This window comes from Delphinapterus leucas, chromosome 11 (genome assembly GCF_059928025.1).
Source record: "Delphinapterus leucas isolate spDelLeu-1000000601 "Yukka" chromosome 11, BTC_Dleu_Yukka2, whole genome shotgun sequence".
NCBI lineage: Eukaryota > Metazoa > Chordata > Mammalia > Artiodactyla > Monodontidae > Delphinapterus > Delphinapterus leucas.
Genome location: NC_143139.1, coordinates 92,216,248 through 92,350,720, shown reverse-complemented (window position 1 = coordinate 92,350,720; position 134,473 = coordinate 92,216,248). Strand labels below are relative to the sequence as shown.

The 134,473-nt window shown below is 54.5% G+C and overlaps 6 protein-coding genes across 11 annotated transcripts; 1 reads left to right on the top strand and 5 right to left on the bottom strand.

Annotated features, from left to right (window-relative positions):
* Positions 1 to 4,087: 4,087 nt before the first annotated feature.
* ANKRD54 (ankyrin repeat domain 54) lies at positions 4,088 to 16,073 on the top strand. 2 transcript variants are annotated; one of them, XM_022596898.3, is made up of 8 exons: positions 4,088 to 5,164; positions 6,601 to 6,648; positions 11,024 to 11,122; positions 13,483 to 13,549; positions 14,033 to 14,080; positions 14,156 to 14,280; positions 14,488 to 14,595; positions 14,937 to 16,073. In XM_022596898.3, exons 1-7 carry the CDS (start codon positions 4,840 to 4,842, stop codon positions 14,553 to 14,555), a joined length of 780 nt encoding a protein of 259 aa, XP_022452606.1. In that variant the 5' UTR covers positions 4,088 to 4,839; the 3' UTR covers positions 14,556 to 14,595; positions 14,937 to 16,073. The 2 variants fall into 2 exon arrangements, with proteins under 2 accessions (XP_022452606.1, XP_022452605.1); XM_022596897.3 differs by having other exon boundaries at positions 4,703 to 5,164; positions 13,478 to 13,549.
* GALR3 (galanin receptor 3) lies at positions 15,621 to 31,695 on the bottom strand. 2 transcript variants are annotated; one of them, XM_089921297.1, is made up of 3 exons: positions 31,613 to 31,695; positions 25,879 to 26,256; positions 15,621 to 25,254 (listed from the first exon to the last, which is right to left on the bottom strand). In XM_089921297.1, the coding sequence occupies exons 2-3, from the start codon at positions 26,235 to 26,237 to the stop codon at positions 24,504 to 24,506; spliced, it is 1,110 nt and encodes a 369-aa protein (XP_089777423.1). In that variant the 5' UTR covers positions 26,238 to 26,256; positions 31,613 to 31,695; the 3' UTR covers positions 15,621 to 24,503. The 2 variants fall into 2 exon arrangements, with proteins under 2 accessions (XP_089777423.1, XP_022452627.2); XM_022596919.3 differs by lacking the exon at positions 31,613 to 31,695 and adding an exon at positions 27,303 to 28,059.
* GCAT (glycine C-acetyltransferase) lies at positions 28,217 to 37,286 on the bottom strand. Of its 2 annotated transcripts, none has more exons than XM_089921296.1 (9): positions 37,023 to 37,285; positions 35,404 to 35,534; positions 34,058 to 34,159; positions 33,439 to 33,585; positions 32,702 to 32,856; positions 32,484 to 32,566; positions 32,117 to 32,288; positions 31,613 to 31,734; positions 28,217 to 28,473 (listed from the first exon to the last, which is right to left on the bottom strand). In XM_089921296.1, exons 1-9 carry the CDS (start codon positions 37,219 to 37,221, stop codon positions 28,397 to 28,399), a joined length of 1,188 nt encoding a protein of 395 aa, XP_089777422.1. In that variant the 5' UTR covers positions 37,222 to 37,285; the 3' UTR covers positions 28,217 to 28,396. The 2 variants fall into 2 exon arrangements, with proteins under 2 accessions (XP_089777422.1, XP_022452626.1); XM_022596918.3 differs by lacking the exon at positions 28,217 to 28,473 and adding an exon at positions 31,010 to 31,332 and having other exon boundaries at positions 37,023 to 37,286.
* Positions 37,287 to 37,769: 483 nt separating this feature from the next.
* H1-0 (H1.0 linker histone) lies at positions 37,770 to 40,033 on the bottom strand. The gene has a single exon (XM_022596965.3). The coding sequence runs from the start codon at positions 40,016 to 40,018 to the stop codon at positions 39,143 to 39,145; it is 876 nt and encodes a 291-aa protein (XP_022452673.2). The 5' UTR covers positions 40,019 to 40,033; the 3' UTR covers positions 37,770 to 39,142.
* A 23,660-nt stretch (positions 40,034 to 63,693) lies between these two features.
* TRIOBP (TRIO and F-actin binding protein) lies at positions 63,694 to 120,906 on the bottom strand. 2 transcript variants are annotated; one of them, XM_089921295.1, is made up of 23 exons: positions 120,794 to 120,906; positions 119,700 to 119,860; positions 114,520 to 114,659; positions 112,826 to 113,015; positions 111,203 to 111,371; positions 103,343 to 105,692; positions 99,125 to 99,239; positions 97,297 to 98,427; positions 93,833 to 93,910; positions 91,576 to 91,713; positions 82,195 to 82,259; positions 79,519 to 79,618; positions 79,307 to 79,396; positions 78,806 to 78,915; positions 76,812 to 77,337; positions 76,033 to 76,164; positions 70,720 to 70,867; positions 68,702 to 68,804; positions 67,974 to 68,133; positions 67,782 to 67,895; positions 66,699 to 66,785; positions 65,775 to 65,938; positions 63,694 to 64,410 (listed from the first exon to the last, which is right to left on the bottom strand). In XM_089921295.1, exons 2-22 carry the CDS (start codon positions 119,811 to 119,813, stop codon positions 65,777 to 65,779), a joined length of 6,222 nt encoding a protein of 2,073 aa, XP_089777421.1. In that variant the 5' UTR covers positions 119,814 to 119,860; positions 120,794 to 120,906; the 3' UTR covers positions 63,694 to 64,410; positions 65,775 to 65,776. The 2 variants fall into 2 exon arrangements, with proteins under 2 accessions (XP_089777421.1, XP_030616804.2); XM_030760944.2 differs by lacking the exons at positions 91,576 to 91,713; positions 93,833 to 93,910; positions 97,297 to 98,427; ... (5 more) ...; positions 119,700 to 119,860; positions 120,794 to 120,906 and adding an exon at positions 87,194 to 87,397 and having other exon boundaries at positions 79,519 to 79,587; positions 82,203 to 82,259.
* An 8,629-nt stretch (positions 120,907 to 129,535) lies between these two features.
* Positions 129,536 to 133,987, bottom strand: NOL12 (nucleolar protein 12). Of its 2 annotated transcripts, none has more exons than XM_022597119.2 (6): positions 133,829 to 133,987; positions 132,174 to 132,279; positions 131,839 to 131,887; positions 131,160 to 131,302; positions 130,101 to 130,198; positions 129,536 to 129,701 (listed from the first exon to the last, which is right to left on the bottom strand). In XM_022597119.2, exons 1-6 carry the CDS (start codon positions 133,909 to 133,911, stop codon positions 129,536 to 129,538), a joined length of 645 nt encoding a protein of 214 aa, XP_022452827.1. In that variant the 5' UTR covers positions 133,912 to 133,987. The 2 variants fall into 2 exon arrangements, with proteins under 2 accessions (XP_022452827.1, XP_030616807.1); XM_030760947.2 differs by lacking the exon at positions 133,829 to 133,987 and adding an exon at positions 132,381 to 133,812.
* Positions 133,988 to 134,473: the final 486 nt, after the last annotated feature.

Sequence of the window (134,473 nt, the reverse complement as noted above, 5' to 3'; positions counted from 1 at the left end):
CTAAGATGCCACAAGCTGTGTGGCGCAAAGAAAAAAAAGAAAAACAACATCAAAAGTATGAAAAGTATGAGGATAGATGGCAATTGTATTTAGGCCTCAATGTGGAGGTAACAGAGAGTAGGAGAGTGGTGGGGACTGCAGCACGCTCCATCTCAAGAGGAGAGTTGCTGTGCAGCTCCAGCCAACTAGTCCTGTATTGCCATATCTTCTGTCTATTTTTTTTGGCCGCGCTGCGCGGCTTGGGGCATCTTAGTTCCCCACCAGGGACTGAACCCCGGCCCTCGGCAGTGAAAGTGCAGAGTCCTAACCACTGGACCGCCAGGGAATTCCCTCTTCTCATTTTTAAGAGAATCTGGAAATCAAAAGTTTTATGTTAAAGCTCTCAGTTTTTATATGTTGGCAACTAGTTCAAATTGCTCTTAAATATTGTGTAGCATACATGGAATCTAAAAAAATGTTTCTGATGAACCTCGTGGCAGGGCAGGAATAAAGACGCAGACGTAGAGAACGGACTTTAGGGCACGGGGCTGGGGGCGGGGAGGCGGGGGGGGGGCGGGCGGGGGGGGGGTGGCGGGAGGAGGGGAAGCTGGGACAAAGTGAGAGAGTAGCAGACATACATAAACTACCAAAGGTAAAATGGACGGCTACCGGGAAGCTGCTGCATAGCACAGGGAGGTTAGCTTTGTGACCACCTAGAGGGGTGGGATAGGGAGGGTGGGAGGGAGACGCAAGAGGGAGGGGATATGGGGATTTATGTGTACATACAGCTGATTCCCTTGTTGTACAGCAGAAACTAACACAACATTGTAAAGCAATTATACTCCAATAAAGATATTAAAAAGAAAACATAATAAACTGTGATTTGGGCATAAAAAAAAAGAAAATTCACTGATTATTTTGATTAATTAATTAACTTGCTTTAGGTGAATGGGAAGAAATAAAGTACATTTGTGGTATTTTGGAAAAAAAAATAACTGTGGATAAAACTACAGAAAGCCACAGCTTTCTTTATCACATCTGAAGCCACGGGAAGGAAGCGGCTGGTGGCATTGAGACAGCAGGGACAACCTGCTTTTCGATCTTTTCTCTTGTGCCCCTGTTGATACAAAGAAATAAAATATAAAACAAAAGCAAAAAAATAAAATACTGGGTAGGCCAACAGGATGAGGGAAAGAATAAAAGGAAAGCCAAGCCAGCCTGAGCCAGTGTCAGTAGCTGACCTAGAACAATACCTTCTGATGGGAAGATTGAAGCCCAAAGAAAGGAAACAGTTGCCCCCAAATCATGAGGTGAGTCACGGCAGAGTAGGACTGAGAACACAAGCTCTTGGATTCCCAGGCAGAAGCTTCTCCCCCAAAGCAACATTACAGGTACTTTCTTTGTCTCCTGTTAAGTGCTTCATGTTCTATTTGCTGATTGACCAAACATAAGTGACTTGTGTATGCATGCTTGCAGCACCCTTAGGTCAAGTTCATGCCAGTGTTATGTGCCCACAGTTGCATAGGATTTGCACGGGCCCTAGCCTGCATCTAAACTTTTTATAATAAGAACAATAGCTACCATATTTTGATCCCTAATTCTGTACCCAGCTCTGTACTAGGTGCTTTACTCACATTATTTATTTAGTCCTTGTGATAGCCACATGATATAGGTACTACTCTTTTATTTATTTATGTATTTATTTTTTTTGGCTGCATTGGGTCTTTGTTGCTGCGTGCTGGCTTTCTCTAGTTGCGGCAAGCGGGGGCTACTGTTAGTTGCAGTGTGTGAACTTCTCCTTGCGGTGGCTTCTCTTGTTGCGGAGCACGGGCTCTAGGCGCGCAGGCTTCAGTAGTTGTGGCGCACGGGCTTAGTCGCTCCACGGCACATGGGATCTTCCCAGACCAGGGCTCAAACCCATGTCCCCTGCCTTGGCAGGCGGATTCTTAACCACTGCGCCACCCGGGATGTCCGATATAGGTAGTACTCTTACCTTCATTTTATGGATAAGGAAACTGAAGATAAGCAAAGGAAAGTCACTTGCTCAAAGCTATAAACCCACTCAATTGTGGCTTCAAAACTGGTGGTCTGAGGCTTCCCCGGTGGCACAGTGGTTGAGCCCTGGTCCGGGAAGATCCCACATGCCGCGGAGCAACTAAGCCCGCGAGCCACAACTATTGAAGCCCGCGCACCGCAATGAAGAGTAGCCCCCACTTGCCACAACCAGAGAAAAGCCCACGCGCAGGAACGAGGACCCAACTCAGCCAAAAATAAATAAATAAATATATTAAAACAAACCAACAAAACTCATGGTCTTAACCACTGGGCCACTGTTTTTACTCATTCATTCATTTAATCAGTCAGTCAGTCAGTCAAATAGCTACAACATGCTGGTGCCAGTTGCTGAGCCAGGCATTATGAGGGAATACAACTTCATAGACCCAAGTTCCAGTCTAAAATCCTGCTGGTGAGGCTAACTGGGTCCACATTCAGCCCACATCCCGTTCTTCCAGTCCAAAATAACAAGTGGTTCTTGCAACACACAGAGGGTTGGGCTATGTACTTCAACAAAGTTGATTTAAAAATTAGAAGTAACAGCCACCCCTAGATGTTTAGGGATCCTGTTTAAATTAAAAGATTTCTGACAATGCAAACATCTTTGTAGACCAGATGGTTTGAAGACCCACTGGTAGGAGAAAGACACTGATTGCAAAGACAACTGGGTCAGAATCATCAAGGGTCTTGACTGCTAGGATAAAAGGTTTGGACTTTAGCCTGAGCTCAATGGGCGAGCAGATGCTAGAGATGTGAAGAGAATTGTACTTTACACAGCAAGTACACCTTTGGTTCTTCACAGAGGGACTGGAGGGATGACGACTATTTTGGAGGTTATTACATGGAAAAAGAGGAGAAATGAATAATAAAGTTATTTCAGGGTACATTCAGCAGGAGTGAGGTATACATATCCAGATGTCACTTAAATTTTCTGGAGGCAGATTTCCAGTAGGCTCTTCATTAAAGAGATCAGCGTGATGGAAAGAGAAGACTTTTCTGGGTTCAAATCCCAGTCCTTCAAATTTCTAGTCCCGTACCCCTGGACAATTCATATGACATCTAGGGACTACAATTCCCTAATCTGCAAAGTGGTTATAATAATATCTACCTGCTAAGACTCTTGTGAAGGAGAACTAAATGGTAAAATACATATCAAGCACTTGGTAAATGGTACGCGTTCAATGTTTATTTCTTTCCTCGGTTTCCTTCTAGCTACAAGTGGAGTTGCCATATGTCCTTCTCCCGCATCGGGCAGAGGAGGAGAGTTCAAATAAACATTTTTCTCCATACATTACAATGATAAACCTCATAGTGGTGTTCTGAGAACACTGCAAAATCTGGAAGTGTTTTTCAACTGTCAGAGAAAGGTTACATTTTCTTTTTGTTTTTCTAATTTTCTTTATTTATTTTTGGCTGAGTTGGGTCTTCGCTGCTGCGCGGGGTTTTCTCTAGTTGTGGCGAGCGGGGGGCTACTACTATTCGTTGAGGTGCGCGGGCTTTTCATTGCGGTGGCTTCTCTTGCTGCGGAGCACCGGCTCCAGGCGCAAGAGCTTCAGTAGTTGCTGCTCGCGGGCTCCAGAGCGCCGGCTCAGTAGTTGTGGCGCACGGGCTTAGTTGCTCTGCGGCATGTGGGATCTTCCCGGACCAGGGCTCCAACCTGTGTCTCCTGGATTGGCAGGCGAATTCTTAACCACTGCGCCACCAGGGAAGCCCAAGATTATATTTTCACTGCATTGAATGACAAGGAACAACTTTTGCCTGGACACAGCCTTCCTCTCAAGACAGCTGGGCCTCCATGAACAAGTCCGTGATCTCTCTGGTTTCAGCTCCTCGTCTATAAAATAGGGATGGTCCTCCTTGCTCACTTTATAGCAGTGTTTGTGGGATTCAGGGTTGTGAAAATTCTACAAAACAGTGCACCTGGGAGGGGTTGCTAAGCTCATCATAAGCTGTTTGCGGTACACTTCCGCTTCCGGCTCTGACTTCTCCCATCCCACTTGAGCGTCTCAGAAGGCACCGAGTCTGATTCTGCGTCCAGGACCTAGCACAGAGAATTACCTGGGTCAGTGACTGGCTCTCGGACTCAAGCGTCGGTCGCTCTGGTGTTGAATTATAGAATTCTTTGTAAATCAGTGATCAACCCCAGAGTTACCGAGAGAACGAACGGGATCTATCGCATTTAGAAACTATCACTCCACAGTTCGTGTTGCTAGCGCCACATTTTAACATATTCTCACTTTCCTACTTACATTCTGTATTTGTGGGAAGTTCTGTGTTGTTTTTTTTTTTTAACGGTCATTGATTTACACATTTTCTTATCTCTCAATTCCTTTCCTTTGCCTTCTTCACTTTCCTTTGTGATTGGCTGCAAATCATCTTAACATGACTGGCTAGGGCATCTGCCAGTTATCTTTCCCTTGATCCGATGGGAGAAATGGGGAGAAAAAAAAAGTGTCTTAAACTCCGCTGTTTTATTGGCTCCGCTTAGGGACGTACGGCGAGGACTTGGGCATCTCAAATTTATGATTGGTTCTTATATCCGTCAGTCACGCTGCAGCGAACCAAGTTCTTCGGCCCGTACTACTCCCGTTTGGCTGTAGGGGGTGGGGTTTAGGCTGGAAGGTTCTTCATTGGTCCGGAACTGCCCCGCTTGAGGCCCGAGCCCGCCCCCCGTTCGGTTGCCGTGGTTGCAGACCAGGCCCGCCCGCTTGTCCTCTGACAGCGAGCCTTAGGGCGGAGGGGAGCGGGTCGGTCGGTTCCTCAAGGACGAGGCTCCGGCGGCCAGGCCAGCACGGAGCCGTTGCCATGGCAGCCGCCGCCGGGGGCGCGGACGAAGAGTCGCGCTCTGGCCGCTCGAGCTCGGATGGCGAGTGCGCGGTGGCGCCGGAGCCGTTGACGGGTCCCGAGGGCCTCTTCTCCTTCGCCGACTTCGGGTCTGTGCTGGGCGGCGGCGCGGGGCTCCCGGGCCGGGCGGCCGGCGGGGCCCAGTCCCCGCTACGCTACCTTCACGTCCTGTGGCAGCAGGAGGCGGAGCCCCGCGATGAGCTGCTCTGTAAGATCCCCTCCGGACGGCTGAGGCGCGCCGCCAGGCCCCACCGCCGGCTCGGGCCCACGGGCAAGGAGGTGCACGGTGAGGAGCGCGGCGGGAGGCGGGGCTGGCCCTCGGCTGAGAATCGGGCCCTGATCTCCCCAGCCCGTTCAGGATGGTGTCCTCCGACGTCTGAGTTACGGACCTGGAGTGACCCCTGAGTCCACTTTCAGTACCAATAGTAGAATTATAGCTGCTAAGGACCATGAGTGTAAAAAAAGTAGTCTTCCTGCTCAGAACCAGTCCCGGTGGCTTTTCACATTTGGTAGTTACTGAATAGAAACTTTTCCTGACTCCAGGTGTTTATTTGTAGATAATAAATGGGATACTGGAGAATATTATGATATCAGAGCCAAGTCCTACCAACTTATTTCTTTAAATGCACAGACCTGGATTGGACTTTTCTATCTCATTTAGGTCTTACGCAAACTACAGAACCTTTCACCTTTAGTTTTCTCATCTGTAGAATGGGTATGGTATGCTTTACAGGGACGTTGCCAGAGTTATTAAGTAAGGTAAGGAATATATAGTTATTATTCTGCCTTTGTTGTGTGCCAAACACTGTTGGGTGGTTTCTGATCATTTCTGATCCTTGTCATAACTCACTGAGATCCAGATACTGTTCCCATTTTACTGAAGGTGAAACTGAGGTTCAGAGAAATTGTCTTGCTCCAAGTCACATAGCTGGAAATTGGCTATGCTGGTATTAGAACTCCTGCTCTGGTACTTCTACCATATTGTCTTTTACATTTTATGGATGCCATGGAAACCAACACCCTGAAAGTTTTAAGAATGGGGACTTTTAGGGGCCCTTTAATACCTACTCATATCTTAGTGGTGTTATGAAGATTAAATGAAATTTTGAAAGTGCTGTATGAATGTAAGGAATCGTTATATATATGAATTGCAATTTTTGTCCATTTCTCTGATGATAAAGGCATTGCTTTCTATTAGCCTCTAATATACAGGTAGTGTCATTGTGGAGAAAAAAGTTTCTCCATAGGAATCATCAAATTTAAGTAAGTCATTTGGGAGTGCTCTGTTTTGAAAGAGGATATAAAATTATCTGTGTAACCAGCTCACAGAGCGCTTCCGTGTAAATCACGTCATTTGGTCTTTGCAACAACTCAGGCCTGTCAGGAAAGAGCTCAATTTTGTTTTGCAGGTGATAGACCTGAGGCCCAGGGGGTTAACTAACTTGTTCACGGTCACCCAGCTCCGACGAGTGGCAGAGCCAAGATCTGGCTCCAAAGGCCTTGGAAGATTTGCTACAAAATGTGGCTTTTGCACCAGCTGTGTCACCTTTCAGGTTTCTCCTGGTTCCCGGGGTAGTGTCACTTGTATCCTGGCCCCTTTCTTTCTCTTTAGATGCCATTGTGGCTGAGTGGTGGGTAGCTAGGAAGCCATCACTTTTTGCTTCATCATGGCCGTTGCTGGTTTGTTTTTTTTTTTAACTGGCACTCTTATTGTCTTCACAGCTCTGAAGAGGCTGAGGGACTCAGCCAATGCCAACGATGTGGAAACAGGTGAGTGTGCGGAGTGAGTCCAGCTCCCTGGTCTGGTCGGGGAAGGAAAAATCCAGGTAACCGATACCTGGGAAGACAGTGCTTGAATTCTGCTGGCTCACCCCTAGGACCAGGCTCGCTGTACTTATTGTATAACTGCAGTCATCTTGCAGATGACAAGTCTGGCTCAGATGCTCACTCTTCCCATGCTTCCCTGTCACCCTGTACTTCCTGATGTCATAGCGTTTATCACCCTGTGGGCTCCATGGTGGTGGGGACCATGTCTGCTTTTGTATCCCTGGCACCCAGCCGCAGAGTAGGAGCTTTTTGGAACTTGTGGTTAATGGGAATGAATAGTCAATTTGAAGTGCCAGGAGAGCCACCACCTTCAACTGCTCCCTGAGGCCTTGTGGTAGTTGGGTCAGTGGTTCTCAAACTTCAGTTGACAGAACATCTGAAAGGCATGGGAGACGCTCCTAGCAGGACACCACTTTGTTTTTTGTTGTTGCTCTTCACCATTTGCTAGCTGACAGGGCAGTAGCAGCATCAAAGCTACAAGACAAGCTATAGGAAAAAAATTTTAATTGTGTCCACTGACTTAATTCTTTCTGTGAATCAGGGAAAAGTGGTATATGGGTTTTCTTTGGCTGCTGTAACAAATTACCACAAAGATAATGTAAAACAACACAAGTCTATCATCAGACAGTTCTATAGGTCGGAAGTCTAACACAGGTCCCACCAGGCTGAAATCAAAGTGTCTGCAGGGCTGTATTTCTTTCTGGAGGCTCAAGGGAGATCTGTTTCCCCGCCTTTTCCACCTTCTGAGGCCGCCCGCATTCCTTGGCTCGTAGTCTTCTACCTTCATCTTCAAAGTCAGCCGAGGGATGAGAGCCTGTTTACAGCAGGCGTGGAGAGAAGGTCGTTCCCCTCAGGGAGCTGGGCGTTAAAACACAGGCCTAGAGTGGGTCCCTTATCCCTGGCAGAGCATAGTGAGCAGGCCTGGGAACTGGAGGGCTTTTCAGCGCTCTCCACTTTTATCTCTTTTCCATGAACTTTAATATTGTGGAATATTTGGGTAGCAACCTATATAGCTTTTCAAGGAAAGATGATGTGTTCTCTTTTTAATATCTTGAGTGTGTGGCCAGAGAATATTTCAATTATACCTCCATTTCACAGAAAGTCTAGTTTATCTTTTTTTTTTAAATGGGTTTATTTTCTTTTATTTTCTTTCTCACATTTGTTTACTTATAGGTTTATTAATTAATTTTTTTTTTTTTTTGGCCGCGTTGGGTCTTAGTTGAGGCATGCGGGATCTTTTGTTGAGACGCGTGGGCTTCTCTCTAGTTGTGACGTGTGGGTTTTCTCTTCTCTAGTCGTGGCATGCAAGCTCCAGGGCAGGGCACGTGGGCTCTGTAGTTGTGGCGCACGGGTTCCAGAGCACATGGACTCTGTAGGTTGCGGCACGTGGGCTCTGTAAGTTGCGGCCTGCAGGCTCTCTAGTTGAGGCGCGTGAGCTCAGTAGTTGTGGCGCTCGGGTTAGTTGCCCTGTGGCATGTGGGATCTTAGTTCCCTGACCAGGGATCGAACCCACGTACCCTGCATCGGAAGGCAGATTCTTAACTACTGGACCACCAGGGAAGTCCCTCTCTCTTTTTTAAATTGAAGTATAGTTGATGTACAATATTATATAAGTTACAAGTGTACAGTATAGAGATTCACAATTTTTACAGGTTATACTCCATTTATAGTTATTATAAAATACTGGCTATATTCTAGTTTATCTTTTTTTTTTAATTTATTTTTGGCTGCGTTGGGTCTTTGTTGCTGTGCACGGGCTTTCTCTAGCTGTGGTGAGCAGGGGCTACTCTTTGTTGTGGTGCGAGGGCTTCTCATTGTGGTGGCTTCTCCTTGTTGTGGAGCACGGGCCCTAGGCATGTGGGCTTCAGTAGTTGTGGCACGTGGGCTCAGTAGTTGTGGCTCGTGCGCTCTGGAGCGTAGTCTCACTAGTTGTGGCACACGGGCTTAGTTGCTCCGCAGCATGTGGGATCTTCCTGGTCCAGGGCTTGAACCCGTGTCCCCTGCATTGGCAGGCAGATTCTTAGCCTTTACGCCACCAGGGAAGTTCCACATCTAGTTTATCTTGAATCAGGTGTCCACATGGTGGTTTTATTATTTTGGTGGAAATGCTGCAATCTTCCATTCAGAGTCTGTGACACACCCATCTTCAAATCTAAGTGGCTCTTAGATTTACCAGGCTCTTGCAGGACTCTGACAGCAAAAGTGGCTATAGATTAGCCTCTTCATTCCTTTTCCTGTATGGTTAGCATTTTGTTTAATCTTTCTCTGCATGTTTGTTGGTTTTTTTGGTATAGGTTAGCAATTACAGTGGATGTAAAATTTATACCCTGCTATCGTTAAATCGTAAGTGCCTTTCTGTGAATTCATAATCCTTTAAAAGATTTTAAATGTGAAAATAATATGTGCATTTAAAGTGTTTTGAAAATTAGAAAAATCTTCATGAAAAACATCCTTAATGTCAGCAAAGGAATCTCTGTTAATATTTTGGCGAATATCCTTCCTGTCCTTTTTCCTATGCAGAGGAATTTTCTTGAAGGGCTTGCAAACTGTGCTGTATACACAATTTTGTAGCCCGCATAATGTTTTGTATATCATAAACATTTTTCATAGGCTTCATAACCATTTATTTTTTCAAAACAGAAGCGTTATTTTTTCCTATTTATAGAATGAATATGTAGCTGTACAATTTTTTTGAAGCTTATAAAGTAAAAAGTAGAAATCACCTTGCAATTCCAGGCCTCAGTTACGACCACAGTTTATAGTGGATGCACATGATGCCTTCAGAGGGACAAAGCAAGAGTTATTTAGTCAGTCACATGTTTGCACTCATTTCCCAGGAATGGGGCTGTTACATCAAAGGATACGCCCATCTTGATGGCTTCTGACAGATGTTGCTAAAGTGCTTTCCATAAAGACTATAGCTGCACAAATCACAAAACTGGAACTATTTTAGCTTTGCTTTATCTCTTGGATACTGGCTCTCGTTTGGTGACGAACACGGAGGTGACTGGAAGCTTCTCCTTCTCCTCCACTCTCATAACCCTTTCCCACCACCTTCATTCGTTCATTTATTCAGTCAGTCAGCAACATTTGTGGAGCAGGGCAAGTCATATCTGGGTCCAAGATATTAAGAAACAAAACAAAAAAAACCTACAGAATAGTTGGAGAAGAAGAGCATAAAGCAACACCACTTCTAAGAAAAAAAAAACAAAAACCCGAGGAAACTGAAGTCCTGTATTTAGTTGGAGAGGTGTAAGTTCTCGAGCCAGAGAAACCTGGGTTCCTATCCCAGCTTGGCCTCCTGTTGGCTTGGGCTGGAGTCTGTCTCCTGATCTGTGCCATGGACGTGATACTGTGCTGAGTGGTTTGGCAGTCAGGTACCTGACGCCTGGCTGGTGCTCCGTCTACAGTCGTAGTTACTCTAAAAGAGCACAGCATATTAATGTGAGAGTAGCAGGATGAACAGGGCACTATGGGGACGCAGGAGAGGGGGCAGCTCACTCAGCTTGAGGAGATGAGAGAGATTCACAAAGCAGGAGACACCTGGATTCCATTTGGAAGGGCTCAAGTCCTTGAGGAGTTTGCTGGGGGGTTACTAGAGCATTTTGTTTCTTGCTCTGAATGATGTTTGGTAGCAATTTCTGCCTTTCAGTGGACGTGGGCGTGTAATACATAATGCCTCACATTTTATAATGGCTCTGTACTTTTCAAGGACGGAATTTCTCATCCATTATTCTCATTACAGCAACTCTGGAGGTTAGCAGGGCAGAGATTCCTCCCATTCGCTGGTGAATGGGGGCCTAAATCTAGGCCTTCGCACTGCCCCATGCTGTTGGCAATGAACTCCTTTCCTTTTTGCTTAGTTTAGCCTGGGACTTGGTCTGTGTGGCAGAGCCTGTGCTCCGTCCACTCTAAAGGGCTGCCTCCTGGGAGCAAAGTAAGAATCAGCCCACAGCTCGCTCGGCTGTGTCCAGCTGGAATGGATGTGCAGCCAGATGCAGGGAGAGGGGCGGGGCCAGAGTCTACGCTGGGGATTTCCATGGCTCCCAGATTTCTGACCCTGAGGGCCGAGATTCTTCTATGATGTTTTATCCCTAGACACGTAGTTTGAGCACCCAGAATACGGGCCCTCAGTTGTGCCCTCAGGAGAACAAGTCCCTTGTCATGGCAGTCCCCATGGGGCCAGCATCTAGGAGGGACTAGCTCTCCCAAGCATTGTCAATGCCTTGCCTGGAAGGGCCCCTGAGCATCCCCATCTATGCCCCGGGGCTAACACTGCCGCTCTCTCCACTTGCTCCCTCTGTCTTCGTGGTGCCAGCGCGGCAGCTGCTGGAAGATGGCGCGGATCCCTGTGCAGCTGACGACAAGGGCCGCACAGCCCTGCACTTTGCCTCCTGCAACGGCAATGACCAGATTGGTGAGTCCTGGGGAGGGGGACGGGGAGGGAGGGAGGCTGGGCGAGTAGCATCACTTCAGAGGGGCTGGGGGAGGATCTGCTGTCTGCTCAGCCGGGTGCGGGATATAAGGAAGACCCAGCCCCTCTCACTCCTTTAGCCTGTGGAACTGGCACTGCCAGACCGGGCCAGGGGTCCACCTGGGGAAAGAATATGATTGCCTCTGAGGTCGGACCAGTCCTTCAAGACGTTCACGCAACATTTACTCAGTGCTAAGGGCAGCAGCGGGACAGCCCCCCCTTTTTTATAAGTTTTTTTTGGATGTGGTATAACTTATAAACAGTGAGCTTTCTGTGTGTATACACTGCTGTAACCGCCTCCTGGATCAACATATAGAATATTTTCAGCGCCCAGCAGCCTGCCTCATGCCCCTTCCAGTCCTTACCCCTGCGTGGACCTTGATCACCATAGATTAGTTTTGCCTGTTCTTCAATTTCACATAAATGGAAGCACAGAATATGCACTCTTTTGTATCTTGAATTCTTTCACTCAAAATTATATCCTTGAGGGACTTACCTGGTGGTCCAGTGGTTAAGACTCTGCACTTCCAATGCATGGGGGAGGGTTCTATCCCTAGTCGGGGAACTAGGATCCCACATGCTGCGTGGCCAAAAAAACAAGAAAAGGAATTACATTCTTGAGACTCATCCCTGAAGGTTGTGAGTAATGGTAGTTCTTTGCTCTCATTGCTGGCTGGTGTTTCATCGCGTGACGGACCACAGTTCACCCGTTCTATTATTGATGGGCATTTGTGTTTTTTCCAGGTCTGGACTATTAGGAGGAGCAAAGCTGCTAGGAACATTTTTGTACATGTGACTTGATGGATATAAGCACTTATCTGTGTTAGAATTGTTGGGTCACTGGGGTACACACATGTTTAGCTAGTGTGTACTACCGAACTTTTCCCAAAGATGGTTCTACCCATATACACTCCCACCAGCATTGTGAGAGAGTTCCACGTTTTCCCACATCCTTGGCAATGCTTGGTATTATCTCTTTTAAATTTTAGCCCTTCTAGTATAGTGGTATCTCCTTGTGGTTTAACTTGCGTTTCTCTGATGGTCAGTAATGTTGAGCACATCTTCAGGTATTTATTGGCCATTTTTGTATCCTCTCTTGTGGAGTATCTGTTCAAGTCTCTTGTCCATTTTTTTTAACAAGTTGCCTATCTTTTTCTTATTGATTTGTAGAAATTCTTTATATATTCTGGATATAAATCATTTATTAAATATAAATGACTTTTTCTCAGCTTGCCTGTTTGTTCTCTGAATGTTCTCATTTGATGAACACAAGTTCTTAATTTTAATTTTATTTATTTTTATTTATTTATTTATTTATATTTGGCTGCGTTGGGTCTTCGTTGCTGCACATGGGCTTTCTCTAGTTGTGGCGAGCGGGGGCTACCCTTTGTTGCAGTGCACAGGCTTCTCATTGCGGTGGTTTCTCTTGCTGCAGAGCACAGGCTCTAGGAGCACGGGCTTCAGTAGTAGTGGCTCGCAGCCTCAGTAGTTGTGGCGCACGCGCTTAGTTGCTCCACGGCATGTGGAATCTTCTGAACCAGGGATCGAACCTGTGTGCCCTGCATTGGCAGGCGGATTCTTATCCACTGCGCCACCAGGAAAGTCCCACAAGTTCTTAATTTTAATGATTCCAATTTATCAATCTTTTCTTTTTTATGGTTAGTATTTTTGTGACCTGTTTAGGAAATCTTTGCCTGTCCCAAGGTTATGAAGATATTCTCCTGTTCTCTTCTACAGGCCTGACTGTTATAGCTTTCACATTTAGGTCATGGTCCCTCCTGAATTAGTTTCTGTATATGTTGTGAGGCTCAGATTGACCTCCTTATATGAGTTAGTCTGCCTGCACATCCATCTGGGTAATTGGTGAGCCCTGGTGATACCACAGCCCACCCCTGATGTGACCTAGAGACTCGTAAGGAGGGGGTGCTCAGCATCTTCTATTGGCCTAATTCCCACTATGGTGCTTGGCTGTGGAAGGAGCAGAAAATGCCCTTGAGAGCCTTCACTAACAGCCACTGCTATTGGGAGAACTTTCTTTAACCCCTAGAGTCTCAGTCCCGTAATACGTGCATAGGCCAGGGGGCCCTCCCACAATCCTCAGTTCCTGGCCCTAGAGTCCTGCACATGAGCCTTAGGGGCGAATGAGCCAGTGAGTGAGTGAATGAAACAGCGTGGGGGACTGTGTGAGCTTTCAGTGTCCCCCACTTTGAGCGAGCCTCTTTAGCTAGGTTACAGGTGGGGTTAGGGTGCTGCTCATAGAAGCCCCCAACAGCTCCTCTTGGGTTTTCCTGTTTCCAGTGCAGCTGCTTCTGGACCATGGAGCCGACCCCAATCAGCGAGATGGGCTGGGGAACACACCACTGCACCTGGGTAAGTGCCTGGCAAGCTGCCAAGACACCCTTCTCTGCAGCACAGACAGGCTCCTCTGATGGAGAGCGTGGGGTCCTGCAGGCTCCCAGCAGGCTCTGCTATCATCTGGGAGGAGCCTGAGCCCCCAGGGCCACGCTCCCCTTGGGCTGTGTCCCATGGCTGTCCCCATCCATCACTAGTTGGCTGTGCCCTGAGCAGAGCTGACGCAGCAGCAGCTCTGTTAGGGGAGGTTCCCGCCTTGCGGCTCACTCACACTGTGGCTCACGGTGAGGCAGGTCCCGTCTCCAAGCCTCAGTTTCCCCAGGTGTACAGGGAGGGAGTCGGATTTGATCACCGAGTCCCTCCCAGTTGCTGCCTTGGTGATGCCTTCTCAGGGGGCGTGATCTGGCATCGGGACCCTCAGAGACAGTCCTGCTCCTCTGGTGGGCACCCAGGCCAAGCCCCAGTGGTCCTAGACTCTCAGTCCCTGTTTTTCTCCCTCAGCGGCCTGCACCAACCACGTCCCTGTCATCACCACACTGCTGCGAGGAGGTGAGTGGTCTCCTCCCCTTCTCCCTCCTCTCTCCCCCTCACCCCCAGCATGCTCACCTCTGCCTGCTCCCACAGGGGCCCGGGTAGATGCCCTGGACCGAGCGGGCCGCACGCCCCTGCACCTGGCCAAGTCGAAGCTCAACATCCTGCAGGAAGGCCACTCCCAGTGCCTGGAGGCCGTGCGGCTGGAGGTGAAGCAGGTGAGCGCCCCCCTCAGCTGAGCTGTGGCCCCAAGCAAACCCTGGGCAGGTGCTGCCCGAACCACAGACATGCCCGCCTTCGGCACCAGGGCTCCTGGGTGGCTTCACGCGGACCCCAGCTGGCACCTGTTCCACTGTGCCCCTCGGCAGCAGCATCAGGCCGCTCTGTGCCTCCCAGCACACCCTCAGCCCACCCTCTGGTTTCAGATCATCCAGATGCTGAGGGAGTACCTGGAGCGCCTGGGGCGGCACGAGCAGCGGGAGCGGCTGGATGACCTCTGCACCCGCCTCCAGATGACAAGCACCAAAGAGCAGGTGAGCCGCAGCTGCAGGTCCAGACCCAGGCCCTGGCCGGAGCCTCAGGGCCAGCCCACCCCTGCTCTGACGCAGGAGAAAGGCATGGCTGCAGGCAGGCCTGTCGCCCACTGTGGACCTCAGAGCCTCTGTCCACTTCCTTTGAAGCTGCCCTGGCCCTTCTCTCTGGGGCGGTCTGAGACCACCTGGCAGCAAGGATTCAGCCTCAGACAGCAGCTCCCTAGTCATGGTGAAGCCACCACATGCCCTGCGGGGAGAGACAGTGTCTGCCCTCCATGCCTGTGGTGCTGCTGGGGGGACCCGGGGGCACCCCATAACAGAGCCTCGGTTTCATCCCGCAGGTGGATGAAGTGACCGACCTGCTGGCCAGCTTCACCTCCCTCAGTTTGCAGATGCAGAACATGGAGAAGAGGTAGCAAGAGAGGCTCCCTGCCCTGCCGCTCCGCCACTCTCCCCCGCCCCACTGCTCTCTCATTACAAAGGAAAAGCCCGGTGCCTGGGACTTTGTCTGCCGAGGCCCTCGCCCCCAGCTGCTGCGAGGCAGAGATGCTCTCTCACTGACCTCAGCGCCACTCCCAGCTGCGGTCTCCATCGTCCCTGGAGGCCGGGACAACAGCCCACAGCGTCTTCCTTTGGCTCCCACGGCGCCGCAGCCACGCCTCACTCAGCTCTGGCCGACGCGCTATCCTAGCAGGCCTCACTCGTCCCATGGCCTCCCTGGCATCCTCGGCAGGCCCCAGACCCTTCTCTGTGTCTCCAACCGTGGGCTCGTTGTGGCCAGCAGGATTTGGCTTAGGGCAGGCACCCTCTGGCCTAGGGGGCTTCTGGGCTGGCCCCGCACCTCTCACCAGCACTTAGATTTAGGCTTGTCACCGGACTTTCAAGGAGACATGGCAGTGAGTTTCTCTGGTTGGAAGGAGGGGGTTGGTGAAGCCTAGACCTTAGAAATACAAGGTTAGGAAGGGCCCGGCTGAACCCAAAGCAGGTAATCCCCAGCCCTTTTTCTCCAAATCATTGAAACACCAGCAGGGGGTCGCCATTCTGCAGCCTAGTTGTAGTAGGTGGAGGAGCGGCCCCTAGGATGGCCATGTACTAATCCCAGGAACCTGTGAACATTACCTTATATGACAAAAGGGACTTTGCAGATGTTATTAAGTTAAGGGTCTTTAGACAAGGCGACTGTCCTGGATTATCCAGGCGGGCCTGATATAATCACACGGATCCTTATTAGAGGGAAGCAGGAGCTCAGAGAGGAAGCAGGAGATGTGGTGACGGAAGCAAGAAATCAGAGTAACTCGAGGAAGGGGTCACAAGCCAAGGAATGCAGGCGGCCTCCAGAAGCTGGAAAAGGTGAGGAAGTGGATTCTCCCTTCAGAGCTTCCAGAAGGGACCGGCCTGCCGACACCTTGACTTTAGCCCAGAGAGATCTCAGATTCTGACCGCCAGAACCATAAGAGAATAAATTTGTGTTGTTTGAAGGCCCAAAAACTCATTGCAAAGAAGCCCCACCCCGCCACCCCCTGCCACTTCTGCCCCGACAGGAGCAGACACTATTGCCTCTGGGGCTCGAACACGCCGAAGGCGGCGCCCCCTCCTGGAAGGGATCTGCCACAGTAGGAAGCCTGAAGGGAGGGCCTGCTGTGCCCAGCCCTCTCCCAGGAACCATTCGACTGCAGAGTAAAGACAGACTTTTTCCAGATCGGCAGTCCCTGTCTGCTCTGGCTCTGCCCCACCTTCCCTCTCACCCAGTTGGCATCCTGGCTGCTTTTCAGAGGAGGGGAGCTTGTCTCCCAAATCCCAGCTCGATCAGACCCGAACTGAACTCATGGGACCCAGCTGTTCCCCAGACCCTAAGGATAAAAAGGGTCTCTCTGTGGGGCTGAGGTACAGGCCCGGGGCTGCCTCCAGGACCCTGGGAGAGGGGAGGCTGCAAGCCCCACCAGGTCGCCAGGGTTGGGGAAGGTACCCTCCCCAAGACTGGGGAGAGAGGAGGGCAGAGGAAGCAGTAAAGTGTGTCCATGCAACACAAGCCGCTGCTGTGAGCAAGGTGGCTGCGGGCCGGCCGTGTGCCAGAGGAAGGTGAGGAGCCACCTGTGAGTGGGACAGGCGGGTGTGCGGGGCGGCCTTTCTCCCTTCCTTCCTGCCCACGCGATTAACCCCCGCAGGTGAGCCTGCCCACTCAGGCCCAGGGGGCACATTAGAGCTTGCCCTCCTCTGGGGGCTCTGCTGGGGCCTGTGCCTGGACACAGCCCCGCTTTGCCCCTGGCCCCAGGGGTGGGGCTGAGCAGGGAAGAGCCCGGGGCAGAGGAGAAGCAGGATGGGAGGGAAGGGACCTCAAACTCCGTGAGCTTGCTTCTCTGGGCCTCCCTCCAGCACACCTCCGGGGCTGATCACCCTAGAGAGCCTTGAGGCAAGGTTTCTCAACCTCAGGTCTAAGGGGTTCAATTAGTGGGCCATTAGAGAGGTATGAACCCCCTGAAACAATGCAAGATTTTGTGTGAAGAGTATGCATGTACTGATAAAAGGGTCTATAGCTTTTATTCTGAGCAGGGTCCACATTCAGAAGAGGTTAGGATCTCTTGCTGCAGAACTTTGGGAGCAGATAGGTGAGAGGCCTGCCCAGGGCATCCTGGGGACTGCCTGGGCACTTCTGGGACCCGTTATCCCCTAGGGCAGCCTGCTTTCTATTGGCAGAGCTGAGGAGGTGGGGCGTGCTGAGACTTTGTGAAATTGCCCTGAGATGACTGCGCATTTCTAAGATAACTAACCTGCCTCGGAGACTCACGGGCTAACCCCTAACAAGTCCTTGGCCTGGACCAAGCCATCCCCACCTGGCAAGTGGGGCGCCTCCCTGCAGCATCCTCCATCCCTGTGGTGCCCCGCCCACCCATCCCTGGCCCTGTAGCCATGTAACTAGGAGAATGACCACTGGGGCAAGCGAGGGGGCCATTATGAGCCCCACCCTGGCCGTACAGACAGTGAACAAAAGGCTTGACAGATGAAGGTGGCTTTGGGGCCAGCCATCAGACACTTGCCAGACGGCCAGGCAGCTAGCCAATCTGCCTCGATCCTTTTGCGGCCAAGATTTTTCCTGCAATCCCAAACCTCTCTGAAGATCCAGCCAGTTAAAGTCAGCCTGACATTAGGGTGAGTCAGAAAACACACAAGTTGGCCCTGAGCAGACTGGGCTGAGCAGGGCAGGATGGAGAACTGGACACAGCAGGATGGAGAGCTGCCCACACGGGAGTTAGCTCTGTTACTAGCTGCTCTGGGAGCTACCGAGTTGGTGGGGGGAGCAGGGAGGGGGCCGGGGGGGTTGGGGGGGCAGTAAGAAGAAGTCCTGTTCGCTGATTTCCCCGGCTGGGTAGGGTCCTTTGCTTTATACCTCCCATTTCATTCACGTTGGAAATACCTATCAAGCACTTGCCATGTGCTGGGCAATGTTCCAGGTAGGAATACAACAGGGAACAAGAAAAGCAAACTAAAATCCCTGCCTTTGCCCATGGCAGACGGCGGTAATGCCTGGGGGATGTTCACAACTTCTCCCAACCATGCTGTGAGATAACTGGCCTTGCTGGTGCTTTGGACGGGTGAGAAAATGCAGGTTTGCCAGGGTGACCCAACCAGGCAGCTGGGCTGGACCCTGGACCCACCCCCAAAGCTCGTGCTGTTTCCACCACACCTGAAATTAGAGCTTTCTCAGAAGCAGAGTTTCCTAAAACTGAGGGCGACAACGTTTGTTGAGCTCCTACTGTGTGCCAGCAGGCCCTTTACACAAGCCCTTTTGATTTAGTGTTTGCAGCCAAAAGGGTAGCCAGTGCCCTTGCCTCCACTATTTTATAGATGCAGAAGATCGAGGCTCAGGCGGAGAGCAACTCGCTTGAGGTCAGACAGCAGCGCAGGACCCAGCCCAGCCCAGGAATCTCTGCCCAGGTTCCCAAAGTGCCAATGTCCCCAGTGCTCCTGAGACACAGTAGAAACCGATGGACCTTACTGAGTGAATGTCTCTGTCCCCGTGCAGGGAGGGGTGGGTCCTTTCCTCGCTGAGCACATTGTACAGTGTGCTCAGTGGACAAGGCCTGCACCTGGTCACCTGGAGGAGAGAGAGGACAGTATGAGGTGACGGGACTGAGCTGGGTCTGGAATGGTCTTTGCTGATCTTTGGTGGCTGCCCAAACTATTGCAGGCCTTCCGAGGTGGTGGGAGAGCTGGGAGCGGCATGAGCCAGGCCTGGCGGATGGACAGGCACAAGCTGGCTTTGGGGCCGGGAGATGGCCTGGAAAAATGCAGGGCCCGGGAGCGTGAGGGGCTGGCCAGAGAGAGGGGTGAGACCAGGCTGTGGAGATCCTGAGGTCTGAAGATTTGCCCTGGCGACAGAAAGCAGGTGAGGCAAGCTGTCACCTCCACCCTGGAGATCAGATGCATCCTTACCCAGAGCAGGCACCATGGGCTCCGGGTAAAAGCCCCACCAGCTCCCCAGATCGCTTCAGATGCTGAGCCCAGGGCAGGGTTAGGAGGTCAGGAAGTTGGACTGATTGATGCCTGGATAATCCCAACGAAGTCCCTGGCTCCCCCCAGCAATAGGGCCCAAAGTGAATTAGCCCAAACCCCCTGATGCTGGCTCTCAAGCTAACTCCGAGACCTTGGTGCCTGCAAGGAGATATGATCAGTTCACTTTACAGTTGAGGAAACAGGCTCAGGGAAGCAAAGGAGTCTTACCTGAAGCCCCAGACCAGGGGCCAGAGTGGTCCCTTGTCTCTGTGACTGGTCCACGCCAGCCTGGTGACTCTCTCGCTTTGAAGGTTGGGGAGGATGGCACGTGTTATAGAAGCACTTGGCCGTCAGCATGCCCAGTGGGGCGGAGACAGGTGAGTCGCGCCTCCCCAGTTGGATTGCAAGGGTTTGGTTTTTTTTTTTTTTTGGCCACACCACGTGGCTTGCAGGATCTTAGTTCCCCGACCAGGGATCGAACCCGGGCCCCTGGCAGTGGATACTTGGAGTCCTAACCACTGGGCGGCCAGGGAATTCCCAGATTGTGAGGGTTTTTGATGGAGGCAAGGGTCCGCCCGGGAGAGCCCTTGAAACCTCGCATATAGCTGGCAGCACCAGGGAGCAGCCCGAGGCAGTGTGCCTAGAACGCAGCCTGGCTCAGATGGCTCAGTTCTACGGGTCCTGAGGAACAGAGAGGTCAGCTACGAAGTGCAGGAGCCAGGATTCAAACCCAACGATGTGGCTCACAGCCCGTGCCTTGACCGCTGCACCATGTCACCTCTCTGAGTTGACCTGGCAGGTCCACCAGATGCCCAGTCCAGCACCCTCCCCCAGCACCACAGCCGTCCGAAGCACCCCCAGGAACTCCAGGCTGGCACCCCTTGCCCCCAACCCCTCCTCACCCCCCTTCCTCCTTCAGTCTCACCCCTACACAGAGCCCAGGCCTCTAAAGCAAGGCGGCACCAAGCAGACGCCTCAATAAATCAATCTTGTCCTCTTAAGCCAACTCCACCCCTGCACAGCGTGTCCCTCTGGCCTCATGCCGTCTTGGATCCAGCTGGCGACTCGCAAATGAGCCCTGCATCAGCGCTGAGGACTGATGTTCATTAATAGGAAACCTCGGGGTGGTTAATTGGTATTTATGTCCCCAGGTTCACAGCTCGAAGTTGATAGCTGGTGCTGTTCCCGTCGGCCCGAGGCAGGGAGAGGTGCTGGATAACGTGGCTGTACCGGGGGCCGCAGCTCGCCCACCCTCCCCGGGGCTGAGTTTCACCCTTGGCCACGCTTGCTACACAGGGCGGATGGCTGTGGGTGGAGGTCACCTTTGCATGTTCAGTTTCCTCCCTCCCCTTCAAAAGACTCCTACCTGCCCCTTCTCCTCCCTAAAGACCGTGGAACTGAAATCAGACCAACCTGATTTAGACCCCAGCTGTTTGGGGCTAGCTGTGTGATCTTGGGCAGGTTACTTAATCTCTCTGAGCCTCAGCTTCTCCATCTTCAAAACTCTAAGGCAGATGAGACACAACTTCCAGAGGCAAGTGCAAGGCCTGAGATACAGCAGGTGCCCAGTGCACCGTCGCCCCCTGGACACCCCCGCCGTGCCCCCCAGGCCCCTGGTCGCAACGCGTTCCAACTGAGCTCACCATCTCCTGTCCCAGACCTCTGCCCGCATCACCCCCACTGCCACCCCCAGGAGCCCAAGCCAGAGGCTGGGTGTCATCTGGGACACCGCTTAGCCCACGACAGTTAATCACCACTTAGTCCCGACAGCTGCACCTCGTATGGGTTTGTCCCGTCTGTCCACGTCTCCCCACCCGCTGCCGGAGCCTTGGATGTCTTCATCTCTCTGGATTCTCACACCAGCCTCCTAACTGGTCTCCCTGCCCCCAGTCTCATTCTGCTTTCCCTCCCCGGGAAAAGCCTGCCTTGCAGCCAGAAAGAGTTCCCTAAAGAGTACATCTGATCAGGTCACTCTTTTGCTTAAAACCTTTTCGTGGCTCCCCATTGCCCTCAGGACAAGGTACAGTCTCGGTTTCAGACAGGATTTACAGAATCCTTTGCGGCTGCCCCTCCCGCCCACCTCTCCCACCTCACTTCCTGCTGGGGCTCCCGCGTACCCTGTCCCAGGCCCTCGGCTCCTCGTGCTGTGCCAGACTGCAGGTAGAGGACCCCAGGTGGCCTGTGTGTGTATTCTCCCATCTCTCCTTTCCCCATCTGTCCTAACTCCCACTTCAGGACTTGGCTTGGGCATCAGCTCCTCCAGGAAGTCTTCTCTGCCTCCCCAAGCTCGTTAGGGCCCTCCTCTGGGCTCCCACAATCCCCTGTGCTTCTGTCTTTCTTTCCTGCAGGAGAACTCTGTACTCAGCAGGTGTTCAGACATAAATGTTGCAGGCCCATCCCTAAGAGGTCTGCACAAACAGGAGGGTGAGAGGGCTGCAGAATTCAAATCTCCCCCAACTAAGAGGAGCTCCTCCCTGGGACCTCCAGGCTGCCCTGAGCCTGGCCTGAGACCCTGCAGGAGGCTCAGGTCAGGTGGATTCTCCATGAGGCAGCAGCCAGGGCTCGCTCAGCCTCTACCCCAGCCCCCATTGCCTGCCTCCAGCCCTGCAGGACTTGGCTCTCTCCACCAAAGGATTACAGCCATCTGCTCTTCCAAGCATTTCATGAGCCCCCTGAAGCAGACCCAGGAACCTCAGGGGCTGAGCCGAAGCCCAGCAGCAGGCCATCAATCTTCCTGCCAAAGCCATGGCAAAAATAATCTCCTAGTCCTAGGCCCGGCCCTTGGTGGAAGCTTTCCTGGCCCAGGGTTCACAGAGCAGCCTCTGGATTGGGCTCCTTGCTGCCAACCTGGCACCTCCAACCCAGCCTGTACACAGCAACCCTAGGGCACCTACCCTCCTGAAAACCCTCAATGGCATCACTGCCTGCCTGAAGGATGAAGTTCCTGCCCCCCAGCTAGCCTAGGAGACACACGTGATCTCACTGCACCCACCCTCCCGGGCTCCCCAGGCCCCACCCCGCCCTGCTTCAGCTACACAAGCCCGCTTACTGCTCCCACCTGTACCTGCCTTGGCACAAGCTGTTGCTCCACCTGGCAGGCCCTTCCCACCTCTTCCCAGGAAAATGCACATTAAATGCCATCTCCTCTGGGACTCCTGCTTCGATTGCCCAGGAAGGCAGGAGTTTCCTCCTCTGGGCCCTTTCAAACTCTGTGTACTTTTCCCTTATGGCCCCGTAACACAGTGCTATCCTTTCTTCTTTTGGTATTTGGCTCTCCTGCTAGACTGAGAGCTCCCAGAAGGCAGAGACCAGGCCAAATTACGCTGTCTCTGGCTTCCTCTCAGGGGCTAGCTTAGGGCAGGCACTCAAACGTTTGAGGGATAAAGGAAAGAAGAAAGGAGAGGGTCACGTCTTTCCTTCCCTGGCACCTCTGTCCTCATGTATCAAATACTGGCCGTGTGTCTACCCTGGGCAGGCTATACTGCCCTCCATTAGTCGGGGTGTCTGGGCTTCTTTATCTGGTTCCAATGGGCCAGAGAGACCCCTTCAGAAGCAGGAGGCCTTGGGGTCCAGCCAAGGGCCTGAGCTGTATGAGTGTCCCTCTGCCAGGCCACTGTGTGTGGAGGGCTTCCACTGACCGACCCCTCCCCTGGGCCTGGGGTTTCACGCAGGTTCAGGCGCTGGATCTGCCACTCCCTGGCTGGGCGATTGTCTCCTGCCCATCCTAGAGGTAGGCTGTTCCCAGTCGGTCACCTGTCCATGCGCACAGAGGTGACCCCAGCTGGGTGACTGGACCAACCACAGCATAAGCCAACCCCAGGAGATTTTGTTCCCCACTTGTATTTTGCAGGCACTCACCACTGTTGTGTAGCAAACCTTGTCAGATGCTCTTAGATGTTCTTCCGATGCTGCCTGGGCTGCCCTGAGAGCCATCCCTCTCGCCCAGTTAGAATCCTGGCTCTGTCTCGAATTTGCCACTTGGCTTTGGTCAAGTACCTCATCTCCTTGAGCCTCGGTTTTCACTTCTGAAAATAGAGGTAATATCCCTTGCCTGCCGGGGTTGGTACTGGTACGAGGCACTGATGAGCCAGGCGAGGTGTGAGTGATGGCCTCAAGGAGACAGAGGCCACAATGGGGGCTGCAGAAGCGGCAGCATCACACCCCCTGCCCTCCAGGAAACACTCCCACTGCTGCAGCCTGAGTCAGCCGGGGACATCTTGGCAGAGACGTGGGAGAAAGAGCACAGGACCAGGTGTCAGCCCCTGTGCTGCGCCCTTGCAGCAGTCGCTCCCCAGCTGCGTCTCAACCTCCCCCTGAGAAGGCTGACTGCCGTCCTGACCCCTGGGTCTGTGGCAGGTGGCAGGCTGTGATGAGGTCTCAGCAGCTACCCACTGTCAGGGAGGGCCTTCCCAGGGTGCCCAGCAGCCGGGAGGTGTGCTGGAGAGACACGGAAGCCGAAGGTCTCAGGACTCAGCCAGAAGCTAATAAACGTTATTGGCTTACGGTGAGGGAGGAAGTGAGTGGCTCCGCAACCATCGAGACTGATCTATTGGTTAATTAGGAGGTTTCCACACCACAGACTACCCCAGCTGTGTGCAGGGACAGGTAGGGAGGGGGCCACAGGGTAATCAGGGCTGCTGGAAGGCCAGCTGGGGCCCGAGTGTGGCTCAGCGCCTCCCCGTAGCCAGGAGCACCAAATGGCTGAAAGAATAATGCGAGGGGTTTGGGTCAGGCAGTGGACCTAGGACTTGACGGCCGGGGGGAAGCCCTCAGCACTCGCTGTACCTGAACAGAACTCTCCTAAGGAAGGGGGCTGGGAGCCCCCTGAGGTTTCTAGGGCTTCCAGTTGAGCGTGGGGAGCTGCAGGTTTGGGGAGGAGGGCTGATGGAGGATCAGGAAAAACCAAGAAAAACCTTGGAAACCATGGGATCTGAGGAGAAAAAAAAAAAGGGAAAAACTGTATTCGGTTCTACTGAGTAGAAAAAGTTAAACAGCAGTGGGTTTGAACCCAACCTCTGCCAAACACTGGCTATGTGACAAACCACTCAACCTCTCTGATCCTTGCTGTCTACATCTATAAAGTGGAATTGATTGTATCTGCCTTGCAAAGCTGTTTTGATAATTAGATTGAGAAATGTAGCACCCCATACAGATGGGCGGGCGGATTGCCCTCCTTCCTGTCAGACTGGTCATGGACAGCGTCTTGGGGCTGCCTAGCTAAGGGCCTGCACTTGGCTGCGTTGAACCATTTTCATCGCCCAGGGGTGTCCACTCAGTGGACTGAGTGTCTGTCCCCAGCTCAGCCACTCCTCCTCAGAGGGCTCCTGGCTTTGGCCCCATCCCCTAGGGGCGTCCTGTCCAGGGGGAAGGGGAATGACAGACAGACGTACACCCGGCAGAGTGGAGGCAGACAAGGTTTATTCCGGTCCTCGGGCAGGAAGGGCCCGGCCAGCCTCTGTGCCGCGGGCCGGTTCCCGACCCGGCTCCCCGCCAGTCGGCAGCTGCCCGCGAGGCCTAGCGTCCCCGAGGCAGCCGGCAGGGCCTGGGGACGCCGGGCGGACGCGACGGAGGGCGCGGCGGGCGCCCGGGGGGCAGCGGGGGCGGCGGCGGCCGCAGGGCCACAGGCGGCGGAGGCGCGCGCGGAAGTGGCGCGAGGCGAGCGCGTAGACCAGTGGGTTGAGGCAGGAGTTGGCGTAGGCGAGGCAGTGCGAAGCCAGGCGACAGGCGTAGGTGGCCGGGCTGAAGGCGAAGCGGCCGTACCAGAAGCAGAGGATGAGCGCGTGGTGCGGGCCCCAGCAGAGGGCGTAGAGCGCGGCCACCGCCAGCATGGCGCGTCCCGCGGCTCTGCGCCGGGCCTCGGCCGCCGCCGCGCTCGCGGGACCCACGGCCGCCCACAGGAAGCGCAGCGTGCGTCCGTAGGCCAGGCTCACCACGGCCACGGGCAGCAGGTAGCCGGCGGCGAAGGTGGCCACGTCGAGGGCGCGGCGGCGCGCGTCCTCCCAGGTGGGCACGCAGAGCTCGAGCGCGCCGTAGCGCACGATGCCGTAGTAGCTGAGGTAGGGCGCCGAGAAGAGCGCCGCCAGCAGCCAGACCAGACCCACGGCGGCGCGGGCGTTGCGCGGCGTGCGCAGCGCCCGGGAGCGCAGCGGGTGCCGTACGGCCAGGTACCTGCGGGCGGGCGCGGTGTCAGCGAGGCGGGCGGGCGGCCGCCTAGACGACCGTGTCTGAACCTCGGGGATGGGCGGGCATCGCGCGCCCGGCCTCGCATGGAGGTTGTGGGGATGAACGGAGTCAGCGCGCAAAGCGCTTAGAGCAGCGCCTGGCACCTAGCGGGGCTGGGTCAGAGGCTCAGAGAGAAGTGACCGGCCCGAGATTGTCAGCTAGAGAGTGAGCCTGGGTTTGACCCCAAGTTTCAGGCCATGAAAGCCAGTCTGACCACAACCTGAGCCAGGTGTGGGCGGTAATAAAATATCTGATGAATTCATTGGTGTGTTCCTTTTGCCATTCATTTCGCTCTTACAGAACATCATGTGCCAGGCCCTGAGCTAACACTTGGGACACAGAGATGTTCTCCGGAAGCTCCCAATGGAGTTGGGGGGAGGGCAGGATGATCCCCTCAAGCATGCCCTGCAGGTGCCCAGGGAGTGGTTGGCGGGGGCCAGGGAGCTGTTCCTTTTCCCCCCTCCTATGTCCCTTTTTGGTCCCCCATTCTCTCCTTTCTAAGGCCAATGAGAATCTGTTCAGGTCTTCCCTCCCCAGCCCAGACCCGGCCAGGTCCCTGACACAGCTCACCTGTCCACCGAGACAGCCGCCAGCGTGAAGCTGCTGGCGTACATGGTGAGGTAGATGAGCAGGTGCACAGCCTTACAAACGAGGGCCCCGAAAAGCCAGGCATCGAGCGTGTAGATGGCGGCCTGGAAAGGCACACAGCACAGGATGAAGCAGAGATCGGCCACTGCCAGGTTGAGGATGAACAGATCCGTAGTGCTGCCCGGCTCCCGCCAGGCGCCCAGGCCGGGCTGCAGCAGCACTGCCAGCACCAGCCCATTGCCCACTGTGCCCAGCAGGAAGATGAGGGCAAAGACCACGGGCACTGCCACAGCCCCCATACTCCCTGGGCTGTCCAGCGAAACGTTCTGGGCATCAGTCATCTCCTCATCAAACAGGCACCTGAGGAAGAGAAGCTGGAGTCCTCAGGCAGGAGCCCCCAACTCTGGTTACTCAACTCAGGGGTCTAGTCCCCCACCCTGGGCCTGGCCACGTCCCATGGGCTGGAAGCTGGTGGGGGATGGGGGTGGGGGTGGGGACAGAGACAAAAGTTACCACTGGGACCCACTGTGCAAGCTCCTGACAGAGTCTCATTGGTGTCTAAGGTGGGTTTCTCAGTTTCCTGGGGAACACCGCCATAGCCCAGGGCACGAAGGGCTGACTAGGTAGTTGATAGACACCTTCAGCCGATGATACAGGGAAAGACACAGGCAAAGTGGGGTGGGGGCAGGGGCAGCTCCAACCCCAGGAGCTGATTTTTCAATGGGGATCTGAAATACAGGGAAGGCTTTTTTTTTTTTTTTTGCCACACAACGCGGTATGTGGGGGCGGTATGTGGGATTTTAGTTCCCCGACTAGGGATCGAACCCACGCCCCCCTGCACTGGAAGGGTGGAGTCTTAACCACTGGACCACCAGGGAAGTCCTAAGGAAGACTTTGGGACATAGGTCAAATTCAGCCAAACATGGGTGACGTCCATTTGATAGTCCAGTTTAGTGAGAGCATGACAGTGGCACAGCTGGGAGAACCATATAAGTCACTGCCCCCTTTTTACACATGAGGAAATTGAGGCTCAGAGAGGGGACACGGGAGGCTAATACCACACTTTGAGTGGCAGATCTGAGGCTGTTGCCACCCTGGTACCCTGACTCCAAGGCTGGAGCACTCATCTGAGAGCCTGTAACAGGTAGCGCTTCTGACAATCTGTGCACGCGCGTGTGTGTGCGCACACGAGCATCTATGCAAGCTGCGCTCACTCTTACCCCTGCCCCACCCATGGCCCATATCGACTGCTACCTGGGGGCTCCCTGCATGCTTGGACCTCTGGGGTGGCTGGACGTATTAAGGGCAAGGGAGCCAGGCAGGGAGGAGGAAGGAAAGGTGATATCTGTGTCTCCCACCCCAGCATGCAGCAGGTCCCCGCAAAGCCCAGGATGGGCGACACCTACCTCAACCCTGGGCACTGGGCTCCTGCTTGATCCTGGGCGAACCGGCCAGGCTGAAGCTGCCTCCTGGCTCAGTGGCCACCCCTTGGTGCCTACCTGCAGGTACAGGTCTGCCTCCCAAGGCTCCCTCCTCTCCTTGGCCTTCCTCTGCTGAGCTGGACTTGGGCACTTCCTCCTCATTCCCTGATTTCCCCCGGATGGCATGCTCTTCTGTCCGGCTCTCCTCTGCCTCTCTGCGTTGCTTCTGCCTCTTTCTGCAGCGAGTAACCCATTGATCTCGCTCTCTGAGATTCTCGCTTTGTAGTTAACCCCTCTGTGCCCAGGGCCCAGTCCATTCCTGGCCCTCTCACCTCCTGTGGTCCTGCTTCCCCATCGTCTCTGCTCCCTGCTCCAAGAAGGGCTCCAACCGAAGCTCAGAAAGGACCCCTAGTCTTTTTTTTTTTTGGCCGCGCTGTGTGGCATGTGGGATCTTAGTTCCCCGACCACCCCCTGCACTGGAAGCGCGGGGTCTTAATCACTGGACAATCAGGGAAGTCCCGGGACTCCTAGTCTTGAGTGGCGTGTCCTATGCTAGGAATCCAGGAGCCCCTTTGCTGCAGACTTCAGATAGAACTACTGTTCCTGGCGCCTGAGAATCCTGAGACCCACCAGTTTCCCTAAGATTGTTCTAGGGGTTCAGTCTGCCCGAAGCCTGCAGGGTTTATGTGTCTGTCCAAAGAGTCTGGCTTTAGCCTGAGGGGAATGGGGAACTAGAGGAGGTTCTAGAGCAGGGACAGGACCTGCGCATTTATTGTGTAATTAGTTTATTACGGCCTGGGGTTAAAAGGATGAATAGAAGGGGAGCGATTTAATGAGTGAGCCATTAGGAGCCTCTTGTCCAGGCAACAGCCGAAGAGGTTACTAGGTCTCGGTGAATGGCTGTATCATTCAGTCATGGGGTTCTGGTCTGGACCTCTTGGAGGAGTGGGCCACATGGCCACATGCTTCCAGAGGGTAGGAGGCCAGCACCCGGGGTGTGAGGTGCATTAGATTCAGCAACAAGGTGGTTGTTGAAAACTAGACAAGTGTAGTGGGGCCAGGATGCTGTCTGTAATGAATTAAGGGAGAGGAGAGCTGGTAGGCACTGTGTGGTGTCTTTCTAGAAGCTGGGAGGGTGGGGCGAATGTCAAGAAGTCTGTGAAAGGGGAGAGAAAACAGTCTGAGGGGACGCTGATGAAGGCAGGACTTGTAACCAAGGCCTGAGGAGCCGGGAAGAGACTCTTCAGAGCTGGCTTCCCACGGGCCCTGGGATTTTCACCAGTGCTCAGGCACCTCTAAAGCCTCATGTCACCCATCCCAGATGCAGCGCATCCCCCAGTTTCTGGAAGCAGAGACTCACTGAATTGAAGATATTAGGGATCATACCTAGATTCTCCAAACCTGAATTCAGAGCTATCAAAATTGAATTAAGGAATTAGAATCGTAGAATCGTGTGATCTCTGAAGAGCAGAATTGTAGGATCCAGACTTGGTGTGGTGGGATTTAAGAATTTAGGGGTCCACAACCACCCTGTATGAAAGTAATGCACTGTTAGATTCCCAGAAGCCTGGACTCACGAATGTGGCAGGCCTGGACCCTGAAAGCCCCGAGGTCCCTGACACACCGTCCTCCCTCCGCTTGGGAGCCCCCAGCCCACCATGTCCCTCCTTGTTGGAGGCTAAGCTCTGGATGGGCAGGGGCGGTACTAGGGCAGAGCTCCCAGCAGCAGCAAGGCTGAGCTGCTGATATGATAGCAGAGGAGGAGGGAGGATGGTGGCAACCAGAGAGACCACCTGTGGGGAAGGCAGGAAGGGCGCCTCGCTGTGGCCCGAGTCCCAGCGGGCCCCAGGCACCCGTCTTCCCTTGCTCCAACCGCTGCTCCTGGTGACTGTGGCCTTGAACCCCGCACCCAACGTAGAGGACAGGTGATGGGCCTTGGGAGTGGTCCCCAGAGACCCAGGCTCTGCAGGGTGTGTAAGTGCAGCTTGTCCGCGACTGGTCCTCGGCCCTATAGCCTGTCTTGGCCTCTGGCGATGACCAGTACGTGCCCAAGCCCAAGCATGTGTGCCCAGAGCTGCCACTGCACCTGCTGGCACCTCCTATGAGCCCTCTGGATGGTGGCGGAGGAGCTGTGCCGCGGTGGACCTGGGCCCGCACAGCTCCACACGCTGCGCCGAAAGCTGTCTGATGACGCGGTGCTCTACCGCGACCAGCTGGCCCACGGTGTCGAGGCACTGCCACCGCCCCACAATGTCAGCGGCGGCGCCTGGGAACTACAGGCCGCAACGGTGCTCGCTGTGCGCCACTGGCTGATGGACCTCACCTAGGTCCACCTTATCTCAGCCTCACCTACTGCGATTTGTCACCCCGTGGCTGCTCATGGCCACCCACTATGACCTGCCACCTTGAGCAGACCATGCACGTCAAGCTGCTGGCTTGGCCAGGGGCTGGCACCAGGCTGTGTGTACTTGCTGCTGTAGGAGTGCACCTAGTGCCAGATGCCCTACCCGTGTCTGTGCCCCTGATGTGGCCACAGCAGCCCCCTCCCCTGGGGCTGCAGCCCCTAGCACCCCGAACTCCTGGACCCCAGCCTCAAGCTCCTCGGGATCACAGGTTAGGATTCTCAGAATCCCAGCATTAAGATCCTAATGGATTGGGCCAGAGCTCACCCAGACTGTCCATCCCTAGACACCCAGGCTGAAGGGGGGGCTGGGGATGCGGGGCGCCAGAAACATGGTCCCATCGTTAATGAAGAAGGGCCTTTTCATCCTCCCTGCCCTATCGCCAGCAAACTACGAGCTTCCCAAGCCCACAACATGCTGAGGCTGGAGGCGCGGTGACTCAGAACCCATCCTTTACCCCCACCAGGTGCCCGTAAGGCTGAGGTGGGGAGGGCAATGGAGAGAGAAGCACCACGGGTTGCGACTGCGGGAAGGGGACAGTCATCTTCAGCAGGGAAGCAGTGAGCCATTGTCGGGGGCAAGGCAGGGTGGGGCCTTGCCTGCGGGGCTGTAGCAACAGCTGAGTCCGAGGCCAGAAGTCTGGAGGGGCGGGGCGATAGCAGAGCCTGAGCTCGCTACGCCCCCTGGCGGCTGATCTTCAGACCAGCAGGCCTCGGGAATACGGAAATGGAAAGGCCCCGATACCAATATAACAGCCACTCTTGGTACAGCGGGGGAAACTGAGGCACACACGGGGGAGGAGCCTGCCTAAGGCCACAGAGGCAGGAACAAAGTGGGCTAGAACACAGAGTTCCAGACCATCGGGGGCCTCACCAATAGTGACAGACAATCTTTCCTCTGGGGCTGAATCTTCTGCTTCTCCCAAACATGGGTTTGGGTGCCCAGCCCCTTCTTATCTGGGCAGCTGTAGGCCATCCTTTGGATGTGCAGCAGAGGACGAGGTGTCCACCAAGGCTGCAGAGTAGGCGGGTGGGTGGCGCGGGAAGGGGCCTGCAGGGCTGGGGCTCAGCTGCCCTCTACAGCGAGAAAGAATCCAACGGAGCCAAACAGTGGCTCCAGCCTCTATTACCCGAGCTGCCTGGGTCCCATCTTAATCTGGGGGAGGCGGTGAGCTCTCAGATCTATTACAGTCCTCAGGAGCTGGCCCTCAGAGCCCCAGCTCCTGCCGATTCTTCGACCAGCGCAGGACTGGGGCTGCTCCGAGAGAATAAAGCAGACCAACACGTCACAGCCAATTTCCACACTGTTACTTCACACTCACAGCCACAAGCACAGGCCTCACCCCAGCCTGGCCCCAGGACTGACAGAGTTCAGAGCCTCTGGCCTGGGCTGGTCAAAGGCCCCCCTCTCTGTCACTGTGGACGGAGGGGGACCTTGGCTCTGCTTGTCACTACCCAGGACTCAAGGCAGTGCCCCGTGCAGCCGCCCCACCTCCACGAAGGCCTCCACGCAGCGGTCAATGTCCTCCTCGCTGTGCACCGCTGAGATCTGGACCCGGATCCGGGCCTTGCCCTTGGGGACCACGGGGTAGCTAAACCCGATGACAAAGATGCCTGGGAGGGTAGAGAGAGTCAACCTGGGGCTCACCAGAGCCAGACAGGCTTTTGGGGCATGATATACAGCTCCTCCTTTTCTGAGGACCACAGAGGAGAAGGGAGCTGCCCAAGATCTCAGACATGGGACTGCCTCATGGCCTAGGGTTTTCAAGCTTGGACAGACAGCTGGTCTAAGAGGGGTAGTAGAGCAGGGGGAAGGGGGGTATTCACAGTCTAGGGGGTTCCCTCCTTTTCTTTTAGGACCCACAGCCACTCCTCATGCCCCGGCCCCCTTTACCTCTCTTCAGCATGTCATCCGCCATGCAAGAGGCCAGCCGAGCATCACCCAGCATCACAGGGCAGATGGGGTGATTGGCTCCCGAGATGGTGAAGCCAGCAGCCTCCATCTTACTGCGGAATCTGTGGGCACAAATTGGGTGTCACAGGGAGCTGGGGGGCTGTGGAGCAATCACACCCTCTCCTGATGGGCATGTGACCCAAGGTTTGTGGCCAAGTCTGCAGGAGGGACCAACAAAGACAGAGATGCAGACCCAGAGAGGCAGATGGGGAGCATTTGCAGAGAAATGTGCCAGGAAATGGAAGGAAGAGCCAGGGAGAAGAGGGAGGTGGGCAAGCAGGCAGCCCTTGGCCTAGAGAGCCGAGTCCCAGTGCAACCCGCTGGGGAAGTGGGATGGGCAGAGGCAGAACTCGTAGGCAGGGAGCTAGGGCCTGCGCAGGCATGCAGGGCAGGCCCTCACCAGCTTCCTCGCCCCCGATGGCCCCACCCTGCCCGAGACCGCACCGCTGGGTCTTGGCCGCCATAGACTGGATGACAGCGTTGCTCTCCATGAGCAGGTCCAGGGCCTTGGAGGCACAGCCGACGACAGCAGGTGGCAGACTGTTGGAGAAGAGGTAGGGCCGGGCACGCTGCCGTAGCAGGGACACCAGGGACCCAGGCCCTGTAGTGTAGCCCCCTGAGAACAAGGACAGAGGTGGGGATGGAGGGGGGCAGTCAGAGGCCAGGAACCAGAGCTTACCCCATGCCCCTCCTGAGAGGACAGTCCCCGCTGTTTCCTTCCCTGCAGCCCCAGGTCTCCCCCCCCCACCTCCCCTCTTCCAGGGCCCTGCATGTAGATGAGGGGAGCCCAGTGGCACAAGCCTGCAGGTACCTGATGCTCCGCCCAGCGCCTTCCCCAGTGTGGAGTTGATGATGGTGACCTGGTCCATCACGCCCAGCAGCTCATCTGTGCCCCTGCAAGGGAAGCTGCCACTGCCACCACTGGCCACCTGAGTGCCCAGGATCACGGATTGGGCTTGGGGGCTGGCCTCCCGGCTTCCCACCCGCCCTGGAGTCCAACCCAAGGCCTCAGGTGCCGTGTGCTCTCACCGTCCTGTGGCCCCCAGGAAGCCAGTGGCGTGGCATTCGTCCACAAAGACCAAGGCACCATATCGAGAGGCAAGGCAACAGATCTCCTGCAGGGGTGCGATGTCGCCATCCATGGAAAAGGCCCCATCGGTGGCCACCAGGCGCAGCCGATGCTTCTGCAGGGAAGATACAGAAGGTGGCCGGTATCATGAGTTGGGCCAAACCACTCACTCTCTGTGCTGCTCGGGGCTCTAAAGGCTCAGCTCGCCCAGTGCCCAGCACAGAGGTGAGCACGTAAGCACCACCATGTTGAAGCTGGTACATCCTCTGCTTCACTGGGGCCTCTCTGAGCTTTACCCACCTCTTCCAGGGCAGTCTGGAGCCACACTCAGCACTGGGCAGGAAGAATGTTCGCAGCCTCCTCTCCCAGAGGGCAGGATGGGGTGTGGCCAGTTCTGCCCATAAGCTCATCCCACCCTTATGCCTAGCAGGGGACTGCCATGCATAGGGTGCTTACTAAAACTCAAGGCAGTATTGTGCAACGGAATAAAGCTTTGGGTCTGAGAATTTGGGTTCAAATCTTGGTTGTTTCGAACTTTCAGGCTGTTTGTCTGTGAGTGAGGGGTTGGCCTCTGTAAGCCTCGCTTCCTTCACCGGGGGGCGGGGGTGGGGGTGGGGGTGGGGGTAGTGCTGGGTGCAGCAGTAAGACTGAGGAGAAGCCCAGTCCTGGCCCCTAGAACCGCTAGGCCTTGCCCCACCTGGGCCTCCTGCAGCTTGGCCTCCAGATCGGCCATATCCAGGTGGCGGTAGCGGTACTTGTGGGCCTTGCACAGACGGATACCATCGATGATGGAGGCATGGTTCAGCTCATCCGACAGGACTGCATCCTCCGGGGTCAGCAGAGCCTGGCAGAAGGCAGTTAGGAGTAGAGCCATCACCCAACCACCCTGGGTCTCTCCCTCCCTTATGACTCCCCCTTAATCAATATTTCACTGCCAACCAGGGCATTCTCCTGGGCAGGGAGGCCAGGAGCCCTCTGCTTCTATCTTGGTCCCCAGAGCGCCAGGACTGGGCTGAATCAGGGCCTTTGCTCTAGCCAAAGGAGATGAGAACATGTTTGGTGAATGTGTGGCCCCTAACACCCTCAGCCTTCCAGCTGAAGTAGGTTATCCTCCAAATGCCCTGGAAGCTGGCCTCCTTGTAAGCCCCAGGATTCCTCCTGGAGACCTACTGGCCCAACCTTGGCCTCCATAAGAAATAGACACTGGAGCCTCTCGGCGTGGTACCGGGCATCCAGCCAAGTTCTCTGGACTGCACACTCCCAAGCCTTCCACAGCCTCGCAGGTCTCACCAACTCCCACCCGTGGCCTCACACACCTCAAAGAGGCCGGCGTTGGCATCAAAACAGCTGGGATAGAGGATGGCGTCCTCCCGCTGGTGGAAGCGGGCTATCTTTGCTTCTAGATCCTTGTGGATGCTCTGAAGTAAGTGAGTGAAACAGGTGTTAACGCCTTCTGGGCCACTTGGGACAAGTCCTGGGGACAGAGGCTCACAGGGCCACAATCGGATCCTCCTACTTTTTGCACCACAAGGTTCACCCAGAGCCAACAGGAGTCTGGCACATGGTTCCCACTGAGGAATTAGGGGCCCACTAGGCGCCCTTCTTCCTGGTTGGGTCTTCATTTTATAATGGGGGTTTGATGGTAGAATTACGGGTGCTAATGGCAAAGGAAGATGTGTCTCCCCGATATCAAACTGAGTGCCTTTGTTGCTTAATGGCAAAAAAGAGGATTACATAAGTAACTCTAGGTTCATTTGGGCCTCCATTTCTTAGATTTGAAAGCTGTCCAGTCTAAAGTGCCCTGGATGGGAGTCAAGAGTTCCATTCATTTCACCTTCACCTTTCTGAAAGGACAAGTAATAATAATCACAAGAACTCAGAAGCACTGACTCTTGAGCTAGGCCATGTGGGTTCAAATCCCGCCACAACAGGCTGTGTGGCCCTGGGCAAGTCACTTAATTTCTCTGGGACTCAGTGTCCTCACCTCTGTAACAGGAGCAAAAACAGCACTTATCACGTAGGATTATTATACGCATTAATGAGTTAATATTTGTAATGTCCTTAAAATAGCACCTGACTCATAGCAAGCACTGGAAGTTTCATGTTTATAAAAGTTCATTTTGTAACATTTACAAAATAAAATGAATAACCAACATTTACTGAGCACTACTATGTGCCAGGCGTTGTTCTAAGCATTTTTACATGTATTAACTCTTTAATTTGGGATAATTTTGTTAAGTAAAATTATCCCCACTTTACCAATGAAGGCATTGAGGCACAGAGAAGTTAAGACACTTGCCCACAGTACCAGAACCAATAAATGGTGCTGGGAACTGAGATCAGGCAGAATAGCTCCGGAAACCTTAATCTCAATCCCTGCCTTCTCTTCTTCCTTTCCCAAGGAGGAACAGGTGTAAGGAGCTCTGTTTTGCAGGTGGGGAAATGGATGTTCAGAGAGGGAAAGTTTCTTGCCCAAGGCTTCACAGCAAAACAGAAGCCTGAACCCAGCCTTTCTAGTGGACAGCTCTAGTGGGATGAGCTGAGCTGCCTAAACTAGCCCTGCTAACGGCAGAAGCAGACATCTGGAGTCAGCGCCCAACGCTGGGGGCCACCCCCCTTCCTCCCCCGCCCATCCCCGGCCTGGGCAACACCTACTGTGTACCTGGGTGCCACAGATGAAGCGGACAGAGCTAAGGCCAGCTCCAAACTCCTCCAGGGCCTGCAGACCTGCCTGGATGACCTCGGGGTGGCTGCTCAGGCCCAAGTAGTTGTTGGCACAGAAGTTAAGGATTCCTGAGGTGGAGGACGGGGGAATGGACACAGCAGCTCAGGGCCAAGAAGGGCCTGCAAAGGTGTCAGTACTAGGCCCTGGGGACTCAGAGAGGACATGAACCTGGATTCACCCTTGAGGAGGCAACAACTACACAGTATAGTCTGTTCTGGGGCAGAGGCCAGGATGGGGAGCTGGGAGCCCCTCGGAAGCACCAAATCCAACAGCTACAGGAGAGGGAGGGTTAGAAAATGACTCTCAGGGCTACACCTTGAAAGATGAGAAGTTTAAACTCTGGCTTTGGATCACATTCACCCAGAGGAACCAGCCCTTCCTCACTGGCTTCTTCTGTCCCTGAAGACCACCAACAACCCCTCATCTGGGCCTTGGTTTCCTCGTGGGTAAAAGACGAGGGCTGCGTCAGATGCCTGCCTCGGTCCCCAAACTCTACACAGTTGACTTTGCTGCCTGGTACAGAACTGCATGCCCAGCAGGGTTGCCTCTGAGACCTTGACCCTTGAATTATAAAGCCCAAAGTGAACACAGGTGACCCGGGGAGGAAACTAAGGCTTCAAGAGGGCAAGGTTTACTCAGCTTGGGAGAGGCAAAAACACGATGAGAACCTAGGTCTGCTAATTTTCCATTTTTTGCCCTGCTCCAAGCTTCCCTGGGGAAAGGTAGAGAATTCCTAGGGCCTCTGTTTTTCAAATGAGCACAACAGCCCCAAGGATTCCATGCCTACTTCCTTGGCAGAAGGCAGTTTGGGGGGGCACTGTCTGTAACCAGCACCCACCTGGGGTCTGGCACAGACAAGATGGGCAGTGACCACTGATGAGACAGAAACCAGGGAGGCCTGGTGGGCCAATTCATGGTGTGACTTCTGCAACAGCCCTTGAGCCCCTTGCTCCCTGTGATTTTGGCCAGGAGGTTGGTCTCTATGGCCATTTAGCTGACCTTCCAGCTCCAATATACCAGAAGATCTAGGCCAAAGCCCAGCTCTGCCTGCAGCTAGCTGGGGGCTTTTAGGCAAGCCACTTCACATCTCTGAGCGTCAGCCTCTTCGTCTGTAAACGGGATTAGTCATTCCCACGTTCTGACGTTTGCAGGAGTCCACGTGAAGCAATTAGTAGAAGCCTGAACAAAGCAGCAGCTCCAGAAATGCGTGATTTCTTGTTGCCACCTTCCTACCACCCTTCTTTGAGCGGTACGGTGGGAGCCAGCTGTCTCTCTTTGTTTCTCACGTTTTCATAGGGTTGGATCGATCCAGCCCTGCCCTCTAAGCCAGAAAGGTGTTCAAAGGGCAAATTACCTGCCTCCGTGGAAACTGGTCTAACCAGGTTAGAGTTAACTGTGGGAAGCGGCAAGTCGGTCTGACAGACGGGAAAGGGTCCAGCGGCTACGTGTGCGCTCCCGCCCGCCCACTGCCTCCAGGACCTCGCATTTCAGCGAAAGCCTCAGAACGGCCCTCGAACACCCGGCCAGGTCTGAGGATTCCCAGGAGGGGGAGTTACCTCCGGAGATGCCGTCCACGTGGATGCGCGGCCCCTGACGGGACGTGATGACCCGCTCGCTCTTCCAGGTGCCAGCTCCGCGGATGCCTTCCAGTTCCTCCTCCAGGATGCCACGCAGCTGAGCCAGCGCTGACTGCGCGCGGCGGCCGCAGGGTGCCCCGGAGAGCGCAGCGCGGAAGACGCGGCCAGCCCACATCATGCCCACCTCGCCTGCCCGCTCCCGGCCTTGCCCGCTCCCGGCCTTGCGCACTGCGGCCGCGGCCTGATCACGTGGCGGGGGCCGGGCTCCGGCAGCCAATAGGAGTGAGAGGGGCTCAGCTACGGGGCAGAGGAGGCGGAGCCCGGGATAGGCGGGCGGGGCCTGGCGGGATCTGCAGTGGACTAAAGTGAATTGATTTGTAAGTTGAGACTGGAGCTGTCCGTGTGGGGGGAGGGGAGGCGACGGGGGTTGGAAGGCAAGTCAGGGCCGGGCCCACCAGACCCCCACCCCATTCCCATGCCCAGCCTCCACACCCACCTCTCGGAAGGTTAGGGGATGCCCTCTGGACGCCGGAAGCACACACCTAGAAGCAGGCTGAGGCATATTCCGTGCGCTCCGGCCCTAGCGTTTCCCGGGTTTTGTTGAGCTCTTGGAACCCTCCCCGGTTCTCAGGTGCAAACGCCCCCCGATTTCCCCCACTGCTCGCCAATCCAATTGCTCCGCATTTTCCTCCAGTCTTAGAAGTATGGAAAAACACATCGCTCAGGTTTTTCTTTTTCAATTTTATTTTAAAGTTTGAAAATTACAAAGACAGCAAATTCTTCCAGGCACAAATAACACTTGTTTACAAACAAAAAGGAGGCGGGTGGGGGGGGGACGCGCAATTGCACGTTTTTCTGTTTTATTAAAAACAAGGGAAAGACGACTGTACAGGTTTTTTCTCCCAGCTCCCGGGTGTGAAACGTAAGTACTAGCCCTAGATATGTATATATACATATACACACACATCACACAGACCTAGCTCTCTACAACTACTTAGCAATTCAAACTCGACTGCAGTATGTCTTACTGTCCACTCCCCTCCCTCCCCTCCTCCCCCATCTACAACTACTTATAAAAGACTCAGAAGTAAAGAGGTCGGGAGGTTTTTAAGTGGTGGGCGGCAGGGCTGGAGCCCCACCAGACTGCTAAGCAAAGCCACCTCTTGTACAGGAGGAACCAAAAATCAGGGGAAAAGCAAAAAGGTCCTCCTAGGATACAATCCAATTGTGTGGAAAAACCCAAGTTTCAACAGGGCACACTGAGGCACTTGGCTGAATGCCTCTCCACCCTTCCCCCAAAGTTTCCACTCCTGTTTAACAGGAGACTTTCGGAAGCCAAAGACCACCCCCCACCCCCACCCCCCACTTCCAGTGGCTAGTTTCCAGCTGACTGAGAGAAGCCACAGTTTCTCGGACCAGCTGTCACTTCAACCCCCTCCGCGTCTCTAGGACAATACGGAGGCCACTGGGGCAGACTTAACAGAAGTGACAAGGAAACTGGATTTGGACGCCCCACTGCTCACCACTGGGAGGTGGAAGCCAGCCTAGAGAGGGTATTTTTTCCACCTCCCTCCTCTGCCGTCCAGCGTCCAGCTGCTGCCACCCCTCTCCTCCGCGCCTAGGTTCTGAAACTCTCACAAGCAGTGCTCAACTTAAAGAACACTCGATGGCCTCATAGGTGTTCCTACAAACCTTACAATTCCTGGGCTCGCTGTCATCTAGCCTCAAGAAGCTGCCTTGCCCATTCTCCCCCTCCCCACGACTTCGACCTTCAGAGTGAACCAGCCATCTAACTAAACAAAACACAGAAACCCACCCAAATCCCCAAACCCATAAGCATATTAGTAACAAATCAACAAAACAAAATATAAGTACATTCTCATCATTACAGAGATGAGATTTGTTGTTGCTGTCCTGGCATGATTGGTTAAGGAAAAATGAATTATTCCCTAATTTCTGAGGAATACAAACTGTCTCTTTATAAAGTCAGAAGGAAAGGGGGCAAAGGGTTGCCAATGAGGATCAAGAGAGAAGAAAGGAGAAAAGTATTTACAGAAAATAGGAGACAGGCAGGAGTGTCCACAAGGAGAGCCTCGTTGTCACTTCTTCTTGCCGGTCCTCTTGGCACTGGACTTGGCTTTAGGCTTCACTGGTTTGGCCTTCTTAGGCTTGGATGCCTTGACTGGCTTGGCTTTGACAGTCTTGGGTTTTTTGGTTTTCTTGGGCGTGGCAGCCGGCTTCTTCTTGGCCTTCTTGACTGGGGTGGCTTTGAGCTTCTTACTTGGGGCTTTAGAGGCAGCCTTCTTGGGCTTGGCGGCCTTCTTTGGCGTGGCCACCTTCTTGACTTCCTTCTTCGTCTTCTTGAAGGCCACTGACCTCTTGGGCTCGTCGCTCTTGGCCAGCCGGAAAGACCCCGAGGCACCCACGCCTTTGGTCTGTTTGAGGACCCCAGTGGTGACCAAGCGCTTGATGGACAGCTTGATCTGGGAGTCGGCGTTCTCACCCACCTTGTAGTGGCTCTTGATGTACTTCTGGATGGACTGGCGCGAAGAGCCAGCACGGTTCTTCTCCGCCTGGATGGCAGCCACGATCATGTCTGAATACTTGGGGTGGTCTGTGGACTTCTTGGAGGCCTTGGCCCTCTTGGGCTTGGCCGCAGGGGTGGATGTGGAGTTCTCGGTCATGGTGGCCTGCCTGATCCTGCTGTTGAAGAAGGCACCTTCCAAAGGGCCAGCCCTCGTCGGAAGCCCAGGAAAGCCTGATTCGGGATCTGCTCTGGTGCCTCTGGCTCCCAAGCCAGTCCGAGGCCGTCTCTCGGGGACCTTGCTCGGGTCGCGGGGGGCACTCGCTGGGCCGGGTCTGCGTGGCCCAGCCTCGCCGGTCTGTCGGTCGGTCTCGGCGCCCGGGTCTGCCTCCGCCTCCGCCTCCTCTGCCTCCCTTTTCCCAGCTCCGCGTCTGGCGCTCGGGCGGCGCATCCGGGTATTTAGCGGCGGCGGGCGGACCGCGGTGAGGACAGGGCTGCTGGCTGCCTGCTCCCGGCCCGGAATGGCGCCGCGCCGCCGCCATCTGTGTTTCTTCCGCTGAGCAAATCCGACCTTTCCCCCCGGCCCGGGCCTTCCCGCTCCCCGCCGCCGCCCGGGGACGCTGCCTGGCTCTCTGGGCTCCCCCACCGGGCGTCCCGCCGGCCCGGCCGCCGCCCCCCGCGCCCGCCACGCGCCCCAAACGGCGCCAAGGACCGCTGGCGCGCCGGCACATTTCCCCTTTGCCGGGGGCTGGCTCTGCGGGGCGTGGGAGCCCCGGTGCGGGAAACCCCCCGTAGCAAAGCTCCCCCATGGGGCTACCGGGGACCCCGCTCCCGGCCCGCGGCGGGACCCCCCAGCCCGGCGGAGCGGCCCGAAAGCGGCCCCAACTAACACACGCGGCCCCGAGCCGGGCGACTCCCAGCCGGGCCGAGCCGGGACAGGGGGGAGGGGTCCCTCCCCCGGGGTCCGGTCACCTCTCGGGGGTCATCCCGCCACCGGGCCCCCCGCACCTCTACCCTCTCTCTGTCCATGGGGCCCCTAAGCAAACTTTCCTTGGAAGAGTTGGAAGGGCACTTTCAAACTTTGTCCCTTCCCCCTCCTCTGTCTTCGCTCCCCCAGCGCGCCCCCTGACCTCTACGTCGAGGTTCTCTCCTGAGACCGAACCCCGAATGCTGCCCGGGTCCCCTGAGGGAATGAGGAGGGGTCTCCGAGCCGCCTCTTCTCCTCAAAGACCCCCACATCCTCCACATGTCCTAACTGAGAATTCATTTATAGTCCTCCCTCAGCCTAGGAGTTTTGGGGTGTCGGAGACAGAGCTCGCTGCCCCTACCCCTAGGGCCCAGCCTGGGGATCCAGTCCCCCTCCCAAGGCTCCCTGAAGGCAGTGAGGGGGGCGGTCCACAATGAAGGAGCTGCCCGCAGGCTCTAACCAAAGACTGTCTTGGGGGCCCCTGGGATGAGGAGAGGCCCTGAGAGCTTTGGGAGCTTGGGAAAATGGGGCTCTAGCGGGGAGGTCGAGGAGGGGGTCGCGCTGCTTGAGTCCTGACTAATCCTCGGAACGTGTGAGTTGTTCAGGGAGCCGTGGCCCGGACCACCGCCATTTTGCTGGGAAGATGCGATGTCTTTGTTAAAATGTATACATCTTTTCCCGTGCTGCTTGGCAGGTATAGATGAGGAAAGCAAGGGGCGCCACCATCTGTAGGGAACCTTGGGGGCTCAGAGGGGCTTTAGCGGTCTAGAGGCCAGCAGATGGGACCCCAGAGTTCCTGGGACCCCTTGTCTGCAACAGACGTCCTACTCACGTGCAAGGTCCCGCAGGGTCCCGCTTGGCAGGGGCCCTGGGTTGAGGTTCTAGGATGCTCGCTCTCTGAGCCTCCTCCCACAACAACCCGCTTTTATTCCCTAAGCAAAGAGGCGGCCACTCTTCACTTAAACAATACGCTGGTAGTGGGGGTTTATAGCTGGTCAAAATTATGAAGGCGGCTCTCCTGTACGGTCCCGGAGCTGTTTGCAGACACCAGCTATTGAGGAAGAGGGAGGGGAAGGGTTGGAAGGTTTAGATGGGGGGGCTGGTCGTAACTGGGAGATGTTGGGGGAAGGGCTCCTACTGGACTTGGGAGTCTCTGAGGCCAGGGAAATTAATGGGTCCCCCCCCCACACACACACAGCAAGGGATGGATTAATCCAAATAATTGGGAAAGGGGAGGGGGAGTCCTGAGACTCGGTATCGGTATGGGATGCCTTCTCCCGGGCTTATCTTGGTGTCGCAGGCGGGGAAGAGAAGCCAGGAAGGGCCAGGTTAGTTTAAAAGGTCAACCTTCTTATTTGGATGTTGTCAATTACCCCGAAGTTTCCTGATTTGAAAACACAACATTCTGGTGGGTTTGTTTTGGTTATTTTCAAAGACAATTCTTCTGGTTCCCACTAAGATCTAGATGGGAAAATAGGCATCCACATAGTCAGCCCCAGGTCCGAGATGTCGTTCCACCCTGTGCTCCCAGAGACATGTCATCCCCGCATCCCAGGTCCCTGGGTGTCTAAAAATAAGGACTGAACGAGTCCAGTGGCACCATGATGAAATAATTTTATTTCATCCGTTTCCTGATCCTTTGCGCTTCCTGCCTGGGGAGGCAGGTAACGCGATCACTCCCCCCATCACCCTCATCTACTGTGGAGGCCACGGGACTAGGAAGGACGGATGGGGGGGCGCACTGCGAGGCTCAGCTCCTGGCGCCCGCAGGCCTTCACTTCGTTTTGTAGCTCTCACATCCCGAGTCCCCGCCCATCCCAGCAACCTGTAAATTCTCTCCCAGAACTGAAGCCAGAAATGGAGGGAGGGGTCGCCTCGGGGTCTCGGGGGCTTTTACCGCCGGTGGACAGCTCTTCTCCCTGCTGGCGATGAGATTCACCGCCCCTCCCCCCGTTCGGGAGAACTGGAGGGGAAGGGGGTGTTGGGAGGGGTTCCCCGGGAGTTGGGCATAGAGTCCGAGGCCGAGGTGGGCACGAAGAGGACCGGCTGCTTCCAGATTGGCTTGGCCTCACCTCGCCTCGCTGACACTGCAGAGCTCGAGGGGCTTCTTGACTTCGGCCCGGCCCGCCTACCCTCGCAGGACGGTCTCGGGTCCCCACCCAGCTTAGAGCCGTTTACCGGCCGGCAGACGGCAGAACTCCCTCCGCCCCATTTAACGCGAGCCCTTTAAAAATTCGGGAGCCGCAGAGCTGCGGGCAATTCCTCCTGGGAAATGTAGTCTCCCGATGGCGAGCCCCGCACTGAGACCCTCCTGGGACCCTCTCGAGCCTCAGAACGCCGGGCCGCCCCAGGCGTAGGGAGGGGGTCAGACATCGCCTGTTCATTCACTTAGGGAGGGGCCCAGGCCTCTCTGCTGTTTTTTCACTTGTCAAAAGAGCCCTCAGTGTTTTCACCTATCAGAAAGGGGCTCTACCTACATCTGGGGTTGGTGTGAGGGTGAAATGAAATCCTGTATGGAAAAGCGTAAATCGTACTAGAATGCCAGGGGTCCTGTTTTTACTAATATGCATGTGTGAATGTGCCAGCATTTACTGAGCACATTCAAGGGATATATAACATCTCCATTTTTCAGAGAGGATGTCTACGATGGCTAAATGACTTGTCCAAGGTGGGTCAACCTGGAGGAAGGAGGGTGACAGGAGACAGACTCCCCAGCCAATGACTTTCCCACTGCAGACATGCATTCATTCTGGTCTTTGGAACTCCAAGGTGTTCACTTGATATGTGCCAGGCACTGGGATAGGCACTGGGATAGGGCTGTGAACAAGAGACAAGAGATCTCTGCCCTTGTAGAGCTGACATTCTAGTGGAGAAGATAGATAAGCAATAGACTAAATAAAGAAGTCCAGGGACTTCCCTGGTGGCTCAGTGGTTAGGAATCCACCTGCCAATGCAGGGGACACGGGTTCGAGCCCTGGTCCGGGATGACCCCACATGCCGCGGAGCAACTAAGCCTATGTGCCACAACTACTGAGCCTGCGCTATAGAGCCCGCAAGCCACAACTACTGAAGCCCACGCACCTAGAGCCCATGCTTCGCAACAAGAGAAGCCACCACAATGGGAAGCCCGCGCACCACAATGAAAAGTAGCCCCCACTTGCTGCAACTAGAGAAAGCCCGTGTGCAGCAATGAAGACCCAACGCAGCCAAAAATAAATCAATAAACTTATAAAATAAAGAAGTCCATTATAGGGACTTCCCTGGTGGTGCAGTGTTTAAGACTCTACACCCCCAATGCAAGGGGCCCGGGTTCGATACCTGGTCCGGGAACTAGATCCCACATGCATGCCGCAACTAAGGAGCCAGCCTGCCGCAACTAGACCCGATGCAACCAAATAAATAAATATTTTTTAAAAAGATAAGTCCGTTATATAGTATGTTGGAAAGCCATAATTGCAAAGACAAAATTAGAGCCGGGTGAGGGTGAGTGCTGAGAGGGTGTTTGCAATTTTAAATAGGGTGGTCAGAGAAGAAGAAGCTGACATGTGAACAGATTCAAAGGAGGTGAGAAAGGGAGCCATTCTTATTCTTGGAGGAAGAATCTTCCAAGCAGAGGGAACAGCCAGTGCAAAGGCCCTATGGCAGCAGTGTACAGGGTGGCTGAATTAAGGAGGACAGTAGGAAGAGATGAGTTTTTTAAAAGGTAAGGTCTGGGAAGTAAAGGAGGCACAGGTCATGTAGGGTTTGGGGGACCATTGTAGGGACTTTGACTTTTACTCTGAGTGAAGTGGGAGCCATTGGAGAGTTTTGAGCAGAGGTGGGACATGGTGGGACCCAGGCAATAGTTAATCATAGGACTTCCCTGGTGGCGCAGTGGTTAAGAATCCGCCTGCCAATGCAGGGGACGCCGTTTCTAGCCCTGGTCCAGGAAGATCCCACATGCTGCAGAGCAACTAAGCCTGTGCACCACAACTACTGAGCCTGCACTCTAGAGCCCGCAAGCCACAACTACTGAGCCCACGTGCTGCAACTACTGAAGCCCGCACACCTAGAGCCCGTGTTCTGCAACAAGAGAAGCCACCGCCATGAGAAGCCTGCGCACCGCAACGAAGAGCAGCCCCCGCTCACCGCAACTAGAGAAAGCCCGCGCACAGCAACGAAGACCCAGAGCAGCCAAAAGTAAATAAATTTATTTAAAAAAATAGTTAATCATAGTCAACTCTGGCTACTGTGTGGAAAAGAAGCTGCAGAGGGCAAAGACAGAAGAGGGTTGGGAGGCTGTTGCAGTAATCCAGGTGAGCGATCATGGTGGTTTGGCCCAGATGGCAGCAGTGGAGGGGATGGGAAGTGGTCAGGTCCCAGGAGGACCCCACAGATTTGGGCCTGAACAAGCAAAGATGGAGCTCTCATTAACTGAGACAGGGAAGACTGAGGGTTTGAGAGTTCTGGCCGGGTTAGCTTTGAGATGCCTCCCAGGTGTGTGAGTGGAGATGCTGAGAAGTCAGGTACATGGAAGAATCCTGAGTCTGGAGTTCAAGGAGAGAGATCGTCTACCTCCCTCTTCCTCCACTTAAGGACCCTCTACTTTGGCTGAGTGCCAGATGTGAACAGAACAGACCCAGCTTGGTCTCACGGGGCTCAGAGTCCACTGGGGAGACAGCATTGATATCATTACAAATTGTGATTGTGCCAAGCGTAGATAAGGATGAGAATTGGGGCCTGGGAAGGGGGTCACAGGCGGGCTTATGTACATCAAGTGCCAGGGGAGGCTGTGTGGCTGGATGGAGACAGGATGAGGAGTGTGGAGGGAGCTGCCATTAGACCGAAGAGCCGGCTGCATCACATGTGGGTTTAAGCCGCGGCAAGGGGTGTAAGTCTTGTTCTGAGTGCACTCAGAAGCCACTACAGAATTTTAAGCTTAAAATTTTGTCTCTTAAAATAATTAACCCAGTTATTTTAAAATAAAAATTTAAATTATGACATACATCATCCATGCAAGAGATTATGCAATGTAATACAATTCTAAAACCAATATGGAGACAACTGTTTCCCTTGCTCAAGTTAGCACGAGAATCACCATCAGTCCCTCGGAAGCCCCCTGTGTCCCCCTCCCTAACCATACCTCCGTGACCTCTATCCTGGAATTCTGTAAAACAATTCTCTCCTTTTCTTATAGTTTTCCTATGTGAACTTAACCCCATACACTACTGTATAGCTTACTTTTGCCTGGTTTTGGACTGTATACAAATAGAAGCATATCATGGGTATTCTTTTCTGTGACTTGCTTCTTTCACTCTGTATTTTTGAGAGTCGTCATGTTGGTGCAAGCGGCTGTTGCTCAGTGATCAGAGCACATACTGGTTTTGTAGGACCTAACATTTATACAGTTTTTGAAGTCCTTTTTTTTTTTTTTTCGGTACGCGGGCCTCTCACTGTTGTGGCCTCTCCCGTTGCGGAGCACAGGCTCCGGACGCACAGGCTCAGGGGCCATGGCTCATGGGTCCAGCCGCTCCGCGGCATGTGGGATCTTCCCGGACCGGGGCACGAACCCGTGTCCCCTGCATCGGCAGGCGGACTCTCAACCACTGCACCACCAGGGAAGCCCTGAAGTCCTTTTTTTAAAAAATGCAATAATAGGGAATTTCTCGGCAGCCCAATGGTTAGGACTCCCTACCTTCACTGCTGAGGGCCCGGGTCAGGGAACTAAGACCCCACAAACCACATGGGTGTGGCCAATAAATAAAAATACAGTAATAGACTATTAGGTAAAAAGTGAGTTTATATTTAGAATGAGAAAAGAACTTACAACAACTCATATTTTTTTTAAAAAATAAAAGCTAATAAACACCACAAAGATCATGAAATCCAGAAATATACTTTTACTAATGAACTGTCTGACCCATATTGCTAGGATCCCTCTCAGGGCCTTGGGCAAGGCAGAGACCCTAAGGCTCCAGTGAGGCCAGCTTCACAGTGAATCTCTCTCAGAATGTGGCATGTTCCACTGTAGGAAGTGGCTGCAGTTTCTCTCCATGCTACTTGTGATAGATGGCTCCCAGACCTGTCCATGCCCTCATCCCTGGAACCCGTGTGTATGCTCTGTCACATGGCAAGGAGGGATTATGGTTGCAGATGGAGTTAAGGTTGCTGACCTTGAGATGAGAGACCACCCTGGATCATCCAGGGAGGCCCAATGTAATCACAAAGGTCCTTAAGTGGGGGAAGAGGGAGGCAAAAGAGTAGGAACCAGAGAGCTGGTGTCGTGAACGAGTGGACCACTGTGGGCTTCTGAGATGGAAAGAGCCCACAAGCCAAGGAATGCAGGCTGCCTCTGGAAGGTGGAAAAGGCAAAATCCAGATCCTCCCCAGAGCCTCCGGAAGGAACACACACCTGACGGCACCTGATTTTAGCTCAGTGAGACCCTTTTTGGACTTCTGACCTCCAGAACTGTAAGGCAATAAATCTGTGCTGTTTTAAGCCACCAAATTTGGGACAATTTGTTTCAGCAGCCTTAGGAAACTAATACACTACTGTTTGGGTCGGATATTTAGGTTGTCTCCAGCCTCTTGCTTTCCAGACAGTGTTGCTGTGACTCTCCTTCTCCAAGTGTCCTGATATAACATGTACAGCCTTAGCTTGACCTGGTTGAGACAACTGCTTCTCACAGGATGCAGTTGGGATGATGGATTTGGGAAGGGCAGAATGAGCGTGACGAGACCATCACGGGCCATCTCAGCAAGCCAGGTACTGAGCTAAAGAGGTGGCAGTGGAGTCCGGAAGATGGGGCAGATGTGAGAAATATTTAGGATGACAAGTCCACAGGACTGCCTAAAGGGTTCCTTGTTGGAGGTGAGGGAGCAACCGGAAAGATTCCCGAGTTCCTGGAGCAGAAGCAAGGATGGTGGTGGAACCAGAGATGGTGATGGCATGAAGTCTGACACCAGGACCCTTCCTCGTGGGCCTTCCCCTTTCCTGCCCTAGCTGGCAGCTCTCCCGGTCCCTCCTCATCCTTTACAACCTCATGCATTGGAAGCTGATCTCTCACCCACTTCTCCCAAGTTAGGAAAATAATCGAAATCCCATGTGGGTTGAAAGCCAAATGATGGACAGAAAGACAAACACACACTCCATGACAAAGGAATGAAACTGCAGGTGATAGCTTCACGGTTAAACTTTAACTGATCTGGCTGAACTAAACTTTAACTAATTTCCTAAGATTTAAAGCAACAGAGACATCACCAAGGCAAAGGCTGAGGGTTTTGATTCTTAGAGATACTCTCCTGCGTGGGCACCATCCTTTGGGGGGCCACGTGGCTCTTACACAGGAGAGGAGGCTGCAAGTGCAGTCGGAATGTGTCTGCAGTGCACCAATTCAGAAAAGCAAGCTGACAAAAATATGCGTGGGGATCACGTTTTTATGAAATAGGGAAGTTAGGGAGCTCCATCCAGGTATAGATTGATAACAGTAGTTCACATTTATGGAGCAGTTACTGTGTGCCCGGCACCGTGGTCAGTGCTCTACTGATAGGTACTAATGCATTTGGATCTTTTGCTATTATTGTCACTTCCTTTGACAGAGGGGGAAGAAACTTGTCTAAAGGGGTCTGACTCCATGCTCTTAATCAACTCTCAAAGCTTCCCCTCCCTTAATCTGGGGACTAGATGGGCAAATTTGTGGCTGTCCTGGGGAGCCCTGGGAGGAATGAGCTCTGGGCTCCAAGCCCTCCCCTATACGGGTCAGTAAGATTAGCTGCCATCTGACCCACTGGGATACTCCTGACCAAGGTCATCTGGCAAAGAGGACACCTATGCCCCCAAAGAGGGAACTCACTCTGTGGGAAACGGGATATGGACATTGTGAGGCAGACAGACACCATGTGTGGCTTGGGCTGGAAGCCATGCTGGGCCCTCCCCTCCCCCCATTCTGGCATCATTCCCACTTCAGGGAGCAAGGACTGAGCTCCTGGTATGAACGAGAGGGCTGTAACCTCGGAGCTCACCAGCAGGCAGGCTGGGCCTTATAGGAGTGGGACCGGCCTCCTTTGGATGGAGTGAGCCCCTGGGAATCTCAGACTATTCTGGAAGAGACCTCGAGAGGGAGATGCTGGGCTTCTTACCAATAAATGCATGAGGGTGCATGAGAGATGGTTTAAAAAAACAACCACGCTGCACTGTGATGAGGGGATTGTTTTCCAGGCTGGACAAGTGGACTGTGAATGTGTGTGCATATGTCCACGTTATTATTGCCAGTTTTCTCTGAGAAGTGGAATTGGGTCATGGCAGGCTTTCACTTTTACACTTCCATATTGTTTTAATTTTTTAAACAATAAGCATGTATCACTTTTTTTTTTAATTAATTAATTTATTTTTAATTTTTGGCTGCATTGGGTCTTTGTTGCTGCACGTGGGCTTTTCTCTAGTTGCATCGAGCAGGGGCTACTCTTCGTTGCAGTGCGCGGGCTTCTCACTGCGGTGGCTTCTCTCGTTGTGGAGTATGGGCTCTAGGCGCATGGGCTTCAGTAATTGTGGCACATGGGCTCAATAGTCATGGCTCGCGGGCTCTAGAGCGCAGGCTCAGTAGTTGTCGTGCATGGGCTTAGTTGCTCCGCGGCATGTGGAGTCTTCCTGGACCAGGGCTCGAACCCATGTCGCCTGCATTGGTGGGCAGATTCTTAACAACTGCGCCACCAGGGAAGTCCCATAGCATGTATTACTTTTATAATAAAGAACCTTCATAATGTCAAAAACATACATATGAGGAAAAGGCAAAAAAATATTTTAAAAAACCCTTCAGAGTAAATATGATGAACGGTAGGTATTCATAGCATATAGAATAGTGTTACAAATCCTTAGGAGAAAAATGGTAACACCACAGTGAGAGCTAGTACGTAAACAGATAAATTATAGACAAGTAAATACCAGCTAATTTGATCTCATACGTGAGCCAAGATGCGCAGCTTTAAACAAGAGCAATGTCATATTTTTCACCTTTCAGTTTAACTAAGGTTTTGTTTTTTTTTTTGGCCGTGCCACATGGCTTGTGGGATCGGGATCTTAGTTCCCAGACCAGGGATCAAACCCAGGGCCCTGGCAGTGAAAGCACGGAGTCTTAACCACTGGGCTGCCAGGGACTTCCCTAAGTAAGACTTTTAGAAATGGTAACAGTCATCCACTCCTTTCCCCTGCTCGCGGGAGTGGACCTTAGATCAACGTGTTTGGATAAGAGTTTGCTACTAGGACTCAAAGGCCTTGAATTATTCAAACTCAACCTGGATCTAATCATGAGAAAAGAACTGGACAAACTCAAACCGAGGGACATGTTATAAGACGACTGGCCTGGACCCTCCAAAAATATTAAAGTCATGAAAGACTATAAAGGCGGAGACATGTCCCAGATTACAGGAGACAAGAGAGACCCAGCTAAATGTTGTACGTGCTCCTGGATGGACCTTGGGTCTAAAAAAGAACAAGTTCTAAAAGACGTTATTGAAAGAGTTGAGGAAGTTTGAATGTGGGCTGTATATTAGATAACGTTGCACCTGCGTTCCATTTCTGGAATGCGCTCATTAGATTGTGATCTTGTGGATGAATGCCCTTTAACTTAAGAGATGGATGCTGAAGGGCTGAGAGAGTGTCATGATGTCTGCAACTCAGATCACTGAGCAAAATATATGTACTTAGGCAGAAGTATTGGTTTACAGATTTGTATATATGTAGACAGAGGTGTCAACAGAGAGCACCAGAGAGAAAGCAAGGGTGGCAAAATCATGACCGTTGGTGAGCCTGGATACATGGAAATTTATTGGACTATTTTTTTGGGTAAAGTTTTATTTATTTATTTTTGCTGTGCTGCACGGCTGCGCAGCACGCGGGATCTTAGTTCCCCAACCAGGGATCGAACCCGTGCCCCCTGCAGTGGAAGAGCGGAGTCTTAACCACTGGACCGTCAGGGAACTCCCTATTGGATTATTCTTGCAGCTCCTCTGTAGGTTTAAAAATGTACAGAATAAGTTGGAGGAAAAGTGTTCAAGGCCAAGCGAGTGCAGAGGCATAGCCCATTCTCAGCCCAGCGTCTGAGTGAGAGGCAGGACGCACGGCCTGGTGAGACTGACCTTGGCTCTGGTCCTGCGTGCCCCCCAGCCTGCCTCAGCACCTCTGGGCTAGAGACACTTTGCAGGCCTGTCTGGGGGGCACACACAGTTCACACCGTGTGCTGCCTGCCCTGCCCTGGCCCCGGCCCCACTCCAGACCCCTGAGCCAGTCCTTTCTACTCAACCCCTCATCCCACATCAGGGCCAGGATGAGGCCAAACCAGGACCCTAGCCACAGAGCTTAGCTCTCACATCTGGGTGGTGGCAAGGAGACGGAGTTTCCCTCTGCCTGTGATCTTACCCGAGTCTCCCTGTTAGCACTGGTCCGGGACCACTTCCTTGCCGGACTTGCCTGTCCACCCTCCCTAACACTCAGGGCTTGTGTCTTTTCCAGCAAGTGTTGGATGGGCAGCCACAGCCTGGAGGGTCATGGAAGCCCCCAGAGGTGGGAGTCTGGGAGAAGCTGGGATCACCCCACCCCCAAATCCAAGGCCCTGCTTCTGCCACTCAGTGCAGGCCCCGCTGTTGAAGCCCAGGGCACGTGGAGGGTCTGTTTGTGTTTAGTTTTTCAAAAGCGGTAACACCCAAGGTCAGCAGCAGTTGTTTTCCTAACCTCGGGGCACGAGCTCTGCTATGGAAATGGTCAGCTAAGCTTGACCTTGGGGCCCTTCACGTGAGGAAGAGCCGCCTGGAAGAGGAGATAAAAGGGGTCCCTGGGTGGGGGCAGGGGGACTAGGGCGTCTTGGGAGCGACACGCAACACAAACAAAGCCAGAGTTTCCAGGAAAAGATGGCAAAGTACGTAGATCGCGGCCCCTTCCCTCTGAGAGACCGAAAAACCAGCTGCCTCCCAGCACTTTGATGTTTTCTAGGCAGCCACTCCCTGATTGCCCAGAGGAAGAAGCGCTGGCCTTCCTTGGCCACAGCTTTTGGGAATGAAGGGCAAAGACTTCTAGAATCAAAGAATTCAGAGAAATTATGGAAGCTAAGAATTCAGTCCTCATATTAGAATTCTCACTTATGTTGAATTCTAAAATACTGGAATCACGATCTCTTATATCGGGGAAGTGGCTAGATAGACGGGCAAATATCATTTTTCTACTCCGTGCACCGCATTCTCAGATACCCTAACTGGTACCCTGCCCAGCACCAGCGGCTAAAGGAACCTGGAGCCGAGGCTGGTATGCCCAGGATGGTGAGGGGGGCCTGCATACTCGGCCTGGCTGCTCTCTGGCGAGGGCCATGCCCAACTGGGGCCCAAACACAGCTGGCATCACTCCCTACAAGCGCTCAAAACATGCTTTGGTGCTGGCTGGGGTGGAGAGCAAAGTTCTGCTCCCAGGAACGAGGGGGTATAAGCTCCTGGTCACTGCAGCTTCTCTGGAAAGGTTCAGGAAACGTTTCCCATGGGCACTGAAGGTGTTTAAACACACCTTAGGAGACAGTGTGGGTGGGAGAAGCCCCTGAAACTGCTGTGTGACCTAAAATAGTTTGGTAACCCTCTCTGGGTTCATGTGCTCTCTCCTATAAACTCAGGGTTGGGAGGACTTCATTGACCCACTAGAAGTCCACAAAGTCTAGCATGGTGGTGAGGTCCAAGCACCATAGATTCATGTTGTCTGGGTTCAAATCCCAGCTTTACCACTTACAGGTACGAGGTTCTGGGCAAGCTGACCCTTCTGTGTCTCAGTTTCCTCCCCCTGTAAACTGGGGATAACAGTGGCACCTACCTCATAGAGTTTTCATGAAGACTGAATGTATATCTGTGTGTATATGTAATATGTTTATAACAAATTATATGTCATATTATATATGACATCTGTAGTATTATATATATTATAATGTGATATGATTATATATACAGCACTTAGAAGAATGCCAGACACATACTCAGCACAGTTTGAGCATTAGTTGTTATCATCATTGTTGGTATCTCATCACCTGGACGGAAATGATGTGTTTACCCACAATAAGGCGGCAGAGACTCACAAATGTGTTGTGTCTTTACTTTTGGCTAAGATTTACGTCAGTTCAGTGTGGGGACAGCGGATTTGCTCCTGCTGAGGCAAAGTTTTGGCCGGCAGCTCCACATGGCTTTCCTTAATTTTTTTAAACGGAGGAATCTCTTATTTCTGAATGTAGGTTGTTTGAGCGACCAGAACTTTTAAAACACGGAAGAGGTCCACTTAGAGGAATTTAGCCTAAGGAAATGACCAGGAATTCACACAAATGTTTCTGTACGAGGATGTTCACTGCAGCATTATTTTTTTTAATTTATTAATTTATTTATTTGGCTGCGCTGGGTCTGATGACCTCACTGATGACCTCACTGATGACCAGTCTTTACCAGAATCTGAACTGGGTGTTGGGAACAAAGACAAATCAGAAACCCACAGTTCAGAGGGGAGACGAAGATGAAATATACAACCCCAGGACTACTCTATTCTCAGTTTCATACAATAGGTAACCATTTGTTCACATAGTCAAATCTTGCCAAGAGATGGGGCTTCTGCTCAACACCAGGCACCGCACTGAATGCAGGGACGCTGATGCTGCTGGCCTTCAAGGGGCCCCCAAGCTGAGGACACACGCCGTGACCCTGGAGCCTTCTTTCCATCCAGAGCAGTGGCCTCTGACTCAGTGGCTCTGGAATGTGGTTCCTGGCCTCTCATCAGTCTGGGTCTACTCTTAGTGGGTCTGACTGGGCAGCTGGGGCCTGGGAGACTGGCCTTGTTCAGGCTGGGGCGACCTTTCAGACCACCTGCCTCACTGCCCTGTGCGCGTATTTAACTTGGGAGGAGAGGGCAGAGGTGAAGTGGGCACGTAGAGAGGGTGCAAGTGTGCAGACAGGTGTGTGTGTTTGAGTGTGCTGTATCCATACATACACACAAGCATGCAGGCGTACATGAGACGTGTGGTGGGTGCCTACAGGCTTGTGTGTATGCATACATAAAATACATATAAATGCATGCCACTAGGCATGCATTTAGTAAAACATTAACATAGCCTATGAAATATGAACACAGTGTAATGATATTAATGCGTCATTGAGTGTGTTTTAGAAATCGTAACAGTGAATATGTATTGAATAGTGCTCTCAGTACCCTACAGGAACTGCCTCATTTAATCCTTACCCCATCCTGACGAGGTCAGTACTGTTATTATCCCCAGGTTAGAAGTGAGGAAACTGAGGCCCAGAGAGGTTAAGTGACCTGCCTGGGGTCACACAGGTAGTCAGCAGCCTGTCGCCAGCCCGCACCCCTGAGCCTCAAGCCGCCTCCATGCTCGGCCCACCTGCAAGCCCCTGGAGCATGTGTGGACACCTGCGCAGGCTGGACGTGTGAGCAGGGGGGCGTGTGTGGGAGTGAACAGTACGGGACGGGAGTGCGCACAGGTGCTCATGACAGCACGCATCTACAACTCTGTTTACGGGGCGTGGCTCCAGGTGTGCCTGCCCTGCTCCCCCAGCCTGGAGCGCCCTTCTCCGCCTTTGTCTCCTGGTGACGCCTATGTATCCCCGGAGACTCACTGTGGGTGTCACCTTTTCCCCCAGGCGGCCCTGGCTCCTCTGGCTGGGTCAGTTGCAACATCGGCCCTCCCTGGCGCTGTCTTCCGTTGGGGTGAGGGTGTGTCCTTCATATCTGTGTCACTCAGGTGTCTGGAACAGGTCTGACCGGGACATTAACAGCAATGATAACAGCTGCCACTCGGTGGGCACGGCCGCTGTGACTGGTGTGCGCGGAAGCGGCGCCCTCGTGACCTCACTGAATCCCATTTATCAATCGAGGTCTCAGAGGGTGATTGGAGCACGTACGCAGCAGAACCAGAAATTGAACCCCGGGCTTGGCTTCAGCTCTGTCGTTCCCATACCATGTTCCTTTGGGGCAATTGTATTATTTTTTAAGCTTTTATTTATTTGCGATTAGCTATCACACACCCCTGGGAAACAATTCAGAAAAGCATCTAACATTGAAATAAGCATCCCTCCACCCCTGTCACTCACCCTCCCGCCCACTCCCAAGGCAACCGCTGGTCCAGGTTCTTGCATGTCCAGGGCCCCCTTCCCACTGCGTTTTCTCACGCTGTGTGTGTGCATGTGCATGCATGTGTGTGGGCGCACACACGTGTGCATGAGCACGTGCACGCATGTGACTCCTTCCCGAGAGGTTTTGAGCATCTCTAAGCACGTATGCCAACCATACCTGCTGTTATTTCTCTCTCTCTCTCTCTCTTTATTTTTGTATCTTTGCCTTTATTTATCTATTTTATTTATTTTTGGGTGCATTGGGTCTTCGTTGCTGAGCGCAGGGTTTCTCTAGTTGCGGTGAGCGGGGGCTACTCGTCGTTGCAGTGTGAGGGCTTCTCATTGCAGTGGCTTCTCTTGTTGTGGAGCACAGGCTCTAGGTGCGCGGGCTTCGGTAGTTGCAGCACGTAGGCTCAGTAGTTGTGGTGCACGGGCTTAGTTGCTCCACGGCATGTGGGATCTTCCCGGACCAGGGCTCCAACCCGTGTCCCCTGCATTGGCAGGCGGGTTCTTAACCACTGCACCACCAGGGAAGCCCTATTTCTCTTTTTTTACATAAAGAGTGGCACGCCCCACACCCAGATCTGCACCTTGCTTTGTTTACTTCACAGCACATCTTGGAGATCTCTCCACATCAGCATTTAAGAACGTCCTCACTGCTTTTTATAACTGCTTGACCCTGGAGCAGTTATAAAAAGTTATAACTGTTATAAAAAGTTATAAAAACGTGGTGGGGAATTTATTAAACACTTCCTACTCCCAATGCGGCCGTGAATGTTCTCGTACAGGCGCAGACTTTGACTGAATGAATGGATCAATGAAGGAACGAGTGAAGGGGAGAGAGGATGCCCGAGGTTGGGGCCTGGGTTATGGGGGGATCCTGGGCGTGGGGCCAGAGATGCCTCCAAACCTGTCTTTCTAAGGAAATGGGAGAACGTGAGAATCTGCTGGAGTCCTGAGGGTCACTGCCAGCTGGGTCCCAGGTGAGGGTCTCTCGGCAGGACCGCCTTGGCTCCTTGTCAAAAATGCAACAACGTCACACTGCTGGTGAAGTGTGCCCGCCATGAATCACCTTTCACACCTGCTTGGCCAGTGCAGCCAACCGCCCCCCTCTTGAAGCTAGAGATGCCTCCGCTGAGGTCACCGGGCCAGTGGGTGGCCAAACCAAATGAGCGTCTTTGGGATGCAGGCTACGTGCCCTGCCCTGATGGGGGAGCTGGAGACACAGAGATGGCCACTGACCTCGTTGAACCATGGACCACAAGGGAGCTTGGAGACAGTGGCCGACCGGGTCCAGGGTGCCAAGAGCTGGGGCGGGTCTGGTTTGGGAGTTCAGGGAGTGGAGTTGGAGGTCCAGGCAGGGATCCACACTGCAAGAGCTCAGGGACTTTGAGAAGAAGGTGTGATTGGCACCCCTCGTGACACAGGGGGGAGACTGGAGCTGCCGGATGGTGAAGGGGCAACAATTCACGCAACTTCTTGCCCTTTCTAGGGGCCTCCAACCTTCCTAGCCCCCTTGGGAGGAACCTCTTGATCTGCTTAACTAGAGAAACTGAGGCAGGAGTGTGGAGGTGACTTATCCAAGTCAGCCCAACAGAGGTGCACCCAGACCTCCCCCCAAACCTATGCCCCAAGGAAGGGACCCAGGGCACCTGGTCTCTGGGCAGTTTCCAATGAGAAGACCTTGGTCAGCTTGGGAAGCCCCTGGTGCTATGAGAGCCACGGACCTGGACTCCAGCTCTGTGACCTCAGCGCTACTGAGTCCCAGCCCCCTCACCTATAAAATGGAGGTAACTGCGCACCTCCCTCACTGGGCTGTTCAGGGGACTAAAGGAGATAGTGAATGCAAATGCCTATTCCAGGACCTGGCACACAGTAAGTGCTCCACAAAAGGTAGATATCTTTCTGTTTGGGCAGGTGGCCTGAGTAAGAAGATTTGGGCGCTGGAGCCAGACATGCCATGATGTGACTCAGTAAATTACTGACCTTGGTGAGTCATGTCCCCTCTCTGATCCTCAGTTTCCTCCTCTGTAAATGGGCTCAGCCCTTCAAAGAGTTGTTGTCTAAAAGTCTGCTCAAGGCAGGAGCTCCCTCAATGTGAGCTCCTCCTTTCCCGGGCCTCAGAGTCCGCTTGTAAAGTCAGATGGGACGCTGGGATGACAGGGATGACTCACAGTTACAGCCTAGGCTCTTTCATGTTCCAGAAACTGCCATTAGCTCCTAGCACCTCAAGCTGGTTGCTGGGCTTCCAGGCTGATTTACGGGGAGACCCAGACCTTTGCCCTTTGGAGTGGGAGTGAGGGTGAGGCTGAGGCTGTGGCTGTGCCCTGTCTTGAGGGTGCCTGGCTGGGTAGTCATTCACTTCCAGTCAGTCAATCAGTCAGTCAGTAAGTCAATCAACAAACATACATCATACCGAGACTCCATGTGTTCTGTGCTGGGTCCTGGGGAAACAGAAGTGAATCAGAGCTGGTCCCTGGCTTGGGGGGCTCACAGTCTAGGGGAGCCATGTGGAGAGAACATGTCAAGTAGAAGGGCTGTGGAAGCCAGAGTGGGCATCTAGCCCCATCTGGGGGATCTTGGAGGTGGCAGGTGATGACTGATCTGAGTCCTGACTCTACTGGGTCTCCCAGAGGAGGGGCGGGGAGTGGGCAGGTGCATGTGGAGGAGAGGGGTGAGGACAGATGAGTGCCTGGCTGGGCACACTTAGGAGCTGCAGGTGCCTCCGTGGAGTGGAAACCCAGAGCCCAGGGATCCTGAAGGGGCAGGGGCTCATGTACCAATACTTGATCCTAGGGCAGCAGGGGCTCAGAGCAGGGTTTCACAAAGGGAAAACCCTGTTTTAGAAAACCCACACTGGTGGTGTGCAGATTGGATGGGAGGGGAAAAATCAGAGGCTGGGGACTGGGATAGATGCAGAATGAGGCATGGGCTTGGGGACAAAGATAGGCAGTAGCATCCAAGGGTGGTAAAGGGGTGGCCAGGAGGAGAGGGCAGTACCCTACGGCCACACTGGGCTCCTCCCAGACTGCCAGCTGCCCCCACCTGCTGGTGTCGAGATGGCGCAGGGGCAAGTTGGTGAGAGCTTGCTAATAAGACACTCTTTTCCAGAGGATTTATCATAGAGCCCCTGAAGGGGTCTGGCTTTGTACCTGGCAACACATCCCACCCCGAGAGACGGGAAGTCTCAGGATGCCCTGAAAAGTGACAAGTGGGAATCTGCCAAAATGGGAGGAAGAGGCCTGGATTCTCACAGAACATGGGGTCGGGTTTTGGACCAAGTTTAACCAGATCTCCTGGGAATGGCAGGGGGCAGGGACAGCCAGCTGACTTCTGACTAATAATAATAAAATAATAGCTCCTGTTTTTGAAATACTTACTGTATTCTGGGCCCCATGCCATGCATTTTACTTCCATCATTTCACTTAATCCTCATCACCACCCCATAACAATAACAACCACCACAATGAGAACTAACATTTTAATTGCATTTTACTCTGTCCCAGGCACTCTTCTCAGCATTTTATATGTATTGGCTCATTTTTGAGCTTCACAACACTCCTGCGGGGTATGAACTACTATCCCCATTTTACAGATGAGGAAACTGAGGCACAGAAAATTTGTATAACTTGCCCAAGTTTGCAGAGCTAGGAGCTAGGATACGGATGGAGGGCTGTCTTGGTCCCCTTACCCCCCGCCACTGACCTCAGCCCTTACTCCTTCCTCATCCTGCCTCTCTCAGGCATCATGGGACGGGGAGGGGAGGGTCTGCATCATTAGTGCCTTCTGAGGTGACATTGCCCCCCCCTTCCCAGAGGAGCTGCAGGTCCCTGGAGCTGAGGGTGAGATGGTCCCAGAGCCCCTGGATGGGGTGGGCCTGGGGTGACTGAAGCTCTAGGCCTTAGAAAAAGGAGCCGGAGTAAAGTCTGACAAGGTGTAAAGAGTAAAGGTGACAAGGAAGTGACAACACTTCTCTGTCCTCCCCTCACAGCCTCTGTCCCCCTCATGGCTCCCCACCCTCTGTGGCCTGACGAAATTCAGTGGGCCCTTGGTGGGCCTTTTCTCCCAGCCCCAGTCGGCCACTCCCTTCTCAAAGCATCCGCTCCCTCCGGTTGCTGGGAACCCACTTACTGCTCTTCCTTAGGGTCCTGTCCCCCTCTCCAACCCCCCGCCCCCACCCTGCTACTTGCCACCCTGAGACCGACTCAGAGCCTTCACCAACCCCCCGTGCTGATGTTGCCCACAGCCCCGTCTTTGCCCAGACCTCCGTCCTGAGCCAGGGCACCGCCCACCTAAAACTCCCCAATGGCTCCCCACTGGGTTAAGAATGAAGCTAGAGGGACTTCCCTGGTGGTGCAGTGGTTAAGACTCTGAGCTCCCAATGCAGGGGGCCTAGGTTTGATCCCTGGTCAGGGAACTAGATCCCACACGCATGCCACAACTAAGAATTCCCACGCCACAACTAAGGAGCTGGTGAGCCACAACTGAGGAGCCCACAAGCTGCAACTAAGACCCAGTGCAACCAAATAAATAAATAAATATTTTTTATAAAAGAAGAATGAAGCTAGAGCTTGGATGCAGGGTCCCCACCCTCCTTGCAGATTGAATTCTATTCTAGCTCTGGCCTGTTCCTCTGGCCTCATTTTGGATCCCTGTACGCACTCCAAACTCCAGCCAAACCCAGCTGCTCTGTCCCCGAATGGGCTTTCCTTTCCCATCTAGTGCCTTTGAATGTGATGTTCATTTGACCTGGAATACTCTCTCCACCCTCTTAGTCTAGCTAGTTCCTCCTCAGCTCCAGGGCCCCCTCCTCCAAGAAGCCTCCCCTGACCTCCCAGGCTGGGTTTGCTGCATCCTCTGTGCTGATTGTGGCCTCTTGTAAGTAACTGAAGCGGAGCAAATTGGAGGGAAGACAGGGCCTTGATAGCAGCCTTGAGACTGAGGCTGCCCAGGTCTGGAGTTCCCAAGAAAGGCTTGGGTTGCAGACAGACAAAAGCCAAGGACAAGAGATCAAAGACAGAGATCAAGCTTGTCACAGGAAAACATGTAGAAGGAGAAGACAGGAGAGCTGAGGACAGACCCTGGGGAACCCCAACATTAGAGGGCGGGACAGAAGAAGAGAATTCTCAGGAGACTGAGAAGGAGGAGGTGGAGAGTTAGGTGGAGAAGCCAGAGCGCAGAGAAGAAAGCTAGCTCCCAGTGAATCACCCCCCAGCATCCATGATCAGGGGCTGTCCCCTCCCCTTGACTATGGGCCGGCCCTGTGACTTGCTTTTTTTATTATTATTATTTACTTATTTATTTTGGGCTGCATTTGGTCTTCGTTGCCGCACGTAGCTTTTCTCTGGTTGCATCCAGCGGGGGCTACTCTTTGTTGCAGCGTGTGGGCTTCTCATTGCGGTGGCTTCTCGTTGTGGAGCATAGGCTCTAGGCACGCAGGCTTCAGTAGTTGCAGCACGTGGGCTCAGTAGTTGTGGCTCGTGAGCTCTAGAGCGCAGGCTCAGTCGTTGTGGTGCATGGGCTTAGTTGCTCCACGGCATGTGGGATGTTCCCGGACCGGGGCTCGAATCCGTGTCCCCTGCATTGGCAGGCGGATTCTTAACCACTGCGCCACCAGGGAAGTCCAGTGACGTGTTTTTTATTAATTTGATCGGAAGAAGTGCCACAGCACTTCCAAGCCTGAGTCATAAGAGGCTTGTAGATTCCACCAGCATCACTTGAAACTCTCTAAGGGAAGTGAACTGCCATGTAAGAAGTCGGACTACAGACTGCCCTGAGACTGCCATGCTGTGAGGAAGCCCAAGCTAGCCACGTGAAGTGGCCACGTGGAGAAAGGTAGAGATCTGTCCTGTGGCCCCCCAGCTGCCACCTTCACCCCAGCTGAGGCACCAGATATACGAATGAAGAAGCTGTCTTGGACGTCCAGCCCAGCCACCATTGACTGCAACTGCAAAACAGACACCAAGAGAATGGTCCAGTTGAGCCCAGTCCATCCACGGGGCCAGGAGTGATAATAAAGAACTGTTTTTCTAAGCCATTAAGTTTACGGTAGTTGATTATACAGTAATAGATCATTGAACCAGTTGGTAATTTAATACCTGAATAACCCTCTGTGGTAGACATTATCATTCCCATTTAAGAGATGGGAAAATAAAGCCCAGAGAGGGATGTGACTCTGTGAGATTCATGTAGCCAGCTGGAGGCAGCAGTTGGGGTTTGAACCCCTATGGGGTTGTCTGATACCCCACCCTGTGCTCTTTCCGTAGCACATACTTGGCTGTCTGAGGAGGCCAGACCTAGCAGCCAAACCTTGTAGTTTCGGCCAGATTCCCTGTGTGACAGGTTATTGGGGGTTTCCCCAGGAGCCTCACCTGGGCACCTGCTGGAACCCTGGATTTTTTTTTTTAATTAGATGTGATTCACACAGTCAAATGCACAAATCATTAAGTGTGCAAAGTGGCAAATTTTTACGTGTGACCACTACCCAGGTCAAGATATGCTACATTTCTGGCACCCCAGAAAGTCCCCACTAGTCAATGTGCCCCACCCTACCTGGAGCCCAGATGACTATCACCATAGCGACAGTTTTGCTTGTTCTTGAACTTCCTGTAAATGGACTTTTCGTGGCTGGCTTCTTTCACTTAACATTATGTCTAGAAGACTCATCATGCTGTTGCATGTAGCAGTAATGTTTTTTTTCAATTTTGCCCACGCCACGCAGCATGCAGGATCTTAGTTCCCCAACCAGGGTTCGAACTCGTGTCCCCTGCAGTGGGAGCTCGGAGTCTTAACCACTGAACCGCCAGGGAAGTCCTAATAATTCTTTTTTTTATTGCAGTATAGTATTCTAATGAATGAATATGCCACCATTTGTTTATTCATTCTACTCTTGATAGACGTGTATTGTTTTCAGATATGGGTTACTATGAGTAAGGCTCATATGAATATCTTTGTACTAGTCATTTTATAAACCTAAGCACTCATTTCTCTTGGGTGTATACGCAGGAGTGGAAATCCTAGGTCCCAGGGTAGGTGCGTATTTAACTTTATAAGAAACTGCTGGGACTTCTAAGATCTCACATAGTGTGCAGTGTGGCCAAAAAAAAAGCCAACAGTTCCTCACTGTGCTGGTACCAAGAACACTCCCACCAGCAGTTCGTGAGAACTCCAGTTTTTCATATCCTCAGACACTTGGTATCATTAGTCCTGTTAATTTGAGCTATTTTTTAGTGGGGTGGGGTGGAAGTGATCTCTCATTGTCTTTAAGTGGTTCAGGTGGGGCACCTGTTCATAGGTTGGCCAGAGTTTTTGGTTTGTCCAGGCAGCCCTGCCTGAGGAGAGGGTGGCGTGGGAGGGAGCCGGTGAGGAGGACGTTCCCATAGCCCAGGTGCTACACAGGCAGCCCGAGTTGGGCTGAGGGAGTCATGAAGACAGAGGATGGACTCGAGGGAGGTCTGGGGGTGCTGGTGGGAGACAACAGAGCGTGGTGAGGATGGGCAGGGCGCTGGACTCAACCGGCTGGATACGGGGGCTGCCCATGGGATGCTCCTTATGAGACAAGAAGTCCTGAGGCAGGGCAGTGCCAAGCCTGGGTGATTTGATGGCTCGGGGTCCTGGTTCTTCTTTCTTTCTGCTCGGCCATTTTTAGCACATTAATGAGGCAAGATGGTGGCAATGTGGGGACTTCATCCAACAGTGTCCAAAGGCTGGGAGAAAGAGGCCTCCCTTCCTTGTGCCCCACCCCGCTTTTGGCCGCACCATGCGGCTTGTGGGAACTTATTTCCCCCACCGGGGATTGCGCCCAGGCCCTCGGCAGTAAGAACGTGGAGTCCTCACCACTGGACCGCCAAGGGGTTCCCTCCTTGTGCTCCTTTTTAAGATCAAGGCAGACCTTTCCAGATGACCCCCTCCAGCCCTCCACCCCAACCAAGACTTTCCCTGGCATCTCATTGGCTGGAACTTCAACGCATCCCATGCTCATTCCTAAAACCATCACTGGCAAGGGAATGGGGCACATTTCCCCCACAGCCCACAAGCTTACTCCCCTGCGGGTCATTCCCTGAACGTACCAGGAAGTTCACAGGGCATCTGATCATGCTGTTCCCTTGGAACTGGAATGCCCTTCCCGATTTTTCCATCTAGAAAAGTCACATTCCAAAGCCACCTCCAAAAACCCTCTCTGCCCTGCGGGCTGGGTTGGGGGTCTCCTCTGGGTTCCCACAGACTTCCGGGACCCAACCCAATGTGACCTGTTTTTGTGGCCTCGGTGCAGGGTAGGGCCAGTTCTTGTTCAACTCTATACACCCAGTGCCCAGCCCAGAGGAGGTGCCCGAGGGTTGATGGGAGGCGCATGGGGCCGGCTCAAGTTGTCCCCTCATCTTCATCACCTTCGCCACAGCCCTGCAAATCGGAGAGCCCAGGCTGGACTGGCAGTACCTCGGAACTGGGGCCTCTTCTCAGCCCCACGTGGAGCCACAATCAGCAGCACAGCCAGCCAGCAGGGATGAGGCCTCCCGGCCTGATGGGCCTGGGGTGGCCTCGTCCACTGCTCCCGCCCCCAACCCTGCCAGGGCTGGACAAGCCCTCTGGGCACAGCCTCAGTATAGGACTGGGGCTGAAAGGTACCCATCTGATGGAGAAGCAGATTAAGGCTCTTAGAGAGGGGCGTGGCTCGCCCAAGGTCAATCACCGGCAAAGCCTCAGCTCCAGTCCTCCCTCCAAGGCTGGGCCCAGTGCCCACTCCCGGGCTCCTCAGACGGAGGGGCCTTGTTAAAGTGCAGATCCTGACTCAGTAGGTCAGGGCGGGGCCTGGACTTGGTGTTTCTAAAAAGCTCCCTGGTGTCACTGCTGTTCCTGCTGGTCTGCAAACCCCACGTGGAGCTGCAAAGCCTGGTGGAGGAACCAGATTCTCAACCCCGCCCTCAGAAGCCCACATGCTGCCCCTTCAGGAAGGGTGGAGCGCTGGCGGGGGCGGGTGGTGAAGCCACTTTAAGAAACCCCAACCTCCATTACCCTCCCTGCCCAGCCACCCAGGACACCAGAGCTGCCGGAACATTTTATTAAGTTAAGGCTCACAGAGCAGGAGAGAAACGCCTGCCTGCACGGGGTGGTCCCCGCAGATCCATGCCCAGCACCCCTCAGAGGAGGGGGTGGGGCCATGGGGACAGCTGCTGGCTCCCCTTGTCCATCTGTCCCTCTGTCCAGAGTCCCAGGGAGTGGGTCCCCCCAGGGCAGGAAGTAGTTAGTGGGAGGTAGGGTAGAAAGAGGGTGGCTGGCTCCCGGCCTCTCCCAGCAAAGTCAACCCTGCCATAGCTGCTGCTGGGCCTCCGCTAGACCCCGGGCCGGGCTGTGGGCCCAGAAGCCCAAGCAGGCGTCTGGAGACACAGGGGGAGCCAGTGTTAGAGGCACACGCCACCAGGAATTGCTTTTTAAAAAGTATAAAGTGTTTGGGGAAAAAAAAAAAAGGAAAAAAAATCTATATAAAAATCTCTTCACATATAAAATCCTGAAGAAGGTGCAAGGTAAGACCCAGTGCTAGGGGCGCGCTCAGATACGCAGAGAGTGTGCGTGTGTATGTGTATGTGTGTGGACGTGTGGACGTGTGTACGTGTGTGTGTGTGTGTGTGTATAGTGGGTGTGAGTGCATGTGCGGCCCACAGAGGGTGGGGAGAAAGCTTGGCTTCTGACGTCCATCCAGCAGGGAAGGAGGGAGATTGGTCCCCTTGAGCTGGGGGTCTGCAGCAGGGCTGGACCACGAGGACCTAGAAGACAAGAGTGGAGGAGTCTACTAATTAGAAAAGATACATACACCCCAGTGTTCATAGCAGCACTATTTACAATTGCCAAGACACGGAAACAACCTAAGTATCCACTGACAGACGAATGGATAAAGTATACATATACAGTGGAATATTACTCAGCCACAAAAAAGAATGAAATAATGCCATTTGCAGCAACATGGATGGACCTAGGGATTATCATACTAAGTGGAGTGAGTCAGACAGAGAGAGACGAATATCTTATGATGTCATTTATACGTGGAATCTTAAAAAAAATGATACAAATGAACCTATTTACAACACAGAAACAGAGACACAGAAAGCAAACTTATGGTTACCAAAGTGGAAAGCAGGGGTGGGGGGAGGGATAAATTAGGAGTTTGGGGTCAGCAGATACACACTGCTATATATAAAATAGACAAATAACAAGGTCCTACTGTATAGCACAGGAAACTATATTCAATATCTTGTAATAAAATATAATGAAAAAGAATGTATGTATTTCTGTATATGACTGCGGCACTGTGCTGTACACCAGAAACTGACACAACATTGTAAGTCAACTACATTTCAATTAAAAAAAACAGTGTGGGAGTCTGGCTTAGGCCAGGCAAGGGTGGCTGGCAGGTCCTTCCAATGCCTCTTGGCCCCAAAGGCTGGCCAGATCCTCTCCTCCGGGCTTCTCCCCAAGCCTGGCCCACAGGGTGGCCTCTCCGGAGTGCCTTAGGAAGTCCCCAAGGATGTGTTAGAAAGAGGAAGCTCCAGGTAGACAGGGCAGTAGGAAAAGGCATCATAAAAATGTTTCACACCCTGCCAAGTCAGGGATGACCGTGAGCAGAAGCAGGACAGAGCACGGCCGCCAGTGATGTCCGGGGTGTGAAGCACGGAGGAAGGAACGCTGTGGGTGATTAGTGATGTGCGCTGTGCTGCTGGGTCTCATGAGGGGGCGGCCACACCGGATTTGCCGCCCAAGCCCAGGCAGATCAGTTAGGGCACTGCCCGCCCTGAGGAGGGGTGTGGACTGCTCGGGCTGTGGCTGGGGCTCTGTGTTAAGAAGCACCCGCTGTCACATGGCGGGGACAGGGCGAAAATCAGACCCTGAACTCACTGGCCCACCTCGGCAGACACATGCTGAAGTTTACAAAGCAGCCTCTGGCTGAGTCCGACAGGTCCCCACGAAACCCCGAGTCGCTAGCGTCACTGTCCCCATTTACAGAAAGGGATACGGAGGCTAGGAGAGGGAAGTGCCCTGGTCCCGATGGCAGGGGGAGTCAGGTGTGGATGAGCCTCAGCTCACACCGCCAGGCCCCGCGTGGCCTCAGCCCCGCCCAGCCCGGGGCGCCCACCTCTACTCGGCCAGGCTGTTGCGCACGGCCTCCTTCTCCTGCAGCGCAGCCATGGCGAGGCGCAGGTGCTCTTTCAGCTGCTCGATCTCCCGCTCCGACCGCGTCTTAATGTGGTTCAGCTCCACGTACACGTCCTGGTACTTTCCCGAGGTGAAGCGCCTGTCCTGGGGGGCGGGGAGGGGTTGTGAGGGCACGAAGCCCTCCTTCCTGGCCCTGCCCACCTGCCGGCACAAAGCAGCCAGGCCCCTCCACTGCCCCCACGGCCTCCTCCCTCCAGGTGGCCCCCCTAGATGGCCCCCGGCTCCACCCAGTGACACAGGTTTCGGCGTCATTTTCATCCCATTCAAGATGACAGCTGAGGCCCAGGGAGGTGAAGCATTTGTCCGAGACCAAACAGCAGTGAGTGGCTGGGAGGAGAACCAGGTCAGCCTGGCCCAGTGCTTGGGCCCCTTCCATGAGTTTGGCTCACACACACTTCAGAGCCACCGACATGCAGCGGGTGTCAAAGACAAAGGGACATGGCACCAAGGGTGGTCCAGACTGGGCCCCGAATCCTGGTCCCCCAACTCCCAGCAACACGGCTTATCCCTCACTGCAACACACGTTGCACACGTGCAGGGGTTTTGGTCTTGCCCACGGCTGTCACCCAGCACCCAGCACAGTGCTGGGCACATAGTGGGTGCTCAATGAATATTTTCTGACTAAATAAAAGCAAATGTGGCCGTGAGCAAGTCTCTTACCTTTCTTAGCCTCAGTTTCTTTGTCTGTAAATGGGAATAGTGACACCTACGTGGGGGAGGCACGGGGAGAGCCTGAGGAGGCCAGGAGTGGCCGGCACAGAGCAGGTGCTCACAAGATGGGACACAGCTAGATCCAGGGGCTCCCCACCCCGCCGACGCCCTGCCTCGGCCGGCTGGGACTCACCTTCTGCATCACCTGGAGCTCATCCCGGAGGCACTGCACCTCCTTCTTCAGGTACTGCAGCTCATTCTCCTTCACGCGCAGCAGCACCTGGGGTCACAGGTGCCAGGCTGATGCAGGGCCAGAGGCCAGAGCTACCCTGGCTCACCGCACCCCTGAAGCATGGCTTCTCTCTGCCTCAGGCCCCTAGAATGCAGCTCCCAACCTGCACCGAGACCCATGTCCCCAGGAGCAGACCCCTCCAGGAAGTCCTCTCTGATTTCTCCTTGCTCTCTCACCCTGTCCATACAATGTGAGTGGGTAGCTTATGGTCACCTCTGCTATGGCCTCAACACAGCGCCAGGCGCTCCACTTCAGGGCAAAGAGCACGAAAAGAAGCCATAGTGTGGCCCTAGGGTGAACCAGAGTGGGCTGGGCTTCCTCATTAAGCCCTCCCCGAACCCTGATGAGCAGGTACTGCTACCCTGACCTGACCAAGGAGGAGACAGGTTCAGCCAGGACGAAGGAGGCTTAAAAGCTTAGACTCTGGAGCCAGGTTGCCTGGTTCAAATCCCAGCTCCCATACTGACTAGCCATGTGGCCTTGGGCAAGATACTTGACCTCCCTGTGTCTCAGTTTCCTCACCTATAAAATGGGAACAGTAATGGCATCTTTCTCATAGGACTGTTAGGAAGCTTCAATGAATCAGCAGATATAAGGGCTTACAGAAGTGCCAGCCACAGAGTAAAGCCGTATATACACTTTTGTTAAATACAACAAAAGGCTAGGGTGGCCCTGGGATCACATACACATTTTTTCACCCCGGCTTCTCCCAGTAAGGGAGGTGCTAGCTCCATTTTATAGATGAGCCACTGGGGCTCAGAAAGGTGAGGTGACTTGTCATGGTCACACAGCAGGTGGGTGGCAGGACCTACCACGGGAGGGCTTTCACCCAGTCAGCCCACTAGTGCTGGGTGCACAGCAGGCGTCCTTCCTAGCTGCCCCGTCCTCTCCCGGCTACAGGGCAGACCCAACCTGTCTGGATACACTCCCCACACCCAGACCCCAAGAACCAGCTGGGCGGCCTGGCACAAGGGGTGGACGCACCTCCAGCTCACAGGAGCTCCGCTCGCTGCTGCGCCCGCAGCCGTTGCCGGTGCCCTGTGAGGCGATGAAGCTGCGCAGCCGGTCAATCTCCTCGGACAGGCGGGCGTGCAGCTCCTGGGAGGGGTGGGATGGTCAGCGCAGGGGCGCCGGGATACCCACGCCCCACCCCCACCCCAGCGGGGCCAGGCCCACCTGGTTGTGGCGCAGCAGCTCCTGGCCCTCCTGCTGGCAGCGCCGCAGCGTGTGCTCGCGCTCCTCCGCCTGCCGCGTCAGGGCCCCAATCTCCAGGCACTTCTGCGAGTACTGCTCTGACAGCACCTGCAGCTCCCGCTTCAGTGCCTCCAGATCTGACCTGCCCAGGGCAGAGGAGGGGAATGATGGCCCGGGCTCTCTCGCCCTCTGCCAAGCTGGGTCAGGTCACACAGACTCAAAGCAGCTTAGGGCTCCTGGTTCCCGCCCTAGTTTTGCCTTCAGCCAGCTCTGGGGCTGTGAACTGGTGACAGCCTCTCTGGGCTGCAGGCGCCTCCTCTATGAGGGGATGGGTCGGAGAAGCCCATCTCTAAAGCCTCCATAGCCCCAACATTCCACAGCAGAGGGGCACCTACTGGCTGATACTGTAGCCCAGCTCTAGGGAGACACTAAAGAGGGGAAGAGAAGGGTGGAGACTGAGACTGGCTAAACAAGAAGGGGCCTGAGAACTGCCGTGTGCACTGGTGTGTGGGTCTGGCTGAGGTCCCACTGCTTCTGTTCCCGGTGCCATGCGACCGGAGCAGGTGTCTCAGCTGGGGGCAAACTGACATGCCCTCTGCCAGGGGTCTTAGCACAGGTTCCCCCACTCATAACCAGCAGGGTGGACAGCTGGGCTCCCGGCTCAGAGGGAGCCCCTGTCCCCAGACCGCAGGGCCCAACTGCCATCTTACTGGTGCTGTTTCTGGAGGCCATCCGGGCCCTGTGGGAGACTCTGTGTCTTGCTCAGCTCCCGGCTCAGCTCCTCCTGGTAGGCCTTCTTCATGGCTTCGATGGCTGGAAGCAGGGCAGAGAGGTGGAACGGAGATTGGGGAAGGGTCAGCAGCAACAAGCTCCACTTCCTCCGGGACTCCATATGGAGACAGGAGCAGAGAGTGGTAATGCAAAGAGCACTGGGCCGGGCTGTGTCATGGACTGAGTGGCTTTGGGTAAGGTGCTCAACCTCTCTGAGCCTGTCTATCAAGGGAGGATGACAGTGCCTGTCTGACGGACCCTGCTGGGGAGACACCTCAATGTCTGACCACTGGTACCTCTTGTTAGTGATTTCTTGGTAAGAACCCCTCCCTGCAGAGCCTGGAAGGTTCTTTAACAAGGTCCATCTGCCTGGCCCAGCCTAGTGGTCAAGAACGCAGGCTCTGCGGTCGGTACAAATCTGTGTGACTTTGTGCAGGGGACTTAACCCCTCTGTGCCTTGGATTCCTTATCTGGAGAACAGGGATGACAACAGCACCTTCTCTCGTGGGTTGTTGGGAGACATGTGTAGAGCAAGCAGAACAATGCATGGCACAGAGAGACACTGGCCCCCACTGGTTTATTTTCAGGCTGTGAGCCCCCAAGGACTGAGTCTCTTTCCACGCTCAAACGGGGTTGTTGTGAAGATTAAACAAGCCCTGGACTTCCCTGGTGGCGCAGTGGTTGAGAGTCCGCCTGCCGATGCAGGGGACACGGGTTCGTGCCCCGCTCCGGGAAGATCCCACATGCCGTGGAGCGGCTGGGCCCGTGAGCCATGGCCGCTGAGCCTGCGCGTCCAGAGTCTGTGCTCCGCAACGGGAGAGGCCACAACAGTTAGAGGCCCACGTACCGCAAAAAACAAAAAACAAAAAAAAACAAGCCCTCACTCATAGTCTTATCCAGAATTCCAAAATCCCAAAGCTCCGAACACTGGACTCTTTTGGTGGCAACCCCCAACCTGAACGGACACAAGGCTATTTGTGATCATGACTATCCCACTTAAGTGTGACTTTGAGAAATTTCCAAAATTTGCCAAAACCTTAGTGCTAGATTTCAGGGTGAAGCCCAGACCCTGCTGGGAGAGGATATTTAATATACGTACCAGGTTATCTTCCTAAAATGCAAAACGCACTGACCCCAGGGTTTGGGATGAGGGGCCCTGGGCTTGAGTGCTTGAAGCACTGGCAGGTGGTTAAGTTCCAGATCACGTGGCCTCCTTCATCATTTCCATTATTCTGCAAACCCTATGAAAGTGTCTAGGATGCCAGGCATACACGGCAGGTGTACAGAGAGGGAGAGTTGGCCAGCATCTTGGGCATTCCTGTTTCTGACTTGGGAGAGCAGAGGGAAGGGTTCAGAGAATGGCTTTGCAGTCAGAATGCTCTGAGCTCCAACGTCAGCTTCTGCCACCTCCAAGCTATGCCATCTGGGACAAGTCGCTAACTTCGCTGAGCCCCAGTTACCTCATCTGTGAAATGGGTTCACTCCCTCGGGCACTGCAAGGACTAAGGTTGCTCACGTGGGTAACGGGCTTGGTAAATCCTCACACCTTTCCCCGCTCTCCCCAGGGTCCAGACCACATGCCAAGTGAGACGGCACTCCTATGAGAGCAGGGTCTATGGCTGAGCGGTCGCTCCCCAGCACACGGCATGGGCCGGGACGTGGAGTTGCAGCTCAGGGCATGTGTGTGGCTTGAGGGGGGCTTCCCAGTGGCCGCAGGCCCCTGAGGGAGAGGAGTCACAACCCATGGTCTGTGAGTTGGGGTCTTTTATTGCCTCGGTTTCCTCTTTGCAAGCAGGGTTAGAGGCCAGATCTAGGGGCTCCTGACCCCTCACCCCAAGTTTGGCACTCAGGCCCTCACCTCTTATTTACAGGCCTCCCGAATCCAGTCAGGAGGAGCCTCTGCTTGGAGGTTCATGGGGCTGGGCCCCACTGTGCCGCTTCTGCCCAGGGACCTCACCTGAGGCTGTGGCCGCTGTCTCCTCGGCCAGGAGCCACTCCTTCTCCTGCTGCAGCCGCTGCAGCTCCCGCTCGTGGTGCCGCTGCAGCTCCTCCATCACCTGCTGGTGCGAAGACTCCATCTCCGCCAGGCTGCGCTCGCACGCCTCCTGCGGGTGGGAGGCCAAGCGGTCACGGGGCTGCCCCCATTGCCTGGATGGTGGCCCTTTCCCAGCCTGTGACAAGAAGTCTCAGGGGCAGGCCTGCCCTGGTCCAGGCTTCACCACCTCCTCCAAGACCCTGGCATCATCGGCCTGTATCTGCCCCTGCTCCCCGCCATCCACAAACCTCACCCTGTCATTCTCCTGCTTCGAACCCTTCTGAGCCTCCCCCATCCCGCAGAGCCAAGTCCCTGCTCCAGTTTCTGACCCTGGTGGTCTCATCCCTGGCCCTCCCCAACCAAGAAGTCCCATAATTATAAAAAAAAAAAACACAACCAGTTCATGGCATGTTCACACCTCTGAGCTTTAGCTCATGTTCCCACTGCCTGGAACATTCTTTTACAACTTTCTCTTCCTGGGTAATTCACTTGGCCAGCAGACCAGCTTAAAGATCCTCCTAGCTCTGACTCTGGGCAGCCTCTCCCCTGCCTCCAAAGGCTCTGCTTCTGCCAGATCATAAATTCCCCCAAAAGAAGGAAGATTTGATCCAGCTCAGAGCCCCCGGGGTCTGGGCTACGGCCTGGCTTGTGGCAGGTGCTGAGTAAGTCAGCTGAAATTAATGGCTTACTGCAGAATGGGGCTGTGTAGACAAGACAGGCACGTTTTTCAATGATTGATAATACCCACTGCTGGGAGAGTCAGCCGCGACCAGGCGCGTGGAGGGCAGTTTGGTGGCGTCACCTAATTTTAACGACCCCTTCACCTAGCAGGTCCACTCCTAGGAATGATCCCACAGAAAGTCATATGTGTACAAAGACTCTTGGACAAGGGTATTCCCTGTGGCAAGGTTGGTAACAGATGAAAACTGGAAATAATCTAAATACCTAACAGGGAAGCCCTTAAATAAATTATGGGATTGAGTTTTACAGAGGACCCAGGCAACTGTTAAAAGACAGAGCTGCCCACATGGACTGCTGTAGAAAGTGTCCCAAAAATTAGGTGATGAAAGCTGGTTTCTGACAATACACATGGTGGGACCCCAGTCACGGACACAAGACACTTAGAGCTGTAGGTCTGAGTACATGTACATAAAAACAGAGAAAGGTATGGAAAGATACTGTGGAAAGTAATGGTGCCCCAAAGATGTCTATGTCCTACTCCCGGAACCTGCGAATACGTTACCTTACACGGCCAAGGAGAATAGAGGTGCTAATCAGCTGACCTGAAAATAGGGAGATTATTTTAGATTATCCTCTGGGCCCAAAGTAATCACAGGGTCCTTGGATGTGGAAGAGGAGGCAGGGGAGCAGAGGGAGAGGCAGAAGGGACTACGGAAGGAGCTCAGTGGGAAGTGAGAAGGACTTGACTCTCCTTCGCAGGTTCTGAAGGTGAAGGAAGGGGCCACGGGCCAAGGAATGCAGGCGGCTGCCAGACGCTGGAAAAGGTGAGGAAATGGAGCCTCCCCAGAGCCTATGGAAGGGAACGCGATCCTGTGGATGCCTGGATTTTAGCCTGGCGAGACCTGTGTTAGACTTCCACCCTACAAAACTGTGAGATGATAAATTTGTGTCTTATGTTAGTGGTAATTTGTTACGGCTGCAACAGGAAACTCTATAGATGTGCTCAAATGGTAACCAAGGCTCCCTGGGGTTGGGAGCAGGCAGGGGAAGGAGAGTTCACGTGTTTGTTTCTAACCTTTTGATTTGTTTGAATTATTTTTGAAAATGTAAACAAATTCATTATATAATTTAAAAATGTTTAAGATCATTAAAAAGGGAAGGGGAAGAGCCAAGGAAGAAACTGAGGCACGGAGGGCCAGTTAAGAGGCTGCATTCTCCCCCATGCCACAGGGCACCTCACGGCCGGTGGGGACTGACCCCCACCTCGCCAGCAGCCACATCTGGGGGCTGCATGGGCCAGTTTGGGGGAAGGGCAAGGGTCAGGTCCCCTGGGTCCAGGTGTTCTGAGTGGTGGGCAAGGGATACCTGTCCCACTGAGCCTCTGTGCCTGTCCTCTGTGTGTGCCCCCAGTAAGGGCAAGAGAACATGGCTCTGGAATTCCACAGACTGGGTCCTAGTCTTGGCTGTACCATGGAGCGAACTCGAGCAAGCTCCTTTCCCTCTCTCAGCCTCAATCTCCTCATCTGTAAAACAGACCCCATAAGACCAACTCAGGAGGGTCCCTAAGGTAAGTCAGCGTCCACCTGTAGAGATCGCCGACCTGTAGAGACCGGAGCACTATGGGAGGTGGGACTGCTGTTCTTAAAGAGCTAGATCAGGCAGGCAGACCCGGCAGCCAATAGGGCGTCTGGAGGCTGACGTCAGGAGGTGGGAACCAGCCCACGATGAGGGGCTCCCAGAAGGCCAGGCGCTGCTCCCTCTGACCTGCCTTCCCGAGGGCCTAACGTGTTGGCCGCCACCTCTGACATGGATCAAAGTAGATAAAGAAGTACCCGTGGCCCCAACTGCAGTAAGCACCCGCGGGGTGAAGCGCCAGGCCCCCGGCTGCTGTCCTGTGGTGGCAAGCCCCACAAGCTGGAAGAGGGGTGCCCACTCGGCCTGATATCAGGCTGGGGAATCCCTCCCCTGCTGTCACCTCTCCAGGGTCCAGTGACTCTCCGGCTGCCTCCCCAGGGACCCGAGGGGATGCAGATGGCTCGGCTCCTCTCCTCTGGTGCCCCTCCCCCACCCCATCTCCCCATTATGCCCTTCTCACCCCCCATTCCTCCTGCCCGTCCCAACCGAGCAGGACGAAATGCTGACAGCCTTGGGGTGCCCAGTGGGCGCCTGGGGACCAGGAAACCTGGACTGCAGACACAGGTCTGCTGCCAGCTGCAAGGTCTCGCCCCCTCTCTGGGCCTCAGCTTCCCGATCTGTAAGCTGAGAAGTCAGAGCAGTGCTTTTCAAACTTCATTTTAGTGACAGAAACCTTCTTCCAAAGGGAATCTAATGCAGGTTCTAATAGTAAAATGGACAAGGATGGAGCTGCTCTGGTACTGGTGACTGTGAATGAACCCACCCAGAATGGACCCTCCACAGAGCAAAGTCTGAAGCCCTCTGGGTGGGGGTCTCTGAGGTCCCCAGATGCCTCAGGTGGTGGTGGTGTTGGACCTCACCCTGTCTAGAGATGCCCCACCTTCCTCTGGCCTCAAGGGAGCCCTGACAACACTGGGCCCTCCCTTTCCCCCTTCCCCACGTCAGGTGATCCCCAAGCTAGGCCTCTATATCACACCCCAACTCCCCTTGGCCCTGGTCTCCCTTCAGCTGAACGTTCCATCAACCACTCAGCCCCAGACGGCCCTTGGCCTTGCATGGTGGCCCCAGCTCCCAGCCGCTCCCCTCTGCCTTCCTCGGGGCAGTGGCCCAGCCTTAAGCTCACCTCCCTCCACATGCCCTCCTATATCCCTCTCTCCTTCGGCAAAGTCCTAGCTCCTGATGCTGGCCCTACCCCCTCCCAAGCCCCCTGCACTCCAACCCCACCTTCCCGATGTCACTGTCAGACCCCAAACCTCCTCAGATGTGTGGGATGCGATCCCAGCTCCTTAGCTTGGCAGTGGGGGTCTCCACGATAGGCACCCACTGGCCCTCCACCTCCTGCTGCAGCCCACGCTCCCACCCACAGCTCCAGGAAGACTTCCTGAGAGCCCCACGCCCCCTCAGAACTTCTAGAAGGTCCCCCTGCCCAGAGCCTGGGATCCCAGCATTCTTTTTTGCTTCAGTCAAGGGCGTGCTGGCTGGGAGCAGCCGACTGTCAAATTTTTAGGAATTCTGTGGCACGGTTATTTAGCATACCCATTATTAGATATCATATAAACTTATAATTAATTGTTACATTAAAAACAAAGCTGATACTCAAAATTCATCACTTCCTAATTATTTCACTGCATTTTATTAGTAGCTATGCTTTGAGGTTATTTGCGTCTCCTGTATCTATAGGGTGGAAATGTCATTATGACGGTGGGCACACAGCTTCCCAACTCTGTGTTCAGGGACATCAGCCATAGCGGGAGTATTTACACCATGGAAACTGGTAAACGTTACAAATCAGGGCTTGATTTATTGTTTTGTTGATTGTCCAGATTCAAGCAAGAGATGAGAAAAAGCTAATAATGCTCACAGTACAGATTATACTTCAAATCGGCGTGCCCTATCTATGACCACCACATTGTACACAGAACAGGAACCTGAGAAATATTCTTAAAAGAATATTCTCAAATAGTCTCAACAGATGACTGTCCTCTAATTCAGCAAAGAAGTTGCTGTGACACTGACCAAGTAAAGTTTCAACATTTGTCCTGCTGTCTTACTCATTCACACAAACAGAAAGGCCAAATGACATTCGCGTTAGAACGACACTCGTTTGTCGGCTGGCTGTGGATACGAGCATTCGGAAAAAATCAATGGAAGTATTCTGAGAAAAATCAATTCGCTATATGGAATTCACAATAAAAAACATTACATACTTTTTATTTGTAAGTTGCACACTAAACATCCTTTATATCAGTGAAATTTACAATAAACATATACAAGTGTGTCAGTGTGTACACACACATGTATTTTTTCTGGAGAGCTAGTTGTCCCAGGCATAACAATCAAAAGTGTCTCCGGACACGGCCAAATAGCCCCAGGGGAACAAAATCAGCTTGGTTGAGAGCCGCTGTCCTAGGCAGACCATGCGTCTCCCGAGGGCCACTGGAGGCGCCCACGTCCCGCAGACCACCTTGCGCAGGGCCTCGGCCTGGCAGGCATGGGTAGGATTTCCCTGTGTTTAGGGAGCGACTTCCAGGGGCCTGCCCATTAGGAATCCCACTCTCCACCAGGCCCCCTCTTCCCCAGACGTGCAGGGGAAGGGGTCTAAGTACAGAGGATCACGTGGGGGCTCACACACAGGCTCTGCAGTCAGCCTGACCCGAGCTCAAATCCCACCTCTGACATCTGCAGGCAGGTTGACCTCAGGCAAGTCACATAACCTCTCATAGCTCAGTGGCCTTGTCTGTAAAAATGGGCACAGTGCTCACGTCCACCCGCTGGGGAGATTAAATGAGATGATGAATGTCAAATGCCTCACACGGGTTCCGGTACACAGGAAGGGCTCCCAGAATATTAGCCATTTTCTCACAACGTGGCAACCAGAAACCTGCCCCCACCCCCAACACAACAGCTTCTTGGCCTTACCTGTGAGATGTAGCCTGGGGGGATGTGGCCGTCCTCCTGGGACTTGGGTGCACCTTGAGGAGCCTCCCCTTGGAGACGCCGAGCCTCCCCTTGGAGACGCCAGGCCTCCAGTTGGGCACGAAGGGACTGGACCTATTGCAGGGGTGGGCAGGAAGGCGAGGTCAGTGAGGGCCTGAAAGTGGGGATGTAGCTGATAGGAGGAAATGGCCCTCGTGTGGAGATGCAGGCAAGGGGGACATTCTAGGTGTTTCCTGGATGGCCAGGTCAGAAACCCAGGAGAGTGCTGGCCCAGAGTAGGCTCGATAGGGCTGGGAGCAGGACACCGCGGTCACCCCCACGTTATGTAGGTGGGGAGAAATGCCTTGGAGCCTCAGTTTCCCATTAGTAAAACAGTGATGAGGTCTACCCTATGGGACCATGAGACTGCTGTGAGGATTACATGAGCCAATGGAGGTAAAGAGGGCCTAGCACAAGGCTTGGGATGCAGAACGTACTCAATAAATGGTCTCTCCCTTCTCTTCCTCTTCCCTTCTATGTGACTGCTGAGGACAGAACTCAGATGGGAAAACAAAAACAAAAACAAAAAGTCCCCAAGGTCCAGGAAAGAAGATTCTAGTTCATAAGGAATCGGGGGGGGGGGGGGCGGGGGCAGGGTGTCAGTGGCTCAGGGGTGAGCTCCCCATCACTGTAGGTACGCAAGATGAATGCCATAGAGCGACTGCAGGGATAGGAAGGGTGTCGGTAGGGTGAGGAGGCTCCCAGAGGCCAGTACCGCCTACCTCCCTCTCCAGTGCCTCATGGCTGTCGCTTGGGGCCCCCCGGCGCTCCCCGCGGCTTTGGTTGAGCAGGGCAGTGAGAGGTACCCGCTTGTTCTCCCGCAGGGGCAACTTCTCCAGCTCCTGCCACTTCTTCTCGATCTCCTCACTGAGCCGGTTCTGCTGGTCCTCAGTCAAGGGGGCACCCAGGCCCCGGCGCGGACCCTCGCCAGCCGGTGTATCCGTGGCCCTGCTGTCCATGGCCTGGAACCACTTGCGTCGCTCCTCGGAACGCTGGGCCAGGTCCCGCTCCAGCTCTTCCTGCTTGGCTGGGCGGTCGAGAGCACGGGCCAGGGTGCGGGCCCGCTGCGGGGCGCCCTGAGTCAGCGGGGAGAGCTCCACGTAGTCCAGTGACTGCCGCTGCCCGTCTGCCTTCCGGGGGCCGCCCCAGCCGATGACCTCAGAGCCTGCCCGCTGCTCCCCCACCTTCAGGGAGCCCTTCGGGGTGCCGTAGCTGTGCAGCGTGTTCTCCTTATTGCAGTCTGAGAGCCTAGGGGGCCAGCAGAGCCACATCAGGCGAGACCTTGCCCTCTTGGTCCCAAAACAAGCACTTCCGCAGTGTCGCCCGTGCACCGGGGCCAGGGGACAGGCCCCAGTGGAGGAAGCAGCTTAGAACTAGAGCTTCATCATTAACAGACCCTGGGAACCATCCCAGCTCTGCCACTTACCGGCAGAGGGTCCAGGGTACCTGGCCTCTCTCTCTGAGCCTCAGTTACCTCATCTGTGATATGGGACAACAGTGCCACGCACAGGAGGGACTAGGTGAGCAAACGTGTGCAAAGCGACCAGGAAGCCCTTTGAGAATGTGATCGAAGCATTAGTATTAAGGGTGTGCTGTTTGACAAGGCCCTAGGTTCAAGAGCCTCACAGTGGAATAGGATAGATGCCCAGGGTCACTGCTGGTAAGATGAACGGTGGCCTCTGGGTGGGTGCACAGAGCACAAACTGTGGAGACCCGTAACGACTGAGGCAGTTCCCTTCTTCCATAGCAATACTGAGTACGTGCTTACCCGGCCAAACACTAAAGCATCCCTTGCGGCTACACGTGGCCGTGTGACTCCACCCTGCCCAGTGCATACGAGAGGTGGCACGTTTTGAAGGACCAGGCGTGCCCTGGCCTGGCTCCTGGCTGGGACCCATGAGAATGTGGACAGTGCTCTGGCGCAGAGGCAAGGCTGTGGGCTGCTGTGGAGCGAGAAAGAAACCTGTCCCTCGTTTAAACCCGTGTTTGGGGTTTCTTTGTTGTAGCAGCGGAGCCTATATACTAAATCACGGTCCAGCTGCACAGTAGCTGAGAGTTTACAAGGGGCCTCCATGCACGTCCTCGCATGACACACCTCGGTGTGACAGGTGAGGAACATGAAACTCAGGCCAGACGGCAACTGGCCTAAGGTTGACCAGCCAGGGTGTGGCCAGGCAGGCGGACGCGCACTCAGCACCCCTCGATACCACGCTTCCGTTCCTACTGCCCAGCAGCCAGAGTCCCAGCCCCTACGGGCGTCTGGGGTTTATCCTGTGTGGGGCTCTACCACCAGGCCACTCGATCCTCCTGCCCCTCTACCCACAGTGACCTCCACAGGGAGTGAGCTCCCCACCCAGACTAAGTAGCCATCCCCTCTCCCTGACACAGGCTCAGACACAGCCCCTGCGGCACACAGCCAATCAGCCACCTCATGGGGCCGTGACTCACCGGCATCTTCTCCAAAGAGCCAAGGCCTCTCCCCGCCTTTTCAGGACGTGGGGAGATAGAGAGGGACAAGAGGCAAACCTCAAATCCTCAACGTATTTCTGGATGAGTGCCACGGATACCCCCTGCCCTCTCCCTCTCCCTATTCTGCTGGTGGAGAAACTGAGGCCCAGCAAGTAGAGCCACAGGGCCCTCAGGTGAGTGCCGGAAACCCACTCAGGATGCGGGGGTAAGTGCCTCCCCCCAGGCCCCGGTCCAGCCCAGCACGTACTTGGTGACATCTGGGGCTGAGGTTGGACGCACAGTCTTCCTCAGAGCCTCGATCCAGTTCCTCCGGATGCCCGAGGTCATGGCCGACAAGGTATAGACAGCATCTTTGGTCTGTAAGTCCACCCCACAGGTAGGTTGCCACCTGGCCAGCCCCCTTGCTCCCTCCCCACTATGGATTCCAAAGAGGTGCCCTTCCCTCCCAGGTGGGTATCTAAGGTCTTAAGCCTGAAGGTGAGCAGAGCATGCAAAACCTCCCCTCCACTAGCCTCAGGAGAGCCCCATCGGCTCCAAGATCTCTCCAACATCTGAATAGCCCTGCCAACGATATCCTGGATCGCCCCAGAAATGCTCAGCGCTGGCAGCAGGGCTTCTGACTGGCTCTGAGGACAGGATCTCCAGGTAAATGAGTGACAGGAGCCAGTCTGGTGGGCCACGCCCCACCCCGACACCTCCTCTGGGGGGCCCTCCAGGCATGCCGCCCCCCAGCCGCCTGCAGGCTCACGTGGATCTGGAAGCCATAGTTGCGCTGCACCGCATACTCGGTGACGTCCGTGCAGCAGCGCAGATCAATCTCACCGTCCAGCTCATCTGCCTGCAGCAGGAGGGCTCACGATGGTCCCTGGACTCCAGTGACCCTACCAGGACCCCCAAGCCCCTTCCAGGTGTCCCCCGGCACCTGATGGGGGAGAGAGCCCTCCCAGCTCACCGTCTCACCTCCTCAGCAGTGGAATCCCTGTAGTACTTGAGGCTTGAATCAGTCAGCACAAACCAGTGCTTCTTCCACTGTGAAGGAGAGACGGTGGTGAGGGAGGGGCTGCGGGGATGTGGAATGACGGCGTGCGTGCGTGTGCGCACCATTCCGCGGGCATCCTGGGCGCTGCCAGGTCAACCGTTCTGCTTGCAGCAGGGGCCTGGCACCCTCACCTGCTCTGCTGAGGGGTGGGGGGCAGGGGACAGTGCAGAGTCACAAAATCCCCATTTGAAGTAAGCCCCCCCATTTCCTCTCTGCGGGGACAGCATCTGTGAAATGGGTCGGCTTTTCCTCAGTAACCACACGCTTCTTTTCTTTCTCGGGGCCCTTCTCTGATTTGTTGACACTTCCACAGGCTTCCTGATAACTTTCCACCAAGATCACCAAGGCTCCTTACATGCAAATCCCACCCAGTGCAATCCAGGAAGGGGATATGACCTGTGTAAGGTCATTTGCCTAGCAAGTTGGGGGCCAGAACTTCAAAAACCTTTTTCCGTACACTGACCCCAGATCAATCACCCCAGTGGTCAAAGACAAGTCTACCAGAGAGCAGGACTGGAAGGGTGCCCAGGGAGAAGCATCCGAGGGCTGGTCGTATTCTGTTTCTCGATCTGGGTGCTGGTTACATGCGTGTTCAGCTATGTGAATACATTATCTGTACATTTATGATGTGGGCTTCTCTCTGCTCCAACCAGGATTAGGTTGGCAGGACACATAAGAGAGGGGTGGGGGCATCAGAACAGCCTGATATGAAAGTGCCAAGCTCAGCCCACCTCTGGGCTTCTGACCGTTCACTGGAAGGCCAGTCGAGGTCCACCCACTGCCAGGGTCAGTGCATATCCTCCTGGTGCTCTCCCACATCACTAAGCCCTTGTTTATTACTTCAAGTACTTCGTTTTCTTTCCTCAGGAAGACAGTAAGTTTTCAAGGATGTGCCAGGATGATACTTTCTACTTCTTTCCACACTGCCTCCCCTAACAAATACGATTTTAGCATCCAAGAGACCAAGGTTACAACTATTGTATGCCTTGCTAGCTGTGTGTCTTTAGTCAAGTGTCTCGACCTCTCTGAGCTTATAAAGTAGGGCTTATAAAGTAGGGCTTATAAAGTAGGGCTAATAAGACCCTAAGCCTCCTAGTGAAGTTAGAAATGCCTAACCCTCCCTGGAACGTCTCTCATGGCACTTCGCATAGGGTCAGGCACTAGGTTGTTGGGGATCGTTCTAAGAGGCTGGCCTTAGAACCACCCTGCTCTTCTGAATGGCCCGAGCTGCTGCTCAGGACAACTGTCCCTCTGTAAAGTGGGGCAGGGGTTCTGTGTCAACTGATCTCTTTGGCCCCTCCAGGCCTAGTCTGTGACTGCCTGAGATGGCAGCTGCATGGGCCTCAGGTGCCCTGAGTTCTAGGCCAGGGTTTGCCCAAGGTGCTGCTAGGCCCGGAAGAGATTAAAGCCCTTGTGGGCCTGTCTCCTGTCTGTGCACCGAGGGGTTGGGCTGGCTGAACTCCCAGGGCCCTTCCAGCTCGGACATTCCAAAACTCTGTGAAACAGAATGAGTAACGGCCAGTTCTGGGTGGAGCCCATAATCTCTGCCCTCCAGAGACCCTGGGTGGGGGAGGCCGGGAAGGGTCACTGGCAGGGTGCCCAGCCTTGTGTGAGCCTGGAGCCCAGCCACCAGAGGACTGGCAAGCAGGCAGCGGGTACGAAGGCTGTAGGCTGGAGGGAATAAAGCATGTGGGTAGGAAACACAATGAGATTCCCTTTGGCTCCATGCCCTCCCCGGCATGCGGGCTGCACACAGACCCAAGCCACGGGCGCATGCAGGACCTGGGCGGGGAGATGTCCCTTCTCAGGCTGGGTGGGCAGGAGGCCAGCTCCAGCTTCAGCCTGGCAGCCAGAAGGGTAGAGCTGGTGAAAGGCTACTGTCCCTTCTGGTTGTAAAGATGCACACGTTAGAAAAAGGGAAGGGTTATTAGCTGAGGCCCAAGCAGGCACTGGGGGTTGTGTGGGACCCTTTACATGCTTAACCTCTGTGACTCCGTTATCCACCCTGGAAAGAACTATTATTATCCAGTATGTCCATTTCACAGATGAGGCCACCGAGGCCAGAGAAAGCTGTGACTCACCCGATGGGGCCCCAGGTTGGTGAGACTTCAAGAAATGTGGTCTGAGCCCCACCCCCAGGGTTGCGGGGAGCTGCTGTAAAGCTGAGTCTTTGGGAATCTGTACGTGTCTCAGGCTGGATGATCTCTGTGGATCCTTCCATCCCAGACCCTTGGATACCCAGCCAGGGTCGTCAAGAGGTGGGAGGGCTGAGGGGCTCTTGGTGAGAGGAGGGGATGGGGTGCAGGGTGTGAAGCACCAGGAGGCCGCCATCCCTGGTGACCTTTACAGACTGCAGACTGCTCCAAGAGGCTGAGATGACTAGAAGCCTCTGCCCTCCTACCCCACAGCCCAAGGCCTTCTTTCCAACAGGACAAGAAACATCCTACCCTCAAGGCTCCCACTCCGGCCCCCACCCTGTACCCTCTCCACCCTGAAGCCAGGGTCTCTAGAAAGCCGGACAGGCCAGGGAAGCAGCTCAGCCACCTGGGCCCTGCAGCATCCCCACCTCCCACCCCCCAACCCACCCCCGCCTCAGCCCTCCTACCTCTCCAGGTTCATCCAAGATTGACATCCATCCCTTCTTGAAGTTGAGCAGATCGGGCTATGGGGAGAGGAGGGGGCAGATGAGTCAGGCCCAGCAAGAACCAAAGGGGCCTGGGGAGGAAGGGGGGCTGCCCATCCTGCCCCCGAGTGAGGGAGGGCTGAGGGCCCAGGTAGCCCCCTAAATCCAGGCAGGCTCCCCAGCCACTGAGGCAGCCTTGGTCCCTTTCCCGAACATCCGGCAATCTCTGAGAGGTGGGCTGGGTGACTGGCCACCCATCACAGACCTCTGAGCTCCCTTTCCACCAGCCGGCTTCCTCACCTGAGAGTGGGACAGGGGGCAGGAGATCTCTGACTGTAAAAAGGGACCCTTAGAGAGCTCAGAGGACAGCAGATCAGCAGGGCTGAGCGAACCGTCCAGTGCTTCTCGCTGACGAGGCCCAAGCGGCCCGGCAGGACAATGCCTTAACGCTCCTACCCATTCCCAACCCACTAACCCTCCCATGGTAAAACCAGCCCTGCATTTCCCTCATCTCCTGGAGAGCCTGAAAGATGGAGCCAGGCCCGGGCTGAGGTCAGAGACCTCCTGGTCCCCCCCTAGATCTCTGGAAGGGCCGGGGAGATGGCACCTCAGTCCCAGCAAGCCCTACCTGCCGGGTGCTGCTCAGGGGGGCACGGCCCCGGGGTCTGGGGGCTCCCAGCTGTAGCATGTTCCACGGGGGCCTGTGAGCTAGGTCCCCCCACCTAACCCTAGATGACGAAACTGCTCATCCAGGCATTTTCTCTGGCCAGGCCTATCCACAGACCCTCCCTGCCTGCTGGGGAGACCACTCTCTCGTCTAAGTCCCGGTCCGCCTGCAGAGGTTCAGCTCGTGCCCACTGGCGGGCCAGGCTGGCAGGCAGGGAGGAGGCGGCCACCTGTTGCCATGGCTCTGAGCCCACCTATCAGCACCTGCATCACAGCCTCACCAGGCCAAGGTGTCCGGTTGCATGGAGGGAGCGGGTGGCATGGCTCAGTGGGGTGGGCGGCGATGGCGGTGGCGGCTGGAAACCTGGAAACCGGAGCCACCTGACCTGGCCACCTCCCCTGACCCGCCTTCCTGTCAGGGAGCCCCATTCTCCTCTTCCTCAGGTGGAGGAAGAGACCTGAGAGGGGCTTGGGCCAGCAGCCTGGACATCCTGGGCCGTGGCCTTGGGACCAGGGCCCCTGGATCCCGGCAGGCCGGCAGCCCAACTCCTGCGTCGCAGCCCCTGCCCAGAGACCTGTCTGAGGCAAGGGACACAGGCTCTGCCCAGACCTGGGAAACCCCAGGCTGCGTATGCCCTGTCTGCTCTCTCTCCTTCCCCACCCTGTTCCCCACGTGGGCCGGAAGCCACTCAGGGTGGTTCCAAGCTAAGATTGAAGACCAGTAGCCACGCTCAGGGCCACCAAGTCATCTGGGTCCACCTGCAGATGGAGACCCGCCCCCGTGGCCCCAGGGGAAACGTGCTGAATAAACATCCACCCTCCTCTACCTCCCTGATCTAAATTCCTGTGCTTCTGAGGCAGTCCGCACCTCCACCTCCTGGCGCTGAGAATGAGAAGCCAGGCCTTCTGGGATGGACCACGGAGCTGGCATCGCTGTGCTGACCCGAAGAGAGCCCCCGGAAAGGACAAGCAGATAACCCAGCCAATCGGACTGAGCTGAGCCAGGGCTGGGAGATCAGCTGTAGGCTTCCAGAGGCTGAGGAAGGGCAGGAATGACAGGCTGGGACCCTGAGGGCTGCCTGGGAAGCGGGGTCACGGTGACCTTCCTAAGTCACATGCCCTCCCTGAGCCCGGCTGCCTGATGTGGCTAATGATAGAGGGGCCCTGCCCTCCCCCTCGGTTCCGTGAGAGAACTGAATGGGCCACACATGGAGACGCCAGCACACACACCACACACATGCCGCACACGTGCCGCATCAAGCATGAGATGGTGCAGTGGCCTTGGGGAGAGGAGCTTTTAAACCTGCTGGCAGGAGAGGTCCTGAAGTTACCCTGGAAACCCCCCAGGGGTCAAAAGGTCTGATAACATAAATCTCCTCCCCTGCACCTTCACGCGTGGCTCCTCAGGCCCAGACACCATTCCTCCTCCCGCAGGAAGCTCCCTTTCTCCTTTTTTCTTTCCGGAGCACTGACAGGTCCTCACAGTGGGCCCTCGTTCCTTTGGCCACAGGTCAGCACTGCCTCCCGCTGGCCTGGACCATCGACACAACCTGCTGTAAGGACACTCTGGCAGGGGACCCGATCCAAAAGGCCGAATGTCACAAGCCGCTTAAAACCTCCAGGGATGGCTCCAGACGGCTTCAGAACAAGGTCCAGCTGCCTTAGGATGGCACAAAAGCCTCAACCTGGACTCTCCACTGCTTAGGGGGCCCCGTGTTTATGTCATCACACATCCTCTCTGATGCCCAACACATCAGGACTAGTAGGGCCCTCCACACATGCCTGTGTCCTCTGCTTGAAATACCAGGCCGCCGCCTCCTCCTCCTTCGACCAGGCAAACCCCTTCTCATGCCTTAAGACCCGGCTTAATTGCCACGGCAGAGGCCCCTTTCCCAGTACACACCACACACCACACCAGGCGACCTCCCACGGCCTCTGTTGCATCTGTGATTGTCTTGAAGCCATTTACTTATCCCTCACAGGCTAGACTAGAAGCAACTCAGTCAGGGAGTTCATGCCCCAAGACCCGAGGACTCAGGGAACATTCATAAAAATTTCTTTCTTTCTTCTTTCTATTTTTTTCTCTCTCTTTTTTTTCCTTTGGAACCAGGCCCCTGTTCTACGCCAGGAAATAAGCTGTGAACAAGAGATGTGGCCCCTGCCCTGGTGAAAACTCAGGGCAGAAACAGACAATAAACAAGTGCACAGGTATATAATTTGATGCCGGGTAGCAGCTGGGGAATGAAGCTCCAGGGGCAAGGCTGCACCCGGCTAGCGCAAAAGGAGGTGGAGCAGATCCTGACTCCAGGCCTGGCTCCCTGAAGCCTCTAAGCATTTACCCAGTCACAGCACCTTTGCCACTTGCTCGTTCAGATTCCTGAGGTCGGGGAGATGGGACCAGGAGAGAGGAAAAGGGTATGAAGAAGAAACAGGAAGGACACCGGCCTGGAGCAGGCTCAGGTCTGAAAGCGGCTAGGATGAATCCGGTAAATGCTGTCAAAGGTGATTGTGAGCCTCCCCTCCGCTCTGAAACTTCTCATGGCTCCCCAGTGCCCCTGACCAAAGCCCAAGCTGCTCTTCCTGGCCTCTGAGGCCCTCCTTCCCAAGTCCCTTTTCTATGTTTTCACCATTTAATTCCCCAAATATGGCCACCAGCCTTTGTCCACACTGTTCCTCCTCCCCCAGTCCATCTCCACCTGACCAAGTCCTACAGTCACAGGAGGACATCTCCCTCGGGAAGCCCCCTCCCATCAGCAGGGATGTGCTGTCTTCCTCCACATGCTGCTTCTAGCAGCCTTACCCTTGTTCAGTGTGTGCTTCCCCAGGAAAGGCAACTGTGTACATTTCTTATCTCATCCTGAGAGAAGACTGGGACAGACCTGGTTACAAACTCTGGCTCGGCCAGGGCCCAGCTGTGTCACCTGTAACTTCACCTCTCTACACCTCAGTGTCCTCATCTGTTAGATGGGGAGTTACCATCAACCTTCAGGGTTCCAATGTGGTAATGTGAAAGCACCCAGTTCAGGGCCTGGCAGGCACCCAGTCAGCAATGAAACCACCCCCCACTAGCCTGCTGGGGGCGGGGGGCGGGCGGCCAAGACACTGACTCAGCTCCTCCCCCCACATCCCTCTCTACTCCTCCCTGACAGGGAAGGGGAGGCTGCTGACAACAGGAAGGGCCAGCAGAGAGGTGGCAGGATGTGCAGAGCCTGAGGAAGTCCAGGCAGTGAGCAGGTCATCACACTCACAGGGGCAGGGCCCCTGCATACAGCACCCTGCTCAACTCTCCCCACCCCCCTCATCAGGCTGTCAGAGCCTCCCTAAGTCACTTGCCAGAAACCAAAAGCAGTCCTGCCCCTCTCTTCCAGAACATCACAGTCAAGGGGCCAGAGTGACGTGGAAAAGGGTTACTCCTTCCCTTACAATCGGGGTAACCTCTGGCAACTCACCAACGCCCCTCCCCAAGCCTCAGTTTATCCGACTGTAAAATGGGGGTAATGGTGAACTCAGCTATGAGGTGCAATATGATAAATAAGGCGCATGTATTGAGAGAGCTTGGGTAGGGCTCATCCCCAAGAGAAAAACAAATCCCTGCCATCGTGTTCCCCACCCCCAAGAGCGGGCCTGCCCCACCCAAGGTCCCAGCGCCGCTGCGAAGTGGCAAGCCCGAAGTGGCAAGCCCGAGAGAACATGGTATCCTGCTGCTTCAGAAGTCCCAGGACAGGCTCTGGTCAGGATGGGAAGAGGCGGCCCCTTCTCACCCACCCAACCTCCGGCCAGCGCCCACACAGGCGTACAGCCTTCCCAGGCCCACATCAGCGCGACCCATCCGAACCAGGGAGCGCCTCTCTCCAGGGCCCGGCGAGACCCAGATCCAGGCCAGGCCCATCTCCGCTCCTCCCGTGGCCCAAAACCCTGAGACTCTACGGATCTGGCAGCTTAGGAGTATCAGATCAGGTTTTCACCAAGGGGGGAGCTGGAAAGGAGAAGGGAAAAGGCCACCCGGAATCTGCCCGTGATTGGTCCCGCAAAAGTGAGGGGGTGGTGCCTGGGAACGAGAGTTCCCATCTTCTCGGGGGTTGCCCGGGCTTCTGGCCCAGAAAGGTGAGGTGGAGGCCGGGGGAAGGTGAGGCAGGACGGCCGGCCCGTGCCGCCGGGGTCGCCCAGTCTTCCGGCCGAGACCTCCTCTCGCCTCCGAGAAGTGAGGGGGGGGCTGCCCAGGAGGGGAGCGGCTCGGCTCTGGCTCTGGCCGTTGCTCTCATCCGGACCTGGGGCGCAGAGGGGCTGCCCCCCGGGGAGGCACTCACCGTCATGGCGGCACCCCGGGGCGGCGAGAGCAGGAGGCAGGAAGGTGGAAAAGGCTCTCGGGCCGGGCTCAGCGGCGCGGGAATCCCGCCGCCGCCGCCGCCGCCGCCGCCGCCCCTCTCGGCCGGCCGCCGCCGCTCGTCCAGCCCTTCCCTTCCCCGGCGCTGCCCCAGCCCCTTCCATCCGCCCATAAAACTTTTTTTTTTTTTTTCAAACTTCCTGGGAGGACCCGGGCGGGCCAATGGGCGGCGGGGAAGCCGAGACAAACAGTGGCGGGGGCCGCGAGTGGGCCAATAGGAGCGCGGGAGGGGCCCAGGGGCGGGGCCTGCCGCGACGGGACGGGTGAGCTGGGGCAGTCGGGGCGGGCGGATGGGGGCGGATGGGGGCGGAGGGAAGTGAGGGCGGGCCGAGCTCTGACGGCGGGCAAGCTAGGTGGAAGGAAGGGCCTAGCGTGCAGGTGACTCCGTCGGGCCACGACTAGGGAGTGCGGGGTGGGGGCAGCCGGGTGTGGCACCCTCGTCGTCCAGCAACGGCTTCCCGACCCACGCCAGCCGCCGGACGGAGCGATGGGTCCATTAGGCCTCGGCGCCTCGGTTTGATGGCGACATGGGCAAAGCACACATTCCTACCAATTCAGCGGGTCCCACACGCCAAGCCCTGTTCGTTACCCATGTAATGGACTTTCATCCTTACCACAGACCCGACAGGTGATATCCTTGTCCCCATTTTACTAATGAGAAAACGGAGGCTCAGCGAGGTGAGCCAACTTGCCCAGGGTCACACAGTAAGAAGAGAAGGGATTCTAGGAAGTAATCTAAGCACAAAGTGAGTTCTGGAATTGGTAGGACCTTTCCTAAACGTGCCCTCCTCACCGGGGGTCTTTCTCGCCTTAAGAACCTCATTTTGGGTTCTTGGGTGTGGGCTATACCCGTTTCTCACTTTCCCAGAACACTTGGTGGTTTGTAAGAGTACATTTGCCCTGCAGAATCTCCTCTAAGCCCGCAGCTGAGGAGGTACTGTGGTGGAATTTGTTGCTAACTGCGTGAGGTGGCTCATGGGGCATTGTGATTTAAACCCTGTATTACTTTAAGCAAGGTCCTTAACCTCTCTGTGCCTCAACTTCACCCTCTGTAAAATGGGATAATGCTGTTATCTCACAGGCTACTGTATTAAGTGTTAATTTAAGTAAAGCACCTAGAACAACCCCTTTATCCCTAGTTAGCTCTCCTTAGGTAGGGGCGCAGGGGAGTTTGGAATAATTACCACTTCAATGATTCTGCTATCTCAGTTTGGGGTTCGAAAATTATTGCTGTCATGATTATAATCACTATCTCCATTTCACAGATAAACAGAGGCCCAGGGAGCTGAAGTTTTCCCAGCATTTCCCATTGGAATTCTCTCCTCCACCCTGAGGAATGAGACCAAAGGTAAGTCCTCCTAGACACTGGCCTTCTGGCATCCCTGTGCTGAGTGTTCCCACCCTACCCTGTACCTCACTCAGGCATTTGGTCCTTGGGAGAGTGCATGGACAAACAGAACACCTCAGCTACCACCAATGCCCCACCGCAGTGGCGTGGACACCTGGCAGTACCAGCCTCCTTGCTGGTTTCCTGGCCTCTGGGACTCCCTTCTAGTACCCTCAGCACAGCGATGAGGACACTCCCCTGCTCAAAGTTCTTCAACACTTCTCCACTGTTGATACACACATCCTTGTGCCCGCAGTCATGTCCATTATCATCTGGCCCCTGCCTGCTGTCCTCTATCATTAGACACACACATTTCACGTGCTAGGGCTACACAACGCTGGGAAGTCCCAGAATAAGCCAGGTCTTCTGTACCTCCCTAACTGCACATGTTGTTCTGTGCCATGCCTGGAACACTTCCCTTCCTGTCCTCTTATGCCCCAACACACACACACTCACTCTCTCCCTTCCCTCCCTCCACATGTTTGTTTGCCTGGAAAATTCCTCCTTACCCTTCAAGTCTCAGCCCAAAGGAAGCCAGAGTGCCCCCAGCACAGACTTAGAAGCTCCTTTCCCAGGGCTGCCTGTGTGAATTCCCTGCCCAGAGCTCCCTGCATCTGTACACTCCCCAACTCAAGTGATGACCACACAGTGTTCTAATCAATTATATGTCCGTGTCCTCACAAACTGTGAGCTCCTTGTGGGCAGGAACAGAGTGGTTTTTGTCTATATCACGGTAAGCCTAGGGCCTCAGCCCACATTAGGTCCTTAGTAAACATTGGTCGAGTGAATGAATGCACAAATGAAGGAATGACTGCCTTATTGCAGCTTGCCCCGGTAAGACAGAGATGGCACAGCTTCAGGGACCCAGGATTGACTTATTAAACAGAGCCACCAAACCTTGGGGTTATCCAGTCTCAAAGCGTTACTCTATTGAAGATAACAGTGTGAGGCTCAGAGAAGGGAGACGATGGCCCAAAGTCACACAAGTTAGGGGCAGAGACAGAACTCAAGCCCAGGCTTCCTAGCTCTTGACCTTGGACTAATTTCACTGTCCAGCCCAAGAGATGTGTGAAGCTGCTTTAAGTAACTGTCTGGGTGGCTCCACTAGCAGTTCCATCTCTCAGCTCCTGATTTTCCTCATTCCCAGGTGAGAGAATAGCTGCAAATTCATTGAGCCTCAGTTGCCACATCTGTCCAATGGAGAAAATCTGCAGAGACTCTCAGGGCTGCAAGGAGGACTCAGGGAGATACGGATGCACAGAGGTGGGGGGGTGGGCTCTGAAGTCGGCCAGAGCAGGGCTCAAATCTTAGCTCTCCCCCATTGTGTGACCTGGAACAAGTGAGTTTCATTCCCTCATCTATGAAATGGACAATATGAACCGTACCTAGTATGCCTAGTGGTGAGGATTCAACGCAATCAGATGTGCCACGCACTGAGCACAGAGCTGAGCACATAGTAGGTGCACAATAAATGCTGGCCATCATCACCATCATCATCATCCCAGAGTCCATTTCCCCATTTCCCTCCCCCTTCTCTCCCCCTTCTCTCCAGCCAAAAACTTACCTGCCCCCTCCTGCCGGAACTGCTGTGTGTTAGTGACCCTTAGTTAGGTTGATAAGGTAATTCCCGCCCATGGCTTGAAGATACCACTCTGCCCAGATAACCACGTTTGCCTGGTTACCCTTGTGCCTTAACCCCCAAAGAGCAGCAGCGAGGAGATTAAGAAGTGGATGGAGAAGGTAGTGTTTGGACGCTCCCCCCACCCCGTACCCCACCCCATCACACCTCTGTGCATCCTGATTTCCCTGAGCCTTCCCTGCAGCCCTGATCATCTCCATAGATTTTTTTTTCCCCAATAGACAGATGTTGCAACTGAGGCTTGGTGAGTTTGGCTGCTGCCATTCTCTCATCTAGGAATGAGGAAAATCAGCAAGAGGCCAGTTCCTCTAAACCAGGGGTCCCCAGCCCCCAGGCTGTGGACTGGTACTGGTCCTTGGCCTGTTAGGAACTGGGCCGCACAGCAGGAGGTGAGTGGCGGGCAAACGAGCGAAGCTTCATCTGCCGCTCCCCCGTCGCTCCCTATCACTCCCCGTCGCTTGCATTACCGCCTGAACCATCCCCCCCACCGCCTGTCCATGGAAAAATTGTCTTCCACGAAACCCATCCCTGGTGCCAAAAAGGTTGGCGAACGCTGCTCTAAACCATAGCTGTGCAACCTCGGGCAAGTCTACCTCACCTCTCTGAGTCCCGGTCCCTTCATCTGTAGAATGGGTATACAGGCTCTCAGCCTAGAGCTAGACCCCAAGCTGGAGAGTATGAGAGTCAGCCTGTCACCGAGAGAAGAGACCCCATGAGCCAGGCTGTGGCTCCTGGAGATGGCCAGGCCTCTTCCCTCCCACCGTGAAGGGGGCAGGAGAGCACAAGTCACAGCTGCCTCCCCTCCCCGCCCTTGAGAAAACCACGAACCAGAGGCCTGAGTGTTTACAGCCCTCTCTGGGCAGGGAATGGGTTACGTAATGCCAGATGTTTGTGCAACTGGCTCAGACCCAGGTCTGAGACACACTTTGCAATCCCAGAGCCCCTCGCAGGCCCTCCCTCCCTCTCCCCCTTGCCCCCAGCCTGGCTCCCCTTGGCCTATTTGCGGATTGGGAGCTTTCAGCTGGGTGGATTATTCCATCACCCCTCACCCTGAAGGCTGAAAACAGCCCCAGCCTGGTCCTGCAGGTGGGACGCCCCCTCGCTGCAGAGATCACGGAAGCTCTGGGCTCTGCTTCCAGCTCTCCTTCCTCACACGGGGCCTCCACATCTCTCACTCTGAGCCCCTGCTGGCTTTTCTTTGACTGACACCAGCCTCCTCCCTCCCCTCCCCCACTCTCCCCACCCTCACCCCAGCCCCACCCCACTGGAGCCAGCCTACCCTTTGCCACCTGAGGACCCCCAGAGACAGCAGGAACGGATTGAACAGCGTGGGACGGTCCCCGGGCATCCGCCATGAGGTCACCAGTCGGCCCTTGAGTGGGCTCTCAGCCTTGCCCTCCGCTGGCCTCTTGTCTGCCTGTCAAACAGGGTCCAGTGTTGGCCCCCACGTCCCTGACGACAGCCTCCCCTGCCCATGCTGCCATGCCCACCTCAAACGCCCAGGGTTGCCATCTTTCTCCTCTCCCAGAACTGCCGAGGTGGACTGCCACGTGTTCACACCGCGTGGTGTTGGTTGACAGGGCTCCTGGGGCTCAGCGCCCTTGGGGATGTGCACTTCTCCACCCTCAGGTCAGACCCCAGGTGGCCGGCGGGAGGGGAGCGCGGACCACAGATGTGTATTCAGCCCGCATAAGGTTTTCAGGTTATTTTGCATTAGGTTCCAGTGTTAAATAATCAAGTAGTTTAACACATAGCTACATATTTCCAGCTCCTCTTGAAATATCTAAAGATGGAGAAACTCTGGGCTCCTCTTCCCCAAGGCAACAACCCTCTAGAGCCAAGGGGTCACTCAAGGGCCCCCTAACCCTGAGTCCCCCATCTGCCTACTCTCCTCCCCTTTGTGAAAGGAATGAGTCACAGACTTCTACAGCCACACACCCGACAGAGTCCCCAGTGCACCCTCTTTGGAGCCATCCTTGTTGGGGAAACTGAGGCCCCAGTGAAGCAGAGGCATTTGCCCAAAGTCACAGAGCAAGTTACCGGCAGAGGCAGGGCTGAGCCCAGGTGTCCCAACTCTTCAGAATCCAGAGATTCTCTGGACGTGGGACATGCAGCATCAAAGCACAGATCCAGGGGGCTTTGGGGGGAAGGACTGCCTCTACCCTGCACCACATCGCCATCACAGCCCTGACCACTAGACCGTGGGCTCCTTGCTGGTGCTTCATTTCGCCCCTGGCCCACACCCAGGCATACACGAGGTGCTCACGAAGGGTATGTGAATGAATGAATGAGGCAGTTATCAATTCTGTCCAGTCCAGACTTCCTGCGGGGGGATTGAGAGGTTTTCTGGGTTGCTGGGGCAGGCCAATTTCATGGAGACTAGAGGGGGACACCTGTATTGCTGTTTCCTCTTTGTTCACAAAACTCTGGCCCCAGGAAGTATGAAGAAATAACCCAGAAAGAGGAAGAGCAAAGTTGCCGGAGTCCCTGTGAGAGCCGGAAGTGCTTTTAGTGACCAGTCCCCGTCCCCTCCCATTTCACAGATGGGAAGACTGGCCCACCAAGCAGTTAGAACGCTGCTTCTACTATGCGAGGCCACGCAGGCAATCAGGGCAGAGCCAGGAAGCGGCGTTGGGGGTAGCAGAGAGAGCGCTGGGTAGGGGCTCCTGAGCCCTGGGTCCTAATTTGAGCCCGACCGCTGACCAGCTATGTGATCTGAGATGACTGCCTACCCCTCCTTTTCTCATCTGCAGTCAGGGGTTGGGCAGAATCCCTCCAGCTCTGACTAGCGGCAGGGCCAGACTTGGGGGCTCCAGACTGCCAGACAGACACCCCCCCGACCCCTCACCCCCGTCACACCCGGCTTCTCAGGAAGCAGCATGGGGAACAGCAGAACAACAGCAGGATTAGAAAAGCACAGCCTCAAACCTCCCGCTGCCCCAGGCCCTCAGCTCTGACCTCACCTCTCTGGAGGCTGCGGGTGATGAGAATGGTCTGTTTGGCAGGTCTGTGGGGAGGGGCGGGGCAGAGCATGTGCTCCAGCTGCAGCCGGGCCTCAGAGCGGCCTCGGCGGGTCCCACCCCTTGCACACATCTCTCCCGCCCCAGGACCCTGGAGCTCCTCCAGGCCCAGCTGACTTCTGTACCTCCTTGGCCCTCTTCAGTGCTTCTCTGGCTCCAGCTCCTGGAAGCTCTACCCTTTCTCCCAGCCTGGCCAACCCTCCAGAATCAGGAGGACCTTGCCTTCAGAGACCATCGGGGCCAAACTGCCATTTGCCCAGGGAAGGGCAGCGACCTTTCAGGGCATCCTAGCAAGTTGAAAGCAGAGCCCTAGGCTTCTGACCCTAGGACTGTCCACCCACCCAGATGCAGTGGCCCTGCTGCCAGCTCATCTAGAGCCCCTCTTCTCGATATCCCCATGGCGGAGCCAGCCTTGGTCTGGATGACCCCAGAGCTGATCTGAGGACCTCAGCCCACCTCCAACCTGATTTCCCTTCCCTTCCCCTCCCTCTGCGCCCACACCCATGACCCAACTACCGAGTCTGCCTGCTTCTGGTCAGTCAGTGAGTCTTGGCCTCTGCTTCCTTCTGACTCCTCAGGCTCCTTTGATTGGAACTGGAGGTAAGAAAGAACGCAGCTTAGGTCAGATTATTCCCCAGGTTCCAACTTCTTATGCATCCATTCATCATCCATCCATCTAACATCCATCTAGAATCTAACATCAATAGACCCATGTATCCATCCAACCATCCAGAATCCATCCTATGTCATCCACCCACTCATCTAGCCAACATCCATTATCCCAATACATCCATCCTCAATTTATTCATCATCTATTCATCCATCCTGTATCCACGGGACTTCCCTGGTGGTGCGGTGGTTAAGAATCCACCTGCCAATGCAGGGGACATGGGTTCGATCCCTGGTCCAGGAAGATCCCACGTGCCGTGAAGCCACTAAGCCCATGAGCCACAACTACTGAGCCCGTGTGCCTACAGCCCGTGCTCCGCAACAAGAGAAGCCACCCTAATGAGAAGCCTGCTCACCGCCACCAAGAGTAGCCCCCACTCACCGCAACTAGAGAAAGCCCACGCACAGCAACGAAGACCCAACGCAGCCAAAAATAAATTAATTAAAAAAAGAACTATATCCACGTATCCTTCCTCAATCCATCCAACATCCATTCATCCATCTACCCATCCTTCCAACATTCATTCACCATCCATCATCCATATTCCACAACATTTACCCATCCATGCAACATCTATCTATCCAGCACCCATCTCCATTCATCCATCCACCCATCTGCCATCCATCCAACATCTGTTTCTCATTTGTCCAACATATATCATCTATCCATCACCCGTTCATACATCTGTCATCCATCATTCATCCATCAACTACCCACGGACCTACCCACCCTCCGTCTGTTTCTTGCAAGCCCTCAAGCATCCATGTATTCACTGGTCAACCAGCCACTAAGCTCATCTCCTTTGTGTCAGACCCTGGGCCAGGGGCCAGAGGTACAGAGATAAAGTAGGTGCAGCTCCTGCCCGCATGGAGCTCATGTTTTTTAAGGGAAAATGACAACTGAGTGTGACCAGATGAAGAGTAGCAGAACTACCAAGCCCAGAAGGGAAACATCACCAATCCAGGGGTGGCGTGAGTATTCAGGGAAGGCGTCTCAGAACAGGGCAGCTGATCTAAGACTCAAACAATGAACAGACGTTTAGTGAGTGAAGAGGGAAGGGAAGAGCTTCCTAGCCAGAAACAGCAGGCACAAGGGCAGGGAGATGTGCTCACAGAGCTCTGCAGCCAGCTCAGCACAGCTAGAGGGCAAATCTGGGGTGGAAGGCCAGGAGGCCTTGAATGCCATGCCAAAGATTTCCTAGAGGTGACCAGCTGGAGCCCCAGCAGGACCTGGTGAATGCCTCTGCTGTGTCATCTGTGAAATGGCCTGAAGCACCTGGTGTTCCTGCCCCTCCCCAGTCACCATCTCCTAACCACCCAGGGACCTCTGAGCCTCACCATGGAGTAACTCTAGCTAGAGAATCTCTCTTTCCTCCCTCTTCTCTTTTGACCAGACCAGCCTGCAGCATCCCAGCGTCCACTGGGACGCAGCATCTTCTCCTTGAGCTGCCTGTGGTGGTCCACCTGCCTGCCCAACAAGCCTGATAGCAACCTCTCATGTGGGGCCCCAAGTCCCCTCTTGGTCCCAAGGGCAGGACCAAGCTGGCTCATCCCTGTATCTCTGGTGTCTGTGCATCGAGCTGATCAGGGGAGAAATCGAGAGCAGCCTCAGGGAAATGCAGGGAAGGGGGCTCCCTAGTCCTTCCATGGGCTCAGAGGCTCCACAAAATAGTGGTTAAAAGCTTGGGCTTTTCCAAGACATGGAAACAACCTAAATGTCCATCAACAGATGAATGGATAAATAAGACGTGGTGTATATACACGTGGTGTACACACACACACACACACACACACACACACACACACACTGGAATATTACTCAGCCACAAAAAAGAATGAAATAATGCCATTTGCAGCAACATGGATGGACCTAGAGATTATCATACAAAATGAAATCAGAAAGAAACACAAATGTCTTTTGTCTTGCAAACTAGTATATATAGGATGCATAAGCAACAAGGTCCTACTGTATAGCACAGGGAAATATATTCAATATCCTATGATAAGCCATAATGGAAAAGAATATGAAAAAGTATATATATGTATAACTGAGTCACTTCGCTGTACAGCAGAAATTAACACAACATTGTAAATCAACTATACTTCAATAAAATTTTAAAAAGTAAAAACTCGGGCTTTGGAGTCAATACTTTGATCTCACTTCTCTCGACTTATACTTGTGTGACCCCCAGCAAATGCTGAATGAGTCTGGGCCTCGTATCTAGCTGAGGCACATGTGGCAAAGCATGCGAAGCCCCAAGGCCAGGGCCCGGCACACCATAAGCCCTCCCCTGTCATCCGTGGGGGAGGCAGTACTGGGCTGCACATTGTGGAGACGAGGAGGGTCTGGATGAAAGAGCAGGAGCTGCCGCATCGCCCCAGTAGTGCCTGTCAGGGAAGTAGTTGGTCCCGTTTTACAGAGGAAGACCAGGACCAAGACAGTCTGGGTGTCCAAAACCACCTGCTGCATTCCTGGTGAGCTGAGGCCAGGTTGCAGGGTTCTGGCCTCCAGGACCCTTCCCACTGACCATCTTAAGGTAAATGCTCTGGGCAGCACCAGAGCACCACTGACTCTGTGACCCTGCCCCTGGGCCAAAGAGACAGGAAGGGATTTGGTGAGCACCTACTATGCACCAGGCACTGGGCCTACTTTACATATAGGCCCCCGTTTAAGCAGCTGTCTCAGCAGCCAGCTCAGCCCAGTGAGCATTTATGCAACCCCTTCTCTGTGCCTGAGAGGAGCTGTATGGGCCAGAGAAAGGTAAGTGAAGCTGTCAAGCTTCACTCCTGGACTTTAAGGAACTTGGAATACAGCAGTGGCGAGGGGACACGACCACGCTGGCTGCAGTCCCAGACAGGGCCAGGTAGAAGCCACCAGAGGCAACACAAACCAAGTATTGTAGGGCCAGGAGGGGAGAAGGGCCTGGCCAGTGCATCTTGCTTGAGGCCTCAGGGTGATCTGCACAGAGCAGACCCAGGGTCCACCCCTACCCCGGGCCTGACTAGCTGTGTGATCTTGGGTGAGTGGCTTAACCTCTCTGTGTCTCAGTTTCCTTGTCTGTAAATAAATAGTGCCTTTCTCATCAGACTGCTGTGGAGATTAAATGAGGAAAATACCATAAAGCATTCAGACCAAGGCTTAGCACACAGTACATGCTCAAAAAAAGTGCTCTCATTATCACTGTGCAGTGTGCTAGGGGAAGATTTTGGTCAGGAGGATTGTGTGCAGAAGCTGAGGGGAGGTCTTTCGGGACACTTGTGTGCGGTGGGACTGACTTTCAGGCTGCCCCTCGGAAGTGAGGCTGACTTACCTCCCATTGTAGCGAGCTGGGGCCCTCTGCAGGGCTCCTGCCCCTCAGCTGGCCTGTCTCCTCCAGACCAGCCATAGTTGAGGTCTCTGGTCCACTTGTCACTTTGGTCTTTGGCCACTGGGTGGAGATGCCGGCAGGGCTGGGCGGCTGGGCGGAGCTCTGGGGCCACTGCCCAGGGCTGTATCCATTGACCAGAGTAGTTCCTGCCCCTCCTTCAGACTGGGTGTGTCGCTCTGGCTCCAGCTCCAGAGTACCCTTCGTGCCTGGGGAAATTGTGCCCGGCCCACCCCAGTGTCCAGCCGAGTCCCGGCGGGGCAGCTGGGCCTGCAGGAGCTCCAGGAGGCCTTCCCAGTCCAGTCTCGGAAGAGTGGAGGAGAGCGTCGGCTCCCCCGAGTGGGTCCAGGCCCCCTCTCTGGGGGCCATGAGGAGGCCCACCAGGTCCCTCCAGTCAAGCTCGGGCTGCCTCTCGGGGCCACGCAGGTGTGGACAGGCTCCCTCAGCCCCCCAGCCCGTGGCAGGGGGGGTCTCAGGCCTCCGGGGTTTCGAGAACTCTCCTGGGCCTGCCCTGGAGCTCTCTGGGGGCCTCATAGGCTGGTGAGGACTGGACAGCTCCTGCAGGCTGCCCCAGCCCCGCTGAGCTGGCCTGCCAGAGGGCTCCCATGGCCCAGCACTGGGGGGTTCCTCCCAGGCCTCTGCCTGCCCCCTGTGGCAGGGGGCGCCAGCCAGCAGCTTCCAGCTCTCCTCAGACTCCCTGGGAGGGCCCCTCCAGGTTTCCTCTGGGGCTCTGGCAGCCCCCTGCCTGGGCCCCCCAAGTCCTAGCCAGCCCCCCAGGCCTGGGCCCTCCTGCCTGCCCCAGCCTCTCTCCAGGTGTCCATGTGGGTCCCCGGATCCTGGCGGTCCCTCCAGACTCTGCTGCCCTCCCAGGGGCCGTCTTGGGCCCGCCCGGCCTCTTTCCAGAGGGCTCTCTGTCCGCTGCTCCCTCTCAGGAGTCCTGGCTGACGTCCTCGGGGGCGGCGAGGACCCCTGGAGCCGCCGTTCCCCCTCAGGCCGCCTCTCGGGGCTCCTGGGATGAGGGGGGTCTGCTCGGCTCCGCCGGGCCGGTTCTGCCTGCTTCGCGAGGGGCTTGGTTACCTGAGGATGAGGTGAGGGAGTGGGTGAGGCTCCAGGACCTTGACTGGGTGGTGTCTGTCTAGGAGGACAGGAAACTGGGGTCTTAGCCAGGCTTCAGGGAGTTGCAAGCTCTGTCCTCACGGCAGGCTGGATTAAAGCAGGTCAAAAAGTACCTAGGGTCTCTGGCTTCCCTCCCTGGGGGTGTCAGCCCTTCCCCCTCACCCACCTTCCTCAGTTCCAGAAAAAGATCTGCAAACAGCTGCTCACTTTCCGGACTTCCCCCTCCCCCCCAAGATATTGATTCCAACCGGGGCTATCAGGTGCCGGAATTTCCACCACCAATACTCCATTCACACTGGGTTGGGCCCTGCCATCTAAGAGTTTCTTTAAAAGTACCAATCCCCACCCTGGAAGAGACAGCCCTTAGAGCTGGACTGACGTATGGGGAGGTTTTCCCTGAAAACTTCTCAAGATGGCAGATGCCTAATGAAGGACGGGGACAGCATGGAAGGGCCATCTTCAAGATGGACTGATGGGGTCTGGCTCAATTTTGCTGGCTCTTTGGGAGAGGGAGGAGCTGGACGCCCATGATTGGGACTCTGACCCTTTCGTAAAGAACCTCCCTTCCCAGGACCCCCGCCCAGCACCTGGGGGAGGGGAGAAGCTGTGGCTCACCCCTTGGGGGTGCAGGGGCCCCGGGCAGGCTGGCAGTGCTCACCTCCCTGCTGAGGGCAGGGCTGGACTGTCTTCGGAGAGGTTGGCTCTGAACTTGGCTGGGCCGCTGCGACCGCCCCTCATCCCGGGTCTGGAAGGCCCCCGGTGCCTCGGACTTCCTATGAGCAAACGCACCGCCCCTCTGAGGGCCCTTGGGACTGCCCCACTCCCGGCACCCCAGCTCCTCTACTCCCACCCCCAGTGGAAGAGATGTAGCAGATCCAGGGACCCACCACAAGCTCGTTGAAGGGCCTTAAGTGAGGGAGGATCCTTTCAGGGCCTCAGTTTCCCCTTCTGCAAAATGGGGATAGTCGACACTGCCCTATCCTACCTGCCTCATGGGGCTGTTGGGAAGATGAAATGAGAAAAGGGGTGGGCAAAGGTCGGGGAGCTCAGCCTTGGCCTTGACCGCCTCCTGTCTCACTCAGTACTTCCTTTCTGACCGCCACCCCACTGGCAGCCCACAGTTCACCCTCAGACAAAGGCTAGACTGGTCCTTGTGGGAATTAAGATTTATTGAGCACCTACGGTGTCGCAGGCAGTGTGCATGCGTGATCATAATGGCAAACATTTATGGAACACTTCCTGTGTCCCAGGCACTTGTACTATCTCATTTCAACTCCTGCAATCCATGAGGTGGAGACAGGAGAGGCAGAATGTCATATGCCCCCATATTCCATTCTTTCTGCCCATTTTCTATCCATATGGTAAATTTTGGACTTCCCAGGCCAACCTGTTTTTCCCCTCAGTACTAGCTGCAGCCATCTAGCTGTTGGTTAAAGAGCTCTTAGCAAGATCAGAAGGAAGAAACATCCTCTTTTCCCCACAACTCCAGAAAAGCCAACATAAAACCGTCCATGCAAATGTCATTTCTAAGACACCCAGATTTCAGGCATTGTTGCCACGTCCGACGAAGACAACCTCTAAGCTGTGGAAAGTCCCTAGTTCCAGCTAGTTGTCTTGCTTAATAATCGTTAGCCATGGCTATTAATAGTTAACGTGACATCTCTGTTGAAATGTAGGAACATTAAACAGAATCTGGGTACATCTCTCCCCTCCCCTGTGTAAGGGGGTCAAAAGAAAAGACCTAACCACTCCACTGGGTATTTAGGATATTTATTGCAAGAGGGTTTGAGAGTCAGACTTCATCTAAATTGGCAGATGGAGCTGTGTCTCTGGTGGCTGAACCAAACCAGAAGGCTGGGAAAGATGACCAGGTGCTGACCTTGACCCAGCCAGTGAAACAGGAAGAAGAATCTCTCCTCAGGTCTGAGCCAGGACCCATACCCTGCAGTCTGCCTCCAGCTTGGGGACTAGGCTGAAACTCTACAGAGGCTTTAGAAAGTGAAACAATTAAGGCCTTGGGCTTTGTTCTTGTCTTATGGCTTTTGCCAATGTTATTGGAATCAGATCCATAAACTAATTTGATTTTTTAGCCATTCTTAGCATTGGACTCACAGGAAACCAGTTCCCTGCTCTGGAGTAACTGTTTCTAAGTTTGACGGCTGCCTGATCAGGTTCAATTTTTAATCCAATTTGAAGCGAGAGAGTTTCCTTGCTCTGTGAGATCTGATGCCTTAGAGTGAATTTCCCTCAGAACCGGGGTGTAGGAGCCTCTGCGAAGCAAAAACCCCAACGCTGACTAGGTGGGGAGGATAATGGCAGAAACTACCCTGTGCAGGGTGGCGAGGCAAACGTGCGTTCTCTTCCGAATGAATGCATTTTCCATATAAACTCCAGCTTGTTCAGTGAGCATTCCGTCTGAGAAGGTTCCCCCCGTGTGGAATGGAGAGAGGGGAGAGAAGAACTCAAGAAAATTCTGAGACTTGGACAGAGACCCGGCCTCCTGATGCTGAAGCAACAGTATTTCCTCGGGCCACCTGTTCCTGAGGGTTGGTGTGGCTCTGCACCGAGGATGACAAAGAAGCTTGGATGGGCTCTTCCACCTCCAGAGGGTATTAAAGGACAGCGACCGTCAAGTCAGGTAAATTCCATGAAGGCTCTGTTTTGAATTCAAGATACTAGGAAATGCTTATATGATTCTAAGACAAGAAATTCCAAAGGCATCAAGAGGGCAGGAATGAAGATATCGAGCCAAAATTCCTAATGCTTTAATGTGATAATAGCCCTTTAAGAAAAAACGTCCAGCCTCAGTTAGAGCAATGCTTGAACAGAGTAGATGCTCAATAAATACATGTTGAATGAATGAATGGGAGAAAGTAAGAGTACAGCTCTATAGCCACCCACTCATAAATTTCAGTCTGTCCCTTAGAGATATTTAAGTAGGTTTTAAAATTTTATCTTCAGAGGACGAATGGTTTTCTACTTGGAAAAAATGCCATACAAGAGCGAAATTTTTAATTACTCAGTAGAGTCGTAAAGCCTTGGTTAAAAGCAAATAATCTACTTCACCAAAATATATATGCTAAATATGCAATTTTTATATATCAGTCATACCTCAATAAGGCTTTAAAAAAAAGGTAAATCTACTTCAAAGAGAGCAAAATAAAATGAATAGAAGTACCTGTGTAAGAACAATTAAATGATTAATAAAAGTATAAATATTCCAGACTTCTACTATAAACGCTTTATCTCTCTAAAAGTTAATCACGGTAAGAAAAAAAAGAAGGAAAGAAAATTTAACTTTGGTTCAAAGACCCTGCTGAGTCATCAGGTAAAGTCAAAGGTATGCAAATTGACATCAGACCAAAAATAGTCATCATAAAAGGCCAAAGACAAAGGGGGTTTTCAGGGTAGTGAGACTATTCTGTGTGATACTCTTATGGTAGACACACGTCATTAGACATTTGTCTGGACTCAGAATGTACATCACCAAGAGTGAACCCTAATGTGAACTATGGACTTTGGGTGATAATGTGTCAGTGTAAGTTTATGGATTGCAACAAGTGGACCACTCTGACGGGGGATGTTGATAGTGGAGTAGCTGTGCACGTGTAGGAACAGGGCGTATATGGGAAATCTCTGTACTTTCCTCTCAATTTTGTTGTGAACCAAAAACTGCTCTAAAAAAACGAAAGTATTTTTTTTAAGAGGCCAAAGAAAGAATTACACTAACGCTGGAGACCACAAAGGTTGTCGCCTGGGTTTTAAATGGATAAAACTTACTGGAAAAGGAAATTTGAAGAATAAGAGATAAGGTTTCTCGTGCAGATTCAAATCTAAGAGAAAATGTTTTCTAAGGGACAACAAAGAGAGGAATTGTGGATGCAAAATATTACCCACTCCTTAGGGTGATGGAAATGTTCTAAAATTATGTTGTGGTGATGGCTGTACACCTCAGCCTCGGTAAATATGCTATAATTTATTGAATTCTACACTGAAAGTTTTGAGACTTTCAGACCTATGTTTTTTTGTTCTCTTGAACTTAGCGAATGGAATTTCAGCCCTGATCCTTAAAGACTCTGAGGCTGGAACTGCTGGAGAAAGAAATCTCAGCCAGATCTGGTGGAAACACTTCTCCTCCCCAAGACTGGGGAAAAGCAGACGTTCTGCTGGGTTGTAAACACCCGCATGAATGGAGCCACTGACCAAGGAGACTTGTGGGATTCCTGGACTTCAGGTGCTGTCGCTGCGTCCCAGGAAAGGAATATTTAACCTCTAAAAAAAGTCTGTCATCCTGTGGGTTCTCTTATTTAAAATATGTGGCTCTGGCCATACGTTTTAAATTGACATCTCTGTTTTCGGAAGTGCAAGGGACCTGTGAGCTTTCTTCTTTAAGGCAGAAAAAAAATCTGGGACACTTTCTTCTCCCTCACATAAGGTGTAATAAATAAATAAATAAATAAATAAACCTGTGACTCTGGATCAAACAAAGGGTTTGAGAATTTAACCTCATTTAAATTAATGTACTAATGTTCTAATTTTACAGATGAGGAAACTGAGGCTCAGGTAGATTAAATCACTTTACCACATCACACCAGTTGGCGAATGGCGTTGACTCAGGATTTGAACCCCGCCTGCCTGACCCTGGTCTTCGCTCCTACCCGCTAGGCTATGCACAATATCACTTAATTGTCAAAAACAACTCCTAAGGTGTGGAAACAGGTGAAGTGATTTGCCTAAGGTCACATAGCCAGTAAGCGGCAGGGCGGGGGTCTAAACCCTTTCCTGGTTTGGAACCTAAGCCTGTGAACCTTCCACCTGTCCTGCCGCCGCCGAGCCTCCGCCCCAGCCCACCTGGCTGCCCCAGCCCTGGGCTCACCTGCGCTCTTGCCCGAAGAGGCGCTCCACCTCTGCGCGGCCAGGGCTGCGGGTGCGGCCCCCGTTGCTGCACTGGGGCCCTGGCTCCCTCTGCGCCAGCCTCCTGGGTGGGGGCAGGTCGGCCAGCACGGTGTATTCCTCCCTCTCCAAGTTGTGCCTGGTCTCACCCGGGGGCGCCGAGCCCCGGGAGCCCCCCGAGCTGCCTGGCGGAGGTGAGGGTGCCAGGAGCGCTAGGTCACTGGGCGGGTGGCGGGGTGGAGAGGAGGCTCGAGGGGCATCCCGGTGCCCTATGCACACTTGAGGGGGCAGCACTGGGGAGCCACGCAGAGAGTCGGTGGAGGGGGCCAGGCTCTCCATGCTAGTCCCAGTGGGGTCCTGGAAGAAGAGGGAGGGCTCGGGGGCCTGGCGGGGCGGGGACGAGAAGGAGGGTGCATCACGGTGCCCAATGCATACAGGGCTGGGGATGTGGAGGCGCTCGTGCAGAGAGTCTGTGGAGGGGACAAGGCTCTCGGTGCTGGCCCTGGGGAGATCCTGGAACAAGAGGGAGGGCTCTGGGGCTTGGCGCGGCGGGGAGGAGGCCCGGGGTGCGTCACGGTGCCCGATACACACAGTGGGGGGGAACTGAGGAGGCTCGTGCTGGGCGGACTGGTTCTCAGCATCTGACGTGTCTGGGAGGAAAGGAAAGGGGTCAAATTGGGTGTGGCGGGGGGGTGAGGAAGCCCGAGGGGCATCCCGGTGTCCAATGCATACGGCTGGGGGCATATAGGGGGGGTCATGGTGGGGCGATTCACTCTCAGATGCGTGGGGGTCTGGGAAGAAGGGAAAGGGGTCATGCTGCAAATAGCGAGGAGGCGAGGAGGCTCGAGGGGCATCCCGGTGCCCAATGCACACAGGGCAGGGGGGCTGGGAGGGCTCCGGAGAGGTCTGGGGTGCACCGCGGGTAGCAGGGTGCAGAGGCGAGGAGGTCCGGGAGGCACTGTGGTGGCCTGGCGGGTGGGAGGAGGAAGTGGCCCGGGATGGTGAGTTGTGCTGGGTGGGGCTGGAGGAGCGCTGGGGTGAGTCATGCTGAGCTGGTCTGATGGGAGATGAGGTCTGAGGCCTGTCGCTTTGGGTTGGCCGGAGGGCAATGGATGCCCAGGGAACCTCACTTTGCTTGGAGCGAGATGGGGAAGAGGTTCGGGGGCCATCACCCTGGGTTGGCCGGAGGGGAAAGGAGGCCCATGGAATGTCTTTGTTAGTACGATGGGGAGAGGAATTCCTGGGATTGTTCCGCTGAGAGGAACGATGGGGAGAGGAAGGTCTGGGATTGTCCCGTTGGGTGCAGCCCTGAGAGGAGGAGCTTCCTGGGTTTTCCCGCCGTGAGGAAGAGGGTTTGGGATTGTCCCGTTGGGCACAAGAGGTTTTGGGGTTGTCCCTTTGGGTAGAAGAGGTTCTGGGAGTGTTCTGTTGAATACAAGAAGGTCTGGGGTTGTCCCACTGGGGAGTACAAGTAGGGACAGGAGCTTGAGGGCTGTCCTGTTGGGTAGAAGAGGCTCTGGAGTTGTCTTGTTGGGTGGCTCTGGGGGGAAAGGAAACTTGAGGATTATTTCGTTGGGTGGACGAGGTTCTGGGGTTGTCCCGTTGGGCGACTCTTGAGGGAGAGGATGCTCTGGGGGTGTTCCGCTGTGTGGAAGAGGTCTTGGGGGTATCCTGTTGGGTGGACGAGGTTCTGGGGTTATCCCGTTGGGCAACTCTTGAGGGAGAGGATGCTCTGGGGGTGTTCCGCTGTGTGGAAGAGGTCTTGGGGGTATCCTGTTGAGTGGACGAGGTTCTGGGGTTATCCCGTTGGGCTACTCTTGAGGGAGAGGATGCTCTGGGGGTGTTCCGCTGTGTGGAAGAGGTCTTGGGGGTGTCCTGTTGGGTGGACGAGGTTCTGGGGTTGTCCCGTTGGGCGACTCTTGAGGGAGAGGATGCTCTGGGGGTGTTCCGCTGTGTGGAAGAGGTCTTGGGGGTATCCTGTTGGGTGGACGAGGTTCTGGGGTTATCCCGTTGGGCGACTCTTGAGGGAGAGGATGCTCTGGGGGTGTTCCGCTGTTTGGAAGAGGTCCTGGGGGTGTCCTGCTGGGTGGATGAGGTTCTGGGGTTGTCCCGTTGGGCAATTCGGGGGGGAGAGGAGGCTCGGGAGGTATCGAGTTGTGTGGAAGCAGAGCGATGGAGAGAGGAAGCCTGGGGGGTGGCACTTCGAGGACCACTCTGTGGTGTCGCGGGAGAGACCGGGGTCAGCGCCGACCGGTGCCGCTCCAAGAAGTACCCACTTTCTCCCCGGAGCTTCGCCCAGTGTTGTCCGGCGCTTCGGTTCCCACCACCAGAGCCTAGAGAGAGAAGAGGTAGGTTCAAGGTAAAGGCAGAGGTCTAGGCAGCTCCCACAGCCTACCTTCCTTTGTCCCCTGGGACAGGTGATTGGGGCACACCCCACACTGTCTCCTTAGAGGACCCACTTTCCCTATCACACAACTCCACCCCTCTGAGCAACAGACTGGGGGAGGGCTTAGATGCCACTCTCAAGCTGAGGTCAGGAATTTGAAATTGAAAACCAGGATGACTCGGTCAAAGTGGGGTGGGCTCTAGAGCCGAAGGTCACATAGTCTGGGGGTTCACGAACAAGTTAGAAAAGAGGCAAACTCGTAAAGAGCAGTTTTGAAAATAGTCTGTGAGGGACTTCCCTGGCCGTCCAGTGGTTAAGACTTCGCCTTCCAATGCAGGGGGTGCGGGTTCAATCCCTGGTCGAGGAGCTAAGACCCCACATGACTTGCGGTCAAAAAACCAGAACATAAAACAGAAGCAATGTTATAACAAATTCAATAAAGACTTTAAAAATAGTCCACATTGGGCTTCCCTGGTGGCGCAGTGGTTGGGAGTCCACCTGCCGATGCAGGGGACACGGGTTCGTGCCCTGGTCTGGGAAGATCCCACATGCCGCGGAGCGGCTGGGCCTGTGAGCCATGGCCGCTGAGCCTGCGCGTCTGGAGCCTGTGCTCCGCAACGGGAGAGGCCACAACAATGAGAGGCCAGCGTACCGCAAAAAAAAAAAAATAGTCCACATCAAAAAATCTTTAAAGAAAAGAAAAAGAAAGAAAGAAGCATAAAATAGCCTGTGTGACCCCAGAGAGGGAGAGCTAGATCGAACAGCAGCTACCAACAAATTTTCATTTCTGTTCTACTTCCTGCAACTGGATTCCGAGAAATTCCCCCCTCTCTTCCAGTGAGACTTGTGTGATCGCTCTAAAAAGTTCCTTTTGTGAACCAGCAGCATTGGCCTCACCCGGGGGTTTGCTAAGAAATGCAGAATCTCAGGTGCACCCTGGGTGCACTGCATCAGAATCACATTTTAATAAGATTCCCAGGTGATTTGCATGCACGTTACAGTTTAAGAAGCCCTGATCTAAGGAATTCATGTAACTTCGCTAATCAGTGACCCCCTCACAACTCCCATCCCCATGAAGGGGCCGCCATGATCATGGTGTCACCCTACACCCCCCTCAGTCCCTTGGTCACCAAGCATGTGGTGGCCACCAGCTGTGTGCGTGTCCCTGGGCTGGTACTTCAGGAGAGAAGTAACGGGTATTGTGGCCGTGTCTTGAAGGAGCCACGACTGCATTCATTAAAGTCCGCACTTAAGAGTCTCTCTTCTCTGGGGAGTTGCCTGATGGCCTAGTGGTTGGGATTCTGCACTTTCACTGCCTTGGCCTAGGGCTCAGTCCCTGGTGGGGGAACTGAGATCCCACAAGCCACGCAACGCGGCCAAAAAAAAAAAAAAATGGAAACCCTCTTCTCACACTTTGAAACCTCTGCCTCCTCCAAACTCTATGAGCTGGTGTCACTGAAGTCTTGAGTTTCCAGCACCCATCGAGGAACTGGAACCACGCAGAGAGCAGCACTTAAAATTTGCGCTGTTGGGAATTCCCTGGCGGTCCAGGGGTTGGGACTCGGCACTTTCACTGCCGAGACTGGGATCTAGGATCCCGCAAGCCGGAGATTCGGCCAAAAAAAAAATTTGCCTTGTGGTTGCGTGATGGTCTGATGCCCCACGACGTTCCAAATCTGCACGCTCCTCTCATCCACCTCTTCCCACCTCCCCGCTCTCAGCTACCCTCCTTTCTCACCTGGATGGTTGCAATAGCCCCCCAACAATGTGCACTCTGGGCCCAAGGTCATCACCCATCCAGGGAGATCCTTTCCAAAAGCAAATCTAGCTAGATCACCCCTGCTTACAAGGAGAGACGAAAAGCTGTCACAGATGGGAGAAAACTGAAAGACATGGTAACTAAACACAATGTGGGATCCTGGATTGGATCCTGCAACATAAAAGGGGCATTTGTGGAAAAACGGTGAATCCAAAGAAAGTCTGTAGTTTAGTCAGTAGTATTGTTACCAGTGTTAATTTCTTAATTTTGATAATAGGGCTATGGTTATGTAAGATGTCAACACTGGGAAAACCCGGGTAAGCGGTATAATGGAAACTCTCTGTACTATCCTTGCAACTCTTCTAAAAGATTTTAAAAAATGCAGGGCTTCCCTGGTGGCGCAGTGGTTGGGAGTCCGCCTGCCGATGCAGGGGATGCGGGTTCGTGTCCCGGTCTGGGAAGATCCCACATCCGTGGAGCAGCTGGGCCCGTGAGCCATGGCTGCTGAGCCTGCGCGTCTGGAGCCGGTGCTCCGCGTTGGGAGAGGCCACAGCAGTGAGAGGCCCGCGTACCGCAAAAAAAAAAAAAAAAAAAAAGCAAAAACTTCAGGGGCTCCCATCTGCACTTGGAATAAAATCCAGGCATTTCCCATGTCTGGCAAGGCTCTGCCTGCCCCCACCGGCCTCCCAGCGCCCTGTGGGTAGGGGCCTCGCCTTCTTTTTTACTACTGTGTCTACTGGGCTTAGGAAAGTGTCTAGCACACCATAAGTGAGCAATAATATCGTGCCACCACCTTCCAGCTCTGAGTTGCACCTCGTCCTGGAGTCTTCCCACCCTTTGAGCATGTGCACTGGCTGAGATGGCGTTTACCACCACTCCCAGTGGCTCACAGCTGGGTCAGCACCCCCAGCCCCGGTTTCTTCCCTTTCCCACCCAACACAAGCATCCCTTGGAACCTGGCCCACCCAGGATCTGACTTCATTCCTGCAGCCCCCTTAGTGAGCACACAGGGCAGGCTATGCAGAGGTTCTAGGGCACCTGTGTTTTGTCCCTCAGCTAGCCGGGCTCGGCACAGCCTGCCCCATGGAGTGTGTCTGCAAACTGAGAGGTGCCCCGAGAGGGATGTCAAGGCATTCCCAGCATCTTGGACTTGGCTAATTACCCCCAGGCCGTGGCCTCCTGCTGCATTTGGGAACCTGCCGCCAGGTAGACAGTGGTGACTGCCTTTGATCAAGCAGGTCACATAGTGAGGGTCCCCCCACCCCACGGCCCCTGTGTTTAAGAGCAAGAAAGCAGGGATTTAGTACAAAACCCCACCAGCTCTCAGGCCATTCGCACTGAGGAGGTGCTTCTTCCCATACACACTCTCCCCAGGGCCTGATGGGGCAGGGCAGTGGAGGCTGGGGTGCTGACAAGATCTGATGAATGTTTTTAAAGGATGGCTCAGCTGCTCGGGGCAGAATGGACTAAAGGGGCCTGGCAGAAACAGGAGATCTGAAGGCGCTGTGGCAATAACCCCTGGTTTGGTCGGGGAGCAGTGGTAAAGATGGCAAAAAGGAGACATATTTGGGGTGTGTTTTGGAGGTGCTGACCAGAATTGCTGCTGATTGGATGTAAAAGGTGAGGAAAGAGGAATCGGGATAACACGAGATTTGGGACCTGAGCCTCCGGATGGGTGGTGACATAGAACAAACAGATTGGAGGAGGAACAGGTTGGGAGGGAGGGTCAGGTTACTGGTGGCCCCCAACACCGGCCTCCTCTGCACCCCCTTCTCCTACACTCCACATGCTCCTATCACCCCATCTTTCTTCTCTCCTCGAACCTGCCACCTCTGCCCACTCCTTAAGGCTCTGCAATGGCTCTTCCTTCTGTTTCTGAACTTAGATCTCAGCTACAATGTCGCCTCCCCAGAGAGGCCCTCCCTGTCCACGCGACACTTGCTCTCACGGCCTCCTGTCTAATTGTCCAAAAATCAGTTCCCACTCTCTTGGACTTGGAAAAGATGCCATGTCCTCCCCCGTGCAACACATGGGGGCACCTGGCCAGTTTGCCCCATGCTGGGATGCTGAGCGGCCACTTGGTTAAGGTGGTGTCTGCCAGATCTTCCCATCCTAAGGGTGCCTTTTCCCTCTGTAATCGATATGTAATCTGAGGGGCGATACTCTGAGACCGTGTGAATATACTGTTGCCTGACAACCCTTCACCCAGGAATTTAGCATCAGCCGGTGATTCATGCCTAAACCAGTTATCACTACAGTGGCTGCAACAGTCTCTTAAACTGCAGAAGTCTCCTCTGCCTCGCCCTGCTTCAATTCATCCTTCACACCTTGCCCTAGTGAAATTCTTAAGGCACAGGACCAATTACATCGCTCCCATTCGCAAAAACCTCCTGTGGCTCCCTGCTACTTACAAAAGAAAGTCCAGACTCCTTGGCTAGACTCTTGAGGCCCCGCATGGTCTGGCCCAGCTATATACCACCATCTCTGCTAAAGCTGTGCATACCAGGATACTCCCTTTTCACACCTCCATGCCTTTACCCAGCTGTTTCCTCAGCTACAGTGCCACGTCCAAAAGGTGTTCCTCTGAGTCCTTCCTTGGCTGGAATGAAGCTCTTTCTCCCCGGACCCCGGACCTACCCCGACCCTCACCCCCAGCCCTTCTCACAACCCCGCACAGCTATTTCTGCCCTTCCTCTGTCCTGAGCTGCTGTTTGTCATCTCCCATCTGTTTGCTTTACTAGATGATGAGCTTTTCGGGGCAGGGACCATGCCTGGCTCTTCCTGAATGCCCAAGGTATCTAGCATCAGGTCTTACATGGTTAGTGCTCGTGTGTTTGATGATTGAATGCTACAGGAGCCATAGGAAGCCAAGACTGCCTTCTGGGGTTAGGACATGGATGCCCCGCCCCACATCTCTAAATCCTGATGATGCTAAAGACACAGACCAGGAGGCAACACAGTGCAGTAGTGATGGAGGGCCCAAACTCTGGGGGTCCAGCATCCTGGGTTCACATACCAGCGAGACGCTGACCAGTGTCATGGGCATCTGTGGGCTTGGCCTGACCAGCAGCCTTCTGCCTTTCTCTGGAAACAACACCTCCTTGATTTCCTTTGGGCCATCTCCTCTCTTCCACTCTCAGACCATGAAGTTTGAACAGGGGGTTGATCCCATCCCTGATCTCCAGGTTGGGCACATGACCCATGCTGGGTCCCAGGGAGAACCCTTCCTGGGACTTTAGCTATATCTCTCAGGAAGATTGTGCCCGCTTACTGTGGGAGTTGAAAATTAGGTAGGATACAGCCTGATACCGCTGCTACTCATCCTGCCACCATCAGGGGAGGATCTGAGAATGAAGAGAGAAGAGCAGACACCAGATTTCTGATGCCATTTGCACACCTGGATCCAGCCATGCCCGAAGGCATTCCTCTAGACTTTTACTCAGCCAGTTTCCATCACTTGCAACCTGAAGATCCTGACCTACCAGTTGCAAGATGATGTATTTAAAGCAGATTGCATGGCACATTGCCTGCTCCATAATTATATGGGGACCGTTACTGTTATTAAGACTCAAGCTGTCAAAGTAAGATGTACCCAGGGGCCCACGCGGCCAGAGAAATGGTTATCTGGTTCCCAGGCCCCTGGCCATCACCACACCTGTGGTCACAGGGACCAACCTGGCCTGGCAGAAGGTACTCACCCTCCTTTCTCTGGCCTGCAGTGTCTCCTCCTACAGGGGACCGGGTGAGGAGAGGAGGAGCCCTTCGGGCACTGTCAGCCCTTGGCCCCTCCTGTGGCTTCCGTGGGATCATCACGGTGAACTTGTCCCCACTGGGGGCCTCCTCTTGCCTCTCAACAGTGTCCCAGTCCTGCCAGGGAAGGGGAGGAGAAAGCCTGTTTGGAGAGCAAGGAGAGAGAGCCCAGGGCCTGCACTCCCAGCATGAAATGGATAGATGGAAGGAAAGGGAATTGACATTGCAAGAGCACCTGCTGTATGCTCAGGACTGTGCTGGGCTCTTGGAAGGTGTGAACTCAGTGAAGGTTCAATCAACCCTGTGCAGTAGGTATGTCCCTTGGTGCTAAGAACTTGCCCAAAGTCACACAGCTGGGAAATGGTTTATATGGGAGGGGACTTGAACCCAGGGTAGTCAGACTCCGTGTGGTAGGAGGGCCTTCAAATAGCGGTCCCTGCCCCAGAGATACCCCCAGGATCCAGAGAGAAGTAGGTAAGTTCAAAGTCTAGCCCCAGGGGCTTTCCTGGTGGCGCGGTGGTTAAGAATCCTCCTGCCAATGCAAGGGACACGGGTTCGAGCCCTGGTCCGGGAAGATCCCACATGCCGCGGAGCAACTAAGCCCGTGCACCACAACTACTGAGCCCGCATGCCACAACTACTGAAGCCCACGCGCCTAGAGCCCGTGCTCCGCAACAAGAGAAGCCACAGCAATGAGAAGCCCACACACCACATTGAAGAGTAGCCCCCGTTCAACAAAACTAGAGAAAGCCCGCGCACAGCAACAAAGACCCAATGCAGCCAAAAATAAATAAATAAATAAATTTATAATAACAAAAAAACCCCTAAAGTCTAGCCCCACCACTTCCCAGATGTGTGGCCTCAAGTAAGTCACTTCCCTTCTTTGAGCCTCAGATTTCTGTCCCCAAAACAGGGACATAAAACTCTCCACCTCAGAGTGGAGCCTTCCTGAGACAATGCCTGCAGGGCTGGATCGTTTTATTCTGAATCTTATCACTTTCCCCTGGGGTCTCCTGGATAGCCTGCCTCTTCTGTCCCGGGACAACACTTTGAGGGTCGCATGTCCCAAGAAGTTCCCCTGAGTCTCCTCTTCTCCTGGCTAAATAGCCCCCCGCCCTTGCCAGGCCCTACAGCCTGCTCCCTTTCCTCTGACCCTCGGATATCTATGCCAGGGCTGGCCATGGGGCTTAGCAGTGTGTGACCAGGGCAGGGCCTAGGTCCAGTCCCACTCCTGATCTGGATACCACACCCAACATCCTGGCCCTCCGTGAACTGAGAGTTTTTGGCAGCTGGAGCCCGTTGATGATGCACGAGCTCCCTGTCAACTGAAACACCTGCCTCCATCTTTTCAGAGCCAGACCCTCAGCCTCCTGGGCTGGCCCTGCAGAGCCCCCGGTCCCTCCCAGGTGCAGGGTCTGGGGCAGCCCAACATGCTGGCTAAGGCTCCAGAGGACCTCGGCTCCGTTCCCTGTTGTGAGAGGCTCAGCCCCGTCTGGGGGTTTGCGTGGGACCCCAGGGCTGGCCCAGGGGCAGACACCTGCTCTTGCCCTGGCCTCCCGCCCCCCTCTCACCACGGAAGACGAGTCGCTGGTATCATCAGGGGCTTCGCAGTCAGGGCTGGAGCTGGTGCCAGAGTCAGGGCTCTCGTTGAAGTTGCCGCAGAGGGAGGAGGCCAGGCCCTCCAGGTAGGGTGCTGCCTCGGGTTCCTGGCTCCTGGGGGCGGCTGTGAGGCCCTCTGCAGGGAGCCCTGTTGATGGGCCCCTGGGAGAGGAGACAGACCCATGACTTTTTCCCTCAAAGTGATGGGAATTAAGGAGTAACACCCCACCACCACCCAGGTGCACACACACCTCACTTTTGAGTGGAGGAGGGAGCTAACACCGAGGGCTGCCTGTGTTCTACCCTTCACGTGGGCTGCCTCGTTTAGCTCCAACAGCCTCCCTTCGAAGTGAGTGTAAAGATTCCCATTTTACAGATGAAGAAACTGAGGCTCAGAGAGGTCAAGGGACTGGCCAAGGTCACAGAGCTAGGAAAAGGCAGAGATGCACTGTGAACCAGGGCTGTGGCCTCAACCCCCACCATGTTACTGGAGCAGGAGAGAGGACCCCAAGCTCTGTAAGACTAAGACAGAATCATGCTGGGCTAATAGGGGGCTTTGAGAGGGAGCAGGGCTCCAGGGGCAGTGACAGGGCCACCGGTCTGGATGCCAAGGGAGGGAGCTGTAGAGAAAGCCCTGCTTTAAAGAAGCCAGTAGGTTAGAGCTGGCAGTATCCCCAAAAAGTGACCCACAATGGACACCAAGGGGGGAAAGTGGTGGGGAGGTGTGATGAACTGGGAGATTGGGATTGACGTATATACACTAATATGTATAAAATGGATAACTAATAAGAACCTGCTGTATAAAAAATAAATAAAATTCTAAAATTAAAAAAAAAAAGAGAGTGACCCACAAATTGGCCTATGAGACAGAAATGAGTGATGACCCTTAAAAGAGGTCTGTGGTCAAATAAGTTTGAGACATATTACACTCTTCTCCTACCTTCCCCACCCAAAAGCACAGTGCCTGCTAGCAAACTAAAAGCTCTGACAAGTCCTGCAAAAAACAATATTCCAATTTGTTTATACCAGACTTTCTGAAACATATTTGATGGCAGAGCTGTTTTTAGTTTTTTGTAAAATAATGCCTACCTATGAGGAACACATGTTCGCAAAACAATGCTGATTTGATTCAATCCCTCTTCTTTTTTAAACAGGGAAACTGAGGTATAAAAAGAGGGAATAACTTGCCCAAGGTCCCACAGCCCATCAGGAAAGGAGCTGAAGCTGGAACCCAGGTCTCTAGATCCTCAGCCATGTCCTCCCAAGGCACCATGGCCCCAAAGAGGGACTTCAGTCCAACTCAGGCCCCGGGGTGGAGAGAATTCCAGAGCCTAGGGGCAGTGCATGGTCAGGTAGGTGGGTGATAAAAAGCGCCCCTGGGTGCTGAGACTGTTTAATCTTTTAAAGCAGTGCAAAGGGAACCAGGAAATGTGAGTGGGCTGTGGGCCATGCCCACTGCAGGGTGGGTGCACGCTGCTCCATCCCCTGAGCTAGGGCCCATGGAACATGCCCACTGCTGCCTGTACCCAGGCCGAGTGGACTGACCATGTGACCCACGACAGCAGCCATCACAGACGGAGGCTGCCATCATGAAGGGGTGTGGGGTGGGATGGGTGAGGGCATCCAACCCCGGGAACCCCTCCTCAGGCCCCAGGGTTCTACCCACCTTTCAGGCCCTGGCCCAAGGCCCGAACCCACCACAGACTGGCAGTTGGAGGTCGAGGCACCGAGTGGGTCCTCAGGGGCGGCTGGGCGGCGTGGCAGGTCGCAGTAGGGCGCCTCAGCACTTGGAGGGCTCCCGGGCTCCTGAGATAGAGTCGGAGAGGAGGCAGCTCGTCGCCCACGTGGGGGCTCCCCTCCCCCTGTGCAGCCCCTCCCCCCACCAGGCGGTGTGGAAGAGTCTCCCGACAGCTCCTCCTGGGATCTCCACTTCTCAGGGAGAGCTGTCCATCAGACTGGAAGTGCTCCTTGGGACCCAAGCTGGGGGCTGGCAGAGGTACAGGTTATGTGCATGCGCACATGTCTACAGGTATGTGTTCGTATAAATTCCTGCGTGTGTGCAAGTATGCGCATGTGCACGCATGTGTATGCATGTCTGGTGGGTACACTGATGTGTCTGTTTGCATAAGTGCATGTACGTTTATTTATATGTGTTTATAAACACACGCATTAGCATACCCACCTGACTTGTGTACACAAGCAAGCACGTGTGTGTCGGCACATAGGTATGAGTCTGTGCCTGAGGATGTGAAGTGCACTAAAGGATCCAAAAGGGTCTTCTGTTGCCAGAACTCAAGGATGAGGAGGGAGAGGGAGGATTAAGCTAGTCCAGAGGATGAAGGAAAATGTCTGAGGCAGGAAGAGGTAGTCTGAGAGAGGAGGAGATGGGAAGGAAGACCTTGGAGAAAAGGAGAGATGTGCGCTCCTAAAGGAGGGCCAGGGGGCTCCAGGGCTGGAAGGTCAAGGCTCCAGGGGTTGGGGTCAGGGCCCCCGAGCTGGCTGAGGGTTTCTCTCTCCCTCCTGCCCTGAGCAGGGCCACACCTGCAAAGGCTGGTGCTGGGCTCACCCGGGGGAACGGCTGCTCGCCTCCGGGAAGGCCCCCCCATTCCTCCCCACCTCCCAGGGTGGCAGGGCCCTCCCCCCGGTGAGGGGGACAGCGGCCACAGCACCCTGCACCCCGCCTCCTCTCGGATTACCTGGGCGGCGGGCTCCGGCAGTGGCGGCTGGCGGCTGTCAGCACCCTCGTACCCGGGGGGCTCCAACTCAGGCCCCCATGCTGCTGCCCTCCCAGGCCCCGACTCTGGGCCGAGGTGGCGGCAGCCGAGGCAGTGGAAACCTTAGAGGGGCCGGCTGCGAGAGCAGGGGCCCCTCATTACTGTTTCATAAGCCGGGGCCCAGCCAAGAACAATGCAGGACATGAAACCGCAGGAACCCGATCCTCGAGGCTCACCTGAGAGCGGGGCCGGGCGGGGGCCTGGGCCCGGGCTCCCTGGGGACCTTGGAGCCCAGAACCGGGGCGGAGGCCACAGCCTGGCCGCAGCCCTGGGGTGGGCACAGAGTCTCCGGGTTCCAAGAAGGCCGCCACTCTGGGACCTGGGCAGTGCCAAGGAGTGGGGCTGGGGTGTCTGCCGCACCATCCAAGCCAGAGAAGGAAGGCCCTTCTGGATTCAGTTTCGCCCCCTGCCCGGGAGCCAGATTCTGATCAGCGCTCCATAGCGGGAGGTGTCAGATCTGCAGCCCGGCCTGGCGCCTTGGCTACCCTGGGGACCTTGCCGCGTGAATAAGGAGGGAGCGGCACTCTGGGCATCATCGAGGGGTCCCAGCCCAGCTGGGCCCGGCAGGAGCCCCAGCCTGTCGTGGTACCTCCTCCCTGCCTTCACCTCCAGCCCCCGTCACTACCCACCATCCACACGAGTAGGCCCAGCAACTAATCCCCAGCTCTGATTTCCTGTCTGGCGGGTCAGCACGGGCTCTGGCCTCAGACAGTCATCAGGCCCAATCCTGGCGCCTCCACTTCCCAGCTGGGTGACCTCAGCCCAGCGACTTCCCTCTCTGAGCCTGGTTTCCTCATCTACAAAACGGAGGTGATTAACGGACCCACTCCCTAGGGGTGTTATGAGAATTCACTGAGTTAATATGAGTGAAAGGGCTTAGAGCGCCACCAGGTCTGTACATCTTAAATATAATAAATAATGTAAAAACATTCAATAGAATTTTATTAGTGTTAAGTCAATAAAATGTTAAAGATACTTAAGAATAGATGCATTGAAAAGGAATGTGTGGGGCCTGGCATACAGCAAGACCCTCCCCCCTCCATCCAGAACCTGGCCATGACCTGGTCTAGGCTGTGTGATTTCCAGGGATAAGCTCTCCTCACACCTCCCAGCCTGGGAGACTCAGCTGAGAGCAGAGCAGAGATGCATCCAGAGCCCAGGATCATGGGGAGCTGGAGCAAGCTTCTGCGAAAGCTTTGCTCTGTGACCTGGGGCCCTTTCTGCATTTTCTTTCTTTTTCAAATAAATTTATTTATTTATTTATTTTTGGCTGCATTGGGTCTTCGTTGCTGCGTGCGGGCTTTCTCTAGTTTCGGTGAGCAGGGGCTATTCTTCAATGCGGTGCGCAGGCTTCTCATTGCGGTGGCTTCTCTTGTGGAGCACGGGCTCTAGGCGCGCAGGCTTCAGTAGTTGTGGCACATGGGCTCAGTAGTTGTGGCTCACGGGCTTAGTTGCTCCACGGCATGTGGGATCTTCCCGGACCAGGGCTCGAACCCATGTCCCCTGCATTGGCAGGCAGATTCTTAACCACTGCGCCACCAGGGAAGTCCCTGCATTTTCTAACATAGGTGAAGATGTCAGAACTGGCTCTAGCCCCAGGTGATACCTTTATCAGGCCCCTCAGGGATGAGTGTGTGCTGGAGTGTAATTAAGGATCTGGCTGGGGGATGCTTTCTTAACACACAGATTTTGGGACTCTACGTTTGAAACTGTTCATCCATGAGCAGGACTTTCATCAGCGCCAGATCCTGATGACCTGAAAGCCTCTATCTCCTGCAGAGGTCTGGCTCCTGAGCTCCTCATATTAAGTAAACTCCTCTCATCTCCAGTGTGTCCCCCAGGCACCTCCCACTCACCACCCCAAACAACTCCAAACGGGCCTCCCATTCCAAGAACTCTGCCTCAGAAAATAACACAGCAGTCAGCCACGTTCCAGCCTCTCCACGTTACTCATTTACCAAATCCTTTAGATTCTCCTATTCAGTTAGCTCTGAAATGTGTCCATTTGTCTCCATCTCGAAATCTCCAGCATCAGGGACTTCCCTGGTACTCCAGTGGTTAAGACTCCATGCTCCCAATGCAGGGGGCCTGGGTTCAATCCCCGGCTGGGGAACTAAAATCCCACATACCGCAGCTAAGCCCTCGCGCCACAACTAGAGAAGCCCGCGTGCCGCAATGAAGACCCAGTGCGGCCAAAATAAAATGAGTTAATTAAAAACAAAGTCTCTGTCACCTCTGGTATGAGTAATTGGCCACCTTGTTCACTCTCACTCCCTGCTGTCCATTCTCTGTCCTGCGGCCAGAGCGACTTTTGAAAACGCAAACCTGATCACGTCACTCCCCTGTTTAAAATCTTTAGTGGCTCCCCATGCCTCTCAGGAAAAAGTCCAAGGTTCTCAGCATGTCCACAAGTCCCCACAGGCCGGTGAGACCCAGCCCCCACCCCATTCTCCATCCTTGGCTTCTCTCCACCCTCCAGTGTGCCTCCTCCTTTCTGCCTCAGGGGCTTTGCACTTATTGTTCCCTTCCACTCCTCTTACCCCAGCTTCACTGGCGATGCCCTCATAGCCCTTACCAAGCGGTTAAAGTATCATTTCCTTCGAGAAACATTCCCCGAATGCCCTATCATTTACCCTCATGCCACTTGCTGTTCCTTTACATTTATCACAACCATGATTAAAAAATTATTTGCATGATTACTTTCTTAGTCTCCATTTCTCTTGCTAGACTACAAGCCCATGAACCAGGAACTGTGTCTGTTCTATTTGTCACTGTTTCCCCAATATCTAGCATAATGCCTGGCACATTTTAAGCACCGATTCAATATATGTGAACACATGAGCTGGCCCAGGGTCTCAACTGGGAAGTGGTGGGACTGAGACTAGAACTCAGACCTGTCTGAATCCAAGCTTCTCCTCCTGTTCCAGGCTTGCCATCTCCCCACCCATCGGGAGAAGGTCATTTGCATGGGAGATGGACTCAAAGGGATTTCAGGCAACTGCTCCCTGAACTTGGGGGTGAGGGTAGGGGAGCTGTTTTTGGAGGTATCAGGACAGGTAGAAAAGAATCTCCCAGGTTGACTTTTCTGGTCGGGAAGGAGGAAGAAAGGAAACGAATGTGTATCGAATTAGCCACATGTGACTTGGGCTAAGCAGGGCCAGATGCCCTGGGTGAGAAGACTTGTTGCCCCACTTTACCCATTAGGAGAGTGAAACCAGAGCAGTCAATGACCCAAGGTCACACAGCGGGTAAATGGCAAACCTAGGACTGGAACTCTGGTCTGCTTGGCTCCAAAGCTGAACAGCAACTCCCTTATATTGGCCACCTCTTAGAGGCTAATGCCTGCATGGAGATGGCGGCCAGGCTCAAGGGGAGCCTCAAGTCTCACTGAGAATGACGCAGAGCCATGAGGGGGTCAAGGCTGCAGCGCCCTTGGAGATTCACAGTCCCGTGCTTCTCAGAGCTCTGGGTTTACTTGGACCAGGGCTTAGCCTGAAACCTCATCCATCACAAAGTGAGAAAATGCCTCCCCTTTTACTCCTTCAGTACCTTCAAGGAGAAAGTCTCCAGTGGATGTGTGTATCTTTAATGGCTAACACCTACCAATCTCCCTTTTTAACAGAGAGACAGCAGGGCTCAGGCTCAGAACCTTTAGCTGACAACACTCTCTAGTTAGAATTTAGTGACATTTCTGGGTTGTTTTTTTTTTCCTCTTTTATTCTTTCCTTTGAACCTTCTATATAAAGGATATGATTCTAGTTTTCTATTTGTGGTGGTGATGTAAAGTTTTGTTTTAATATAAGTGAAAAAATGCGTATTGATTTAATGGACAGTACGGTAAGTAATAGGTTATATGAGGCTTGGCAAAAAAATCATAAGAGCAGGAGGAGAATAACTGGCATTTGGGAAGCATTAACATGGTCCCACCACCTCATTGTACAGACTGGGAAAACTGAGGCTCTGACCACAAGGAAGGTCAGTGTCTGAGTTCAGCTGCAAGTTAGTGGCCCAGCCAGGCACCCCCATCACAGACACCCCTGTCCCAAACCACCACTCAGGAAAGCCTGCCTACCTGATGCCTTGCTCTGTGGGCCTCCTCAGGGTGAAAGCAGTTTTGACAGCATCTCTGGGCAAGCACATTAGCTTCAAAGTGGTCACAGGGGGCATTCCCAGCCAACCCCTCCATATCAGTTGAATCAGGCCAGGGCAGCTCCTGCAATCCGATGGCGGGGCCTGGGAAGAATTAGGGGTCGGGGGGAGGCAAAGACCAGCTGACTGGCTGGCAGCCCACCCGGACTCCAGCCCCAGCTTGCCCCCAGACCGCCAAGGACCAAGGAAATGAGGTTATCCATCAATTCTTTCACCTGTTCACTTATTCACTCAACAAACACTCATTAAGCACCTCCTAAGCACCAGGCACTCTGCCAAACATTTGACATGTGATTTCTAGTCATTACTGCAGTGTTGCTCAAAGTGTATTTTGAGGACCCTGCATTAGACTCAGCTGAGCTGCTCATAAAATGCATATCCCCAGTTCCTTCCCTGATCCACCCAGCCAGAATCTCTGGAGGTGAGGCACTTATACAAGGCATTTATACAATGCATTTTATACATGTCTCCTAGGCGATTCCAATGCACCCCAAAGTTTGAGTACCCTTGCCTTACAGTTATCCTGCACTGTAGATAAAATTAATGATAATTTCAGATGAGGCAACTAAGTCTCACAGAGATTCCATAACTTGTTCAAAGGCCCAGTGGCTGAACTGGATTCAAACCCAGTCTTTGTGCCTCCCCATCCTCTCAGAGGTGGGCGTGAGGGACACTGGATCACACAGGTCCCTCGGGAAACCCTGAGAGTGAGGCAAGTGGCCAGCCAGGTATTTTCAGAACTGAGAACAAAATCATGGATGAAAGTGAACAACATAAGGTCACTCTGCAAGTCTGGAAGAGCTCAGCCAAAGAGAACCCCTGGTGTGCTGAGCACAGGGCTCTTCCTCTGGGTGCCACTGAGGGCTCCAACCCCATGCCCTGGCGGGGCGGGGGAGCCCCGTCAGAAGAGTGACTTGAAGATGCTCTCCTCACCCCAGCAAGCGGGGTGGGGTGAGAGGAATCCATATCCCCAAACACACATGCACCTTACTGTGACCCCAGGTCGTCTGCTCATACCTGTCGAGTTTCCTCCAAAGCATCGCAGGGGATCTGGCCTTAGTTGCCAATCTTGGCGGAGAGCTGGGGAATTTCACATCCTCCCCTGGGGCAACCAGGGAGAAGATTCCTGGCTCCTTCACCATCAAACCTGAGGAAGTGGCAGGGCACGGTGGAGGTTGGGGGCACCACTGGCACTTCAGTGGCCCCGGGGTCTCCAATTCTCCCCGAGCTGTTATCTCCCTACGTCGTTCCCTGTTCCCAGTAGTGCAGAGAGTAGGTATCCGTCCTGCCCAGCCTGGGCGGTTCCTTCCCAATCCCGCCACATAAAGGAGCAACGCCTCGGACTGAGAAAGCAGCTTTAATCCCCTGTGGGCGGGTGTGGGGTGCTCTTATACACATGCCCCTCACTGCTCCCGCTTCCCCCTCCCACCCCCAACCAATTGGCAGAATCCTTCTCTAAAATGCACTTTAGGTGTGGATATAACAATGAAAAACCTTCAGCGGACATGCATGCCCCACCCGGGGAATGGACCCCTGGACCTCCCTCCATCCAGCTAGTCAGACAGTCCCTCCTCGTGTCCCTCAGCCCTCTACCTTTTCCCACTAGCCTTTCCTCCCTCTCAACCTTTCCGCTCGCGGTACTAACCTCGGCTCGGGTTTCCACACACAAGGGGGTGCTGGGGTGAGGTGCCAGGGGTCACAGCCTTTCTATTTTAACAATGAATCAGAACGTTGCCTGGAAGGTGGACGAAGACCACGCCCCTGCCGCTCTCGCATAGGCTTTTTCTAGGTGCTTCATTTACATGAAGACCTTGGGATTGGACAACCCGAGGACAAGGGGCGGGGCGGAGGCGGGCGGCGCCCAGAAGCCTCAGAGTGCCAGACCCGCTGCACGCTCAGCCCGAGCAGCAGTGGCAGGGTTCCCAGGGGGTTCTTGAAAGGGCTGGCACTGGCGGTTCTGGCTCTTTTTAATCTCTTTCCCTTCGGTTCGTTCCCGCCACAGTCTCCTAGGCTGGCTTTGGCTCTGCGTCTCAATTTTCTTATCTGTAAAATGGAGGTGGCAGTAGTACCTGTGAGGATGAAATGAAATGCCCAGGGGTTTTCGACCATTTGCACATCCATTTGCACACTTCCACTGATGTGGAGCTCACTCACAAAATGCAAAGCTCCCCCTTTTTAAAAAATATGCCTTCTTTTCTAAGCTAACATTCTGCACTATGCCAGCTTCTATTCCAAAATCTTTACGTCTATGAGGACGTAGTAATCTGAAGGATTAAGTACCAAGATCCTCATTTCCCAGCAACCAGGATCAGAGAAATGAACAAATTCGCCAGTGTCACCCAGCTAGTAAGTGGCAGAGCCAAGACTAAAACCCTGGTGTGTCTGGACTCCACTGGCCAATACAGAGCATCTTCATTCACTAGTTCAGACATTCACAGGTACCTGGTACATGCCAGGCCTGTGCTGGAAACCAGGGATATGGTAACATGAATAAAACGTGGCTCCTTCTGAGAGGGGGAGCCCACTGACCAGGGGGGAGAGACAGACCCCTGAACAGGTCATCCTGGCACAGGACGGAGTGGATGAAAGCACACCTTCATAACAAGGATAATGATCTTTCTGTTCAGTCCCAATTACTGTAAGCAATACAGGGAGCAGCGAGGCTCTAGCACTTGTAGTGAGGCCATGGGATCCTGAGACAGTTACTTGACCTCTCTGAGTCAGGGGGTGGGTGGGTGCTTGGTTTGAGTTTGAAACTCTGGGTATGGCCCCAGCTCTCTAGCCCCCACCAACCAGTAAAATCTGGGGCCAACTCAGCGTGGCACTCCTGACACTTCAATTCATTCAATACTTACAGAGCCCCTACTTTGTCTGTTGTGTGTGCTGAGGACACATCAGTGAACAAAAGAGCGAACCTCCTATTTTTGTGGCACTTACATTCTAGTGGAGACAAACAGATCAGATCCCAAACAAGATAAAGAAGCAATACATGGAGTATGTCGGCTGGTGATAGGTGCTAAGGAGAAAAATAAAGGGGTCGGGGGGTTGGAAGTGGCTGGTGTGGGGAGAGCATTATTTTTTTTTTTTTGCGGTACGTGGGCCTCTCACCATTGTGGCCTCTCCCATTACGGAGCACAGGCTCCGGACGCTCAGGCTCAGCGGCCATGGCTCATGGACCCAGCCGCTCCGCGGCATGCGGGATCTTCCCGGACCGGGGCACAAACCCATGTGCCCTACATCGGCAGGCGGACTCAACCACTGCGCCACCAGGGAAGCCCAAGAGCATTACTTTTTAAATAAGGTGGTCAGGAAGTATTTACAGCTGGATCTCATATATATACACATATATATTTAGTCAATAAAACAATTCCAATGGCTCTATTTCTTACTTAACATTACAAAAAGCCAAAAATAAATTTAGAAAATGTTAAACATTAAAAAATAAATAAATAAGGTGGTCGGCGTTGGCGTCTCTGAGATGGCGACCTTTGAGCAAAAACCTGGAGAAGACGTGGCAGTGAGCCTGCAGGTCCTGGGAAAAGCATTTCAGGCTGAGGGGAAAGAAGCAGTGAGGCTGGAGGGGAAAGAATAAGGAGGTGAGGGGGAGAGTCAGTGGGTGGGATTGGTGGGCTGTCCTGAGTGCTCTCTGCAGCTCTGGAGCTACCTGGTTGCATTCCTCCAGGGCAGGGAAAACAGTTGCGGTGGGGGGATCGGGGTTGGGCAGCAGCCAGGGTCCTGAAGGGGGCCGGTGAGCCAAGGGTGTGTTGGGACGAGTGAAGGGGTCTGTTGGAGGGAGCACCCTCCTGTGGGGGACAGTGGTGCTTTCATCCCTGTGATGGGAAGGGCAGCTACAACCCCATTGTACAGATGGGAAACTCAAGACTCAAGCAAGTTGCCCAAAGCCACCCAGACCCTCGATGACAGTGCCTGGTCTGAAAACACACTCTTGAGTTCTGTGGGATGGCTCAGGGCATAATGGTGACAGCCAGGGCAGCGTCCCACTTGTCACCATTTAGCCCCAGCCTCCCATTCCCCTTTCTGCTCCCTGAAGAGTCTGTGCCTGCTCACCTCCACCCCTTGGCTCACGCCCTTCCCCTCGGCGCAGACATACCTCTTCAGAGATTTGGGGAAGCAGAACAGTAAGTGACAGTTCTAATCCCACTCTACCCCCCTGAGCCTCAGTTTCCTCACTGATCAAGCGGGAAGGGTCATCCCAGGCCTCAGGGCTCACAGGCCTGTTGGAGTGTCACATGGTCTGGGCAGGCAAGGCAGCGATGCAGGGGGCTGTGACCCAGTGGAGCAGGGGCTGGAAGGTATGAGTCTCTAAAGCAGTCGTCAGGGCTGGCTCCAGCCCAAAGCTACCTACCCTGTAAAGTGGTGATCCAAAGCCTGCAGAAGCTGAAGCTGGAAATCTGAACTTTTATATAAAACCTCAAAAAATTTTAAATATGGCTAAGTCAAATTGTTTTTAAACATTATGTGAGTCAAATCAAACTAATCCTCAGGACTTCTCTTTTATGCAGTGTCTCTGAAATGGTAAATCACAGATTTTCATCCTTTAGTTATGGCTTAAATGCCCACCCCCTCCAGGAAGCCCTCCCTGGCTTCCCCAGCCTTAAGTGAGGGCTCACTCTGCCGGGCTCCTGTGCAAGACTCCCGTTGTTCCTGGGGTGTCTTTCACATTGTCGGCCACGTGAGTGGCGCCCCCTGGAGGTAAGATCCTGGATCTCCGCCTCCCGTTTCTTTGGGTTTGTTCAGCTAGTCCGGCAGTGTTAATGTAGGTATCTAGGGTGTGACTTATTTCTTTGCGGAAGGACCCATGGCTTGGGTATATCTACCTTCTTGATCCTTCCCTGGAGATGTACATGTGCCCAGCCAGAGATGACTCTCAGCTTAAATCCCAGCTCCAACTGAGAGACAGTGAGCAGTTAGAACTCAGCTAAAACAGTGTCCTGGAGGACATCAGGGTAGGGTTGGGGGGCATCTCAATGTGCCTCACCTGCAAAATGGGCTTAATGGAATTCCCTACCCTGTGGGGTTATGGTGAGAACTCAGTGAGTTGAACCAGGTAAAGAGTGACTGGTATACAGTGAGTGCTCAGAAAATGTTATCATCTCTCCTCCTCTCTGTCCCTATAGAAACAGCTCAGGGACTGTAAGTCCCTGGAGGGCACGGACCACCCTGTCTTGCTCACCAGTGTATCCCCAGTGCTAACCACCCAATACTGGTGCTTTACTAAGCACTTCCCTACCGGTGCTCAGTAAACACTTGGTGAGAGAGCACGTGGTGCCTGCAGGAGAGGAGGGTCTACCCACCCCTCCCCTGGATTATTGCTGGAGGGTCTTGGAGCTTCCAGTCCCCCTGGTGCACCCTGACGCTGCCACCAGGGAGATTTCTCTCAAATGAATCCCTGACTCTGACTCTCCCCAGGCTCAACCCCCACTCCCACATCGGAGGCTCCCGCTGCCCCAAGATAAGGGTCCAGATCCTTAGCTCAGTATCTGAGGCCCTTAAGGGTCTGGTCCCTGCCGGCCTCTGCAGCTTTCTCCTCTCCTCTGACCACCCCTCCCCCACCTTTGCTCACCAAGGGCTCTCGGCCTGCCCATCCCCTCTCCCATCCACCTGGCCAAGCCATCTTCCAAGATTCCTTTCAATGTTGCCTCCTCTCTGTTCTGTGGCCCCTGGGCCTATACTTTATTGAACCGACCTCCAGGGTGATCTCTATGTGTCTGTCTCCCTCATGAGACCTGAGGATCATGTCTTATTATCTGTAACGGGGTAACTTCTGATGTAACTTAACCTGAGACTCAGTTTTCTTAACTGTCGAATGGAGCTAGTACCCACTTCACAGTGCTGTTGTTGAGTTAATGTCATCACTGGCACATTGGAGGTGCTTGGTAAATTTGTTTTCCATCCTCCTTCTTTTGGTTATTTGCCAATCATTATGGCTAAGGGGGAAGGGAGAGGGCAAAGCTCACTGGACAGGGAAGGTTTCAGCAAGGGCCCACGGGAGATGGTTGTGGCGATCAGGAGAAAAAACTAGATTCGGAAACTTGCAGACAGGAAACAATGGCACCAGGGCCAAGAAAATCTCAAAAAGATTATTTCAAGGGTTACGTGGGAACACCTGTGAGGAGGGGGAATGGGTCCAGTGTAATCCAGCCAGGACTGGCCAAAAACCTACAGCGATTCAGGTCTTGTTTCAAGAGCAGAAACACAGAAATGACCGACACAACTTCCCATTCAGAAAGCTCAGGGCCTGGCTGGGGGGAAAGAGGTAACCAGGTTATAATACGTTCAGTGTTTAAAAGAAAGAAACGCAAAGTATCCCGGGAGCCCAGATGGAGAAATGACTGATTGCCAGGTATCAGGGAAGGCTTCCCAGAGGAGGCAGCTCAGAGCCGAGGTGAGAAAGGCGGAGGGCAGAGTGCAAACACCTAAAGGGCTTCTCTGGCATCTGGAGGAGGCAGATATTTGCTCAGAACAGGACGGCTTTTCTTTTTTCTTTTTCTTTAATAACTATTTATTTGGCCGTGCCGGGTCTTAGTTGTGGCAAGTGGGATCTGTTAGTTTTGTTGCAGCATTCAGGATCTATTTCCCCGACCAGGGATCGAACCAGGCCTCCTGCATTGGGAGCACGGAGTCCTAACCACCACTGGACCAACAACGAAGTCCCAGGAGGGCTTTTCTAAGATGGACCTGCTCACAAAAGAGCAGGCAGTGAGCCCTCCAAGCTCAGGATGAATTGGGAACCCCTCCCCAGAGTCCTCCACACAGCTAAAGGGAGGGCAACAGCTCAAGTCTAGGGAACATCAAGGTCAAGGGGTTTTTGGAGAGGAAGGAAGCTGAGGCTTAACATCAAATCCCTCCCCTCCTCAGCTTCAGGCGCTGGCGGGCAGCTCCACCCGGCCTGCTCACCTCAGCCCCCGGGGGAGAATCAGGCCACCCCAAAATGGATCCTACTAGGAGAGTTCTTTCCTCTACTGAGCAGAGGCCTGGCTCCCAGTAACCATGGCCATTGCTCCTTGTTTTACTAGCATAGGCCTGACCCATCTGGGAAGTTCAGTGCGGTAACAGGAACATCTGGATGAGTGTCTGCTATGGCTTTAGTTCCACAGTTGGATCCCCTCTGGACAGCCCTTTACATATTTGGCTCCTGTGTGAGAATCTGCTGCTTGCACCCCAATACCAATTCTCCCGTTAGTAACGCAATCCCCAATTCTTAGTGGGTACACGGTTTTCCAGAACAGACCACGGACCCCAGCCTTCCCTGCAACTGGGAGCTCCCTCTTCCTCCTGCCCTAAGCCTTTGCCTCCTGTCTAATAGCACAAGCATCAAGTGTTCCTAAAAGGAGGGCCCTGACCTTCATCCCTTCCTCCTTCCTGCAGCTGAGGGGCAGATATGATGACTGAAGCTCAGGCAGCCATCTTGGACCACGAGGTGGAACCCATGTGTTGAAAATGGCACAAAACAAAAAGCTAAAAGCCTGCCATCTCCACTCCAGGCTAGCTACCTTCCATCTTTGTTAACCTGAGAATTCCTCGCTTACATAAGCCAGTTATTTTAAAATCTTGTTTCATATTACATGTAGCTAAATCTAATCTTTCCTGATTAACCTCCTAGAGGTCCCAAACCACAGGGCCCACAGGATGGGGAGTGACAGGAAGAATCCAGGTAGAACATGGAGAGAAAAGACAAGTTCTCCAGAGAGTTCTGACTCTATCACTTTCAATCTTAGGACTGGCAAAAATTACCATGATTCAATTTCCTTGGTCTGCTGGTTTCCGAGGGCACACGTGGGAGAAAGTGGATGAGAACTTAATACTAGTAAACATTACAAATGTAGGTGTAAGTTGTAAAACATCCTATGTCATTGGGGGTGGAGGAGAGCCCGGCATGGTGTCTCAGCGGCAGCCACGCACACACGGAAGACAAACCTGGGAAAGTCAGCCGTGGGAAGAGGTTCATGCACGTGGTCTCCCTTCAGCCTCCAGGCAGGCCTGCGAGATAGGTGTCTTATGACATCTCACACGTGGGGAAACAGTCCCAGTGAAGTCAGCAGTGAGGAGCTCACACAGTGGGCCAGCGGCTGAGCCAGGACTCAAACCCCAGCCCGGCTGTGTGTGCGAATTCCCCGGGCTCATCTCTGCTCCTGATCACAAGGGGCTGTGAGGGAGAGACTCACTGCCCCGGGGCAAGTACCAGAACCACCTGGACAGCTTGTACAAGCTCTGCCCTCTGCCCTGGATAGAGGCAGCCGAATGGGGCAAGTCGCCCCACCCCAAGCACGGGGAGGACAACAGGAAGGCAGCAGGGAGAGCAGGTGGAAGGAGCCAAGAAACCAGGTGACCGGGCCTCCCAGCCACAAGCCCTGAGCTTCACATTCCCATGGCCAGGTGTGGCCTTCAGACCCGCAGCAGCCAGCACCAGACGGCGGGCTGATGGTGACAGGGGAGAACGCCTGCCCAGTGCAGGGCCAGGGCTGCTCCTGGCAGCCCCGCCACGGGGTGAGTGGAGGGGAAGGCCGGCTCTGCGGACACCCGATCCCTGCTCCCCTCCTCCAGGAGCCCCCACGCCCCACGGCTGAGCAGAACCTGCGCTCCCCTCACACACACTCACTAGTCCATCAGCCGCACAGGGACCTAGAGCTCATGTGTCTCGCCTTTGCAGTCCTAGTGTCAGGGCCCGACACAGCTCCACTAATCAGGGTGCAACCTGAAATTCCTGTGCCCTGGCCCAGAGTCACAGGAACCAGTCAGCGCAAGTGGGGTCTGACAGTCTCCAGAACAGATGCTCCAGCTGTCCTCACCGGCACCACATCCACCTGAGGCAGCTAGACCTGGATTCTGCCACCAGCCCAGCTCGGTCAGGAGAAGAGCGGGGAGTGTGAGTGACGTGGGTCACTAACAGGCTGGTTTCCATCGGCTCTGAAGCCGCACCTGAAGGTCTCCCTGGAAGAAGTGTGAAAAAGCAGCAGGCCTCACCGAGCACCAGCCGGCCTCATGAGGGGCCTGCTCTGAAAGGGCCAGGCTTTCAGGCGAGTGGAGGTGTATTTTCTTTACAAGGGACTAATTGCTCCTTCTTTGTGGGGCTCTGTCTGGGAGCTGCTGGAAGCCTGGGGCAGCTGCCCAAGTTTGGGGGGGTGAGGAATACTCCGGGACTTCCCCGTCTCCACCCCTTCAACGTCAGCTAAGGAGGCCAACAGGGCCAAGGAGAAGGAAGAGGCAAAAGGTCCCAGCCAGGAAAAGGCAGAGCCCAGCTCTGCTCAGCCACCGGCCCGGGTCCCAGAGCCGCAGGGAGGCCCTGGCCTCTAGCAGTGGTGGCGCCAGCCTTCACCCGGGTTGGGGGCCCGGGCCTAGCGCTAGCGTTTCGTGCCCACAGGGAGGACTGCTGGACAGTGAGGATGACCCACACCCCAGCAGCTCCCTCCACCCCAAATGCCTACCCTTGGCATGCGGCATGGGGGCCAGGGACAAACCGTCCACACGTGCGCTTACTTTCACAAATGTAATCAAGGTTCGGTGGGGTATACATTTGGGAAGATGCCCCAAATGTGGCCCTGGAGGCTCCCCCTGGCGGAGGCCAGCTCTCAGCCACCTGTGTTGGCTGGAGTCTAAGCCCCAGGCCGGAGAGGTGCTGGCCTCCCAAGTTTGGGCTGGGGAGTCAGCGCCTGGGTGCAGGCTGGCTTACGGGACAGCCAAGCTGGGACAGGACAGGTCCTTGCAGCCGAGGCTGGGGCACGGCCTGGGTCTCAGGGCTCACTCCCCGCTGTGCCGGGCTTGGCCTGTTAGCCGGCGGCGCTGGGTCTTACTGGTACGAGTGGCGCTTGGGGGCTTCTTGGTGGAGTCCTGGGCCCGGCTGGGATGTTTCCTCTTGACCTTCTTGCGCCTGTGCGCGTGCAGCGAGGCCGTGAGAGAGGAGATCCTGTGGGAGGGCGGAAGGCTGGTGAGGCTCGGGCCTCAGTCTACCCTGGGGAACAAGGTGCGGGTGGAAGTTTGGGCAGGGGGGTGACTGATGGCCCAGCTCACGGAGGGGAAATCAGGACAGGCCATGAACGCCATTCCAAAGGCAGCACGCTCTGTCCCCAGAGGGCCTGCCAGCTCCTCAGCTCACAGCAAGAATGGCCCTTACCCCAGGCACTAGGGGTACCCAGGGTCAGACATTCTCAGGGGATGGAGGTGGGGGGCAGTGAGGGAGACCACTTGACAAGCAGAGCAGAGAGCTGCCCAGGGCCCCACACGTGCCCCACACCACCCACCACAGGCGCCCTCACAACGCCAGCCATAGCAGCAGGCTCACAGGGGAGGACAGGCCAGGGCTCACCGCTGGGACAGCAGAGGGTCTCTGGACTTCCTGCGTAAGGCTCTGGTCGGCTTCTCTGCGGATGACGCCCCCTCCTCAGACCTGTGCCCGGCCCCTTGCTAAAGAAGCACAGGAGAAGGACTGTCACAGGGAGCGGTGGATCGAGGGGCCTGGGCACCCTGAGTAGTTGCGGCTCTGTCGCGCGGGGGCATGACCTGCCGCCTCCCTCACCTGGGTCGGGGCTCAGAGAAGGCCGTGGGCAGAAAGGCCACGTGTGCCCTAAAGCAGGGATGACACGGGCAGAGCTGGATTCCAAAGTTCTCCACCACCACAGCCTACAGTGGACACACTCGAACACTCACAAATGAACGAACTCTAAGACGGAGCCGAGACTGGTCTTCGCATCAGACCTTACAGAAGAATGAGCACCAAATACAAGGTGAGTGTGAGCTCAGAAAGGATGTGATAAAGGGGTGGCCCTCGAACTTAAGGACACCGTAACCCATGCTCGGGGCTGTGGTTTACCTGGTGACTGTACGTGCACACGCATATAAACCCCTACGCGACCCAAACACAAGTTTAACTGAAACAAACGTTTCATAAGACAGCACTTGCTGTGATGCTTTCTGATATTTTCAATGATATTGTGTTCCTTTTCTTTAAAAAAAAAAAATGCTGGTTGGAACTTGCTGTGACTCCCACCCCACAGATCAGGCCACAGAGACATACCGCACAGTGAGTGATCACTACCAACTGCTCTCTCGCGTGCTTCTAGTGGATCCACCACTTTTATGCTCCACAGCGACCCCACGAGGCAGCTGCTATCATCAGGGACCCCAAGGTAGTGGTGAAGAGAAGCAGACAAGGCAGAGAGACCTGCCCAGGTTCCCACAGCCACTAGTGGTGGAGCCGGCCCCTGAAGCCCCAGGCTCAGGGCTTTTGTCCAGGCCCTGGAGGGTGCCCCAGAGGAAAGAGCCCCTCACACTGGAATCCCATGACATGGACCCGCACTTAGTGAGCCCCTGGCCAGCTAGGTTGCCCCTGTGTCCCCTCTTCCCTGGGGCCGCGAGGGAGACCCACCTCAGGCGGGGGCAGTCCGAGCAGCCGGGCCGCTGAGAAGTCCAGGTTGCTGATGGTGGTCACGGTGACCGTGTGGTTGAGGTGGTCGTACTGCACCGGCTCTGTCTTTGCTGTCACCAGCCGGTCCAGTTCGTCTGCCTCCTCTGTGCGAGTGGGCACAGAGCCAGGCCTCAGCCCCAGGGCACAAGTAAGCAGGCTCCAGCCACCGCCCCCTGCCCCCAGCCCTGGAGTGCAGTGGCCCCCCTGCTCTATCGGAGGGCATCCAGGAAGCCCCCAGCTCCAGAGCCTGGCCTGCAAATGCTGTAAATGACCCCCAACTCTTCCCTTCACGCTCCAGGGAGACCTCAGACCCCCTGGTCCCCACCAGGACAAAGTTGGAGCCACACCAGGAGCTGCTGCTTCCCCTACCCCTCCACCCCCAGTCCCTCCAGGCCTCAGAAGCTGGCCTTTCTGCTCATGATCAGTTTACCAAGAGGTTTGGATCTCCTCCTGGTCTCTGATCCACTGACGTTTAGAGACAGCTGAGGACTACCCCTGGCTGCCAGGTCACCACCAAGATCCCTAAAGCAAGGGACGTCAGCTTCTGTGCAGCCCTCACACCCCTCCCCTCCCACCCACCAAGGCATAAATAAACTCAGCCTGTTGGCTATTCTCCAGGACAGGCCAAGGATGGGATTACCCAGCGCCTCCTCTCTCTCTGCCAGCATCTTCAAGTATTCCTGGTGGCGCTGAAACCAAAGGGAAGGGAAGATGGTGAGTATGGCCTCTCAGCCCAACCTCAGGCAGAGGCGCTGCTCACCTCCAGGGTGAGTAAGACCACGGCTTGAACAGAAAGGCCAGGAGATCTCACCCTAAACCTTCCCCAGACCTGGGCCCACGGTGTCTCTATCTGTATAAACTGCTCCCCAGGCCTGCCCACACCTCCCCTCATCCCTGCAGGTGCCCCTTTTCGGGCCATCGAGGCTGCAAGTCCCCTGGAAGTCAGAGACACTCTCCTGCCCTCTCCCTCTGCACCTCCTCCCGGAGCTTCTTCTGCTCCTCCTTGAGCCGCTTCTTGATCTCCTCAATGGCTGCCTTCTTCCGCTCCACCTTCCGCTTGTGGAAGCCTGTCAGGTACTCCCTACAGCAGAGGGGCAAGAAAGAAAGTCAGGATACAAGGAAAGAAGAGCTTGCTCCAGAAAGAGAGAAAAAAAAAAAAAGAAAACCTAATACTGCACTCACCATGTGCCAAGCACCATTCCAAAAATGTACGTTAACTCATGTAATCCTCACAGCAACCTGCGTAGTAGGTACACAACCCCATTTTACAGATGGGAGACACTGAGGCACAGAGAGGCAAGGTTACTTGCCCAAGGTCACAGAGAGTGTAAGATAGAGAAAGAGAGGGAGATGCTGCCTCTCTCCACTCACTACCCTCCAGGGCTCTCAGCTGCCAGCAACAGGGCCAGGTGGTGGGCACAGGCTGAGGGCCTCTGAACCTAGAACAGGTGAGGGTCCCTTCTTCTCTGGCAAACTCCATTACTCAGTGAATTAAGCCACTTCTAGTGGGGCTTTCAAGGCCACCCTCACCCAGACCTCCACGAACTCTCCATTGGACCAACCCCCCATTTGCCCAGGACCCCGCCCTGGACTCATCTGTAAGTTGTGCTGATGCCACCCTGAGTTTCTTTTTATTATTTATTTATTTAATAAATAAATAATATTTATGTATTATTTTTGGCTGCTTCATTGCTGCGCGCGGGCTTTCTCTAGTTGCGGCGAGTGGGGGCTACTTTGTTGCGGTGCATGGGCTTCTCATTGCAGTGGCTTCTCTCGTTGCGCAGCATGGGCTCTAGGCGCATGGGCTTCAGTAGTTGTGGCACGCAGGCTCAGTAGTTGTGGCCTGCGGACTCCACAGCGCAGGCTCAGTGGTTGTGGCTCAACGGGCTTAGTTGCTCCGCGGCATGTGGGATCTTCGCGGACCGGGGCTCGAACCCATGTCCTCTGTATTGGCAGGCGGATTCTTAACCACTGCGCCACCAGGGAAGTCCCACCCTGAGTTTCTTGATGCTTCTTCAGCATTTCCCTCCCTCCCCCTATCTGATCTCGGCCCCTCTCATCTCTCTAGAGCCTGCTGCACCATTCCCGTCTGTTCCGGGGCCCAACGCTAGGCTTTTCGCTGACCCACTACCATATACCCAGGTGGCACTCTGAGTGGGGGACATGTGATGGGCCGGACGCTAAGGCTTAGGGGTCCGACTCAGGGATCCCGAGGCCTGGCGCGCACACCCCGAAGGAGCTTAGTAATCGCCTGGCGAATAAATGAATTTAAGCCACTCGTTTCATTCACTCATCGTTCATCAAAAACAGCTGAGTCTGCTGCGTGCGGGGCCGCCGGGCTGGGCTAGGGAGGTCGAAGCCACCGCTCGGAGACCCGAGCTCCCCGCTCTCGGGCGGCGCGTACAGCAGCGTTAGGCTGGTTGGGGAGCCGAAAAGAGAAGTAAGGGCGGGCCGGACGATTCCATTCCTCTGGGCTGGGGGCCCAGTGCGCCCGCTTCTTTCCGCGGGAGCTTCGCACCACGCCCAGAGGGCGGGACCGGAAGGGCCCTCCGCGTGAGCGTGTGCCGGCGGACCTAGCCTTATCCTTGCCCGGCGGCCCGAAGAGGATACGATCCAGCCTTGACACTCACCGCCGCTTCTCCTCGTCGAAGCTCAAAATGAGCCGCGGCCGCCGGCCGTCGCCATCTCGCCTCTTCTTCTTGTTGCGGCCCATAGCGGTGAGGCCTCGGCGGCGCCGCTCCCTCTCACCTGACACTTCCGGTGTAGCGTTTCCAGCCTCCCGGAAGTGCCCGCAGAGACGCCCCGCAGTTCCGCTCGCCAGGCCCCGCCTTTTAAAGGGGCCGCCCAGCCCGTCTCCCTGTCCCTCTCTTCTGCCTGTAACAGACAAGATTCCTGCCCTTCCCCAACCCACCCCCGCGACTCCCAGCCCCGCTCCCTCTCTTAGACTAACAAAGGTGAGAGCAAGACCCAGAGGTCCCAGCGCCTAGCACGGTGCCTTGCACACAGTAGGTGCTGAATACAGAGTTATTAGTGAATGGCCCAAGATTGCTGATCCTTCTTTTGATTTGGATGTCAACTCCGTGGTGGTCTCCAAGAGCACGTTTCTGGAGCCAAACTACCTGGATTAGAATCCTGGTACCCCAGTTACAGCTGTATGGTCCTGGACCAGTTGCCTTCGATGTGTCTCAGTCACCCTGTTTGTAAAAGAGGACTAATCATAGTGACTTGGTAGGTATTGTAAGGCAGTGGTTTCCAAACGTTGGCGTGCATCAGAA

Excerpts from the sequence above, each read along its gene's own strand:
- ANKRD54 (XM_022596897.3), top strand. The coding sequence starts at position 4,840 with ATGGCAGCCGCCGCCGGGGGCGCGGACGAAGAGTCGCGCTCTGGCCGC. Across the intron at positions 6,649-11,023 it reads TGCCAACGATGTGGAAACAG|CGCGGCAGCTGCTGGAAGAT; the intron begins GTGAGTGTGCGG and ends TCGTGGTGCCAG. Across the intron at positions 14,281-14,487 it reads TGCGGCTGGAGGTGAAGCAG|ATCATCCAGATGCTGAGGGA; the intron begins GTGAGCGCCCCC and ends CTCTGGTTTCAG.
- GALR3 (XM_089921297.1), bottom strand. The coding sequence starts at position 26,237 with ATGACTGATGCCCAGAACGTTTCGCTGGACAGCCCAGGGAGTATGGGG. Across the intron at positions 25,255-25,878 it reads GCGGCTGTCTCGGTGGACAG|GTACCTGGCCGTACGGCACC; the intron begins GTGAGCTGTGTC and ends GCCCGCCCGCAG.
- GCAT (XM_022596918.3), bottom strand. The coding sequence starts at position 37,221 with ATGATGTGGGCTGGCCGCGTCTTCCGCGCTGCGCTCTCCGGGGCACCC. Across the intron at positions 34,160-35,403 it reads GCTTCATCTGTGGCACCCAG|AGCATCCACAAGGATCTAGA; the intron begins GTACACAGTAGG and ends CACTTACTTCAG. Across the intron at positions 32,567-32,701 it reads TTCCTGGGGGCCACAGGACG|GGGCACAGATGAGCTGCTGG; the intron begins GTGAGAGCACAC and ends CTTCCCTTGCAG.
- H1-0 (XM_022596965.3), bottom strand. The coding sequence starts at position 40,018 with ATGCGCCGCCCGAGCGCCAGACGCGGAGCTGGGAAAAGGGAGGCAGAG.
- TRIOBP (XM_089921295.1), bottom strand. The coding sequence starts at position 119,813 with ATGGAGGGGTTGGCTGGGAATGCCCCCTGTGACCACTTTGAAGCTAAT. Across the intron at positions 114,660-119,699 it reads CCCACAGAGCAAGGCATCAG|GAGCCCGGGAGCCCTCCAAG; the intron begins GTAGGCAGGCTT and ends ACTCTATCTCAG. Across the intron at positions 105,693-111,202 it reads TGCAGGCCAGAGAAAGGAGG|GCTCTGGTGGTGGGAACCGA; the intron begins GTGAGTACCTTC and ends TTCTCTCTCTAG.
- NOL12 (XM_022597119.2), bottom strand. The coding sequence starts at position 133,911 with ATGGGCCGCAACAAGAAGAAGAGGCGAGATGGCGACGGCCGGCGGCCG. Across the intron at positions 130,199-131,159 it reads TCGGACTGCCCCCGCCTGAG|CAAGGGGCCGGGCACAGGTC; the intron begins GTGGGTCTCCCT and ends GTGCTTCTTTAG. Across the intron at positions 129,702-130,100 it reads GACCCTCTGCTGTCCCAGCG|GATCTCCTCTCTCACGGCCT; the intron begins GTGAGCCCTGGC and ends GCCCTCCCACAG.